We start from the raw sequence: 130075 nt of genomic DNA, 5'->3' as shown, positions 1-130075 counted from the left end.
TGAATGGTGAGTTGCAAGAAATTGTTTTTATGGAACAACCGCAAGGATTCAACGATTCATCTGGCAGAGTATGCAAATTAAATAAAAGTTTATACGGATTAAAACAAGCTCCTAGACAATGGTTCTTCAGATTTTCGCAATTTATGTTAAAAATTAATTTTAAGCAGTTAAACTCGGAACCGTGTATTTTTATCAGAATTGTGAATGGAAGAAAAATAATAATTTGTTTATATGTTGATGATATTCTTATCGCTGGATCAGATGTTTCAGAAATAATGATTGTGATTAAACTTCTTTGAGGAAGGAACTATCTTCAAAGGACCTTACCGTGAACTAGTTGGATCTTTATTGTATCTTGCGATGACAACACGACCCGACATACTGTTCGCTGTGAACTGTCTCAGTCAATTGCAGGAGAATCCTACAGATTCGGCTTGGAATGGACTTAAAAGAATTCTGCGATATTTAAAAGGTACATCGGATTATAAAATTGTGTATAGTAAGTGTTGTGACTCTAATGTTGATTTATCTATGTATGTTGATTCAGATTGGGCATCAGATCCGCGTGATCGCAAATCAGTTTCAGGTTACGTTATTTTTTATAAAAAGTGTCCAATTTTATGGAGCGTGAAGAAACAAAGTTCAATAGCTGTTTCTTCTACTGAAGCTGAGGTACTTGCAGTTGGTAAGTCTTTAATAGATCTAGTGTATTATAAAAATATTGCATGTGAATTTCTTACTGTAAATAACATTGTCATATATGAAGATAATCAGTCTGCAATCAAATGTATAACTAATGAAAATAGTTTTGGTAGATTGAAACATATTGATGTTAAGTTAAAGTTTATTAGAAATATTTTAAATGTTGAAAATATATATATTGAATATGTTTCTACTGATAAGCAAATTGCTGATATGTTTACAAAGGCTCTTCCAAAATTTAAATTGCATGAACTTATGTCATTGTGTTGTTTAGTAATAAGCGATTAAGGGCGGGTTTTAAATGTAATCGCTTTCTCCATTGGTTTAAAAGAAAGAACTGTGCTTACATCTTATTGGAAGAGACATTTGCAGCTTTCCACGGAGTTCGCAAAATCTCTTCTTTAATCCACCATCGGACTTTGGAGAAAGCTTATTGCTATTTAAGAAACATCATTGGTTACTGAAAATCTGCCCTCTATTCTATTTAAAGAGCCGCAGTCTGTTTATCAGGGTCCTTCACTACTTTCTCTATGTCTGCTGTATGTGTGTCCCCATGTTTCGTATTAAACGTATTTGTTTATGTTCAGCTGTCTGAATCTCTGCTTTACACAACCTTTCAACACATCTGTCTCAGGCATAAGCTCCAGGTTGCTGAAAACATATCCCTATAAGAGGTACGACTTCACCAAGAAGTATTATTACAAGTTATGAGAATTCTCTGGAATGTTTCTCAATTCCGCTTCCTACGAACAATAATATGTTATCAACTTCGTCTTTTAGAATTTAAGTGGTATGTGTACTTGATTGAAATGGTATAAGTTTTGAATAATGGAGATCTTTCCGCAAAATTTTGAAGCGCTTGAATAATGGAATATCGAGTCTAGAACTAAGAAAGGCAAGAACTTCTTCAAAAACACTCTGCAGTACGATTTCCAGTGCATGATGATGGCAATACAAATGTAATATATCACCGTTCAGCTTTTTCTCTAAAAAATTACATGCACAACTTATACGGTCGATATTATAAGCCGTTGTATCAAATAATACAGCTTGAACAGTTAGCAATAAAGAGCAATAATCTAAGATATCATATACAACTGAAGAAATATCTCAAAAATTCTGAGTAGCTGCTCAACATTGGGACCTGAAGCTATCACGGTAAGCCTATCGGCGTTTTTTTTTTCCAGTTACATCTGGATGTAGCTTTGTATCCCAGTAAATAACTAAAAAATTTAAATTTAAATTCATGAAATTTGATTTAACCTCTCGAAAATTTTCTCTTGCTCTCTTAAGGGATGTACGATTGATCACAAGGTCATTTGGATTTAAATTTACTGCATCTACATTGGCTGTTAATAAATGAACAGCATATTTTTTCCTAATATGGCATTTGTCTAACATTGATGAAATGCGAGCAGATATCAATAGTTGTCAAGCTTTTTTGCGTTGTGGTAGACTAGATATAGAAAAAAGGTTCAACAGGTTAGGATAGATACCCATTTCGATTTCTAAATCTAGTGAATTGCAAGAAGAATTTGATGATACTAAAGGACTATGTACTAAAAAGGCGACAATTTAAAGTATAGATTTTTACATTATTCCGATCTGTAATTTTTTTTTAAATTTATATTTTAGGTATTTAAAACAGTATATTTTTATGGTAGAGTAATCGAGGATTTTTCAAAATTTATATTTTAAGAATGCATAAACATTCAAGTATATTTATAACTAAAAAACAACAAATTAAAATATAACTGCCATTACTTATACTATTTATAGCATTCAAACCTAGCGACTCTATTTGCCTCACCTATTAGAACACACCATACACAGAAAATTTTCTAAATCAACACCCCGAAAGCCTGGAGGAGGCAATTTGTTGTTGTCAAAGATCATTCATTAAAGGCCTAGGCCATTCATTAATGGCCTTTAGAATCTCTTGCGTCCATCTTGGTGGCAAGAAATGTTCCCCTGCCGCTTAGTTTGAAACGAGCGCGAATAGAGGTATGCCTGTCCCAAGGCCATTGGTGTACATGTACCATCTGTAATATGTAAAATTTTGCAGAATGAAAGTGAGAGAATGGTTGGTCTGGAAGTAGCAACATCTATTGAGGTTCAAAATTACTTTAAATATGAAACGTAAGAATATTTTTACATAAAAATGAGAAAATCCGCATTTTTTTCTTCGAAACTCAAAAAAGGGGGCCCTAGGGGCACGGGTTAATATTCCTGGATTGGTTTTAAATTTTGCATGGATCATTTATTTGTGTAATGGAACAAATAGAGGGGGCGTCGCGTAAAATATCTACAACTTCAAAAATAAGGACCACCCTAATATATATATATATATATATATATATATATATATTTTTTTTTGCGGAGGAGGGGGGACTTCAATTGAAAAAAAATTCCAGGAGAGAGCAGACAAAACCCATCTAAGATCATCTAAGAGCGTCAAAAATTGAGTTTTTGGAACTTCGAAAAACGTCCCGAACCAAGGTCCAATCCCTACCATTAAGGTGTTAAGAGATGTGCAACAGTTGTATTTTCAAGACTACAATTTTGAATATCCAAGGAAGATCTCTCTTTTTCGTAATATTATTGAAGATCGTTTAAAATTACGGTTTTGGAACTTCAGTATCGAAAATATGCCGAGGGAGAGTTCCTACACCTTGGCTCAAGGATGGGGCGATCGCCCCCATCGCCCTTCCCTTGTATCCGTCCTTGGTAGGCATTCATTCAAAAGCTTTTCTAAATCATGCTTAATATAGCAGCACCTACTACTAGTACTATCTCTTGCCCCAAAACAGAGGAGTGGTTCACCTACCATTTGTACTGGTTATCTCGAAATTTTAAACTTCGGCACTTACGTCCCCTTTGCTTTTCACTGCCTCAAATATGACTAGTCAAATGCTTATGACAAATTTTTGAGCTAGAGAAAAAGAACAGTTGCAAATCACAGTTCTTGAAGCAAAGTTGGTTTTTTTTTAAATAAATTGAATGAAAAGTTTCCAAGGAGTTCATGTTTATTCAAAATCAGCACCAAATGTACTGAAGCAAATTTGCAAAATAAACAATTGTTTTTTTTTCTGTTATAAACTGAAAACGAGCCGATGTGTGCATCACATGACTTCCTTTTACTCCAATTTAATGTCATTTCCCCATTATTGACCATTTTAATGTGATTCAATAGTTTACTCTCTAAATATTACCAACAGTGGCCAAATTGAAACAAATTTATAAAAAGAAAATCGCCAAATTTGTCGCTGAGTTGACGACAAAATTTGGCGACCAAAAGACTGGCGATGTATTGCCAAGTGTCCGCCAAGTTATAACACCACTTGAGTTTACATCGAAATTAACAATGATTTCCCCCCAAAAAAGGGGCAAAAGATCCCTTTAGAAACACCCGAATGCAACCAAAAGGGCAAGTGCTCAACTAGACCCCACTAAGAGTCTACGTACCAAATTTCAACTTTCTAGGACTAACCGTTCTTGAGTTATGCGACACACATACGCACATCCGCATATCCGCACATACGCATATTCGCACATACATACATACGTACATATAGACGTCACGAGAAAATTCGTTGTGATTAACTCGGGAATCGTCATTATGGATATTTCTCGTGTCTATACGTTCTTAGGCACTTATCCACGTGTGGTCGAGTCGAAAAAAAAAAAAAACCTCAATATACATTCGGGGGTGAGTAAAATGGAAATTAAGGTCGATTTTTGAGTGAAATTTTTTTTTGCGAATACAATACTTCCTTTTTTGTAAAAGGAAGTAAAAAGCGGAAAGGGCACCTTTTTTTAGTATGCAGTTGCGCAGGGGGGGGGGGGGGGGGGGGCAAGAGGGAGCCAGCTCCCCTCCCCCACTTTTATAGTCACTTTATTTATTTATTATTTTAAAATTTAGAAACCAAAACAATAAATTATAACAAAAGCAGAAATGTCAAAATTTTGAAAATATAATTATTTGTTTTACTTAATACATCTGTTTTCGAAACCTTATTGACAAGCAGTAACTTTTAGCTTGAGTATTCATTGTTTAGATATTAGTAAATCAATTGTTTTACTTAGACAAGCAATACTTATTTAATGAAATTATTGCCAGCAAGTGTTATGACATCTCAGAATGCTTCTAGGTAAATAATGTAAGTCTGTATTAATGTCCAAGTGTTTCTTCGGGGAAAGTTATTGTGTACATAATTCATCAAAATCTTAAGATAAACGTGAGTTAAGTTGTCAGATTTACATCAAATTCCGCTTATCTGCTCTCAAAACCAGCCCTAATAAAATTGTGTATTTCTCTCTCTCTCTCTCTTTTTTTGTTCTCATTCTTTGATGCTGCTAAAAGTCTAATGATTTTTTGTTCGTCTTTTCTTTTTGGGTCACCTAAAGTATAGAATACTTCACTGAACCTGATGATTTTACGACAATCATTTTTCCTCATGAAGTCAACAATCGGGGGTGCCCCGGTAGGAGGTCAAGGGAGGTCGCCATGACCTCCCAAAAAATTCCTTACTCAGATTTTTCCTGACGATTCAGCAAATTTGGCGTCATATTTGCAATATTGCAATTTTGAAATGCTGGAATGTCCCTTTTTATTAGAATGTCCGAATTATATCATTCAGCAAAATTCGGAGGTCAATTTGGCAAATTGGGAATTTCCTCCCTCCCAAATATTCACGTTCAGGGCGCCCCTCTCAACAATGTCTGAAACTAATAATAGTGGAGCTATCCCCTTCCTCCACCGAGGTCTTCAATTATTCCATTTCCACTAGGTGTATCCCATTTGGTGTTCGAACGACAACTCTTTTCCAGCGCTATTCATCATACTCATTTTCGATCTGATAGCAGGTGGTCATAAATTTTTCCTAATACTCACGTCTGGCGACAGCTGCACAAAAGACTCCTTCGATTTCCATTTCGAATCACGTCTCTCCTTTTCAATTTTCACCCTCTGAATGTGAAAGTGGCAGTTACAGTTACAGAACTGTAACTGCTCAACGACCTTCATAAACACTTTCAGGCGCCTATTGTGTTGAGCATGTTATTTATGAGTCTTGTTTCCGAGGCTTAATAGAGAAGAAACGTAATTTGTTAATTGGAAATAAATACTTCCAATGGTTTTTTTTATCAGTGTGTTAAGGTGAAATAAAACTGATGGAATGTTTTAATTGCTATTCGCAGTCATATTGAGTGGCAGTCGCGTTTAATCATTTTTTCATTAAATGCCCAGGCATGATTTCGAAAACAATAAGTTGCTTTTAAACTGCAAATAACCATGAAAAGTATGAGTTGTTTAGAAACAGAGATAAAATTAATTACGTTTCTTTATTTTAATGTTAATTAGAAAGTTTATACGTGATATACATGAAACATAAAATGCGAGGAAAGAAAAAAAAGGGGAGCATCCGTCTCTGCTACAGGTTACTTTTTTCGCACACTGATCTTAGAAATATGTTAAAAATCGAAGAAAATCAATTTGCTTTCCTCCCCCTCCCTCCCCCACCCCTTTTGAAAGAAATCTATCTGTGAGATAAGTTACTTTTTGTTTGCTCTTTTCTCATATTGATTTAAGAAATGTATTAAAGACCGGAGTTGATCGACTTTCTTTTTTTTTTCTCTGTTTCAAGGAACACCCGTCTCTGAGATAGGTCACTTTTTTCGCACACTGATCTTAGATATCCGTTAAAAACCTGAAAAAGAAAATCAACAATCCATTTTTTCCCCCTCTTTTGAGGAATAGTATCTATCTCTGAGACAGGTTACTTTCTGTGCTCTTTTCTCACACTGATCCAAGAAATATATTAAAAACCGAAGCTAATCAACTTTCCTTTTCTTTTTCTGTTTTGAGGAACATCCTTCTCTGAAGAAATTTACTTTTTATAAACTCATACGAGTAACCAAACCGCGTGTGAAACAAATCTTTACAGGAGATAGCAAACATAAAATAATTTTAAAAGTATTTAGGGTTTGTCCACAAACGGTATTACGCTTTGAGGGGGAGTGGGGTTCGTAAAAGTGTGACAGTTTGTGACAAGGGATTGGAAGGGGGTAACAAGAAGAAGTGTGACATCATACATTTTAAAAGTGAAAATACGATTGTGAAAAATAACGTGACATGGAGATAGGAGGGGTAAGATAAATTGTGACACTTTGTGACAAGAAAGGTAGGAGGAGTTAAAATGTTGAAAAAAAGTGTGACATTATTTTGTGACAGCCTAATAATAACTAATAAAAAAGATTACGTACTAATTTTCAAAAAACTTTAGAACTCATAGGTCAAGAACCTTTAAATTTCGATTTAGGCTTATAAATTTGCGACAAGGTATCCAATTAGGGTATTTTCTGCGTCTCAAAGAACACTTGCTTCATAATTTGTCGCAACATTGTTATTTGATAAATGCATTGTTTTTTTAAGCAGCTCATATGTAAACTAGAGGTTTTTTTTCTAATTTATTTATTTCACCATCATGTGTGGCGGCTACTAATAATGGGTCAACTAATAGCAGGTAAATGTGGGGCAAAGTGAAATAGTTGAGGTAACTTATCATTTTTAAAGTAAACACAGTAGAAACTTATTTTGAAAAAATAGTATATAAAGAAAAACTACATTTTATAATAAAATTTGCGTCGAAACATTTTTTTTTTATTTTCGTCATTAAATTTGTACCTTCCAAAAAAAAAAAAAAAAAGAAAAAGAAAAAAGATTAAAAAAGAGGATTTTTTTTCCTTTTTTTTTCACGCGGCAAAGTTAAAAAATAAAATATTTTTTTAATTAAATATTTCTATTTAACTATCAAAAATATTTATGATCAAGTTCATGAGTAAATAAAAGAATGAAAGAATAAATGACGCAAAAACGAAGATATTAATCAATAAATAAGTAAATTAGTCCACCAGAAAAACAAATGAGTAAATATAATAGTCAACGAATAAGAAAATAAATGAATGAATGGATAAGTGTAAGTGAATTGTGGAATAAGTGAATGCAAATGAATCAATTAATAAAATGAATGTGTAAGTGATATAATCAGCTTTTGAATAAGTAAATGATAACAACTATTTCATTTATTTGCCCCGTGTAGCACTTGATTAACTATAAAAATCATTAAAAAAAAATGAAATTAATTTTGGACAACTAAATACTGCATCAAGTATTAGTAGGTGTCAATTAATGTTTGCACTTTTAATAACAAGAACTTTATTATTTTATAATTTAAAAAAAATGACTTGCAACAAAATAGAACAATATGAATCTCAATTTTCAAAAACTGCTTGAATTATCAAAACCTTTGATCTTCAGAGGTAACTTTTCCCTGACTGGAACAGACTACATGTGTTTCTACAAATTTAAAATGTTATTAGATAGTTGGCTCTAAAAACAGAGTAATGGGGTGGTTTCCTTCAGTCAAAAGTACTACTTTTAGTCATTGAAATGGATAGAATGAGCAAAAAAATTACATGGACCCAGAAAATACTTTCATTTTCCCCAACAGTTTTTTTTTTAAATTAATTTTTTAAAATGTCCGATTTTTCAAACAAGGCACGGTCTTCATGACGTCACAAATGATGCATTTTGGCTTTCTACCATGGTTCCACGTTATGATAATCAAGCAGCGAATTAAAATTGCGGTCTACGCTAGCTATCAACCACATCGTTGCCAATACACGTAAGTAAAGATACGAATTAAATATTTTGTTTTGTGATTGGCGACATTGAATGGCATTTCATCATTTGTGATGTCACACGACAGAAGTGTAAACAATAAAAGCGCGCCGATTTAAGTAATTTTATAAAAATATTAAACTTAAACAAATTATTTAAAAAATGGTTAGATCCTATGTTTTTAAGCATGCTCTTTCAGAAAAAAAAATACATCATATGAATACTGCTCATAACAGCTCTGTATTTTATTTCAAAAGTAATATTTTGAAAATTGAAATCTTCAAAACATTTTTGCCTTAACTCATTTAATAATACACAAATAGACGCACATTAACACACAGCAATAAATAATTTTATTTACAAATAAGATACATTTTTTCTTACATGATGTTCGATATCTCTGGAATTCTTTTGAATTTGATGGAATGATACCTGAATAGAATCCATAAATAGCTGGAGTACATAGTTTCCTGTGACGAAAGAGTTAAGTTTTGTTAAAATCAAATAAAATCAAATTAGCATTCCTTGTGATCAGTTTAATGCGATTATACATTTTTCTTAGCTATTACTGGAAAACAAGTAACTTTTTTTGCTATTATAACACTACAATCAAAACAAATGTTCAAATTCAAGCTGTTACAGAAACATATCGTTTATGTCCATGTTTGTTCCTGCTTTAGTTTTGCGTTTTACGAGAACTGTTACTGCTTTTAATGACTCGATACATTGACTGTTTGGTGATATTCTGATAGTTGAAATTGAAACCCTAACTCCAGTTGATTAACCCTAAACTCCAGTAGGTAGCGTTCATTGCTGACCATTTTTTCGTTTCTTCATTCACCTGAAATGACACAGTCTTACCAGTAAAGTAGTTAAGTTACCGGATCGAGTTCAGCCTTGTCACAATAAAGCCTTTCCCTGCATGTTAAACATTACCAAAACATATTCTCAAATTATCATGCCGTAGCGCGAGTTTCATTGTTGAAACTTGCGCGTTACTCGATCATTGGGAATTATATATATGAGGATGGCTTTCATGCAATGTATCGACAGTCCGGTTATGTCATCCAGAAACTGCAGTTTCGTCACTGTAAAAGGCTCAACAGTCTAGAATAGTCAACAATCGATCTGGAGGCAGATGTCATCTCGTTGAGACTGAAAGTGCCAGCCATAGGTAGCTAAAACATATTTAGCACACAATTGAGAGTTCGCGGCAATGGTGTGGTTCAACTCGTGATATGAAGGCAAAGCTTATGTATTAATTAGTAAGTTACCACCCAGAACTACATACAATAGACCTACATCCCGGTTATGACATTAAGGCTCTATGCTGCTCTTTACTGGCAAAGTTGTAAGAATAACTTACTAGTAAACACTAAAAAATATTTTAAAATTACTATTCTTTGCTCGCTCTATTATTCAATTATTACGAAGTTATTGTTTGGAAGCTACTGTAGAATATCAACTTGAAGTTGTTGATATCTCTGACTATGTAAATATTCTATGGAATGTAACACATTATATGAATTTTGTAACTCTCGGAAATAAAATAAGGAGTTTTTGAACATTTAAAAATGAGCAGTAAGTTACCGCAATAAGCCAGGGTAAAGGTAGAACTATGCACTGTACAAACAGCCAAGGCATAAAATCCAAAGACTGACGTTTCGTCCTTGTTATGACTTCATTAGTTTGGAATAATCAATAAGGAACTGGAGGCAGATGTCATCTTATTGAAGAAGAGAGTGCATACAAAATTTATTTTAGCTACCAGTTTGTGGTGATTCAAAAAAGGATGGTGGGATTGCACCATTGCCCTTGGGGAGATGGGTACCTCTGAATAAGCAATTACTGTTAATACAGTAAATGCAGAAAAAAGTAATGCAGTTACAGAAAAAAGTAATACATTTCTTGTGAAAACAAATTGTGAGGGAAGACATTTTCTACTTACGTTTCATCTTGAAACCAGGGTCAAGATTTTCTTACAAGAAATCCTGAAAAACAAAGATAGAATGAGTAGCATTCTTTTTATCTTAAAATAATTGCAAATTTTACAATATACTGCACTTGCATCCACAAAAATAGGTAAAAGATTTACAAATCCAAATGGAGTAAAACTTGTAAAGTTGACCGCCCTTGTAAGCAGACTTACCTGTTTAAGTTGACCGTTTTTGCCTGGGACAGATACAGAATTAGTCCTATATCACATGTGAACCAATTTTTGCTGAAATGGCGTTGAACAAATTGTGTTACTTTTATTTTTTTGATTTCAATGTTTGATTGCATTGGGTTTCATTTATCTCTTACCGAAGAATTACAAATAATTTTGTTACGAATTTATACCACACATTTAAGGTACTGTGCACTTCATTTACATCTATGATGTATATTTTATCATTTAACTGAGGAAAACTTATGAAGAGAGATATATTTTCCTAAATTTATTTATTTAGTTAAGAAATCACTTGGATTCTAAAAAAAAAATATCCGCTTTGAAGGGTTTTTTTATTTTTTACTAGCGATACGGCTTTGCCCGTAGTAGAAAATTAAAAGATCATTTGGTTCGAATGTATATTTACAAATAATGGATAATGAATTTCTCGTTAATTTGCTATGTTCATTTGCTTGCCCATGATCTCATATGGTAGTTTTCTCGTAGACGTTATGATAATTTGCTCGAAAAAATGTTCTTAAAATTGGAATGAAAAAAGAATAAAATCGAATTTTTGAGAAATCGCTTCGACGTGCGAACCCCTATGATACGAACTAATTTTGTGCCAAATTTAATGAAAATCGGCCAAACGGTCTATGCGCTATGCGATCCAGAGATCCAGATATCCAGTCATACAGACTTTCAGCTTTATTATAAGTAAAGAAATAACTTCAAAGCATTATCAAACGCAATGCCATCAAAAAGTATTTAATTTAACAAAATTTGAAAAATTCCTAAATTTTATAGTTTCAACACAAAAATTCTAAACGGTATTATTTGTGTATACAGTAAAACTGATCCATCATATAGTTACATTCGTACTCATGCATGCTTGTAGTGATATTGTTTTTCTTATTCACTTGTCATTGTTCCTCAATTGCAAAATAACAAATTTATAATTTTACTAATGAGTTCCAATGACAATAACAATAATTTTTAGGTCTTTTACCGATTTCGATTCAAAACATGTAGTCTTTGGAAAAAACAAATTAGTTGGAAAGATTTGACTTAATTTGGCTCCATAAGAAACTTATCCCTGTACTGCCGAATGTCTCAAAAATATACGCTAAGTATCAATTAACTGAGCTAGAACTTTAAACACGTAGTCACAACAAAAGCATTGATTTATTTTCTTACATTGAAAGTCTTCTCTTGACTTCGGTTTTAATGAGATTATTATGTTAATAGAATTACCAAGATTAAAAGATAGTTATAGGGATGGGACTTAATCTTGAAAGAGCAATCATAATTTTTATTCAAGTCATCATTATTGACATCCTACAGTGAATAAAAACAATATCTTGCTCAATCCATTTACATAAATGTAACATTTCTACTTCCTTTTACAAAAAAGGAAGTATTGTATTCCCGAAAAAGTTTCAATCAAATTTCGGCCCTAATTTCCATTTTGCTTACCCCCAAATGAATGTTAAGTTTTTTTTTTTCGACCCGACCACACATGCCCGAAATATCCATTTTGACGTTTCCCGAGTTAATTACAACGAGTTTTCTCGTGACGTCTGCATATACGTATGTATGTGCGTATGTGTGTATGCATGTCGCATAACTCAAGAACGGTATGTCCTAGAAAGTTGAAATTTGGTACGTAGACCCCTAGTGGGGTTTAGTTATGCACTTTCCCTTTTGGTTGCATTCGGGAGTTTCTAAAGGAATCTCTTGCCCCTTTTTGGGGGGAAATCGTTGTTAATTTTGATGCAAACTCAAGTGGTCTTATAATTTGGCGGGTACTTGGCGATATATCGCCAGTCCTTTGGTCGCCAAGTTTTGTCACCAATCTGGTGGCATATTTGGAGATTTTTTTTAAAAATCCTGGTTTTAATGTGGCCATTGTTGGTGATATTTAGAGAGTTAACTCTTGAATCACATTAAAATTGCAATAATGGGGGAATAACATTAAATTGGTGTAGAAGGAAGTCATGTGGTGCACACATCAGCTCGTTACTCATATATTTTCACTCTATTCTCGGAGTGTTAAACTTTGGCTTTTAATTTTTATATATGGATGCCTCAGTTGCCAAATCGATTAACTCCACTTTTAAAAAAAAATCATCATTTCTGCTTTAATACTGCTTAATCAATGCTTAGCAAGTGAATTTATATTAAAGTTTTGGCTCACAATACATTTCTGACCATGTGACGGCAGAAAATGTAGCACGAGGTCCTATTTACTCCTATGGATATAGCACCATCTTCTTAATAACTTTTCTCTACTTTTCGTTTCATGGAGTTAATCGGTTTGGCAAGTGAAGCATCCATATTTGAATATAAGGAACCTTTATGTATCATTGTAGAAACAACTCTTTGAAACATTTTCGTGTATTCAAAACATAATGATTTGTATGGGTTGTGGGCGTAACCGTACAATCAGATGTACACACAACACAACACACTGTAAAAACAATTCAGAAACGTTCCTGGAAAGTAATGGGCAGTATAATTTCTGCCAGAAGCAGAATTGAGTGCAGTGAGATAGGAAGAACAGTGAGACAACAGCAATATATTTTCCGTTTGTATATTTCCAGCCTGGTAAAACTTTTGAAAAGTCAAGTTCACATACTGTGAACAACGTTATAGAAATAAGTTTGCTCATGTAAGAAAGTATCATGTAAGACAAATTATGAGGCAGTGAGAAGCAAAGGGATTTAAGTGGCAAAATTTAAAATTTGGAGATAACCAGTACAAATGGTAGGTGAACCTCTCCTCTGTCCTGGGGCAAGAGATTGTACTAGTAGCCCTGGTAGGTGCTGCTGTACAGCGTGATTTAGAAAAAAAATTCAATGAAAGCCTACCTAGGATCTCTGATCTTAAAACTTGTTTTACTCGAAACTTAAAACAGTTTACTTGCATCCCTTTGCTTCTCCCTGCCTCATATATCATTATAGTTTGAACCTATCGAAATAAATATCTCCATTGTGTTTATTGCACTACTTCTGAACTGTTTTAGATAAACTTTACAGACTGGTGTTATTAATCTTACATTCGCTTTTTGACTAACGTTCATTTTAGCAGTGGAATGATATAGTTAATTTTTCTTCTTCTTCTTTTTTTTTTTTTTTGTCTGAGAATGTCAGCCATTGAGTTTGTATTTTTCAATGAGGGAATAGTGAGACAGGAGCAGTGAGACACCATTAATTTGTGGCTCACTGCTCCCATGGCAGTTTTATATTAAAAGTGGAGAAGTTATACATTGAATTACATTTAATTTCAACTAGCCTGTTGCCTGTTGATGCAAAAAAAAAAAAAAAGTTTGAAAGCCTAGCATCTACAAAATAAGGATGCTTGAAGGAAATTATGACTTTTATTTGCTACAAGTGGTACCCGTACGGCTCTGCCCGTAATAGAAAAATTAAGAGGTCTTTTGGTTCGCCTGTATATTTACAAATAATGTGTGGTGAATTTTCTCGCCAATATCTTGTACCCATGGTGCGGTTCCACGTTATGATAATTTCGTATCTTGGAAATTGGCTTGTGCCCATGTTACGGTTCCACGTTATGATAATTTCGTAATTTACTCGTCCATATTATGATAATTTTGTTCTTAAAATTGGAATAGAAAAAGAACCACATCGAATTTTCGAAAAATCGCTTCGAGGTGCACAGTCCCATGCTACAAACTAACTTTGTCCCAAATTTCATGAAAATCGACCGAACGGTCTAGGCGCTATGCGCGTCACAGAGATCCAGACATCCAGACATCCTCCAGACATCCAGACAGAGAGACTTTCAGCTTTATTATTAGTAAGGATTCAATATCACAAAATTATTTCCATTTCGTACTTGTTCTACTTATATTATGTTTTTTTTTAATTGTTTCATCACAATATGCCAAATGTAAAAACATTTTTCCAAATTTCAAAATTTCAACATGCCTAGAAAAAAGGAGTCAGATAAGCTATTTTGGAGATTTTCTGAAACAGACAAGAAAGAAGCTGTTGCACTATCAATAGACAAAGGCTACAGTGAAAGCGTTCTACCCTTATCTAATGTTACATCACTGGATGACACTTTAGGTCATTTTACTATTCTAGAATAATCTAAATCATTCTATCTCAGTCCAAACATTTACGTGGTATATATAACTACTGTGTGTCAAAAAAACATGAAATTTACCATGCCAAAGGCAATTGCTCATACCAGAACCAAATGACAATAATCATTCATATTTTTCCAAGAAAATTTAGATTCTTTCAAATTTTGCTAATTCAAAAATTATGTGTCGCCTGGTAAGTGGGAACAGTAAGACAAAATTGCATTTCGCCCCCCCCCCCCTTTTTTTTCGTTTTTGTGAATTCGTAGTTTTTTTTAGATCCACTCTTACAATACCCATCACAGTGACAAATATTGTACCATTTGAAAGAATTTAATTTCTGTGTTTCTTAATGATAAAAGAGTAACTGAATTTTCTTATCTCACTGTATCCACTTTTCCCCTACCTTGCAAAAAACAGGACGTTTTCCGCTAAAAGTAAGTAGCCTTCCTAAAATTTCTCTGAAATATTTTTGAAAATTTAAAAAATCTTTTCGGTAAAAGCCAGTCATGTCTCTAGAAGAAATCAAGAGCCTGCAGAGAAAGCTTAGATAGGTATGAAATAAAAGCTTGATTTATCCGTAAAGCTCCTTACCGCGTTATTGCAACCATGACCTAAATTAAGACAGAATTGCAAATAAGCGCCAACCATCTTACTTTCTTGCAATTCTTGAAAAGTTGCGATGCCCATCAGAGACTTTGGGAGCTAGTCAGTCTGGTCGATCTTTTTCTTCGGGTGAGACTGGGATTTTCATATTGTTCAAATTATAAAAAAAAGATTACAAGACAATCTGCGGGGGGTTGGCGAGCCTCCCTCAGCGAGCAGAGGGCGGAGAGCTCCCTAGTAACTTAAATCCCCAAAACAGAGCCAGAATTATCTTGAAGCACACGCACACATTTAGTTTCTCAGTCATAAAACCTTTTTTCTTAAATAATAATAATATTTGATATTTTTTTGCATAACACAACTTACTCGCTTTGCAGTCAGCGTTCTTTGGCCAATCGCATACTCGAAGTTTTGGATTGTAGTGCAGACCTTTAGGACACTGGCGGGGGTACGCAACCCCGTGGTCGCATTGGTAGTACATTCCACATTCAGTTGGATGCGGGAATAAGACAACATCTGGGCCATTTACCTCAGGACAAGATTCGTAAGCTTGCATTGAGACAGCAACTAGAAACGAGCAAAGTGAGAAATTCAGATGAAAGTGAGAAATTAAAATGTCCTACCTTTTCTCAAAATTGCATTTTTTCGACGAAGTATCCCATTTCGGTAGAAAAAGTTAACCCTTCAATTTCATGCATTGAATTTAGAGTTCCTTTGAACTTCAAGAGCTCAAATTAGCTTGTAAGTGGAAACGAGTAAAGAGAGAAATTCAGATGAAAGTGAGAATAATTAAATTTTTCTATCTTTTCTCAGAATGCAATTTTTCTGCGAAGTATCTAATTTTGGATATATTTAAGTAACCTCTCAATCTAAAGCATTGAAATTAATGTTTCCGTGCACTTCAAGAGCTCAAGTTAGCTTGTAACTGGAAACGAACAAAGTGAGGAATTCAGCTAAAAGTGAGAAATTAAAACTTTGTCGTTTCTTAAAAATGCACGTTTCATGTGAAGTAGGGCCATTCCACGGAAAATGGTAATTTTGTCCCGCACGTGACGCCTCATATGTGTCATTAAAAATAATACTTTAAAATATTAATGAACACATTTTTTCAGCTTAACAAATTACCAACTTATGTGTGATATCTTAAGCAAAACATTTCTTCATTACCCTTTAAAATCATTACTTTTTAATGAAGTATATGAACCGTCACGTGCAGGGCACACGCACTGAGAAAAATTAAGTTTTCAAAAATAAGTACATTCATGCTTTCAAATTTTCTTGAAACCTTTCGTTTCAAATATGAGTACCCACATTTTCAAATAGTGTGCTGAATTATTTCATACTCAAAAATGAGTGCATAATATTCAGTTTTGAAATTATTACATATATTCAAAAATAAGCACAAGTACCTCAAAAATGAGCATACAAGTTGATTTGAGTATTTGATGAGTATTTGAATGTTTTAAATTTGAATACCACACAGTTGGAGCCATTTTGACTAGAGATATGTTCAAATTTGAGTACTTTTTCGTCATTTTTGAAATTATTTTTGGAGTGCCGTTAACTTTTTCATGGAATGGCCCAATATCTAATTTTAACCCTTCAATTTAATGCATTGAATTTAATGTTTCTGTGCATTTCAAAAACCAAGTTAGCTTGTAACCTGGTGAGGAATTAAAATTTTCTCTTTTCTCAAAAATCCCCTTTTTCTGTAAAGTATTTCATTTTGGTAGCTATAGTTGACTCTTCAATTTCATGCATTGAATTTATTGTTTCTGTGAGCTGCTTAAGTTAGCTTGTAGCATTGCGCACAAACCTCACTTTCCACATATGACAGTCTTGTTGTCGAGTTGGATCCAGTAGTTTCCAAAGTGAGTCACATAGACCCTTGGGGGCCCACGCCTATCTCCAAGGGGTCCATCATTAAGGGTGCATGGAATGTAAATAAGGGTCCACGAACCTGAGTCCAAGTTAAAATACATCTGTACTCTTATGTAAATATGTTTCTTTTATTGATTAAAGCTAAAGCAACTATAGTTAAGTATCTAACTTTATTTGAAAAAAAATTATTTCGTTTTTTCAGGGTTCAGTAATTGAGTGGTTTGCCGATAAGTTTAGTCTCTTGGTGCTCATACCTTTCATATCATTCCTGGTCCTTTTTTTTCGTGTGAAAATATGAAAATACTTATAATAATTTCACTCTTATTAGAACATACAGTTCCTCAAATATTCTCATTGCGCAAGAATGCGGCAAGAAAATATTTTTATTCTTGCCATCTATATTAAGTCTTATAAATTCTCTTACAAGGTTGAAGATCGTCTATGTTTGCATTCAAAGGAGGTATATTTACATTGAAAGGAATTTTGTTTAATCAGCTTGCTGTGAAGAAGGCTTTTGAATTCTTAATAGGCACGTGCCATTTTTTTTTTTTGTGATGAGTAAGGTGACCGACCATTTATTTTTTTCCTCAAAACGGCACATTTACCAATTTAAGGCAACTGCACGTGCATGTAAAAATGGCCTTTTCTAGAACTTTAATTTGAATTTACATTTATTTTTTTAGCGTTTTATGAAAAACAAAAACAACTGGTATGTTGTGGCCATCACGAAATTTTCTTCTATATTTTTCGTTTTTTTTTCTGATCCCTCCCCATGCTTGACGAGGAAGCAATATTCCCAACAAAAACAAAATTACACATGCAAAAAACTTGACGACCATCCCAATGTCTGAATTTTTGCAAAAGCAAAGCAAAGAGCGAAAATTGAAAGTTATTTTAAAAGCCTTGCTTGAATTAATTACAAATATTTTATTTGTTAACAAACATAAGATGGCAACAGTTAAAAATTTCAAATCAGTGAGATAATATTTAAATAGACTAATAATAAGAGTAATGGCAACCCTTTTGCTGCTCATAAACCAAATCATGTGACTGGTGGATATCCTAGCTACAGCGGGCGTTGATCGTAGCAGACGATCAACGCGAGCGAGAAATAAAATAAATAGAATTGATGGAACACGGAAGAATGATCTTTTAAGGAGTCCGATTTGTAAATTTGTTATTCTAAGTTGTAAATATTTTGTTAATATAGCGAGTTTTTCGTTTAGATAGTATTGTGCATTTTCTTTATTCAATTTCAATAACTCTCTAAGCAATTAAAGATGCATGCGCCCAAAAAGAATCGACAAACGGTAAGATTTTTACCTACAATTTCAATTTAAGATACCGATTAGTACATTTTTGCGTTAACGCAAAACGTTTACGCCATTACGTTTACGCCAACGCTGACGTAGCAGTTCCGAATGAAATAAAAGTGATTGAAAACTGTGATCGAAAACTAATTACTAATGTCAAAATAATGCATCAGTTCAATCATCTCTGCACCTGGAAAAAAAATTATAATAAAAACACATTACGTCTTAAAATACATATCGAGTGCCAAACTATAGATAATCCTGCCATCTAGCAACCATGCTGCCAAAGTTTTCGCCAAGCCTTCCACTAGTCACATGATGTATCCATGAACCAATTTTTTCATCAGCAAGTCCGAGAAAGCTCTGTCTACTCTTATTATTAGTCAATGAATATTTCCGATCATTTTCATACAATTAAAATCACGAGAAATACGCAGACGAAAATCTATTACGATTTACCTTTCTTATTGTTGCTTTAATAAAGCCATATTTATTCGCAAAAAAAAAAAAAAAAAAAAATCAACACCTTTTGGAGCGATTGGCGTCAAACTTGAACCAAAACCTGTTTACATATGGATTCACATATATTATAAATTTCAACCAGAACGCAGCACTAATTCTTGAGATAGAGCACTCACAATGGAAAAAAAGAACGGGCGATTGCGCTACCCCCTCTTTAGCTGTTGACACCAAAATAAAATCAGCTCTTATACCCACTAAGGGCTACTAGCCGATAAATTTTTCTTTCATTCCGTTCATTATTTCTTGAGATACAGCAGTCACAATTGACGACAAAAACCTTCTATAGCTCAACCCCCGTTTGAATTATTGACACTAAAATTGAATCAGCACCTGTTTCTGTTAATGGCAACATATAAACCAAATTTTTTTTGATTCCGCCAGTTACTTCCTGAGGAATAGCAAGCATGCGTAACTCAAAAAACGTCCCATTGCTCCACCCCCCCCCCCTTGGAGGAATTCGCGCCAAAAACCAATGGGCACAGGTTCACATAGGGGCACATATGTGTACCAAATTTCGTTCGATTTCATGCGGTAATTTTTCCTGTAGAGCGGTCACAAAAAACTGGTGACACACACACACACACACACACACACACACGGACACGGACACACATACACACACACAGACAGACAGACATTTTCCAAAAATAGTCGAAATGAACTCAGCACACCTCAAAACGTTCGAATCCGTCAAAATTCGAAATTCGAAAATTTGCCCGAATCCAATACTTTCTTCTATATATTAGATATAAAAGAAAGTAAAAATGAACATTTAAAAAAATCGATGTAATTTTCAATGCACAAATTTGTTTCAGCTGATTTTAATTAAGATTGAAATTCTTGGCAGAATTACATGCAATTTACTTTTAAACCAAAATTTGCGAATTACAGTTGTGCCTTTTCGCTGGTCCACAAACAATGATGTTAATACTAATTTTTTCGAGGGCATACTCCTAGTAATCCATTATGTACAATGTGTGTATGCGATCATATACTTAATAAGTTTAAAACAGTTTCTGAGTATACACGGCGTACACCCTATGGGAACACCACTGGTCATAAGCTAAAATATCTTTTCTATGAGTGCATTTGGACTGGGAAAAATTAAATTGGTTGAAAACATATCCATGATTTAATTCAATGGTATGAAATTGCTTCAACAGCTGCACCCAGGGACTTTTGGGTGAAGCATTCAGTGCTCCGTTTTGTCACTTCAGAAAACTAGACATTTCAGTATCTGCGGGGACAATGGCACAGGATACCTGATAATGGGACTGTCCCATTCAAAACGAGACGTATAGTCACCTTAGTTATGAAGTAGCTTCATTTTTATGTCGCTCGCCCCTCAGAGCCAGACTTCTAACTAAAACTCAAAAAAAAAAAAAAAAGTGCAGTTTGCTCTTTCCTCACAGCTAAAATCCATAGATTCACAAACTCATATGCAGTTCTCTAGTAGTAGTAAGAAACACATTTGAGGAGAGGCATTTTTTTAGGGAAGATCTCATAGTTAATGAATGTAAAAAAAGGTAAATTTGAATTAGTTATGCCAGCTCTAATTTTATAGTCATTTTAACAAAAAAATGGAACTTTGAAAACCTTGTACAATACATTTTCAGCATTGTTTACAATAATAAACTAAATGTTTCGGGGGAATGGCACATTTAAAAAAATATATATCCTATTTTTTTTACACGTTTTAAAAACAAATTTCAGTAAATATACACTGTAAAACAATGTATAAGGTTACCAGTGTTAATGGGTCTAACGTAACAAATTCTGAAGTGTGTAGTATCATTGTTTTAAAGACTCAAATTGGGACTTTATGGTTTGTGTAGAATTCAAAGTGCATGCGTAAAGACCATCATCGGCGCAGAGCTCATAAACTCTTATTAGCGAAACGGAAACCGGCCTCAGCGGCCGATCGGTAAAAACGCTTGCGCTGCCACTTGTATGTGAGACTCGCGTTCTGTGTTCGGACATCGGGTGCTAGTTCTTCTCTTAGTGCAAAACAAAAAGTCTTGTTTGCATATCAAAATAATATAAATGAGTACCCGTTCAAGAGAGTCAGATGAAAGTTTAATTTTTGCTAATGTGTAACCTTCAAGCAATTCCTCTGTAAGCATGCAGAAAATTCTGGTGTAACCTTACGCAGAAAAGAGTGAGACGTTACGCTATAGTTAATTACCATGGTGTAACCTTTCACAAGCGATGTGTTACTTTACACCAGTTATAATAGTTAAAGTACTCTAGAGCAGTGGAGGCAGCTAAGCTGCCGCCGATTTTATGGAGTAAGGTTACACAACATTTTTTACAGTGTAAAAAGGAAAAATAAAAACCAAAATTAAGGATTAAGAAACTATTTAATACCTTAGTGCAACAAAGTACACCTGAAACAACAGTGTAATCAAATCTCACATACTGTAGTATTTGTGCTTTGATTTACGTTGATGTTTTTGGTTAATTAATTAGTTAATTAATTTATTTTTATTTATATTTATTTATTTTTGAGTTTGCTAAAAAGAGATTTTTTTCAAAAGTATTGTTTCAGGAAACAAACCTTTCTTGCAGCCTTCTTGCTTCCGGCACTCTCCATCCTTTGCAATAAATACCTCACCTTCTGGGCAGCTGTATTCCTGGAGCCTGCCATCCGTGCAAGCGAATATGCGCCTGCAATTATTTGGATGTGGAACTAGACGAGGAATTTTTCCCGAGCCCCCTTTACAGTCAAGAAGCGAAGCTGACGTTGTCGTTGCGAGGAGAAAGATTTGTATCCATAACCATGAAAACATTTTCTTGGATTGGAAATCTGGAAAAAGGGGTTGAATGTTAAAAAAAGAAAGGTCCTTTAAGATTATTGTAGTATAATACATTGGTCTGAAAAGTATCTAATGGGAAATAATGCTTAAAAAAGAAATAAAAACCGCACTAAATGGGGAAAACTACGAGTAAAAGTTATTTTATTTTTCAATGGCATTCCATGATGTATGTTGGTTAGAAATTAGCTCGACCAGTAAACTGCTCGTTTTTTTTATAGTTTAGAGTAAGCTTTCGAAAAAAAAAAAAATCAAGATTAATTGGCGGCAGCCCATTATTTCTACAGACTTTCAAAAACGAAAGCGCCTAGAAAATATTGTGTTAATCCACTGGTTGGGGTTGTTCATTCAACAGGTCGCACAGGCGGACGAAAACGCCAAAAAGCACTTCTAAATGTTTTTTTTCTTTCCTATATTCAACTAATTGAGGATTAATAAATTTGCACAGGCATACCTTTTAGGCAATCAGAACTGGAGTTTTAGAGCTCTTCGTCCACTACAAAGCTAAAGGGAACCTTTAGAAAGTTGAAAAGCCATGAGAACGGAAATTAAAAAAAAAAAAATGCTTTTAAACAGTCTAAATTTTTTTTTCTTATTAAAGGCGGGTATACTTAATTTCTCTTGTGTCCAACAAAAGTAATAAGACGAAAAAAATGAATAATTGAATCATTAAATCGAAAAATAATCGAAAAATAACCAAACCGAAAATCGGTTTTGATCAGCACCGAAAACTTGGGAATTCAAGGTTACTTATTTCAAAACACTTTACAAAAAAAAAAAAAGTCTTCTCATATCTTCTTTGAAATTAATATTAATTAGTCATGTATGGGCTGTAGAAACTTTGAAAAGGAATTAGATGTGTAAACCTGCGAAATTTAGACTCAGAGCCCAAACAAATAAAAAAAACTGCATAATAACATGCCTGTGTAAACAAACAAGCGTGAGATGTTTAAAAAAAAATTTTAAGCGCTTTTCAGCGTTTTCTCCCCACTGTGGGTCTGTGTATTATTATTTTTTTGGCATTTCAACCCCCCTTCCCTCCCCTCCACAAAAAAAAAAAAAAGAGATTCAGAACTGCCAACTTTTTTTGTTCTGTAAAAAAGTTAGAACAAAAATTAATGAAAATGTTTTTCTTCTCATGGTCCAAATTCTACACTTTTTAACAGTGTAATAATGACTTTTTGAAAATGAAATTGAGCTTAAGTGTTTACTCAGTGGTTGGTCGGCCCTATGTAACAAACTTATTTCAAAATTTTATTCTTGAAGTACAAGTGTAAAAACAGGTATCATAAACATAGCAAATTAAATTTAGACAATTATAACGATTAAGAAAAATATTTCATATGTGTTTTTAAATTTTTTAGCCGAGTGTTAGCAAATAGCAAGTAAGTTTTGGAATTGCAAAAGAGTCCCTTTTTTTTCAATTGTCACAACGTTTTTATCAAAAGTATTAATGCATGAAGGGCTCGGGGCAGAAATGTCGCAAGCAACAATCAGTGACTTCTCGATCAAAATTTTTGTTTCTCATAACAAAATTGAAAAAACACTGCAATTGATTATGTTATTTGGAGAAAAACATATCTGGTTCCAGTATTGCAGAATATAGAATGTATAATACCTTTGGAAAATTCTACAAATATTTTTATAAGTTGGAAGTTAGCTTGTGAAAAAGTCACATCATGTGACAGATCACATTCCTGCCCCAAGTCCTTCAATACTAAAAATAATATTGCATCGTAATTTTTTTAACGCAGTTACCATTTTAGTTACAAAATATTTTCTTAACTTTTAATTTAAAGTAAGAGATTGCTCTCCATGCTCTATAAACCTTTTTATTTGTCTATCGTTCTACCAATTCAGCCAATTTAGCTAATATATGGATTTTCATGTAATACAGTATGTTGCTCATTCATCGTGCATTTCTTTTCTTACACTAAAAAAATTCCAAAACGTTACCTACCCGTAGTATTTCCGTGTAAAGTTTTGGGGATTCAATGGTTTTTACTCACTTCCTGGAAAAATCAAGTATCTTTATCAAAAAGTTTCCTAAATTGCTCCAAGTTGCACGAATACAGATTTCTCACCGTCGTGGACAATATTTTTAGCTCCCAGTTTAAAGATAGACTATGCGTATTTATAAAATGTATCGGCTTTAGCTCGACAACGACCCGTCCAGACTGTTTAAGCGCCCAAAGGACGCGTATATGTCAGTGGACTACGCAGCTTTGCAAGAGTTGCAGGAAAGTAAAATACTTCCTTGCAAATCTGTCTTAGCTTTGGCCGTGTTTGTAATACAGCGTTTGAAATTTCCTTGATAAAGCAGGAAGGTGATAAGCTATTATATTATATCTTCCTAAGTTTACTATAATTTTCCAGAGACACGATTGGCTTTAAAAGGAAAGATTTCTGAATTTTTCAGGAGGCTTTCATGATAATTTCAGGAAGGTTACTGAATTTTTGAGTAAAACGTTCCTGGTTTTTGCAAGATGAGTTATTGGCAGAAATTAGGCTCATCAGCTGCCCATTATTTTCCAGAAACGTTTCTGAATCGATTTTACAGTATTAATGTTCAATAATATTATAACGGTAAAAGATAATTAGTTTTCAGCTCTTATATGTTTATGAAAAAAAAAAACATTAATAATCTTTCATTTCAAGTAAAATTTTCAATTAAAAGAAATAATATGCAAACATATTATTATTTTTTTTTAATTCATAAATGTTTGATTTTAATATTTTAATATGAGAAATTTCGTTTGCTGCTTCAATTTTCAAACACAAATATTTAAGTTACACAAATTTATCCTAAACTAAGAATTTGATTAAAAATTTCGAGACTGAAAAACTTACTTCTTGTTTCAAAACTTCAAAACTGTCAAATAATTTTTACGCATGGTGCAATATTTGAATTGAAAACGTCATAGATATCATAAACAAAGGACCTCGTGAAAAGAGTTAAATCACCGGTAATTCCATAGATAATATCATTTCGTCAGCTGACTTATCTATGCAAATGTTCATGTTGATAGCTGAAATATTTTCTATTAATATTTTTATTTACTAGAATTGAATACTATTCACTTTAATCAAAATATTATGAATACAATGCATTTAACACTTTGAGGAAAAAGGCACATACTACGTGTTCCTATGCGCAAAGTTTATTTTATAAAGTATCGAATACGTTTATACATTTAATTTTTCCATATTATTAATACAGCAGAATGTTGACGTTAGTAAACAAAAAAATTGTTAAAAAAGTTATTATTTTATTTTGAAAATATCGTAAAATAAAAACACAAAAATTTAAATATCGCATTTATACTGCGATAATTTTTCCAGGCGAGGGGGGAGGGGTATATGAAATCTTTCGAAAATAAAGGCTGAAAACCTTGTCCTTGATATGCCCTTGCATGCAGGGCTGTGGAGTCGGAGTCGAACTGATTTTGATGTAAAGGAGTCGAAATCGGAGTCGTTAGAAAACATGCCGATTCTAACTCCGGACTTTTTTTTTTCTCTAATTTTCATATATAATACATATATAAAAGTCGACCAATAAAAAAATAACTGCTATTGGCAAACAGCCGGCTAGCGAACTTTCTATAATCGCTACCTACGCCATCCCCTAGTTAGTTCGTTTTATAACTTCCTTTAACTAATAGCAACTGTCAGCAAACGGTTCTGTTGCCTAACTTTTCTAAGTAATCACTTTCAAATAAACATAATAATATATTTTTAATTCAATCTCAGTTATAAAATAGTAAAAGGAATGTATCTCTTGAGCAAGCAGACTCGAGTGGAATCTAGACTTACATGTACCCGGTCTCTCCCCGCAATGTAGTGCCCCTTTTCGTTGAAGTTTTACAAATGAAATATAATTTAAAATTTATTCGGGAAAATTTTCAGAATTGAAGTATATATATTTTTCCCCTCTGGACATTAACTTGGGGTGTCACCCACCACATGGGTGTCACTCTGGGCGGACATCTTCTCTCAAATTTTTTGACTTGGCAAGAAAGCTTTTTTTCTCTCAAGTTACGACTTTCAAAAATAGAAGGCACACGATTTGATCAATATGTATTTGTTAAACATTAAAAGGGGAGAAAATTAATCCTTTTTAGTGTTTAAAAAAAAAAAAAAAAATGGCGAATTTCTAAGTAATCTCACTTTTAAAACAGCAACTATTTGAAAATTTGATTTTCTTAATTGAATTTCTAACGTTGTTATGCATCTTACGTTTACAATAAAATACAACGCGAAAAGTTTATGAAAAGGCATTAATATTTCGAACTTTGTGAACTGAAATCCACACTTATCATTAAAATTATTATTAATACAATTATTATATTATTTTTATATTAAAATTTAATAATATTACTATTATATTATAATTATTAATAATTATATAATAATAAGTATTAATGTCAATATTGTTATTAAAATTATTATTTAATGTTTTTTTATATTTTAATTATTAATAATATCATTATGTTATAAAAATTGCTGATATTGTATAAAAATGTTAGTAATGTTATTACTATATTATTTCTATATTATAATTATTAATAATATTATTGTTACACTACAGTTGAACTCGCTTATAACGATCCCTGATTTAACGAAAACTCGAATTTGACGAGGAAATCAGAAAGATTTAGTTGGTACAATATTAAGTCTACAGGAGTATGCCTCGCTTTTAACAACCAAACCCCGCTTAAAGCGAGCAATATTTTTTTATTCGCAAAATTTCTATTAAATTTCAGCTCAGCTTATCCTTTTTTGAAAAAAAAACATCATTCTGAAGTCAACTGAAAGTTATTGATAAGTCATAAACTCAGAGAACAAGGATATTGTAACTCAAGTAAAGTGGATTTCTGGTTTGTTTGCTGTATCAGTCGATGATTTTTTTTACGTACAGTATAATTCCTGAATGTTGTTTCTCTGAAAGAACATAGCATATAATACAAAAAACATATGTACAGGGATTAAAATTAAAATTGCTTATTTACTAATATTTTTATCAATGAAACCCCTCTTTTTTCTTTTTCTGAAGAATTGCTTCATGTAAAATAAATGCAATAAAGAATTTTATAGCGCTTCGGAGGATATTATAACTCAAATTCAAACTAATTCTGAAGAAAGAAAAAGATAGAAAGCGTCGAAGATAACGACAAATGGGAAGAACTTCAAGAGGAAGAAACCTCAACATACACTAAATAGCTTTTGATCTAGAGAAATCATTTTGGAAAACAGCTGCAAATGACCATGGGTTTTCGGGCCATGAGCACTCCTTGAACACAATAACAAAAGAAAGACACAATGAGAATTTTTAAAATAACCAACATTGTTTTGTTACTCTGTACTGAAATTAGAAAAGCAAAGCAAGTGTGTCATAATACTTAGGAGCTTTGTGCGGAACCATTTTTTTTAAGAGCACTCGGTTATAAAGAGCTAGTATCGCGGTCCTTTCGCACTCGTTATAACCGAGTTCGAATGTATAGTTATTATTTATATTCTTATTTATATCATTAGCCATTAATATTATTATTATAATAATATAATTATATTATTATTATTATGTTATAATCGTTAATACATTATGATTGTTATTAATGTTATTATTATATTATTTATAAAATTATAATTAATATTATTATTATTATTATTATTATTATTATTATATTATAATTATTATTCATATTATTTTTTTCCCATTATTATCATTAATATTGTTATTATAATATTTTAATATTAAAGTTTAAAAATATTATTATGTTATAATTATAATATTATTAGTTACTTATAACTATCAATAATTATATAATAATAAGTATTAATGTTCTTTATATATTATACTTATTAATAATATTAATATTTTATTATAAAAATTGTTAATATTATTATAATAAAAATTAAAATTGTTATTAATGTTATTATTATATTATTTTCAAATTATTAATAATAATATTATTATAATATAATTATTAATACTATTCATTATACTATTATTATTATTATGGCTATTATTATTACTATTATTAATAATATAATCAAAGCAATAAAAAATAATTCTTTTTCATAATTATTATTGTTTTGCTAAAATTATTAGTAGATTATATTATAACTATTATTAATATTATTACTACATATTATGATGTATTATTATTATTGTATTATTATTAGTAATATTGTTATTAAATAATTTGATAAATTAATTAAAATTGAAAAAAGATTATTATTTCGTCGCAACAGATGCAGTTAACTTCCGTTTTTACTATCGGTCAGGTTTTAATTATTTCCACAATCTGCGATCGCTATTTTTGTAGACCTTGTGCTGGGATAGATCTCCTCTTTGTATGAATACATTTTAATTTTAATTATATCATAATTATCAATTATATTATAATTACAAATTATATTATAATTATACAATTATATTTTTATTATGCTATAATTATTATTAATAGTGTTATTAAATAATTTAGTAAAATAATTAAAATTAAAAATAGATTAACTTATAGATTATAATAAAAATAATCATATTAAATAATTATAACAACGAAATTAAAATGAACAAATTAATAAAATATGTTTAAAAATTATGAAGAGGGGATCTAGCACAGCAAAAGGTCTTCACAAACATAGCTTTTGAGGATTGTAGAAATAATTAAAGCATGACCAACAGCAAAAAGGAAGTTAGCTGCATCCGTTGTGACGATTTCCTGTGCCTACTGGAGCGTGCTTCATTAAATTTTAGAGAAAGAAACGGAAAAACAAGAATAGAAGGTAGAGGAGGGGCTAGATTATGTGAAAGTTGAAAAATATGGGCCTTTTTATGAAATTACGAATCTTAAAGAGCACTCTAACCCCACCGTGTGTTAACTTTTTTCACAGTATTTCAGTTTTTTTGTTTTTTTGCTTTCTTACTACAGCAGTGACGAATTCAGGATTTTTATCAGCGAAAAGTTCAGGGTAGAGATATTTCTAGGGTTTCTTTCAAGGCATGAAAATACTCTTTGACGTTTTTTAAAGGAATAAACTTCATTTTGGAAGAGGAATTACTCACTAAGACGGTAATAGCGATCAAATCCTTGAAAGACATTAATTTTTTTAATTTGAAATAAATTATGTCATGGAAAGAAAAATGTGCATGTTCTTGTTTTAGAAATGTTTGAAATTAAAGAAAATAGTAAAACATTTTAATGTTATGTTTTTGAATTCGAATTCCTTTCATTTATTTATTTATTTATTTTTTTCAATTTCCACAATGCTAATTGTTTACTTCTATTTACGTAGTAAAGGAAGTTTTGTAATCGCCAAAAATTTCTCAATCAAATTTCGACCTAAATTTCCATTTTACTGGCCTCCGAATGTATGTTGGGTAGTTTTTTTGACCCGTTCGCACGTTCATTATGTAAGTTGTAATCTCGTAAAAATTGTAGTTTCTATTTCACCCTCTCATTTCGAATAGTGTACTATTTTTTTTTAATTGACCAACAATTTCCTTTTTGTTTCTGTTCTGTTTTTGTTAGATAATTATTTCTGAGGAAAAAGCAGTTTTGCAGTGACTACAAGAGATACTCTGAAAAAACAGGCTGCAAAAATATCCTAAATAATTTTATACGAAGTGATTGTCTACTAAGTAAAAATTCGCACGCTCTAGAAATATTTTGTTCTTTCTGGAGGGAAAAAATCTTTTCGGTAGTCCATAGTGGTGCCATCTGTGAACGATAAGTTCTACGACCTATTCGAGCAAATTATAACGATTTCCATTTTCGCCATTTTCACTAGAGAAAAATATAAAATATCTATCTGAACACCTCCATAACCGTGTATGAAGTAATAAACATAATTCAAAAATTATTGTGAATAAATATCTCACAAAAATTCAAAAATAAAATTAAGATTTCGAGATTAAAAAATAATTTTGAGTTAAACAGAGCTGATTAATCTCTCTCCTTCTTTATACTTTTCAAGCACTTATTTGCGATTCTGATCAAAGTAATTTGTTCGAAAGTAAGTTTTACAGACAGTAAAACACTATATTTGGTATTTTAAAGCTTATATTTGCATACCAGGGGTGACCCAAACTAAAACTTTTGTGTGGGGGAACATTTTCAGTTTGCCGAAGGAAGTTTCAATTTAACCAAATGTTAAAATACGAGAATGCACACATACCATTCATTCGTAACATCTGACGAAAAGGAACATTAGGCAATATTAAAAAACAATTAAAAAATAAAAATAAAAAAAGTATCTCAGTTATTGTCTCCAAATTTGCCGAATCTCAAAATCGGTTGAAAATAAGATTATCATGGGTTGCTTTAATCGAGTGCTGGTGAAACAAGTTTTTCAAGTGAAAAGTCGTTGTTTGTTTCCAAAAAGAAATTAATTTTAAAAGAAAATTCGCGCCCAACTTCCTGCTCAGGAGCACAAAGTGGAAGTTCTCTGTGTCGCGTTTACTCTTTCTCCCATTTCTTACGAATGTGATGCTTCTGACTTTCTACCGAGAGCCATCGATGCTGAGCTTCACAATGGAACTCTTGGGCTTCTATTGACTGCAGAATCTAGCTGTAGAAGACTATGTTTTAAACATAGAACAGGACTTTTCTCTACCGAGGAAACGATTCCCCCCCCCCCCCCTCCAACCCGGAGAGGCGAGAAAAAGTTTCAAAGGAGTCGTGAATCATGAATGCATAAAAAATAAAGTAAAACAGTAAAATTAGTTAGATTTTACTGAATTTTGTAATCGCATGAGAAATTTTCGATTATCATCTTTTCTTAGGTTTTTAGTGAGGTTTTCATTCATATATCTCTGGGAATCTGGATTTTTAGCATTTATGAATAAAATTAAAATATCGAGCAAGACTAGACATTACAACGTAATAATCCAAAACTTGTCAATAACAAACAGTGGGAGCCCTTCCATTGATGTAGTGAAAGTGACTACAACAAGCCAACCCTCAATTATATCCTAAATTACCTCTAATTAGTTTCTTTTTATTGCGTTAACATTTTTGGTTTCATGTGCCCTAATAATATGTTTAAAAGAAAGTTATCTGTACTAGTAATGCTAAATTATCTATTCGAAATTATCCACATTCTCATGTTATAGTTAGCTTTACTTATCTTAACTAGCTTCAGTTTCAAATTCGAATTGCACTAGTACTACAATAATTGATCTCTGGTGGTGAGAGGGGCATGACCTCGCATCAGTTTTCGAATGGACATTCATGTTGAGAGGGGGTTCATGTTATGAGGGGGCTTGAGAACTGCTTACCTAAACTGTGTGTAATATTTGCATTCATGCTCTCAAACTTCTAATTTTATTCAAGATTACTTTTCAGTTGAAGATTAACTGTAGATTAATTTCAGCAATGACCCAAACATTTCTGAGTAGAACAATAAATGAATCAAACTTTGAAAAATAGCTGTAGCTTTGCATTTTTTATTGTGAAACATTTTGACATACAGTGGTGGTAAAAAAAATTGCATCACCCGCGCCGCAATGGGAGGAATATCATCCCGACTGCATTCAACACACAGTCAAGCATTCCGTATCCCAGACGATTTGGGGATTTATTTCTGATCAAGGAGTTGGTGGTTTGTGCAAGGAACAGTAAACGCTCAGGTGTATATTGGTATTTTGGAGGAGAAATTGCTTCCTACTATCCAGGATCTCTTCACTTCAGTTCCAAACATCACTTTCCAGGATGATTCTGCTCCGTGTCATGGGACAAAACTGGTTAGTAGCAATTTAAAAACCTTTATCCTGCCATTAGACTTAAATTGACATGGGGTTAAGTAATTTTTTTTCTCTACACTCACACGCAAGTTCAGAAATGGAAAAAATGAGCATGGGGTCAGCAGTTTTCCTTGGCCCGGAAACAGCCCCGATCTACGTAAACAAGTATCGGATTCCTGCTGTTAAATGTTTATTTCATTAGTTTGCAGAACTTCACATACATTCATCGTTAATCGATCGACCAAAACTTCTCACATAATCCCATTGTTGTGAAAATGCGAGGGTGATGCATTTTTTTTACCAGCACTGTATATATTCCAATTCATTGACACAAATTCTATTGAACCCATTTTCACAAAACTTGGCATACATGTTATTTAAGTCGTCATTTAATAGTTTGATGAAAAAGGAAGTATCCATACTCTAGCACAAAGCTTTTGCTCATCAAAGAGTTAAGTCATAACACACATAGTTGTGTGTTTATGGTTGATATAAACGTGAATTTAAAAAAACTAACACCATTGTAATTAACATTTTTTTTCTTTGTTGAAGTGTTGGTGCGGATATCTAAAACAACATTCAAACTTCCAAAATGATGTACTTTCTGAAACAAACTTGGACATTAAATGAAACCCTATGATATTTTTACTGTTTTGTAGAAAGATCATGTTCGTTATTGGCTTCACTGTAGCCTTCTTATTTTATTAAAATACTCTCATAAGAAGGAAGGATCAATAAATCGATTTCGTAGCGGGTTTCACCATCTAACATTCAAATATTTTGGATATGAAACTCGCATTGTTCCATTAATGAAATGAAGTCCGCAGGGTTCCTTCGCAGAATGCTATTAAGGTTTCGATTTAGCTTAGAGAAAGATAAAAATTTATTATGTCAGCTCATATCGTCATTCAAAGAACTGCGGAGCTAACAATAAGTATGCTTAGTTTGAAACTGAAATTATTCCAATGAACAGGATAACAGCATCTAACGCACCTTATTTACGGACAAGAAACGAGATATAAAATAAGAATAACAACGTCAAAAAGCACAAATTGCAGATCATTGCAGACATGTGTTGTAACACGTGTCTTTTTAACATTCTACTTAAGAAACGAGATAATTTCGAAGGTTTGAATCAACTATTGACAAACCACTAAAGAAGTGGCATCGATACTTTTATTAGGTATCGTTATATTTTTGACGAAGTATTTTTTTTACATTGATGTTTCGTTCTCAATGTTTTCGTTGTTAATGTTATTTGTCAATAAATCGTGAAAAAAAAAAAAAAAACATTTCTTCTGGGATAGACGACCAGTGAATGAACATTGAACACTTAAGCGCGTCATTAGTTTTCAAAAATAGTATATTCTAGTCAAGAACGGATCCAGAACGTTTTCAAAAAGGGTGCGGTTTGATTTTTTTCTTGATTTCTTACTGTGTATCTGATTAATACATGCTTTCGGGAGGGGGGAGGAGGCACACAATTTTCATCTGCAACAACTAAAACTTAGAGATTTAGCCAAAGATATCCCGAAAGTGTTCGTTTCTTTTTTTGTTGAAGGAGGTATTCTATAATTGCATTTTAGCACTTCAATTTCGTAATAATTCCAGGCGAATATGTTTCGGCCCCCAACCCCTAACATAACCGAAGGCTGTCAAAAATTACGCTTTTTGAAACTTCAGTTCCGAAAAATTACCAGAGGGTAATCGCTTAACCCATTCTTTTCCCTAACATTACCCAAGAGTTCTACAATGGTGTCATTACGCCTAACATTTCATAAATATCCCTAGGGTAGGCTTCAAAAATTCTTCTCCTGACATCGCCGAAGATCATCTAAAATTGCCTTTTTGAATCATCAATTTCCGAAAAGTTTCTGGAGGAGATATTGAACCTATTCCTTTTCTTAACACCATTAAAACGGGCCTATAGTTGCATTTCAAAACTTCAATTAGAAAATATTACCGGCGCAGGGTCCCTCAAGGGAGAGGCGATCGCCCCTCTCTAGTATCCATCTTTGATTGTGGTCAAAGTTTTTACAAATAAACACTTGTATCAAGGCTGGACCGAAGCTCTTTAGGAACAAAAATGTCGGATAGGTCGGCTTATCATCTAAAAAGCAGTGGTTTTCAACTCGTGGTTCGCCAGCAATTTTCCTGTGGTCGGCAAACAGCAAGAAACAGCGCGAACCATATTATATTTATAGTTATAGTTAAATTTATCAAAGAAAACTTTAGGATTCACCTCATTTCACCTAAAAAAGTAAAAATAATCTTTCTGTCCTTTGTGATCCGCTTAGAAATTGGAAGGGTATCTAGTGGTACTCAGTAGTAAAAACCAGGGCTGCGGAGTCGGAAGAATGACCGACTCCGGCTCCGACTCTTGGAATTTCAGAACCTTCGACTCCGACTCCGTGAGCACTGGCAGAGTTGCGAACTTTGAGGGAAAAGGACAGACTCCGACTTCACTCAATTTTAAATCTTCGACTCCCGACTCCGCAGCTGAGGTTGAGAAGCACTGGAATCTCTAGCATTTATAGCGTTGATTTAACCACTCATTGTTTTTGAAAAAAGGTAAATGTTTTTCACGTTTCAAACAAACTTATTGAAGTTTTTAAAAAGGAAATAATTAAATGAATAAATAATTAAAATAGGTTTTTTCGTCATTAAACACACTTTTTAGCTTTAACGTATAAAAATATTTTATTCAAAAATTACATCATCTCCACGAAATGCTTTCTCATCAGTCGAACAGAAACAATACTTCCGTAGTATTACATGTTTAATGCAACCGGATTGGTCCGCGTATGGATTAAGTCTGCTCACTTCATTTATAATTTCGATTTTGCCTTCCTGGTGCAGAACTGTAGCTTCGAGTAAAGCTCCACTGGGTTCAGCTTCAACAACAACACGGATTTTCTGGGCCTCGTTCTGTGGAAGATCTTCCATCTGCTCTATCAAATGAGCCATTGTTACTTTCCCGACAGACAAAACAGCACAGCGATCGCTGAACTCTTTACCTGCTTCAGCAATTAGAGAATTGACGTGATCAACAATTGACTGCGCTGCAGAAACTGATCTGAAATCTGATAATGGTATGTCTGTCTTTTTTTCACAAACACAGTAATGAACTGGTATTTTGGCGTCTTCACAGTTCCTATCTGCTGGAATGCCACCAAAGAGAGACAGGCCTAAAGTGTTTTTTGGAGCATGTTGACCCAACGGTTGGCCACTAGACACAAATGCTAACAAGTCTAACAATGTCGCGTGAAGGTCAAAAGGAGTCACGAGTCTGCCACTGTTTTTTTGGAGAGATTCTTTGGCGGTTTTCTGGACAAAAGTGATGGTTTCAGGAACATGTATAGATAAAAATGGCATCCTTTCTTCAATGTATCCAACCTGAAAAATATTGTGTATTTTAGAAACACAGTCCTGAAAGTTAACTATTGTTGGCGAATGGATTTATTGGAACTGGAAACTACCCATTTCTTAAGCTGGCAACATTCTACGCCGAACGGCAACCTTAGAAATTGGGCTCCATGTTTGGTCAACATTGCATGTTATTAGGCCGTTCGTATTAAATTATTTAGTCAGCCGATGGATTTATACTTTTTTTTTTTTACATTTGGTCTGACGGAGGTTAGAATCGGCTGTTAAATACTACAGTAAAGGATTACACTCATTGGTTGTAGAGTTTGGCATAGATTATAAATTACTGAATTTGTATATTGATTGCTGATTGGTAATTCATAATCATATGACCTATCTAGAACCAGACAGAAACAAATAAATTATATTTCTATTATAGTCACTTGAAACAAATGTATACCGTAAATAAAATTTTTATTTCATTACTGCTCTTTTTTGAAGTTCAAAAAAGTCTGTTTTATAATAAAATTTGTGTAATCAACAAAGATTACTGTATTAGGTTGACTTGTGCAAAAACTGCGTCCTCGACTGGTACAACGAAATAAATAAATGGAATTTGAATTTACTAAGAACCTGATTTTCATATTCGAAAATTGCAAAGAATCAATTTGTTAGAACTTTCAAGTGAAACTAAATAAAAAAGATATTCTTATATATTATTTCAGTAGCCTAGTTTTTTTTTTGTCACTACGCGAGATCTTCCTCATTTCTTGATCAATATCTTTGATTTACCCCTCATTTTAAAGCTTATCGTGCAGGCAAATGACGAAAAATAGACCCACGGTGTGAAAATTGTTTTTTTCTGTCAAAAAAAAAACCTGTTTTAATGCACCGGATTGAGGTTTTGGGTTAAATTTATAAGTTTTACTTGCGCTGTGACTGACAGAGCTGAATACCTCGATCGGCAGAGAGTTCGACTGGTAACTAGAAGAACGAGTGTTCCGTCCCAGCCCGGACGATCTGCATCAAAAAGTTAGACAAATGTCACTCATAACATGAATACATAATTAAAAACAATAAATAACACATGTGAGGTAATAAAATTAATGAGATGGAAACGCTCCTTGCTGTTACGAAAACTTGATGCAACATGTAGCTAAATTGATTCTTAATTGTAAGGTTTTTTTTTAATTTTTTTAAAGCTTTAGCTCCGGTAAGAAAAATGAAGCATAATGTAAGCGAAAATATAAGAATCAGGTTTAAAATTTCAGACTACAATGGAATATCTTTTTATTCAGAAAAAAAAAAAAAATCGTATACTGAAATGTAGATTCTTCTAATGACAGTTTTTGACCCTTTGTACAAATAAAAAAAAAATAGCACCCCCACATTGAAATTACGCTTTTTATTTAGTTAAAATATGAATACGAAATAAAACATTAAAATTACTAACAACTTGATGGGTAAAATGTCATTTTTTTCCCCTCTTTCGGCAAAAAACAAATAGATAGTCACATTTTTACTACATTCCAAAAGCTACGCTTAAAAAACGAACTTAGTTCAACTGATTTTGTATTTTAACCGTTCGGTTAAATGATGAACATGTGCTGCCATCTAAGCCATAACGATTCAAGCAGGCTGCGATAAAAAATTGTATTAATTTTCAAAAATAAAACATTTCTCTTCCATACCTTTTCTTATATATTATTTCTGTGGATTATTTTTCTGTCAGTATGCAAGATCTTTCTTATTTCATGAAGAAATTCCCCCCTTATTTGAAAGCTTACGGGCCAGCTAATGATGAAAAATAGACTTACGGTCTCAAAATAAAGTTTTCGAAAACGCCCCTTGCTGTTGCAAAACCTTGTTGCAGACTGTAGTTCTTATGCAAATTATTTTTAAAGCAAAATTCTTATACAGTTTTCCAATTTTTTGCGTCGCTTTCGGTGGAAAAGATAAAAAATAAATAAATAAATAAATAAATAAATAAATAAATAAAAATTTTTTTAAATCAAGTTTAAAAGCACTGGACTTCGTTGTTCATAAGTTATTAGCGTTGGGCTATAAACTAGCTGAACTTCAGGACCGCCCGGGCTGGTCCGACATTATAGCTAATTTAGATTAATATTACGTATTACATATACTCATAACATACAACAGATAACACACGTAAGGCAATAAAATAAATGCGACGGGAATGCTACTTGGTGTTTCGACTCCTTTATGCAGGCTACAGTTGTTATTCAGATAAGTTGACTATTAATCGAAAGGTGTTCGTTCTTTTTTTTTAAAGCTTTGACACCGTTCAGACCACTAAGATAATGTAAGCATAAAAAAGTATTAGATTTAAAATTTCAGGCCTCAAAAGAATCCTTTTTGAGCAGAAAAACTTTTTCATTGTATGCTGAAATGTAGATTTTTCCAATAGCAATGTTCGACCTTTTGTATAACTGAAAAAATCCTAGGATAAATTGAAATTACGAGTTTCACCCAGTAAACCTTTAACTATTTATTCGATGAGATGTAAAACATTTAAATTATTATCAACTTCATTAGTAAGAAATCATTTTCTACGCCTCTGCTTTCGGCGGGAAAAAAATGCATTTTGTCTACGTTCGAAAAATTACACTTAAAAAACGGACTCAGTTCGACTAGTTTTGGTTTTGAATATTGAGTGTTCAAAAAAAAAAAAAAAAAAAAAAAAAAAAAACATGTGCTGGCATTCAAGCCAAAACGGTTAAAGTAGCCTGCAATGGGTAATTGAATCAATTTTCAAAAATAAAAAAATATTTTCAATCAAATTTATTATTTCTCTAGAACGTTTGTTTCAATCGCTGCGCGAGATCTTCCTCATTCCTTAATCAAATTCCATGCTTTACGAATAATTTTAAAGTAATCATGCAGGCTAATGACAGAACATAAACGCATGGGATTTTTTTTGGCAAAAAGCTTTTTTTTGCTGTTTTTTGCTATACATTGCTTCAATGAATAGCATTCGAAAACGAAGGCGCAACTGCTCGGTTGGTTGGAGGGTCGGGCTGTTAATCAGAATGGTGCCAGTTCAAATGCAAGCCAATAAATATCTCTTTAATGTTTCTTTTTCTTCCGTTAGATACTCACATGGACAGGACTGTATTTCCACAACCCGTTTTTTCACATGCTCAATTACTGCTTTTTCACGAGTGACTCAGTCACACTTTTAATGATATTTATGTTTGCATTGGAAATACGTACAACCAAAAGGTGAGCGATGATCACATTATCCCGACGTTGTACTTAACGAGGTTTTGTTGCTGATGTCTTCAAATTGCATGCTTTCTTTTGTGCGTTTACTTTTTACCGTTTACTTTAATCCGTTTATTTTTTTCGATTCTTCTTCATAATGTTCTTTCTCTGAAATTTTTAAAGAGCGAAATGCCACATGAAACGATTCGAAGCACAGTGCGGAGTTCCGCAGGGATCGGCTAGTTTATTTCATAAAGCTACTTCATTTCGATTTTTTTTAAATAGAATACGTACGGCTTACAAAAGCAAGGTTTAAGTTCGCATTATTTCACTAAATTCGAGTCTCTATACAATCCTCCCTCCCCCTCGGTTTCAGGGCTTCCCCCTTCCCTTTGAGCAACAAACAGCAAACTATCTGCGAGAATTCTTGCTGATTGAAATAGAATATTTGTGACTACCTGTAAATTTAAAAACTACAAAAATTCTCATTTAATGAAATACCATGATACGATTTGAAACATACATACAAAAACTCATTTCATTAATTCCAATGCAATTAAATTTCCGCGTTTAACGAAATAAATATTTAGTCTCATCTAAGAAATCTATCACAACGAAATTCTCGTTACAAAAATCAAATTTTGTGGTCCCTTGATGTTTTTACTAACGAAATTTAACTGTGAACGTAAAAACTAATACGCGTGAAAATCGTGGGATGAACAAATTTTGCTACATGTATAAATCACAGGGAAGGAAGCAGCTGCATTCAATCAGTTTTAGGAATGTTATTTTCTCTGATGTGCAACATAATACATTTCTTTACGGTAGATCATTCTCAAGATTTTTTTCTTACTGGTACTCTTATTCTTGGAAAAATATCTCGTTGTTAATGTTTGTTAGATAGAAGTTAGAAGTCGCATTTACTATCTACTAGCTACTTTGCCTGGCGTTGAATGGTCAACCTCGAAAATGTCTTACCTAGAAATGTTTTACCTAGTCTTTCCTAGTGACTTATGTTCAACAATTAGGCTTAAATAAAATATTTAAAAAATAAGTTAATAAATCCCTTTAACGTGTAGAAAAAAGCAATTTTATGAATAAAAAATTTAAATTTCTACCTCTTTGGATTTCTTAAAATTCCAGAAGTTCCATTACGTGAAACCCTGAACATCAAAGAAACTTTATGCCAAATCTGGCAAATATCCTAAGCTAACTAAATTTGTTGTTGGTTGGTTGTATTGGTTTTAATAGCGCAAGAGCCTAAATGGGCTGTACTGCGCCAAACGACAGTATTGACGATCTAAGAGAGTGAAAAAATGCCAAAAAAAGTGTAAAAATTACTTGAACTATAAAGGACATAGAACTTGTCGAATTTAGAAAGGAATTTCCGAAAGAAACAAGAGCGAAGTTTTGAATTTTTTAAAAAAAGTCGAAAGAATAAACTGTAAAATAATTTTGAGAAGCAAAGAAAAAAAAAAACACATATAATGAAACAAACACCAGACCAAAACAAAAACAAAGGGACAAAAACTAAATTAAAGACAAAAAGCCTATCGCCTGAGGGAAGGAGAACAATTGGGGATGAAGAGTGTCCCCCAGAAGTCCTTCAAAGATGGATCAAACTAGTTAAAAAATTTGAAACGAATATGATTGAAAATTGAACAATTGCAAAGGATATGCAACACTGATTGACATTGCATCTGTTGCATATCGGGGCTGGTTCCCCAGAAAAAAGATGTTTATGTGTAAATCTGGTTATATTGGATTTGTATAAGGAATACACACACACACACACACACACACACACACACACACACACACACACACACACACACACACGTGCAGCCATTTCATATATATATCGATATTGAAAGAAAAAAGGTGTGCCCCAAGTTTTGCCGACACGAAATCTCCCCCTCCCCCTGCTTCTTAATTTCAATTATACCTTTGATACATTTAAGGGGGAGGAAGTTTTAAATGTCGGCAAAACTGATTGTGAACCAGAAAAACTTTGAATGTTTTTCAAGCTAATAAGAAAGTTATTTCTAACGAGGGCCAAATTTTGAAATTTTATAACAGACCTGAAGAAAATACTATTTTGTCACTGCATATCACTCACCAGTGGCATTATATACTATTGATCTCAAAATGTTTTTAAAACTAATAATTACTGAATAAATTTCAAGCTATTTCTTGCCATAAAACTGGAACAAATTTAATTTACATAGCTGGTGCGTGGTGACGTATAAACGATATAACCAGCAACGACCCAGCTTTGAAATTTCCCAATTTAGATATTAAAATTCAAACTTAAACTATATACTATTAATTTAGACTAAAAAACCACCCAGTAATCTCTTTTTAGTATAATTGTAGCATTTGGGAAAAATAAAATTAAATTTTGTATGACTTAAAAACTTAATTTTCTCAAATACTGTTTTTTCCCCCCAGATGTTTTACTGTTTTTGTCTACGAGCAATATATGCTACAGGCAAGACGGAATATGAAACACTGATCAGCGGAAAAATTTGGTAACCTCGCGGATATCTTTACTTTTTTTCTTTCAGATTGAAGCTTTTTTTTTTTAACACCAATCATTTTATTTGATATTCTTTACGTCAGTTTTGTGATAATTTTTCGATTTTCTGGTGTTTTCTCAAAAATCTAATTTACTTGTGTACATTTGTTCTAGTTTTCCTCAAAGGTTTACTTATTTCCTGCTTTTTTGCGCTTACTTATCGTTACATTTAAATATGAATATTCACAGCACATGCGAAATATTTTCAATAAAACCGAAATTACTGTTGAAGGATTTGCAAAGGGATTTGAAGACAGAAAGTTTTTATTTTGCCTAACTTACATGAATTTATTATAATCCAAAATATATTACGCCATTAATTTTTTACGAAACAGAATAGTTGTGAAGCAGGGTAAAAATAAACGATCTCCTGAGAAAATGTTAATCATGTAATATTAAAATCACCCGTCAAGATATGACGGGTACAAATTACTTCTACATTTGAACGAAGCAATTGCCTGCTTGGCGATATTTTCATCGTTGAAATTTTAACCCTTAGCTCCAGTAGAGAGCGTTCATTGTTGACCACTTTTTCGTTTCTTCATTCCCTTGAAATGACACAGTCTTACCAGTAAAACAGTTAAGTTACCGGGTCAAGTTCAGCCTCGTCACAATAAAGCCTTTCCATGAATTTTGGAACATTACCAAAACATATTAGCAAATTATCATGCCGTGGTGCGAGTTTCATTTTTGATGACGTCAGGAGCGTTACTCGACCATTAGCTATTATATATGTATAAGGATTTCAAACGAACATGGAGACAAAAAAATAACATTGAATTCTTCTGAAGGAATTATTAGTTGAAAATCTCGTGACAAAATAAAATAAATTGTTAGATAGTGTCTAAACAAACGATGGAGAGTGGGGGGGTGGGGAAACGTGATCATTTATTACACTTACACGCACGCGTGCGTGTTTTGCAGCATGCCATTTGCGAAATCAGAACTGCACCGCACGCAATTACTAATAAACACAACATTCGGCAGAGATTGTAAGCAGGGTTGCCAGATTTAAGAACAGTAAATACGGGACAGACAGTAGCGTAGCCAGGGGGGAGGGGTCCAGGCCCCCTCCGAAATGACTAAGTGTAAATATATCATTGAAGAAAAAATGCATTGTGTTGAAAACAAACATTTTACTCAAGTAAAAAAAAATGGAACAAGAAAAAATATACATATATATTGCTCTTGTACAATATAGTATAACATACAAAAAATATTTTGAAGGGAAAATTGATAAAGTAAAATGGGCGGGGGAAGGGAGGACGAAATGAGGGGGCGCTGTGAGGCGTAGTGCTTTATTGCAATGATTCTCAATGTTTTCCTAGTGTGAGAAAATATTTCTCGCTGCAGTCTCCAAAACATGGGTTTCCCTTGTATCAATGAACTAGATGCAAATTCTGAAAAAATACCTGTTTAGAATCTATCAAAAGGTACTTCTCCTTTGTCTAGTTCCCTCCAAATTTCTTGGAATTTTGTCCCTGCGTGGGCTTTCTGGGAAAATGGAGAATCTATTTTGCATTAAATTTTGCTGCTTGTTTTAAATTCAAATGCATTCAAAATTGTTACTTGCCATTAATAACAGTTAAATAAAATTTTCATCTCTAAAACCTATTTTGCTTATTTTTAAGAAGATCTACATATCAATTTGTAAAACTTCCTCAGCCCCCTCAGCTTTCTAGGAGTAAGAAGAGGGGGGAGGGTTAGATTTTTGAGGTTGAGGGCAGTTACTGGGTGTATTTTTAAGGTGGGATACAAAACCATGTTTAAAAAGCTTTCGGAAGATTCCTTTCAGTATGGTTATGAGTGAGCACATTTTTAGAGGAACTCTAATTCAAAGAATAAAGCAAGCAACAGAACGGAATTCAATATTTAGATCGACGTTGATAGCAACAAGTGCTAATTAGTTTTTTACTTGCGTTCGCTATAAGAACAACGGTGCAATCAAAAAATTTTCTTCTTCAATGTGACAACTTTATCTTAAATAATAATGCAAAAAATCTAGGAGCAAAACTTGTTTTTTAATGCCACAACAGCCAATGGGGAAATCCGAATGAGTAAAATAATTTTAATGTACTATTAATAAACTTGTGGATTTTACAATTGATCAGACATAGCATTAAATCTTACAATTTAAACGAGCTAAAAGAAAGTAACAAATACAAACTAAAATTCAAACTCTTAACAGGTTATTAAAAAATCCCTATTTTTGAGTTTAAAATTGGGATGATTTGAACAAGAAATTTAGCCAGCAGAAAAAGCCATTTTGGTACAACTGCTATCCATGATCATTAAAGACCGTAATTTTTGTGGTTTTCAAGAGGAGAATTTTTTTTAAATATTTTTAATTGGAGTCGTTTTTGTTTGTGGCCACCACGCCGGAAATGATCAATAAATAAAATTAAGAATTAAAGAAATGAATTAGTCAATGAGAAATGACCCTTCCTATGTCTTCAAAAACCATATTTGTTATTTGTGTGTGATTTTAGTCCTGCAACAATTCTTTTCAATTTTTTATGTGTCTTCAAGTTATAAAGTTCATCGCAATCTACGTTTAATGAATTGATAGCCACAATAAGTTCTGCTTTAATTAACTGAAGAGAACACCTGTTCGTACGTCAGTCTACTTCAAATTCAGATGCGAAAATGCTCATTCAACAAATGAATAAGATGGTGGAATGCTAAGTCCAAAGGAAACAACTTGAAACAAATTTACTTTGTTGATAAAAACTCATTGTACAGATATAGATCATCTACTGATACTTTATTTTCAAAATGTTACTGTTCTACAATAGCTAGTCAAAAAACTGTATTTTAACATTGATCTTAAAGCCAGAAGGGGATTTTTATCTGTGAAATCAAACCACTTTCTCGGGTAATAATCACAGCTGTTTCAAGAAATTTCTGGTATCCCTCAGTCACACATTGTACGTTTTTAACATTCAGACAGACTTTTTCTACTGTCTTAATGTTTTAAGGTTTTAGTGACGAACGATCCATAAAACTTATCTTCAAATCTTGCTCTCTAGCTACTTTACAAACATAGTCACATGATTTTCTTATGGCTCTTTATTTCACATTTGTTGTTTGCTTTATTTTATTCCGTTAAAATAATGTCTCGTTGTGTGAGATATTGTTATCACGGGACGCGGGAGCGTCCCGCCCCGCCAAGGAAACCAAACGTCAGCAGCCAACAGAAGCAAATCCACCGCCAAAGACGAAAGAAAATAAAGCGACCAAGAATCACGGGACGCGATAGCGTCCCGCCCCGCCAAGGAAACGAAACGTCAGCAGCCAACAGAAGCAAATCCACCGCCAAAGAAGAAAGAAAATAAAGCGACCAAGAACAAGATTACGCGACAGAACGAATTGGGGTTTTTTGGGTTATTCACCCCTCTGTATCTCAGTCCCATGAAGACCCCCGGAGTTGATTTTTGGTACACTCAATTTCTAGTGGCCCCGGATGCCGTAAACCAAAATACAATCCCCTAGACCATCAGGGGGAGGAGGTATTAAAGTTATAAAATCGCTGTTCTAAAAAGTTTTCGCTTTCTTTGACAGGGCTACAGCCCAGACGAAAAAGGAATCAAGCTGAAATTTCGCACACACATTCCTTGTGCCCTACTGATGTGCCTTTTGTGCCATTTCACCCCCCCTCCCCTTCCCCCCTCGTTTTTACCCCCCAAATTGTACCTTCCCGGGGTTCTATCACAGCCCCCCGGGGGTCTACGGTAATGATTTTTTGTATACATATTCTTGGGGGGGGGGGGCATTGAGTACATATACAAAAATTCAAACCCCAGGGACATCATGGGCCGGAGTAATTAAAGTTTGAAAATCACTAATTTTCCCTAAATTCTTATATACTTACTCTCAGCTCATAGGGTTTGTTTATCTCGGACTGCAATTGCAAGGTTAGAACAGATCTAACAGTTATTCCAAAGTTGTCTAAGGAAATGAAATTCAATCAAGATTAAAACATATCCAACAGTTGCAACTAGACGTTAAATCGCGGATATCACAAATTTGCCTCAGCGACTGCGCATGCGCGCAGACTTGGCTCATTGGGCTTTCTGTTTTCAGATTCTATGTTGTTTGTTTATATTTAAGCAGAGAAACAAATCAATGAATGAGATTAGAATGCTGTCCTCCCCCCCCCCCCAGTTTCGCCGATACAAAATTTCTTTTCTTCCTGTTTTTCAGTTTTGATATATTTATGGAGGGAAGAAATTTTAAATGTCGGAGCGAAACTGGGGTTAAACCATTACAATATTTTACGTGACAAATTATATGAAACTGTAAGCATATGAATACGGCACATATAACTTTTTAATTGAAAGCTAAAAATAGCACTTTTTTATTGATTTGCTTATTTTCTAAATTAATGGATTTTCACAAACAATACATAATGAAGTGAAAATATATGAAATACGTATGTGGATATCCGTGCTTTTCAGTAATTTGTTGCGAGAAAAAATTTTTGCAATTAATTTAAGCAAGACTTTTAATGAGCTTAGTCCGAGGATATCCCAAATTTGCCATAGCGAATGCGCAACATGCGCATTCGCTATGGCAAATTTGGGATATCCGCGATTTGACATCGAGTAAAGTTGTATAGATCTTCTGACACATTCAAATTTAAAATATTCAATGGCTTAGTTTTTTTTTTTTTTTTTTGCTTGGTGATAACATGCGTTTTTTTTCGTTTTTTAAATGAACTTTTAAACAAAACTAGGTATTAAACTAGACAAACACTTCTATCAAGAAAAAGATAAATCACCAAACAATTAAAATTATCCCATGAAATGTAAAATAATCCACGGTTTAAGAAAAAATGTAATTAAACAAAAAGTTAAAAGCTAGATTAAAATAGCCCTCAAGCTGTAAAACATTTAAAGAAACCTTCATGAAAACGTTGAATAATCTGTCAAGTAAAGAAACTGTAATAGAATTTATTGCGAAGTTGTAAAATACTCGAAAGCAATATAATTTAAAATATAGTATTTTATTATCCAAGAAATTTTCTTTGCAACAGAGAGAGGATACAAGAATTGTAATAAAATTTAAACCGCCCAATTCTCGCAAAATGAACATAGAATCTTAATAGTCAGAAAATAACTTGACGTAAAATTAGGCTAGCCATTATTGTTCCTTAAAAACACAAAACAGCGTTGTTTCAATTGAAACTTTTTTGACTTGATGTTCTCAATTCTAAAAATACAGACAAAGTAATAATATCAATGCAAAAAGTTGTGATATCTCATCAAAAACAACCCTGTTGAAAAATTTCCCCGCCAAGAAAACCTTTAACTTTTCCGCACAAAAAAGAAAACCTGCATCCTAAACCCAAAAACAATCAGCCATAAAAAGTTATGATATCTAGTTTGACCGCCATGTATCTGCCAAACTATCATCCTCCCTCTTCTCCTTTTCATCACAGCTACTTCCATTAGAACCTCCTCCCACCTTCAACTCCTCAGAAATATGGATAGATCTTTTAAATTGTTTATCTTGTTTGGCGGGAAGCTTTTCAAAGTGAAGTGGTTGCTTGGTGAGCAAAAAGCTTTCTGAAGCCCAAGCTTTAAAAACAAACAAACGAAAAAAAAAAAGCCTTATTATGCAAACGTTATTTAGCATCACGTTGCATCAAGTTTTCATAACAGCAAGGAGCGTTTCCTTCGCATTTATTCTATTCCCTCACATTTGTTATTCATTTTATTAAGTGTTCATGTAAGGTGCGATGTTTCTCTAATTTATTGATGCAGATTGTCCGGACGTGGGCCCGAGCACGCATTCTCTTGGTTACCAGTCGAACGCTCTGCCGATCAAGTTATTCAACTCTGTCGGTCGTCGTGCAAGTTAAAGTTATAAATTTGACCGAAAACCTCATCCTGGTTCTTTAAAACAGGTTTTTTGGCAGGAAAAAAAAACAACTAAAACAAAACAACAAAAACTACGCTTAAAAAAGAGCATAGTTCAATTTATTTTGTATTTTAACCGTGCTGTTAAACGATGAACACGTGCTGCCATCTAAGTCATAACGGTTCAAGCAGCCTGCGGTAACAAATTGTAAATATTTTCAAAAATAAAAACATTTCTCTTTAATATCTTATCTTATATATTTTTCCCCTCTCATTTTAAAACTTGTCAGGCTGGCTAATGACGAAAAATAGACTTACGGTCGAAAAACCAAGTTTTCGGAAACGCCTCTTGCTGTTTCAAAACCTTGATGCAGCTTGAAGTTCTTATGCAGATTTTTTTTTTAAAGCAAAGTTCTAATACAATTTTCCAATTTTTTACGTCGCTTTTGGAAAAAAAAAATATAATAATAGCCTGTGCGTGTGTGTGTGTGTGTGTGTGTGTGTGTGTGTGTGTGTGTGTGTTTATATTTTAATAAAGCTTAAAAGCACTGAACTTAGTTGTTCGGTTAAATTGATAAGTTTTTTTCGGTAGAGCGTTCGGCTTTAAACTATCTGAACTTCGAGCAAGCTTGGGCTATCCGACATAATATAAAATTTACATTAATATTACGCATTATATGTACTCACAACATACACACGTGATAAAATAAATGCAGTGGGAATGCTACTTGGTGTTTCGACTCCTTTATGCAGGCTACAGTTATCATTCGGATAAGTTGACTGTTAATCGAAGGGTGATCTTTTTTTTAAGCTTTAACTACATCCAGACCACTCAGCATAATGTAAGCATAAAAAAATATTAGATTTACCTCAAGGAGATCCTTTTTCTGCAGAAAAACATTTTCATTGTATGCTGAAATGTAGATGTTTCTAATAGCAGTGTTCGACCTTTTGTACAAATGAAAAAATACTACGCCAAATTAAAACTACGAGTTTCACCCCGTAAACCTTTTTTTTTTATTTGCGCGAACACGATGTAAAACATTAAAATTATTATCAACTTCATTAGTAAGAAATCATTTTCTACTACTCTGCTTTCTGCTGAAAAAAAAATACATTTTGTCTACGTTCGAAAAATTACACTTAAAAACGGACTCAGTTCAACTGGTTTTGGTTTTGAATTTTAAGTGTTCAATTAAAAGAGAAACATGTGCGGGCATTTAAGCCGTAACGGTTAAAGCAACCTTCTATGTGAAACAGTTCAATATTCAAAGATAAAAACACTTATTTTCAATCTAATTTATTACTTCTCTAGAATGTTTGTTTCAATCGCTACGTGAGATCTTCGTCATTCTTTATCAAATTCCATGCTTTACGAATAATTTTAAATCGAATCATGCTGGTTAATGACAAAACATAGAAGCATGATCTTATTTTTTTTTCGGCAAAAAGCTTTTTTGCGGTTTTTTACTACGCATTCCTTCAATGAATAGCTTTCGAAAAAGCAGGCGCAGTTGCTAGGTGTGCTCAACTTTTCTACAGTTAAAAATACTCTTTCTGAATTCACGCAGATTGGTTGTACTGCTAACGATGCGCGATACATCTCCACTAATTGTCTACAATGCAGCCGTCTGCAGATAAACGGCAGTATCTGCGGAAATGATTATTCGAGATATTGGCAGAAATTGTGTGTCGGATTTAATATTAGCCATAGGGAAATCTTGGAATTAGACGCTTTTTCTCGAGCATTTTTTTCAGCGGAAACCTAATAAGCTTCTACAATAAAGCTAACGTAGAATAGATGACAAAAATGCAAAAAAAAAAAAAAAAAAAAAAAAAAAAAAAAAAAAAAATGAAAATTGGCAGTTACTGCCCTTTACCTGCACACGGCAGAATACTGTCCTCTAACTGTTGTTTTTAGAAAAATCATTTTGTGTGTGTGTTTCTTTTGTATTGTGTATATTATTATTATACATGTTTTTTAGATGTATACCTAGTTGTAATTTCTTCCCAAGAGACGATACTTTTCCAATATTAACATCATTTTCTCTTGAGCAGGGGAGGTTTACGTTTGATTTTTGTCATTAGCCCTTTGGTTTGAAATTTACAATTAACTTGAGTAAATTTGATCTTGTTAGTTTCTTTTATTCGTTTTCGCTATTTTTTCAAAATTCTTTACAATTATAATTATGTACAGTTGAGACAAACATATATATATATATAAAAGCATTAAGTATTACTACAGTTGATGGTTATAGTAAATTTCTTTATAGAGCAACTAGTGGTACCCGCACGGCTTTGTCCGTAGTAGAAAATTAGAAGGTCATTTGGCTCGCCTGTATATTTACAAATAATGGATGATGAATCTCTCGCCAATTTGCTATGTTAAATGGCTCGCCCATGTTACGGTTCCACGTTATGATAATTCCGTAATTTACTATTCAACGTTGTGATGATTTGCTCGGTAAAATTCTCTTAAAATTGGAATAGAAAAATAACGAAATCGAATTTTCGAAAAATCGCTTCTAGGGGCACACCTCCATGCTACAAACTAACTTTGTGACAAATTTAATGAAAATCGGCGTAACGGTTTAGGCGCTATGCGCGTCACAGAGACCCAGACATCCAGACAGACGGACAGACATAGATCCAAGTAGACTTTCAGCTTTATTATTAGTAAAGAATACAGTCGAAATTACACTCGAAATAAACGTTCACAGAAAGGAAAGTGTGTGATCATTGAAATAGAAAAAACGAAAACATGTACAAAAACGCACAAAAGTGTGATGCATCTCACTATCTAGTAATGAAACATCATTTTTCTATCTTTCTGCTGCTTTTGTTTAATGATATTCTATAATTTCGTGCTTTTGAAGCCTAAATTTTACATCAATAGATTGATTTTGATTCTGTATCGTGGAAAAAGAAACGTACATCTTTACTAATAATAAAGCTGAAAGTCTCTCTGTCCGGAGGATGTCTGGATGTCTGGATATCTGTAGGATGTCTGTAGGATATCTGTAGGATGTCTGTGACGCGCATAGCGCCTAAACCGTTCTGCCGATTTTCATGAAATTTGGCACAAAGTTAGTTTGCAGCATGGGGGTGTGCACCTCGAAGCGATGTTTCGAAAATTCGATGTGGTTCTTTTTCTATTCCAATTTTAAGAAAAAAAACTATCATAAATTACGAAATTATCATAACGTGGAACCGTAACATGGGCACAAGCCAATTGGCGAGATACGAAATTATCATAACGTGGAACCGTAAGATGGGTACAAGTTAACTGGCGAAAAAATTCACCATACATTATTTGTAAATATACAGGCGAACCAAAAGACCTTTTGATTTTTCTATTACGGGCAAAGCCGTGCGGGTATCACTAGTTTAAAATATAAGTAGATATTTAATAAGTTAAATTAAAAATTCTTTAATTGAAACTATTCATTATTTTCCGCTAATATCGAAAATACCGGTATTTTACCTCAGCAAATACCGGTATTACAAAATTGCTCGAAATGCCGGTATTTGGTGTACCGGTATACCGATATTGCAATCACTAGCTGTAGTCCAAAAAATTTGAATAAAGTTCAGATACAAGTATTGATAATAAGTTGAAAATTGTCATTATGAATTCAAATTATGTTTTTCGCAATTGTGACAAAGCCTGTAAGGTGTTGTAGAGGGTATCATCGACATAACTAAAAGTGTTTCAGTTTTCATTATATCATTTAAACTCCAAAATGATACATCGTTAAATCGTATTCTCATTATACACTGTAAAAAAATTCCGAAACGTTACTGGTTATTTCAGTGGAACGTCTCGGGATTTCACACGTTTTTACCTATTTCTCCGTAAAAACAAGTATCTTCACAAAAAAGTTTCCTGAATCGCTACAAGTTGCACGCGTGCAGACTTTTCACTGTTGTGGAAAATATTTTTTGCAACCAGTTTAAAGATTGAATGAACGTGCGTATTAAGTGTATCGGCCTAAGGTTGCTTACGGCCTGTCCAGATTGTGTAAGCTCCAATGCGTGCGAAAAAGTCAATGGATAGCTACAACTTTGCAATGCAGGAAATGCATGCAAGAAATATGCTTGGTTCCTTCTTGCCTAGCTTTGGCCGTGGTTTGTTCTGATTTTTATGGAGCTTTCTTGGTATATAAATCAGGAAGGTTCTAATCAATAACCCTAAACCTACTTATTCTTTCAGGAAGGTTCTAGAGACATGACTGGATTTAACAGGGGAGATTTCGCATTTCTTCAGAAAGTTTCAAGGTTAATTTCAGAAAGGTTACTGACTTTTAGCGGAAAATGTTCCTGATTTTTCCAAGATAGGTTACTGGAAGAAATTGGGCACATCAGCTGCCTATTATTTTCCAGGAACGTTTCTGAATCGTTTTTACAGTGTATCGTTAAAATTCTAAAATGAAACCACATCAATAACTCGTATTCTGATAATGTTACTAAAATCCAAAATTGATATTATATCTTCGATACATCGTTAAAATTGTAACTTGATGTTAAATCATTAAATTGTGTTCTCATTACATAAGCAATATGCTAAAATGATCTATCGCTACACCGTTAAATGATACTCTCATTTTATTAAAATTATTAATAAGATATTATATCGTTAAATCGTAGTCTCATTATACATCATTAACATTCTAAAATGATATATACCGCTAAACCGTCAGCTCATTAAAATTCTAAAATGATATTATATCGTTAAAGTGTCTTCTTATAATATCATTAAATCATTTTCTCATTATATCATTAAAATTCCAAAATGATGTCATATCGTTAAAAAGTATTCTTATGATATCATTAAAACGTATTCTTATTATATCATTAAAATTCTAAAATGATCTACGTCGTTAAACCCTCCACTTATGAAAATTATAAAATGATATTATATCGTTAAAGTATTTAGTTATTTTACCATTAAATCACATTTTCATTATATCATTAATATTCCAAAATAATGGTATATCATTAAAGCGTAGTCTTATTATATCGTTAAAATTCTAAAATGATATTATATAGTGAAAGTGTCTTCTTAGTATATCATTAAATTATTCTCATTATATTACTAAAATCTAATATGATGTTATGTCATTAAAGCGTATTCCTATGATATCATCAAAGCATATTCTTATTATATCATTAAAATTCTAAAATAAGATTATACCGTCAAAATCTAGATCAGGATCTTGTTTAACACTGGATTTTTACAGTGATGAAAAATTGTCCCCTACCTCTGTTTTTCTGATGGGATCGAATCTGTGGCCGTGATCTGACATCACAATGAAAACTGTGTTTTTGAGATATCCTCTGTCAGACAGGGACTTGAAAAACTTCATAAAGTAATCGTCCGCTGAAGCAATTGGTGATATGTACTCATGGCTAAGTTCAGCAAGAAACGAAAAACCAAAGTATGGAACTTTTCTGTCTTCATACCTGGACACAAATTTGTTGACATAATCAACCTGAAAACAATAAATAATTAAAATAAAATTAGATTATTTTTAAACCAATCACAAAAGGTTTTTGCTGTAAAATTTTATTCTTTATATACTGCTACATTAAATTACAGAGTGTCCATTAAGTCCTGCACTCATAAAGATAAATATTTTTTAAAGAAATGTTTGATATATATATATATATATATATATATATAATTTCTTTTTTCTTCCTTTTACATAGTACAGGAAGTAATAGTAAACATTTTTTCTCTCAAGTTTCGACCTTAATTTCCGTTTTACTCACCCCTGAATAAATGTTGAGTAATATTTTAAACCCGACCGCACGTGCACATGTGCCTAAGAGCACCCATCGTCGCCTCAGAACAACAATAGGATACCTTAGTGTCATTCTTGGGATTAGATGTCTTACAGTTGCTATGAGGCGACGACATGGACGGCAAAAATTCCTTTCCATTCTGACGATCCCAGAATTAATTACAACGAGTTTTCTCGTGACGTCTGTATATCGTCGCTTGAAAAGAATAGTGATACAACTCAAAAAAGAAAAAAAAGAAAAGAAAAAGAAAGAAAGAAAGGGGGAAAAAAACGAGAATGGGATTTTTAATTGATAATACTTCTAAAAGATTTATTTTTTATATGTATTAAAGTCACAAGACGTAGATGGCAAAGTTGCCGGTAGATAGCAACTTTGATTATAATCTAATTTGAACTAAATTTGATCAAAATTTTTTGGAACCGTGAAAATCTAGCACAAAAACTGCATGAAATAAACAAAAAGAATAGCATTAACCATTTGTAAGGGTCATTATAATAATTAGGAATTTCTACTAATGAAACAGCAATAAATTAAAAATCAACAATTTTAACAACGACAATTTTAAAAATGGTCTCCTAAAAAGTTGCTTTTTTTTGAGTTGCGTCACGATTCTTTTCAAGCTGCGATATGTGCGTATGGCGTATGTATGTGCGTGCGTGCTTATGTACGTGCATGTGTATCTCGCATAACTCAAAGACAGTATGGGAGAAGGTTGAAATTTTGCATGTAGACTGTAGTAGAGTATGTTGCGAATCGTTCTAATAAAACTGCATGTTTCATAATATTGAAAGCTCTTTATGCGGTTATTTACAAGACTTTGACAGAGTTTTTGAGTAATATAGTTCTAACAATATACTTGCAACCAGTGCAGTGGTGTCGGTCCATAACAGAGGTGAGAGCTGAGCTTGAGGAGGGGAGATTCTTTGACAGCCAGCCAGAAAGGTCTCAGGTAATGATGTGTTGGGACTTTCCTGAACCCCGTTGCCAGATATGTGAAGAGCCCGAAATCCGGGAAATCTTCGGCGAACATCGTGGCATATCCGGCCGATGAATAGTTCTTCCATATGAGAGGGAAGGCGTCGAAACCATCTGTATAGTCCGGCAAGCTGCCACCATAAGCTTTGTCACCTTTAAACAATCCATAGAAAATGTAAATCTCGGCGTTTTTACTTATTTTATGTAGTTACTGTTAAGAAGAGACACAGAGATGCGTGTGTAAAGTGTAAATACACAAACAAAAGCACATGTACACAAATACTATAGACATACAGCTTTATGTAAAAAAAAACATAAATGCAGGGTGTTCCTGTTTAACCTGCAAAGATCTCTATTTTCGCAACCGTTAGTCCTAGATACATATTTCCACTTGCAAAATTGTTCAAAATCACATGAAGAGTTAAGGTGTTGAAAGTTTGAAGCAAAAAAGAAAATGAGTCAAAAAATACAAAATTTATTTTTTTATACGGGCATTAGGTCCCTTAACTTATGCTTTAGGAAATAATCTTCATTGAAAAATATTAGTAACACAAAACACTTGGCATTTGTGCGACCAAAACTCAAAGAGATATTCGAGTTCTAAGTTTTAAGGGACCATGCAAATGATGAGATAACGCCCTTTCAGAAGAATGACAGGTTGTCGAAGCAAAAAAACAAAGTATTTTTATTTTTCATTGTTATTCAAAAATGAATGCTAAGTTATGCCATGATACGCAAAAGCTACAAAAGCTCTCACAATTTGGAAAAACACTCTATGCATACATATAATTTAAAACCTATAGTCCAGTCAATGAACACATTGTAGCGTGCATGGAATATGCGATAATTTTTGACTTCAGAATATTGTTAAGGGTAGTTAGTAAGTAAACATACTAAAAATCCCCGACCCTGGGGGGTGAGCTAAAGGTGGGAGGGAGGGGGAAGAAAATAGGACTTGGCCGATGTTTTTGGAAAAAAAAAGGACCTTTGTTGTTTTACTTTTTAATACAAAGTAAAGTGAGTTATTGTTTTCACATAAAATTGTTTACTTAAATTTCAGTATGAATTTTTATTTTAATCACTCCTGAAAGAGTTTTTAATACTGCATTTAGGTACCAAACAAGTTAATTATTGCGTTGTTTCTTGCGGTTGGATGTACGTAAGTATCTCTCATAAGTCATAACTCAAAAATGGTAAGCTGTAGAAGGCTAAATTTTCGCGTGTGGGATGTGCATACGTTCCAGTTGTGCAATTCCCTTCTTGTTTTCAATCGGATGTTCTAAAAAGCCTATTTACTCATGTTTTGTAGCTATTAATTACTTATTTCAAGGCAAAACTAATACAGCGCCTCAGACTGACGATCATTTGTTGATATATTGCCGAATTGGAGACCATGGAAACAAATATGAGATGGCGAAACCGGTTTTGTTTCATTTTGTTAGATTCTCGTTGAACCGACGGTAATTTTTAATTTTTCCATATTTGTAATATGAATCTCAGTAATGCAGTCTTTTTTGTATTGCTTCTGCAGAGCTACAAGTTTGGGGCCCGTCGAAATACATTTTGGGGCCCTATTTCTCTATCATAGAAAATGTAAAACATTTATCATAAGCATTTTTGTAACTCGGGCCCCTACGGTTATGGGGCCTCTCGTGCAATTGCAATATTTGCTATATTTTAAATCGCGCCTGCGCGTCGAAACAAACTCGGGTGCAAGTTTCTGCTCAATGTTTATGATTACTTTGAACTCTATTTTTTACGACTATTTTTTGTATTTCCGAGAACACCTTGCGTGCCTCTCCTCCCACCCCCTCAATTTCTGAAATTAAACTGTAGTTGTACTTTTGAGTTGTTTAAAAGTAACACCATTCATAAAATTAGAGGTTTTTTTTTTTTTCAAGCTTTATTTTTTGTTTAGGAAAAATTTAGAGAATTAATCTAACAAAATTGATTAAAGACGTTTTGAATAGTGACATAATTCGGAAATCAAAGGGACTTTTGATTTTTTTCTTCGTAAGTGCTGAAGTAGTTTCAGAAACTCTTCCGAGGCGTTGGTGGTAGCGGTTCTGTACTAAAAAAATGAGGCCAAAAAGTTTAATGTTGTGAGTTACCCCAAAATCAAAGGGTGACCCTCCTAACCCACCCTCGTCGTGTCAAGCATTTCTTACATATTTAACAATTATTTATTTTGGTCATGAAATGTCATTTTGAGTATTTCTTATATTTGTTTCACCTATATTTCGTAATGCGAAATCTTTTTTGCATCATGAATAGCGATCGATTTTTTTTTGCTATAAGTAACTATTTTTATGTATTTATATAAAATCAATGAATAAGTTATTTTCGTTTTCATCATATTTTTAATAATATGTTAGAAAAGTTTAAAGGATTTTCTATTATGCAATTTTTTAAATTTCAGAAAATTATTGTTAAATTGAAAAATTTAATTTGAACTTGTTCGTAGTGCTTCATAAAAGATTAAACAATCAAATTATTCAATATTACGTGTGCAAACATCAGATCAAGTAGTATATGTATTCAGTTATTAACTTGGTGTAAATATTGAGTTTGTTTACTGTAGTTGCGTTTTAAGAACCTTGCTCTTTTCATGGCTATTTCTTTTTTCAGCAAAATTTATGTCACTCTTATTGCTTTTATGAAAAATGCAAACTTTTCTATTCATAAATTTTAAATAAATATAAAAATATTCCTAATATGATTTAATATTGAAATTTATCTGTTACCTTTTTTGTTTAATTTGATGACTAAAAATGTCTACGTGCAATTTTTCCACTTTAATTACGTCATTTGTTGACGGTATTATAGTTTTATTCTTAATTTTCATTTTAATGATAAAACATAATTTAATGTTTTTTAACTATGTTTAATGTACCTAAATCCATACATTTTGACAATATTACTGAAATCTTAGTTATATGTTCAATTTAAAAAATCAATTGGTTATTAAACAGTCTCTTTGTTTTTCTTCCTTTTTTTTCTTTCTTTCTTTATTTTATTCTTTTCTTTTTTTTTTTTGGTTGTTTTTTGTCTTCCATCATACAGCAGTCAAAAAAGGAAAAACATAACTACACCCTATACAGATTGTACGTACTACGATCCAAAAGTTCGGGGGACAAGCTGTATAAAACCTTACCCAGAATAATTCAAATAACCAAAGCACATCCACCTTCAAAAGGTCGCCATGAGGGACTATGATACTTCTTCCAGCGTTCATATAACTTTTGGAAACACTCATGGAAGCCATTTTTCGCTACCTTCTGTGATGAAGCTTTATCTTCTCCTGACGGAAGAAAGCGGCGTCCATGCAAATCTTTTTTGCAGGGAATAGGTAAAAGTCATACGGAGCTAAGTCCGACGAAACGTTATGTTATTTGTTTGTCATATCAGAGTATTGACAAACCAAACCGTGCATCCTCAGCATGAAAGTCGCCTTCCTCCTCACGATGAAGTTAAAGCCTTACAGGAAGTTGCGAAACAGGCTGCCAGTGCTTCTAAAAGCTATACGAACGTTGGCAGAAGTGCATAGTCGTTCAAAGTGACAATTTTGTAGATAAATGTGCTTCGGTAATGTGAACTATTCAGGGTAAGGTTTTATACAGCTTGCCTCAAACTTTTAGATCATACTACGTACGTATGAGTTTTCAACTTACTATTTCATAACGTTTTTGAGTGACGCAATTTTACGCGGATGAAGACATCACATCACAAGTGAGTTTGCGATAATTAACTAAGGATGAGTTCAAAATGGAAATTTCGGTCATCTATATGTTCTTAGGTACATATGCATGTACAGATGTGCCGAAAAAACTTGTGAAGTTTAAATTGGGTGATCGTAAAATATAAATTTAGGTCGAAATCTGATATATATATTTTGTGATTACAATTCCTTATTCGTCGAAAGAAAGTAAAATGAAATGAATCAATGATTCTTTAAACCTGACAATCTTATCAATTTATTTCTGTTAGATTTTTTTTTTTTTTTGCTATCGGCCAACAACATCGGCCATCGGCAATCGGCCATTTGGAGGAAAACAATCGGCCATCGGCCATCGGCCATCTTTGAACAATCGGCCAACAATCGGCATCGGCCCATCGGCCAAAAAATGCCATCGGTCGAGCCCTAGAAGAAAATTTTGGGTTTTTCGAGAAATGTCGGAAACGGTGGAAAAAATGCGTTTAAAATAAAAGTTCAAGGTAAATAAACTTACTATGAAACTGTTTCTACACATATTTGTCAAATTTCCAATAATTTTCCGATTATATGTTACGAAAAATCGATGATTTTCGGAAAAAATTCTCTTTTTTTGTCAAACATTTGCTTCTTGTGCCTCCCAGGATAAGTATTCATGAAAATTGTCAACGTCAATCTTGTAGAGCTTTAAATTTCCTTCAGTTTGATACGCTACTTTGTTATATTTTATTCAATCAATCAAAAGTTACAGAATTTCAAACACGCACTTTCATGGTAAAAAATGTAACGTTTGCCATTTACAGATTTCAAACTGACTCGAAAGGATCGCGCACTTCCTCTTTCTTCAAAGAATTCGACAATCCTGATGGACAATAAATAAGTATTTGTAGATTACTACAACACAAATGATGTTTAAGGTGTGGGAGGGGGGGGGTCGTAAAATTGCGACTTTGTGACAAGGGGGAAGGAAAAAGTAAGAAGTGTGACATCAAGCATTATTAAAAATACGAATATGTTTATAAAAATTAGTTTATGAAAAGTACTTTGTGACAATTGGGGAGAGGGTCAAAAATGTTGAGAAAAAGTGTAACATCATTTATGGACAGCCCCTTACCAAGTTTTGCAGAACTACGTATATGCAGTATGAATTAGAGCTCCATACCCACTGCATTATTTAACGAAAATGAACTGAGGAAGTGGAGAAATCCAGCACTTCCTTATTACGAATAATAATGAGGAAGTGCTGGTAAGTAATTAATAAGTAAATATACTGAAAATCCCCGACCCTGGGGGGGGGGGGGGGTTAAAGGTGGAAAGGGGAACCCAAATTTTCTGGTTTTCGATTACATCTCGGAAATGGCAGGAAAAATGTGTTCCGAATAAAAGTTCAAGTTAACTAAATTTATTGTGAAATTGTTTTCATACATATACTTACTAACTATCCCTAACAATATTTTGAAGTCAAAAATTATCGCATATTCCATGCACCCTACACCCCTGTTTTGAGCACTCATTAGCCGCGTTCACAACTTACTTTTCGACCCGGTTCATCCCCGCTCTGGCTCCGCAAAAAAACCGATTGAAAAATTCCCCGTTTCCATGTAAAAAGAGGTTCTCCCATTATACCAGAGAAAGCGGTTTTTACCCAGCATCCTTAGCGGCTAATAGACGAACTTGTTTCGCGTAATGCATTCCGGGTAAAAACACCGCTTTCACTCAAGCTAGCAGGAGTAGAAAGATTCCACATAAAACTCGCTAATAACCGGAATGCGTTTAAAAGCAGGTTTTTTCCGGGGTCGAAAGTGTCCATGGAAACGGCCCTAATGACTGGACACTAAGTTAGCCGCTATGTTTCCTCCCGATAAGTGTTACTGACGGCGAGTGTAAAATGGTGTAAGTCACAAAACCCTGCGTTTTATATCTCGGTGAATATTGATCGTACTAATGTAAAACTTTTAATGTTGAAATTATTTTTAAATGGAGATACTTTCCCTAAGTCCTAAATATAAGTTAGGGAACCTAGGGTCCGTATAAAAAGTTAAATTCTGCACTTTTGACTTCTTTCTTTTTTTTTTGCTTCGAACTTTTAACATCTCAACTCTGCATCTGATTTTGAACATTTTTACAATTGAAAGTATGCATCTAGGACTAACGGTTGCGGAAATAGAGGTCTTGCAGGTGAAACAGAAACACCCTGTATAGATAACTAGTCGCGAACGCTGCTAGATTAGCCGCCTGCAGTGGCGGGTTGGTGTACAACTCTGTTCCTCCAAAGTACCGAACTCATAGTTACATTCTTCGCTATCATTATTTAAAATTATCTATGCGAACATATTTTTTTTAATCTGCAAATTTGATCTGGAAATCCGGACGAAAGAGGTTCTACTGTACGAAATTGATATTCTCTCACGACATAATAGTATAGTTTTAAAAATAATCTGTTGAATGCTTAAGAAGGAACCATCCTTGGCTGTGTGGTAGAAGCTTCGTCTTCTAAGCCGGAGGTCGCGGGTTGAATTCCCACCGGTGCCCTGGGTGTTACTTCCTTCTCTTGTGTTGTAAAATCTTCCTTGTGTGTGCCCGGAGGTAAGGCGCTTTGTACACAGGGACTGATTTACGTCAGGGCATTCGGGCCCGGGGCACCAAAGGAAAGGGGGCACCAAATTTCTGTCATCATTTTTTTTAGGGACCAGTGTTCGGGGCCTCCAACTAAAGGGAACAAAAAAATTTTGTCATTTGACAATTGTTTTTATTAAATGAAAGCATATTAGCCAATTGTTGTGCAGAACGATCATTTTCGCTATTGAAGAGAATTAAGGGTCCTTTGCGTATTTCTGGTAGTAAATTATCTTCATTAGCTCTATTATCAATAGAAGGAATTTTGACCTAAAACATGATTATGGAGGACATTATAGAAGAATTTACTACAAGAAAACAAAGGAGAAAATATATAAAGAATCATTGATGCGCAGAAAGCACATTATGATTTACCTTTACCATTTGTATCATAGTTTTTCCATCTCCGACTGTAAAAAATTTTCTAGCATGAAAACCGTAAATTTATTTTAGATTTATATTAAATGATTTCTTTGAAAAACATCTTAATTATTAACTTTTTTCGTATGAAATCGATATATTTTAAAGTTTTCTTTCTATCAAAATAACATCCAACATTTACCTTCATAGTTTTTGTGTGTGTGGGGGGGGGGCACCATATTTGTCAGTGCCGGGGTACCCAGGTGTGTAAATCGGTCCCTGTTTGTACACATCTCTATGTTGTATGTATGTTGTTCTCTATGTACAGGGTGTCCAGGAAAGGACTCCCTGATTTCAACATTAAATATCTCGAAAACAAAGGCCGATATTGGAATAAAATAAACGGTATGTTTATTGTGAAGCGCATAAAAGGCATGTACAGAAACTTGGAGGCGCTGCACGCTAATTATGCAATAGAAACCTTCATAAATAGTGCTGCGAAGGGGTTAGTCGATTCAGCAGTAGTTTTGCTTCTCAGAGGTACTTACGTTTACGCTAGAAATTATCGTCCAACCCCTTCGCAGCACTATTTATGGGGAGTTTTATTGCAATTACAGCATGCAGTGCCCCCTATTGGCAATTTTTGTTACTAATTTCCAAGTTTCTGTACATGATTTTTATGGGTTTCACAATAAACATACCGTTTATTTTATCAAAATATCGGCCTTTGTTTTTGAGACATTTAATTTTGAAACCAGGAAGGCTTTCCTGGACATCCTGCATACAGGGGCGGACAGGCCGGCCGGACCATCGGACCGATGCACCCTCCCGCCTATGCACCCTTGCGCCCTCAAGCCTGAACACCTTTTATTTATCTAAAAAGTTTTTTTATTAAATTTATATATATATTTTAATATTTTTGTGCAATTTCCTTTTTTTTTCTGCTCTCACAAACTTGTGCGACTTCACATGACTTTTTTTTTCTTTAAACTCGTAAACCTGTGTACCATCGTTTTTTTCTTTCTTTTTTATTTTCCCTTTTTTATATATTTTTACTGCACCTTTTTTTTCTTCCTTTTTGGACTTTTTTTTTTGCACCTTTTTTTTTTTCGCCCTTTGGATGCCAAGGTTGACGCCCTCCTGCAGGACCCAGTCCGCCTGCCTGTGTATGAAGCTGTTTAGCTTCTGTATGAATAAATGCCCAAGAAAACATATGCTATAAGCACAGTTATTTTGGTACCATTACTACACCAATTAAAGTACAAGTGTTCTCTCTTTTTTTTCCTCAATTACGCTTCATTGTCTCCAATAATTAGTTCGAGTAACTTATTTTCGTGGCATCTTTCCAACTGGGAGAAAGTCATTCTCCAGCCCTCGACTGGCTCTGTTTCATTTTCATCAACAGCTATATCAATTCTTTTTCTTTACGTAAATGCTATTTTTAGAAACATCAACCTGTAGATTATTTATGTTTTGCATTTGCCCGCTCTTTCGATTCCTTGTTATGCAACTGATCTGAGACTTCGCAGAAAAATTTAGTTTTAACAATTTTTTTCTCGTTAGATTACGAAATGAATTTGTCATTTTTTAAGTAGTATTAGCTTTGCAGTAAAGCAGACTTTTAAAACTTTCGGAGAAAATACCAAGCATATTCTATTCACATTACTGTTAACATTTAGGCGTAAAATAGACGATTTGTTTGACAAAAGAAAACAATAGGTCGATATTTCTTATTGACATGAAATATCATCACACGCAAGCTGTCATGAGGCAATTCTGCTGGATTACCCGAACTGGCCATTTTTTGATAATTTAGCGACTTCTACTAAGTTTACGAATAGTAAGTAATTATTCACAACTAATTTCGAGACAAAAATAAAAGTTGTAGGTATGGGATAAAGTCACCCAATATGACGGTTTTATTTTGGAAGAGCAAATAATTTATTTATGAAACGGAAACAGCTGTTTTCTTCTGTTACTTTGTGGTATCTTATACTGTTTGTTTTCCTTAGCCGAGACCTTGCACCGATTTGCGCATGCGTCAGGGCTGCTTTCATTTTACCAAAATAGGTAGGAAAACCCGAAGGTGCAAAATAACGTGTTCAACTGTTCTTCCAATGTAGCGTTGAAAAAGAATGAGATAGCAAGTGCGAGCGAAAAGTGCCCATCCTCAACCTATCGCCCCTTTTTTAAATGGAATCTGTCCTGAAGGGTAGTCTTTGCTTTCGAGAACGAACAGTAATAGGAGTCATCCCATGTAAGTAAACGTTTTCCAAATTTTCAAAATTATTAAACTTTATACAGTCGAACAACTCGCTTGTAGCGAGTCCTAGCGATAATCCGAATTTATCGAAGACATCAGAATTACTTAGTTGGAGCAAATGTGAAGTCTATAGGAGCACAACTAGTTTTAAACGAGTAAACTTCACTTAAAGCGAGCAATACTTTGTGATTCACAAAATTTCTATAGACTCTCAACTCAGCTCCTTTCTTGAACAAATTTCTTCAACATTCCGAAGTCAATCAACATTTAGTGATGATTCATAAATCCATAGGACAAGTGATAATGGGTTTATTTATTTTATTTTTCATTAAGTTTTGGAGCAGAGAAGTATTTCAAATTTCTATAATTGTTGACGCCACTTCCGAGATACTTACTTATAAGGCTATTGTAGCTCAAATTCCAGCTAAAGCAGAATGAAATGATGAAAGTGACATATATGAGAAATTTCAAACTGAACCTCCTTAAAATAGTGATTAGTTTTTATGATGCATAAAAATTTCACATATTTTTCAAAACCAGGGTGGCAAATTGACGATGTTTTCCGAGCTATGAGTATTGTTCAAAAAAAAAAAAATAAATAAATAAATAAATAAATAAAATAAAATAAAAAAAATAAATAAAAACAAAATAAAATAAACAACAGCACAAGATCAAATAACCCCATAAAGTAAGGTACCCCATAAGGTTCTCAGCTTAGAGTCGGGATTAGTAACTGGAGGGAGCAAGTCCTTTCATGGACGTAGGAAAAGCGGAGGTAAAGATACCAAGTCACATGATTCAACTCCGACGAATGGTTGACACGTTTTGCGTAAAACTAGCCAGATTACTTCTAATACTTTCAAAATCTGTCATGTGACTTGTGATCCTTGCTTCAAGAGTGGAGAGCTTCCCGCTCTCTACCTTACATCATTACATCCCTGCTCTAAGGTTCTCGCCATTGAGAAGAGATAAAATGGAGGGAGCGAAGACTTTCATTCTTGCAGCAAAGATTCTAAGTCACGTGATAGGTTTTAAAGAAAAGCATTGGAAGAAATCAGGTTCATTCGCCAGTTTCATGCAAAATGTGTCAACCATTCGTCGTTGTTGAATCACGTTACTTGAGTTTTTGCCCAAGCGTTTTGCTTAGTCAATGATTGGACTTGCTCCCTCCATTTACTAATGCCTGCTCTAAGGTTCCCACCTGTAAGTAGAGCGATGAGATTCGGATAAGTGTTGTCCCCCACTTTGTTCATGCCTCTGAAAACTGTCATGTTAAGCACTTCCGTCAGGTAGCGGTAGGTGTTGGGCAGGAGTCGGATGAATGCTGTCCGGGACAGGGAATCGATCCCGAAGATGAGGACGTTGACCGGATGCTGGAGGGATGAGGGGCTGCTGAGAGTGACGTTGCGAATGTGGGCGTGGACGTTCTCGTAGATTTCGAAGGAGGCGAAGTTTCGGCACACCACTTTGACGATCTCTACTGAAGTTGGTAGCGTGAGGCCCTCTTCTGGCAAAGGAATCTGGAGGGAATGTTTTGAAATTACACGGTAAGCAGGCATTGAGCTCAGAATGGGACTTCTAACAAAAGGAAAGTGCAGGAGTCGTAAATGCTTTGGAATTTATACAGACTGAGTCTAAACTCTTGTGCAACACTTTAAAGAGTATTAGAGGGGAAGACAAGAAGCAGGAATCACACATATACACACATGAGGAACATATGATCGCAAACGCATTATTTACGCGTTACATGCACACAAACTGATGGACAGAAACTGATGGAAGCAAAACACGTCACAAGTTTTTTCAAAGACGATTTTACGCAACATTATAGTATTTAAGAAAGGTTTTAAACGGTTGTTGAAATGTATACCTGTAGCTGTAATCTTAGAGCATGAATTAAAACTGAGGGATCAAGTCCAATCATTGGCTAAGAAGAAGCTTGGACAAAAAGCTCAAGTCACGTGACTCAACAACGGCGAACAGTAAAGTAAGAAACAACAACGTCTAAAAGCACAAATTGTAGATTACTACGACACGTGTTTCGACGTAACAAGGAACTCCTTTTTCAATGCAAACTAGTATGTTGTGGCCATCACGAAACTTTCTTCTATATTTTTCCTTTTTCTGATCCCTCCCCATGCTTGACGAGGAAGCAATATTCCCAACAAAAACAAAATTACACATGCAAAAACTTGACGACCACCCCAATGTCTGAATCATTGCAAAAGCAAAGCAAGGAGCGAAAATTGAAAGTTATTTTAAAAGCCTTGCTTGAATTAATTACAAATATTTTATTTGTTAACAAACATAAGATGGCAACAGTTAAAAATTTTAAATCATTGAGATAATATTTCCGATCATTTCCAAACAATTAAAATCACGAGAAATACGCAGACGACAATCTATTACGATTTATCTTCCTTATTGTTGCATTAATAAAGCTATTTTTATTCGCAAAAAAAAAAAAAAAAAAATCAACACCTCCTGGAGCGATTGGAGTCAAAATTGAACCAAAGCCTGTTTGCGTATGGATTCACATATATTCCAAATTTCAACCAGAACGTAGCATTACTACTTAAGATATGGCACTCACAATGGGAAAAAGAAAAGAACGTTCGATTGCGCTGCACCCTTTTTTAGCTGTTGACGCCAAAATAGGAGCAGCCCTTATATCCTCTAAGGGCTACTTGCTGATAAATTTTTCTTTCATTCCGTTCATTATTTCTTGAGATACAGCAGTCACAATTGACGACAAAAAACGTTCCATAGCTCAACCCCCGTTTGAGTTATTGACACCAAAATTGAATCAGCATCTGTTCTTGTTAATGGCAACATATGGACCAAATTTTGTTTGATTCCGCCAGTTACTTCCTGAGGAATAGCAAGCACGCGTAACTCAAAAAACGTCCCATTGCTCCACCCCCCCTTGGAGAAATTCGCGCCAAAAACCAATGGGCACAAGTTCACATAGGGGCACATATGTGTACCAAATTTCGTTCAATTTCATGCGGTAGTTTTTGCTGTAGAGCGGCCACAAAACACTAGTCACACACAGACGTGACACATACGGACACACACACACACATACACACGCACACACATACACACGCACACACATACACACGCACACACATACACACACACATACACACACACACAGACAGACATTTTCCAAAAATAGTCGAAATGGACTCAGCACACCTCAAAACGTTCGAATCCATCAAAATTCGAAATTCGAAAATTTGCACGAATCCACTTTCTTCTATATATTAGATATAGAAGAACGTAAAAAATGAGCTTATGGATGAAAAGACGTCCGACAAAAGCTCAGAGCCAGATTAGTAGACAGCTTAAAAATATAGCTGTAAAAAATATATATAAAATATATATAAAAATAGCAGGGTGCAAAAAAAAAAAAAAAAAAAAAAAAAAAAATTAATTTGAACTTTGACATCTTGAATTCAAATTATGTTTTTCGCAATCACAAGTGTGTGTATGTAGGCGTGTGTGTGGGGGTATGTGTGTTTGTGTGTAGGGGTATGTGTATGTGTGTGTGTGTAGCTGCGTATGTATGCGCGTGTGTGTAGGACATGGATGCAACCTGGAGACGGATTTCGCTAAATAGGAGCAGCATGGTGAGGAGCTGATCGACGGTGACAGGGTGCGGAGGGTGGCGGTGGGAAAAATCAAAGGAACGTCAAAAACAGTCAAATGAGAACAATAAGCAATCGTGATTGCTCAAAAAAAAAAAAAAAAAGAAGTTGCAATTGCGTACAGAAGAAGGGAGAGAGGGACGCACCGGCCTGCAGGCCGGTGGGCCAGTCTGCCCCTGGAAGCGCCACTCGAAATTGCCGCCCCCTGAAGTTGTCACCCGGGGCAAGAACCCCGGCTTGCCCCCCCCCCCCCGTGTCCGGCTCTGCTGGGGATCCATGTGTATCACTTTGGGAATTGCTTCAATAGTGTAATAATGTTAAATATTTAAGTAACAATCAAAAGAGCGATGTAACATGTTTTTTGACGTATACATTATTTGAACTCGGTTCCGCGTTATCGAAATATAAGGTCTTAAACTCTGTTAAAACTTTAAGAAACGTCGCCAAATTTAGTGAGTTTCGGTAAGTACTGGACAACTTCTTTTACACGCTTTGAAGATTGATGCCTTTGCGCAACCTTTCTACATGCAGACGATGAAGTCACGTGGCACCTTCAATTTTCCGCCAAGTCTTTAAATTTTCTGAAACTGTTCCTTTAAGACCCTATACCTCGATAATGGAGAGACGAGGGGAAAGATTTTATGCGCCAAAAAATTTCTCAATATGCTGTTTGATTGTTACCAATTTGCTTTTTTTTTTCATTATCACACGATTCATGTGGTTCCCAGGTAAATGCTTGAAAATAAAAGGGTAGAATTACGGTAACCGGGTCGTGGCGATTCATTCTGGTAACCGCTACCTTACCTTGGTGACGGAGAAATCATGGTAACCCTAGACCAAAGCCGATTAGCTATTCGTTTGGCCAATCAACCATTTCAGAATTCGCCTTTACAATAAATTTCTCTTGTCCAATAAATTTCTCTTTTTTCCATAGAGAAATATTTTTAATTTTCTCAAAGGTGATTTTTTTCTGAAAATTGGCAACACATTGTATTTTTTCAAATTTTAGATCTTCGAAACATTTTAGGAAATTTTACATCGTGAAAGGTTTGTCACTTTTAACTTTTTTAAGTTATAGATTCAAAAATTAGTTATTTATATTATTCATACCTTTTGGATATTTTTTGGAATGTGTTCGTAGTAAATCATTTCCTTCATGTTTTATTGTTCTATCTTAAATTTAAAATATTTTAATTATCGTAATTACTTATTCAGTAAGTCAGAATTATAATTTTAGTCATGATAACGTCCTCTGAATGGATCTTTTGATGTGATTTAACTTCTTTAGTTGATCGTTTTAAGTCTTAATCAAACATTAAGTATTTTTAATGGCTTTTTCTCAGATTATTTCAGACTAATATCGTGTTCTATCCAACTTATGCTGTGTAATTTTGGTAGAATTTGTTTCATTATAATGTTCCTTAGGAAATTAAACATGTTGATAAAAAGTGTAACACCATTGTACGTCATGAACCTTTTCGTTCACATTACGTACATCGTGATATTTCATTTCTTTTCATACACCTCGTTTTTTAATATTATTTTCATTAAAAAATTCATCAAATTCAAGGAAAAAATGAGTTTAATATTACACTGCAATGGGAACGTAAAGAGCAGTATCGCAAATTTTAATTTTTTACATTTTTTGGCATTTTTGTCATGCGTTGTACTTTTACTTTCCTGTCCAAGCTTGTTTATTTGCTTTCCACTGAAAAAAACAGCCGAATTTCATCATTTCGCTATTGTTAATATCGAGTACAAAACACGTTTCTTTTATGTCTCAAAATTCATTTCTGTTGATACTGCGCTTTATCTTCCCACGTTTACGTTAACATCTTGAAAAAAGTTACCTCTCATTTGTCTTTTCTGTAAACTTAATTTCAAAGTAAGAAAAATAAAATAGTTCTATTAAAAAAAAGCTTAATCTTTGGTTTCTTTCCATATTTTGCAATATCTTAAAAAGGAAAAAATAATTTTAATGCATTTTCTGTGAGCAATCACATTGCTCACAAAGCCTCCCTCTGCAGCACCACCGTCAACCGGCCCCTTCCAATGCTGCTCTTCTAGTGAAAACTGTCTCCAGGTTGCGTCCGTATCCTATACACAAGCACATACGCACACATACATACACACCTACACACACGCACGCACATACACATACGTACGCACATACACATACGTACGCACATACACACACGTACGCACATACACACACATACGCACATACCTACACACGCACATACACACACATACGCACACACCTACACACACGAACACATACACACATACGCACACACACAGATACACACACGCACACACGCACATACACACTCACACATGCCCACCCACCTACACACATAAACATGTTCACACAGTCATGCCTGCGCACAGACACAAACACACACGCACTCGTGATTGCGAAAAAACATAATTTGAATTCCAGATGTCAAAATTCAATATTTTTTTTGCTTCTTCACGGTTGCGATCAGAGAAAGAAAAAGGTTAATAAGCAGTTGTAGTTACTAAGGTGAGTTTGAGCAATCCGAAGCTCCGTTCTTTTTCTTTGGGTCAACTCTTATTGGATGATTTCCTTTGTTTACAGTCTAGTACTTTGTTTACATTGAGTCGTAAGTGCCAAATTTGGCAGTTTTTGAAAAAATACGCCAGTGCGACCCGGTTACCGTAATTCTACCAAATAAAATCGCAACATTCGACTGTTGCAAAAATTAAGTTCCATTAGTTCCCAAAGAAAAAGCGTCCATATTACAAAATGTTAGAGAGTAAACAACGTTTGAAGCTTAAAATTAAATTTATGGATAATAATTTTTAAAAAATCATACCTCTTTCCCATAAACCACCTTGAGATCACTCTCTTCATTTTTTGCTCTAAAAATCGCGGACCAATAACAGTTCAAGGAGCTCCCAACCACATATCCACTGTCAGCAACGGCACTGACGTTGAACTTGAGTCTGCCTTGGCGATCAACGTACGTCCAATCCCCCCTTCTGCTGGAGCAAACAAGTGGTTTCGGAGGAGATATATACTCCCAGACCGAGGGATGGAAGGGGTGGACGCGCGGCAAAGAACATTTCTGCTTGCTGTCTGGTACTTCTTCCGAGTCCAAATCGTAAGAGAAGTAGGGATGTTGCAGAACATAGATTGGAACTGCTGGCCTTCTCAGGAGAATGAGGAAAGGAAGGATGGTGAATGTCAGCAGCAAGAGACATACTCCTCGGCAAGATCGACAAGGGTGACACTTCCGGAGCATGCCTCATAACATCGTCTGCGCCTACATCTGAGAACAAAGATTAGATTATCGCAAAGGAAATATATGGCTAAGAAATGAGTATGAGTACAATCTCGAATACGTTTTGACGAAATATCTTATCTATATTCCATTCTACAACTTTTATTTTTATACCGATAGTGTTATCTCCTACACAACGGATTTTATCTCCACAACACTGATTATGGTAAAATTATATCCTGCATTTCCTGAAACGCCGGTGGCTGTTTGGGTAAACATAACAGTTTAGCATAAAGGGTTTTACTTTATGCCTGCGGAAATTAAATGCTCTAGAAGTTAATTGGCTCCATGGAAAATTAAGGGAAGATTTCTATAATTGGGAATCTGGCGATCTTTCTTCATTGGTGTCAATTTTTGGCTAAAGCACCTGCACGAGAGGTATTTTTAATTGCAAATCTAAACAAAGAGAAAGGAAACATCTATTCACTTAGGGTTACTAAAAATCAGTAGGGTTACAAAAGTAAAATTATTTACGGCAAAAATAAGACGACCGCGCCAGATTCCCAATTATCGAAATATTAACAAAATTAATGTAATCTTAGTAACTGTCCCAGTCTTCCCAAAACCACAAGATAACAAAACAGGGATAGTTCCTTGAGTAAAGGCCATTGCTAGAAAAATGTTCTTATAAAATCGAAATAAAGCAATTTAAAATAACAGTTAAGATTAAAGATATTTAAACAATTGAGGCAGTGAGAAGCAAAGCGATGTAAAAGGCAAAATCCAACTAGTATGTTGTGGCCATCACGAGATGTTCTTCTATATCTTTCTTATAATTCTGATCCCTCCCCATGCTGCGCCGCACCCTTTTTTAGCTGTTGACGCCAAAATAGGATCAGCCCTTATACCCTCTAAGGGCTACTTGTCGAAAAATTTTTGTTTGATTCCGTTCATTACTTCTTGAGATACATCAGTCACAATTGACAACAAAAAACGCTCCATAGCTCAATCCCCGTTTGAGCTATTGACACCAAAATTGAATCAGCAGCTGTACCTTTCAAAGGGCAACATATAGACCAAATTTTGTTTGATCCCGCCAGTTACCTCCTGGGGAATAGCAGGCACGTATAACTCAAGAAACGTCCCATTGCTCCACCTCTCTTGGAGGAATTCACGCCAAAACTCAATGGGCACAAGTTCAAATAGGGCACATATGTGCACCGAATTTCGTTCGATTTCATGCGGTAGTTTTTGCTGTAGAGCGACCACAAAAAAACTGGTCACACACACACGGACACACACACACACACACACACACACACACAGACATTTTCCAAAAACGTTCGAATCCTTCGAAATTCGAAAATTTTCACGAATCCAATACTTTTTTCTACATATTAGATATAGAAGAAAGTAAAAATTGTGTGTTGAGATAACCAGTACTATTGGTAGGAGAACCTCTCCTCTGTCTTGGGACAAGGGTTAGTACAAGTAGCGCTTGTAGGTTTTGTTATACAGCATGATTTAAAAAAACTTTTCAATGAAAGCCTATTTAGGATGTGTTTAAAAGTTTTGAGTAAAACTTTAAACGTGTTTTACTCAAAACTTGAAAACGTCCACTTGCATCCCTTTGCTTCTCAAAAGAACTAGGGGCACCCCGATGGGAAGTCACGGGAGGTCACCGTGACCTCCCAAAATTTCCTTCTTTGGCAAAATTTTCCACATTCGGTAAATCTTGGAGTTTTATTCGGCAATGTTATCATCATTCCGCAAAATTTGGAGTTCCATTTTCGTCAAATTGAGTTTCTACCGTCACAAAAATTTAACTTCGGGCATTCTAAGTAAAACCTCATTAATTCAGTGTCAGTATTAATGTAAGTACGCTTTTTACAAAATAACTATAAATTGAGTTAATATACACAAACTACTGTACACAGTAATCATTTTATTTTGAATTCAAAAAGATGAAATATAAAACTTTATAAGTGAAAATTACAAACAAAATACGACTACAAAATACATTATTGCGCTAACTCGCCTTTTACTTACACAGTACGTACATCTAAATGGCTGTCCAGATTAAACGGAATCTGGTTTAATGGGGTCCGGATTAATGGGGGTTTACTGTACATTTACTACAAAATATGTTAGTTTACACATTTGAGTTTAAAATACATTCTCTGGTTTTAAACACCAGTCGGACCTAAAAAACATTTATCATTATTTCACACACAAAAATAGACCAGAATAACCATTATCGTAGAAATAATAGATCGTTAAATTGCAGTAAAAAGATGAGATGTCATATTATAAAGTGTTCAGAAATGAAAGTTAGATGTAGTCTTAAGGTTCCAACATTTTATAAAGACATCAAATGCTTAATGTCGTTAAATCTGACCCATTTTTCGTCTTCAAACCCATAGTAATTTATTTTCCATTAGTACTTTATTTCCCTATTCGTCCCGTTTTGGCATAATATCGAACACCAAAGCTATTTTAGTCTTGACTCTGGAATCAAATGATTCATCACTTGATGTCAATGGAGGAAAAATGGTTATTTTTCTACAAAAAGAAGGATGGTTCGGTTCTATTAGTGGAATTTTCAATTGGATAGCTTTTAATTTAGTGGACGAATACCAACTGATAAAAAATGCATTTACCCTGAATCTAAAATAATAAATTTCAAATTATAGTATTGTGTACTAGTGATACCTTAACTATGTCTTAAAACTACGTCTTAACTATAACTTAACAAAAGCGTGTTGTATATATTTCTTACTAATCGGTCCTTTTCATCTACTATAGCATTTACTGTCCAACCACGGATTGAATGGAATTTGAAAACGTCTAGTTAAGACAAGTCTATCTGAATGAAAAGAAAAGTAAAAAAATTAATTTGAATTTTTGGCATCTAGAATTCAAATTATGTTTTTCGCAATCACGGGCGTGTGTGTGTATGTATGCGCGTGTTTGTTTGTGTAGGCGCATGTGTGTGGGTGTGTGTGTGAGTGTATGTATGCATGTGTGTGAGTGTTGTGTATGCAGTGCTGTGCGTGTACGCGCGTGTGCGTGTAAGCAAGCGTTCGTGTGTGTGTGTGTGTGTGTGTGTGTGTGTAGGCGTTCGTGTGTGTGTGTGTGTTTGTATGCAGGCATGTGTGTTTGTGTCTGTGTGCAGGCATGAGTGTGTGTATGTGTGTATGTGTAGGTGTGTGTATGTATGCGTGTGTGTGTAGGATATGGACCCAACCTGGACACGGTTTTTGCAAGAGGAGCTGGTCGACGGTGATGCTGCAGAGAGTGCTGGCGGAAAAATAAAATCAGCGTAACGTCAAAAACAGTCAAATGAAAACAATACGCAATCGTGATTGCTCAAAAATTTGATGCGCGTGTTCCGCTCATTTGAATGAAACTCTGTTTAATTCTAAGGCTAACCTACATCTGCAAAAGCTGACACCCTCAAAAACTGATGCGTCCATTTCCACCTGTAAACCGGATGTTTGCCGTTCCATACAATCTGTGGTCAGAGAGTACAACCTAACACAAAGTTCGTCAGCGTGAACCAGTGTAAAAACATTCCTCTATTAGTATTGCACAAGTTGAATCTCAGCAAAAGTAAATACAGTAGAACTTCTTAACTGAGACCAAAGGCAATCCGAATAAACGAATAGCCGGATAATCCGGGTAGTATGTAAAGTAAGGAAAATAAATCCTTAACTAAGCAGACGAGCCTTTTAATTACATCAAAACAAATTTGTAACAGCAAGAAGTTCCGTCTAACGAGCCTACTTTCCCGTTTAACCATATCTACTTTCTAGTATCTGATCAATATTCTTTAAAATAGCTAAAATCGCAAATTGTTTCAAACATAATTTTTTAACATTTTAAGCCGATTTCTAGGAATAAAATATGCTTTACTCATCTAAAGGATTAGATGCGTAAAAAAAAAAAATAAATAAATAAATGAACGAACAAATAAAATAGCAGCACCTTTTAAACAAAGCAGCTAATGCACTTTTTGCATTAAAAAAATCTTTAACCGCTTTCAAAAAGAAAAAAAAAGAATTACAATTAATAAGTTCAGTAAATTAAATACATCATATTAAAAAATAAAACAAAATAAAATAAAAGAAATAAATAAAACCGTTTGTTTTTCCAACCTTTTGCCAAAAAATAATTTTTTAAATGAATTAATGTACTTTCCAAAAGAATTGAAAACAATAAAATGGCAACGTAAAAAAATAATTTTCAATGTCAAAAAAAAAAAAAAAAAAAAAAAAAAAAAAAAAAGAACGTCTGCGCATAATGTAGAAACATAAAGGACTTCCAGTTTATCCGCTGAAAATTGAATACATAAATTAAAACTTTACAGTAAAAATAAAAACAAGTCATATTAACAATAATTATTTCAGTTAAAACCATGACTGCGGAGTCGGAGTCAATCTCCTTTTGGGATAAAAGAGTCAGATTCGGGAGCCAAATGTAATATTTTCAAAGACTTGGAGTTTTAATCGGTCATTTCCTTTAGAGGACGCAACTCTTCCAATGTTTGCGGAGTCAGAGTTGGACTTATTTTGAGATGAAGGAGTCGGAGTCGATTATCCAAGAATCGAAGTCAGTCATTTTTCCTCCGTGTATAATTTTTTGCCAATACTACAAAGTCAGAGTCGAAGTCGGAAGTTTGTCGTCAAGAGCTATTTCCAACAAAATTTGTTTGAAGTAAATCCGCCTTCAAGTACGGATTCTACATTGACTTTCAGTTTCCCCGTAGGCGCTAATGTTAAGGGATTTGAACTGTTCAAAATGGAACGGAAACTGTTCAAATCAAAAAGATAGTTTATATATATATGTTTTTCATCAAAAGCTTTTTCCTACAAGTTTGTTTGAAGCAAATTCGCCTCTAAGTTCTTAATAGCCCTGAATTTCCCCTTGGGCGCTAATGTTAAGTTTTTTTGAACTGTTCAAAATTGAACGAAAAATAATTCAAGTCAAAAAGTGAAACATAGGAATGAGATGTCCTCGCCGAGATCTTTCCAAAAAAAAAAAAAAAAAAAAAATGCTCGAATCGGACTATTCACACACAGGTTATTAGGGGGCGGGGGAGGGTGACAGACAGACAGACTAACAGACATTTTCCCCCATCTCAATACCCTATTTTCCAATTTTTAATTTTTTCGATATTTATCAAATTCTTTTTTTATTTTTGACTTTTTTTTTGTTTTGTTTTTTGTTTTTCGCGATATTTTCAAGATGCATTCAACCTTTTTCTTGCTTTTTTCTTTTTTTTCTCGGACTTTTACTTTTAAAGTAGGCTAAAAATCACATAGAATTGTTTCACACAATTTACATTTTATGATTCATTCTTGCCACCCGGGCGACTAGATTAGCCGCCTTAAACGGCTGCTCTTGTTACTCCCACAGTCTCAGATCATTTAAAAAGTAATCTATACTAATATTATAAAGAGAGAGAGAGCGGATTTTTGTACATTTATATGTTCGAAGTAATCTCAGGAACCACTGCAAACGATTTGAAAAATTATTTCGCTACATGAAAGGCGCATTCTTGCTGAGTGACATAGGCCATCATCTATACATATAATAAAATAAGATGTTTGTGTGTGTGTGTGTGGCGCGCATCCCGGGAAAACGGTAAGGCCTAGAAAGATGAAATTTAGTATACAGGTGTAGTTTTTGCTGAAGTTTTGCACCTCGGGCTCCGATTTTTGATATTTTAATTAGAGAAAAAGTTATTTAATGTTTTATGTGATTTTTAGCACTTTTTAGTACTTTAACCTCACAGACCCCACACCAATTGTGCCAGACAAATATTTTTGGTACTATAGTGTCGGAAATTTAATTTTAAATATGATGAGCAAAAAAATTTTGAAGATAAAGCAATTTTTGTATTTTTTATGAATTTTTGAAAAAACCTTTAATTTGCGTGTTTTTCTGGGTTTTATTTTTTTCTAATATCATCCTGCGAGAAGTATCAAAGCCTCATTTCTGAAATTTAAGTTGGTAATAGTATAAACATTTCGCCCTCTTCAGAAGAAAAAAGTTCTTAAAAATACGCAATAGTTTTTTTTTACAATTTTTTTAATGCTGAACACATCATGTCCTTTCACACATCAGTCGAAAAAAGCGTTCTTCAATCTTTTATGCCTGTGACGTCACTACTTGGGTTTCGATTCGATATTTACGATGGAATCTTAATCGCAAGCAATGTTAATCTTTTTTTTTTACTATATAGCTTACTTCTACATTTTCTGACGTGATGACCACGTGTTTTTTCGGCAGCGCTTGCTTTTTTTCTTCCTTTTTTTTTTGTTTTATTAAGGGATTGCATTTATTTCTTTTTCCCTCCCTCCCCCCCCCCAAGCTGGACCTTTCGCTGTATCTATATTACGTTACATTTCATAGTTGTGCGCATTAATTCAATAAAAACAGCGAGATTTTTTTTATCTTTGTCAAACGCTACTTTTTGCACACTACGGGGAATTTGAGCTTTTTTTTTTTTTTTTTTGCTCTACTTAAATAAAAAATAAAGCGGTTTTTTGAGTGTTCTTTGTTTTTATTAGGAAATGGGCGAGGAGGTCAAAATAAATAGAGATGGATAAGAAAATGTAGAGGTAGATTGTAAAGGTAGATAGACGCCGAAGGCAGCAATCTTGGCGTAAAAATGTGAATGGCACCAAAAAAAAAGATAGAGATGGATTGATTAATACTGCTGCCAAATTTATTTAAACAACCGCCGAAGGCGGCAAACTTGAAGTAAAAAGGTAAATGACAAGTTAGCCAAACAGCCGCCGTAGGTGGCTGCTTGCACATTGGGTGTCAATGCCCCCCTCCCTCCCCCCACATACACCATGACTTTGAAAAAACAATGCTTTCACATAAAAGTGGAAGTACTTTTTGTTATTTTTCGACAAAATTTACATGAAGAGTACGTCGTTTGTGTCTCCCCTCCCCCTCCTTTAAAAATATTCCAAACGACGAAACTGGAGACAGATCTAGAAAATATTTTATTCAAATTATTAATGATATAGATAGATATAGATTGATTGACACCGCCACGAAATTTATTTAAGCAGCCGCCGAAGGCGGCATTATTGGCGTAAAAAACGAATGATAATACTGATTTATAGAGAAAAACATTGATTAATGTCGTCGCTAAATTGTTTAAGCAACCGCCGAAGGCGGCACCCCTGGCGTAAAAAGGCAAATGGCGTAAAAAGGCGGACCAGCTGGTCGCCGCAGGCGGCTAGTTTATGCATATATGTATTCATACTATTTTTTTTATACCAAAGGTTTGTCTTCGCTACCAGTTTCTGTTTCGTACTGTTTTGTTCTTATATACGTACAAACCCGATTGCTCGCATTTGCAACGACAGAATGGCTAACGGTTCGCTTCGAAATGAATGCTGAGGGATGGGAACATGTGAACGAACAAATATCGTGATTCCAGGTTGAGAACCGCCGAAAGCTTTACATGTACTTGAGTCTGCAGAAGATGGTGTATGAGGCATTCTATTAGCCTTGAACATTACTGTCCGATATTTTAACGCGAAACCTTACTCGAATTTGCGCATGCGTCAGGTCTCTTCTGATTTTATCAAAACAGGGGTGATAGCAAGAAGGAAGTAACGAGTAAGCGAAAACTGAATGCATCGGGAAGTGCGCTTCCTTTAAACCATCACCCCTTTTTCAATTCGAACCTTTCGCAGCTACTAGTCGCGGAATTCGAGAACATACAATAAAAACCATTTAGAGGCATGGAATGTTTACACTCAAAAATTAAATTAAATGAAAAGATTCGATTCGGGCAAATTAGTTTTTGAGTTCAAGTGGTGTTTATAGACTTTAATAATCTGTGTTTCTAAAAGTTCTAATTTACACCAATAGTTTGTCTTCGCTGTCAGTTTCTGTTTCGTACTGTTTTGTTCTTACGAAAGTAAAAACCATCCCCGATTGCCTTGCGTCCGCAATGACCGAATGATTGGGGGTCCTCTTCGAACGTAATGCTGAGGATGGGAACACGTGAAAGAAAAATACACCACAATGCGAGCATGAGAATCTTCGAAAGCTTTACATGAATTTGAGATTTCACAAGATAGGGTATGTTGCATTCTATTCGCCGAGGACATGGAAAACCATTTATAGTCACAGAATGTTTACGCCTCAAAATTTAATTAAATGAAATTTAACTGAGATTCGGTTCGGGAAAATAAGTTTTTGAAGTCAAGTAGTGTAAATAGACTTTAATATTCCGTGTTTCTAAAAGTTGTAATTTTGCATGCATTTAGGATTATCGTTTAAGGTTTTTCATTCATACTAAAATTAAAATGAGGAACATCTGCAAATGAATTTAATTAAGTTCATTTCGTTTAGAAAATTCTCAACTGAAAGAGTAATTGCACACAATTACCGTACTTTCAAAGGTAAGAGTTAAAACAACAAACAAAAATTCTGGATAGTAAAAAATTTGAAAAAGCAGAGGAAAAAATTAAAAAAAAAATATTTTCAGAACTTTTTTTTATGATGACTGTATTTAAGCATTTAAAAACGATATAATAAACTGATATATCTGACAAATATCCTATCAGTATGAAATTGCAAAAAAAAAAGGAAGCATATGAAAAAAGAAAGTTTCCTGAAGAAAACGAGCTTCCGGGGATTGAGAAAGACTCACCTCCAAGGAGAATATACAATGTTCATCCTAATAGCTAATCTGAAGTTTGTCACATAAAAATTCATTTGGAACATTTCCGTAGCCTTACATATTTCCAAAGTCGCTTAACAGTTTAAGATCCTGCCAGCCTATCAAGCATCATATAAAGAACTCGGTCTTTTATACGACGACAAACCTTGGAAACTAACCTTAGTTGATACACGTAGCTTTGTGACTTCGGTCCTAAACTAAGAGATTTTTTATAACTATTTTAATTTTTATGTCATTTTTTAGACCCTTTTGCTTTATGGCAAACAAAAAAAAAGATCTCTGTGGCGACATATTGCAAGGAGAGCGCAAAAATATATAATTGTCATTCAATGTCAAGCGATATAAAAGTTAAAGGCAAAATTTGTGAACGAAGCGGATACTCAATAGGAGACTTTTGTTTGCCACCATCGCAGAGAATCAACGAAAAAAATTCTATTAAAACATGATTGGTACATGAAAATCAGGAATGTAAATTAATGTTGATCGGCATACTCGGTGGAACTGGAGAAAAATTATGAATTCAACACTATCCAAAAATCAATCAACAGGCTTTTGAGATGTTTTTTGTACGGAACTGTTGGGAATTTACTTAGAAGTATAAAAACTGACCATTCCACATTTAAACTACTTTGAATATCTTTCAAAAAAAGGCTACGTGTGATTAAAAAAAAACAAAAAAAAAACGGAAAATTGGGAGAATTCCTTCAATAGGGTACTCATCAGGACTTCTTTTCAAGCTTCTAAAACTAAAGGTGATATACCAATAATTTTATTGCACGGCTTTAATTTGTCTATTCTATTCAATGGAGTTCAACGCCAAATAAATTCACTACGGAATAATATGATTTCGAATATTATTCTTACAGCACCAGCAGCATATCAGTTGTCTCATAATCCTTGCATCCTCATGGTCCCTGTACATCTCCTTTTCCAATTTAAGTTATTACAATATCCAATGAAAATTTCTTATGCCATCATCATCATCAAACCTACAACTATACGATACGTAGTGCAACGTTACATACTGGAGGATTGTATTGTTCAGTGGGAATTATATGTTAGCATCTCTTGATCGGGGACTAAGGTAAATCAATCTATTTCAAATCTCATAAAAACGAAACAAAATAATGCAGCCTACTATTATTTTTGAAATTAAATAGTAGCTTTATATATTTTATTTAAGATAGATAGTTTTTTTTTTACCAGAACTAGGTCAGGTCGGGACGGGCCTCTAGTTTAGTATAAATGCATTTTTATTTTCATGCGCATTATTAGAACCCGCATGCTGATATCTTAAAGAAATCTACAGACATGAATGTTGGATTTTAACCTTCATTGAGCAAAAGGAAACATAACTTTAAAAAAAGAAAAAAAAAAGAAAACGGAAAAAAAAGAAAAAGAGTAAAGAAAAGAAAAAAGAGAAATTAGAAAACATGTTAAACGACGGATCTATTTTCAAAAAAGTGCCAGATGAGAAGAAAGGATCAAATGTACTTTCAACAGCACAGCCAGAATTTATTTTCTAGGGAAGGGAGGAGGAGGGGTATTCACATTAAACCATACATGAAGATGAAATTCCATACCAGGACTAGCAATATGGTATAAAAGTAAAGGGTTTTATCAGATCTGACCGAAAAAATTTTTTCGCAGTGCTCCTGAGATCAAGGTTGTCACACTCACGCTCAAACGACGGGCCAAAGATTTGAGTATAAAGTGAGCCACTGTAAAAAAAAAAAAAGAAAACAACTTGCATTTTTCCAGAGATAAGTTTACTTTTTAAAGACGCACAAATAAGAACAGAACATGGCATTTTAATGTGTTTTTTTCTCTGACACTTGATCTCTATCCTTGGCCACTTACTATCTTTCCTAGTTCGGTGATATATTATTTGCAGGACTACTTTTGATATTGATCCCAGTGAGTGTCTCTGATTCTTGAACTGAATGGAGATTTATTCCTTTCCATAAGCATAAATAACCTGCATTGATAAGGATTCCTAAACTGTTAATGGAAAGTAATAATCATTAGAATCTTTGTGTATTTTCAAGCTTTTCAGTCACGGCGTCGCCTGCGGGGGACTTTTACAAAAAATGCCGAAAAGGTAAATAGAATGAGTCAATGTTGCATAGTATTGGTTAATTCTTATTATTAGAGACTATTTTTTAGCTTACATTATCTGTCATAATCCTGCGTTTTTCTTCCGTTTTTTGTTTGTTTCCAGAAATAATGAAAAATAACAGTAATTATAAATTAAAAATACTTCTGCTTTTTAATTGTTGCTATAAACGATGAAAAAAAAAATGAATAAATAAATTGTCAATAAATTTAACTAATCAGTTTCAAGGCTGAACTTAAGCAAGCATACATTTGTGGGTATTTTTGAAAACTTTCTTTTTTTCACTGTACTTGAACAAAATTGCTTTTGAATTAGAGCGTACAAACCAGCAATACTGAAAAATGATTAATGAAAAAAAAAAAAAAAACTATTCTATCTTTAAACGCAATACATTTACATTAAAATAAAAGTCCATACCGCTTTTTCGTTTTTTTAGCCTACTTTCCCAGTAAAAGTCAGAAAAAGAAGAAAAAAAGCATGAAAGAAGGCTTAATGCATCTTAAAAATATCGCGAAAAACAAAAAAAAGTCAAAAATAAAAGAAAAGAAAAATTAATTTGAATTTTGACATCTTGAATTCAAATTATGTTTTTCGCAATCACGAGTGTGTGTATGTAGGCGTGTGTGTTTGTGTGTGGGGGTATGTGTTTGTGTGTACGGGTTATGTGTATGTGTGTGTAGGCATGTGTGTTTGTGTCTGTGGGGGGGATGTGTATGTGTGTGTAGGCATATGTGTTTGTGTCTGTGTGCAGGCACGAATGTGTGGGTAGTTGTGTGTATGTTTTTGTGTGTGTATGTGTGGGTGTTTGTATGTTTGTGTAGGTGTGTGTAGGTGTATGTGTGTGTATGTGTGTGCGTAGTTGTGTATGTATGCGCGTGTGTGTAGGATATGGATGCAACCTGGAGACGGCTTTCGCTAGAGGTGCAGCATCGTGAGGAGCCCGTCAACGGTGATGGTGCGGAGTGTGGCGGTGGGAAAAATCAAAGGAACGTCAAAAACAGTCAAGTGAGAACAATAAGCAATCGTGATTGCTCAATAAATAAAATAATTAAATAAATATCGAAAAATTAAAAACTGGAAAGTGGGGTATTGAGATGGAAGGAAATGTCTGTCAGTCTGTTTGTCGGTCTGTCTGTCCCCCCCCCCCTAATAACTTTTGAATGAATACTCCTATTGGAACAAACTATTTTTTGTTCAAAAGATCTCGGCGAGGACACCTCATTCCCATATTTCACTTTTTGGTTTTAACCTATTTTTTGTTCAATTTTAAACAGTTCAAAAAAACTTAACATTAGCGCCTAAGTGGAAATTCAAGGCAATTCCGAACTGTGAGGTGAATTTGCTTCAAACAAACTTTGTAGGAAAAACCTGAATATAAAATATCTTTTTGATTTGAACAATTTTCCGTTCAATTTTGAACAGTTCAAATCCCTTAACATTAGCGCCTACGGGGAAACTGAAAGTCAATGTAAATTCCGTACTTGAAGGCGGATTTACTTCAAACAAATTTTGTTGGAAATAGCTCTTGATGACACACAAACTCCAGACTCCGACTCCGAGAATTTAGGGGCACCTGAGTCCAACTCCGATTCCTATGCCTGACAATTAGTCGGACTCCGACTCCCCGACTTTGACTCTGACTTCGATGCTGTGGCAAAAATTTATACACGGAGGAAAAATAGCTGACTCCGATTCTTGGATATTCGACTCCGGCTCCGACTCCTTGATCCCAAAATGAGATTGACTCCGACTCCGCAGTTATGGTTTCAATTGCGAAATAATTATTGTTAATATGACTTGTTTTTATTTTCAAGCTGAAGTTTTAATTTATGTATTCAGTTTTCGGCGGATAAACTCGAAGTCATTTATGTTTCTATAGAAATGCGCAGACGATTTTTTTTTTTTTTTGACAATGAAAATTATTTCTTTAAGTTGACATTTTATTGTTTTTATTTATTTTGGTAAGTACATTAATTCATTAAAAAATATTTTTGACAACAGGGAAAAAATAAACGATTTTTTTTTTTTTTTTTTTGATATGATGAATTTTTTTTAATAAGCTTATTGATTTTACTTATTATTTTTTCGTTTTGAAAGCGGTTAAAGATTTTTTTAATGGAAAAAAGTGTATTAGTTGTGCTTTGTTTAAAAGGTGCTGCTATTTTATTTGATTGTTTATTTATTAATTTATTTTTTTTTAACGCATCTAATCCTTTAAATGAGTGAAGCATATTTTATTCCTAGAAATCAGCTTAAAATATTAAAAAATTATGTTTGAAACAATTTGCAATTTTAGCTATTTTTGAGAATATTGATCAAGTACTAGAAAGTAGTTTGGGTATACGGGAAAGTAGGTCGTTTAGTTTTGGACGGAACTTCTTGTTTAATAAGGATAAGTAACAAGAAAATATGTTTAAACTTTCAAAAATTTTCACCTCAAATAAAAACCAAACCATTTTTTTTTAAATAAAATATAAAAAAAAAAGGTTTTATAATGCTAGACTATTTCTATAAGCTTGGTTTGCGCTAAAAAGTATGAAATAAAATAAGGGTCTAGTTTCTTGATTAAAGCACTTAAAAGTTGCAGTCGATCATAATATCTTTATACGCGTATTTAGAGTAATTTTAAAACAACCATAACTGTTTTTTAAGAAATTTATTTTAGGTTCCTTTTATGGAGGTAAGTTTAATTTTTATTTATGGAATAGCTGTGGTAAATTCCTTAGCACTGGTTTAGGGGCGGTAAACTTACTGCTTAAATATTTGTTTACTCAGTTTTAATTTAATTTTTATAAAATTATTCGTAATTAAACAATATTTTTCTTGTTAAAATAACAAATGACATTGTTAGTAAATATTTTTACAAAATTAAACTGTTTATTAATATTAATAAGATATGTATAGAACTTATGTTCATTTTTAAGTGTAACAAACATATATTTTTTATAGTGTTAATTTCACTTCCAAACCTCGATTTTTCTGGCATGCCGGAAAGGACTAGGCAAGTGTTATTGAAAATCTGGTGACCTTCGAATTTAGCGGCATTCCGGATAATGAGGGGTAATACGGTATATATGTTTCGTTGTTTAAAAGGTGCTGCTACTTTATTTGTTCGTGTAATTATTTTTTACGTATCTATTTCTTCAGATATGCGAGGCACATTTTGTTTTTTGAAATCAGCTTCAGATGTTAACCCGGTAGAACTCGCGTGCCAAGCCGCACATAAAAGGTCACGCAGAGCGCCTGTATGATTCCACTATTAATTTTTGTATAATGCAATTGGGTCGTTTCCAAAATTTTAAAAGTATTTTTTTCTGAATGAGCATGCTTAAAAAAATAGGATCTGACCATTTTTTAAATAATTTGACTAAGTTTAATATTTAAAAAAAAAATACTTAAATCGGCACGCTTTCATTGTTTACACTTCTGTCGTGTGACATCACAAATGATGAAATGCCATTCAACAAAATATTTAATTCGCATCTTTACTCACGTGTATTGGCAGCGATAGGGTTAATAGCTAGCGTAGAGCGCAATTTTAATTCGCTGCTTGATTATCATAACGTGGAACCGTGATAGAAAGATGCGCCAAATTGCATCATTTATGACGTCATAAAGACCACGCCTTGTTTGAAAAATCGGACATTTAAAAAAATTAATTTAAAAAAAACTGTTTGGAAAATGAAAGTATTTTTTGGGTCCATGTAATATTTCTTGCTCATTCTATCCATTTCAATGACTAAAAGTAGCACTTTTGACTGAAGGAATACACCCCCATTAATATACATGTAAATTTTAAAAGTTCATAGTCAATTTGTAAAACAGTTATTTTAAACATAAAAACAATTTAAAAGACTTTAAATCGATTATTGCAATAAGTTTCCAAGAAATACTTAACATATTTGAAAAAAGTTACTAAATAAAGGAAAACTACTCCGAAGAGACATTTAACTCATTCCCGTATTAAATTTCACATGCATTCATCATAGGCATAGTTGGACTTGACCTTGGAAGTAAACAGTTAACACATAACATAATAATGTTAGTTTTTTTTTTGGATAAGATCCTCAGTTGGACTTGGTCTCCAGTTGCAGGTTTCTTTCCAAGAAATGAATGTGAGTGTTCAACAAATGAAAAACACCAACAGGTGAAGTTGAAAGAAAACATTTAGAAATTGAGCTTCTGAAACTCGGGTTCAAATCTGTTCACTTGCACACTCGAAAATATAAGGTTTTAAGTGACTGGAGTGACTTAGGACCCCGGGCGAGTTCTTCCGGTTGAAAAGGTATGTTTGACATACTGTGCAGTCTCAACTAATTGAGAGAATATTGATTAGATACTACAGAAACTTGATGTTGGTGTACAGAAAAGTAAGCTCGTTTAGTTCTAGAAGGTACTTTTTGTCATTTTTGCATATCATCTGCGTGCTTTTAAGCTAGTTGAAAATTGAAAAATAATGCATGGATCTTAAATATGAGGCTCGCAAAAAAAAAAAAAAAAAAAAAAAAAAAAAGTAGAGAAAAACTAAAAAAAATTTTTTTTGTTCATGATTTACTGTGGCATTTTATATAAGATTTACTGTGGCAAAATGTAGGATTTCTTTTCTCCTTTTTTTCTTTTTCATAATTCAGTTGCTTTTCTATTAAGAGATATCTTCAATAATTTTCAAAAACAGCAATAAAAAAGATACTGTTTTATGAAAAAAAAATATTTTCTATGACTATTCTCTATGAATTTTTACATCCTAAATAATAATTTTCTTAATGATTAGCAGTGCCTTGCATCTGTGCCTGATACTCGGTATAAAAATTATTTAGGATTCAAATGAAATGCCTTCTGCTCCCAACAGAGGGCGCAAGTCTGGAACGGCTCTGACGTAACGGATATCGCATACACTCATTTGAAGAACGAAGGGGTCGCCGGAAGCGTGCGATCGAAGCCTCATCCCCAATCTTGAGCTTCCGAGGGAGAAGCAAACGATCGAAATCAAAACAAAGAGGTGGCACACGAAAAGTTAATTCTGGGAGTACAAAGCAGTGATTGCAGAATGTGTTAAACAAGGTAAGCAACCCTTCTGATTTCTACATTTTCTTGTCATTTGTATAAAAAATTCGTCTTCCATTTCTTAGTTGCATAAAGTAATATTTGGAAAATGGTAAGACTTGCAAGAAACATGATTGCTAATGAAATTAAAACTAATCAATACAAATAAATGCTGGTCTATTTTCTTGAAATTTAAGTTTGTTAAATGAAACGGTTGGTTCCAAAAGTGATAAATTATTGCTTTTAAATTACTTCTGACAACAATACAACTGAATGATTTTTTTTTCTTGAATATTTTTCTTACTAATTTGTTGTGAATGCTTTGGAAGAATTGGATGTATTCAGCAATCTAATTTACGAATTCATTTTTTCAGAAGGGGGTAAATTATTTTTCATTTTTTCAATAGAGGGTCACATATATTTATCTTTACTAATAATAAAGCTATAAGTCTGTGTCTTTGGATCTCTGGATGCCTGTTACGCTCATAGCGCCTAGACCGTGGGGCCGATTTTCATGAATTTGGCCCAAACTTAGTTCGTTAATTCCTCTACAGCAATAACGAGCGAATTACCATAACGTGGACCCATAAAATGGATGAGCAAATTGCGATAACATGAACGAGCAAATTAACATAGCATATTGGCGAGAAATTCATCATCCATCATTTGTAAATATACAGGCGAACCACCTTTTAGGCGATGACCTTTTAATTTCTACACGGGTAAAGCCGTGCGGGCACCGCTAGTAAAGAATAAAACTTCCACGTTATTTTCATTTTGCATGATCAATATTTTTTGTGCCTATTTGATAAACATAAATAATAGATGCCAATGTGTTTAATTCCGTTATACATAAATATTTAATGAATGTTAACTGCAATAATGCGTGTATTTTGGGTATTCGATGCAGTTTACGAGGGAAATAGGCAAAATAGGCATTAAAAATAGCAGCATAAAAACACAAACCAGCTTGTGTCGAAGGTGGTTTGTAATCAGTAAAAAATATAAATGTTTTTTTTTCTTGACTCGTTTTCCTCTTCCAATTTAATGCTCGACATTAAAATTTTAAGTGTTGAATACAAATTGTTCTATAAATAATGGGATAATAATTTTATACTTAGGGATAGTGATGTGGATTGAGTTGATCAATATTTTTTAGGCATTTATACAGGTATTTACCCGAGGCCTGGGCAAATACCCCCACCCCACAAAAAAAAAAAAAAAAAAAAAAAAAAAAAAAAAACTGGGTATTTAAGCAAAAAATGTAAAAGGTGAATGAGTGATAAAATTTCATCTTTTTATGAAATAATAAGTAAAATTGACACATGCGTATGTATTATGCATGAATTTTTTATTGAAAAATTTGATAGAGTTATTAAAATATAAATTGATTCGCAGAACCTTTATTCGTAATATGATAGTTGGGGAAATGTAAGAAGCAACTCAATAATAAATTTCATTATCTACCAAATCTCTCAATCTGTATTCGCCATATACAAAGAAGAAAGAAGTATGAGGCATGTTTGGTGGAATAAAACGAAAAGGTTACGAAAGACCACAATCTTCGGGGGGGGGGGGATTATTTTTTGAGTCAACCTGTGGCTAACATGTTGCAGCCGTGCGCCAATGCCTTTGCATTGATAAAACTTTAAGCATCAACATATTGTATCACTCATGTTTTTCTCACATTTGCATTTGTTGCTCACTGAATGAAAAGTAATTCAAGCAAGCAACTGCTATTTCATAGAAACCTCTTGCAAAAACGAGATGAGGAAATTGTAATGTTTCAAAAGCTTAAAAACTGATGAGTGTAAACTGAATTGAAAGAAAGCTGTCTAGATCAACGATTCTCAACCGGTGGTCCGGCACTGGTCCGTGAAAAAATCTGTCCGGTCATCAGAAATTTACGCTCGACCACCGTAAAAAAAAATATTCCTTTCTCAAAACAACTCTGTGATAATAAAAACAAACAAATATCCCATACTACGGCGATTCTCAAAGTGGGTTTGGTCGTGGGGATTTCTTTGTGGAACATTAACACATCCATGATCAAAAACATTCTGTGATAATAAAAAACAAACAAATATCCCATACTACGGCGATTCTCAAAGTAGGTTTCGTCGTGGGGATTTCCTTCTGGAGTATTAACACATCCATGATCAAAAAAACTCTGATAATAAAAAAACAAATATCCCATACTACGGCGATTCTCAAAGTGGGTTTCATCGTGGGCATTTCCTTGTGGAGCATTAACACATCCATGATCACTTGCTTCATTTCCATGACGGGATCTTCTTTCACTAACAAATCAGAAAGATCATTTGCCATTTTCAAGGAATGATTCAAATTTTTCAATGTGAAAGCTTTTGGTTGGATGGTTTGGTGTCGGTATGCTCGTTGCTTTCGTTCACATTTCTCACTTCTAAAAGCTCTTCTTCTAAGGAACTTTGGAAAGAACTCTGAAAATAATCGCAAAAAATTTCTCCAGTGGCCCAAGCTCGCTTATTAGCACATCAAAATACGCTTTATACACAACCTCAGGAGTTTAGATTTTGAAAAAAGTGGAACTTTTTATCCGTTTGGGATGGCACATCCGTATAAAATCACAACTCATCCGTGTAACATTAAACATGTCAAATCTTAAACCGCATATAATCAAATCCGCGTAAAATAAACTAGCGTAAAATGAGGGTCTACTGTATTTTAACTCCTTTACAAGGACATTTCACGCATACAATATCGAAAACACCCGCCAAAGGTTTAATTCAGCATTATCTTTTTCTTTGTATTTAAAATAACAATTTAGCATTGTGGTCATCCATGTCATACAGATTTTTCCTCGTTGGTTTCGTTCTTCTTTGTCACTTCTGAAAGCTCTTCTTCCAGTGAGCTCTGAATTGTGTGAGTTTCATAACTTCTGGAAAGAGTTCTGAATCGCAAAAAATATCTCCAGTATCCCAAACTCGCGTATTAGCTCGCAAAATGAAGTTTATTACGTTTTATCTGCAATCTCAGGAGTTTGGATTATGAAAGAAGGGAAAACTTTTTCTCTTTGCAATGCCGCATCCGCGTAGAATCAAAGTTCTTCCGCGTAAAATACTTAAACCACGTATAATCAAGTCTGCGTGAAATAAAAACTCGTAAAATGAGAGACTACTGTGGTTAATTTTGTCAAGTCTTATCCCGTCCAGTCAAGACCGTTCAGCCAGACTTATGAAGATAGTATACACAAATTGCTCTTTTCCATATGCTTGCTATCCAACGTTAAGGTTTTGGGATTTTGTATGAACTCCCAAATGACAACTGAAAATTTTTCAATTGCAGCCAAAAACATCAATACAGTCGAACTGACTTATAACGAGTCCTGATTTAACGAGAACCCGCATTAGCGAGGAAATCAAAAAGATTTGGTTGGTGCAATGCTAAGTCTACAGGAGCATAACTCGCTTTCAACGAGCGAACCCCGTTCAGAGCGAGCAATATTTTTTCATTCATAAAATATAAATTGACTTTCAGCTCAGTTTATCCTTTTTTTTTTTTTTTTTTTTTGGAAAAAAAAATCCTTTAGCATTCTGAAGTCCACTGAAAGTTAGTTTTAAGTCAAAAATCTTTTTTAGTAGTCAGTAATATTTTTTCATTCATAAAATTTCTATCGACTTTTAGCTCAGATTATCATTAAAAAAATCCTTTAGCATTATGAAGTCAACTGAAAGTTAGTGATAAGTCATAAATATTTTTAAGTAGTCAGTAATATTTTTTCATTCATTAAATTTCTATTGACTTTCAGCTCAGATTATCATTTTTCGAAATAAAGTTCTTTAGCATTCTGAAGTCAATTGAAAGTTAGTGATAAGTCATAAAACCTGAGAACAAGGATATTGTAACTCAAGGAGAGTGATTTCTGATTTGTGTGCTGTATCAGTTGATGATCTTTTCGTACACCATCATTTCTGAATGTTGTCTCTGTGGAAGAGCACACCATATAATACAAAAAACATATGTACAGGGATTAAAATGAATTGTTTATTTACTAATTTTTTTATCAAAATGAATAACCTCCTTTTTTTGGTGAATTATTTCATGTTAAATAAAAACAATAAAGGATTTAAACAAGCTTCGGAGGATATTGTAACTCAAATGCAATCTAATTCTGACGGAAAAAAAAATAGAAAGCTACGAAGATAACGACAAATGGGAAGAACTTCAAGAGGAAGAAATCTCAACATATACTACTGTAGCTTTTAATCTGTAGAAATCATTTTAAAAACCAAGAGTGCAAATGACTATGGTTTTCGGGCGATGAGCACTCATCGGACACAATAACACAAGATATGTAGACACAATAAGACAGTTCAAAGCAAAATAAACAACTTTTTTAGTGCTGTAATGAAATTAGAAAAAAGCAAGTTTGTCCTAATTCTTTGGAGCTTTGGTTGAACCCGTTTTTTACGACACTCGGTTATAATTAGCAAATATCGCGGTTTTTTCGCTTTCGTCATAACCGAGTTCGACTGAATCTTCAACTTATTAAGAAGATCTGTGAAGCCACGGGTAGTCAACACAAATCGATTCAACACCGAAATACAGTGGCTTTCTACAGAAATTTATGAAAATTTAGGAACTTCCAGATGAAATGAATGATTTTCAACTGGAGTAAAATAGATTTATATATTTTAGAGTTTTCATTGTTTTGTAAGACGAGCGGTAGCCGATAAAATTCGCTCATGTTGCCGATACTTTTGGTGAACAGAACGAAGGTGCTATCTACTCGAAAGGAAATACCGTTAACATTTTGTTGAGAAAAACCTATTAACAGCGTTAAAATAATAATGATAATAAATGTTAAAAAAAAAAAAAAACTGAGTTTTTATATTGCTTGCGTGAAGAAAATAGCGTAGAAAGTTTTCCTCTCAAATTTTTGCCAGAAAACCATCTTAATGAAGAAAATGCAGTGCAACTAGTGATTTAAAAGAAAAAAAAAAAAAAAAAAAACATTACCGAGAAATTTACTCTGAAAAGCCTTGCAAAATATACATTTTAAAATATTTTCAACACACTCATAACAATTTTAACGGTGAAAAATTATAATTTAACAATCGAGACACGATACTGTCCACGTCGGAGAAAAATAATAATGAATCAATAATGGGGGGTTGTTTCCGAAATAAGTATTTTTTTCTGAAAGAGCATGCTTAAAGACATAGGATTTTACCATTTAAAAAAATTGACAAAGTTTAATATTTTTAAACAATGTGGTTGTTTCCTTCAGTCAAAAGTACTACTTTTAGTCACTAAAGTTAATAGAATAAGCAAAAATAAATAAATAAATAAATAAATAAATTAAATAAATAAATAATAAATAAATAAATAAATAAAATAATAATAATAACAGGGAGCGAGAAAAAAATTTCATTTCCCCAACGCTCAGTTTTTAATTAATTAATCAATATGTTCGATTTTTAAACTTTTTTCAGTTAATCAATTTAACTAAAAAAAGTTTAAAAATTTTCTTTCAAATAAATTTGTCATTGCTGTAAAACAGTTTTGGATATTAAAACTGTCTAATCCAGTTTTCAAAGTGTAGTACAACCTCAATTTAACAATTGTCAAGGGACTGGAAAAAGTTATCGTTAAATCAAGAACATATATATTCAAAGTCGTTAAATCGGGACCAATGAAATGCATCATTAAATTGAGGAAATCGTTAAATCGGGTATCGATAAATCGAAGTTATACTGTAGTTCTGTTTACATTTTTACTGATTAAAACAATGAGTTAAGAGTGTTTTATCAATCTAAAAACCGTTCTGCATCAGGATTTATGCAATCGTTTTTTTTTCTTTTAAGTAAAAGTAAAACTAAGTTGATCAGCATCATTACATTTATCATTATATATTTTTAAATGTTTTTGATAACACTGTTTTTTAATTGAGTAATTAATTTTATTTTTAAACTAATATGCTCAGTTCATAAATGAGTTACTTGAAACGACCAAATTCATTTAATTTATAATAGTTTTTGAAGCTGGATCTATACTTATATCCAGTAAATTATGTCTCAGTTCAAGATGTCTCATATGGTTAGGCATGCCAGGTTTATGAAATGTTCAACCGGGACAACGGAATGCCCCCCTCCCACCCTCCAACTTCGCACAAATTCAAGAATACACTCTTGGTTGGATTTTAGATGATTTATAGGGTAATTTTTAAAGCTAATAAATAAATACTAACTAATTAAGACCTAATCCAGTACCAATAATAAATTACTCAAGCATATTTATTTAAACATTTTATTTGAAACATGTTGATATTTGTAAGTCACCGAAGAAAACAGACACAGTTGAAATGAATAAAAATTTGACCATGATATTCACATGTACTTTTTATTGGCTAGAACTGTTCTCGAAAGTCGATCTTTTTTTTTTATTTTTAGTTTTAGTTTTAACCTTGTTGTAAAAATGTTCAAAAGTTAATCCCATGTCAATTGTACGTGTCAAGGTTAGAAATGCAAAAGTGATTATGCTATCACATGACAGATAACTATTTTTAGACTTTTTGGTCACCTCTAAGCAAATTTATCATTTTCCAGGACATGAAGTAAACCGGCCGGGACACCGGGACTTCTGGCAAGCCTACGATATGGTACACCAATATCACAGGGCCAGCGTGGGCCCTCCTCTTCCAATAAAACTAAAAAAATTATTCCGATTCAGCCCCCGGTCCTCCCCTCCCACTGAATGACACTGTCCTGAAGGATTACTTATCAATGCAACAACACGAAAATCAAAGACTGATTTTGGTTCCGGCAATTTCATCGCTTTAAAACTCCTGCTTTACTTTATACCTTTTCTTATCCTCCTTATTGTTAATAGTTTCCATTTTCTAAAAATATGGTTTTGTTCTCTTTGTTTAAGCTAGACAAGCATTATTTCCTATTCAATTCTTTTATACTTCAAATTTGAGTTGGTGATGGACATTGTTCTGTGAAGTATTGAGGTTGGAAGATTTAGGAATATGGAAATCAACAAGTAAAACGACAATTTGAAAAGCAAATACGGTGTACTTTCACGATAAAGGAACTCGCCAAATATTGGCAAAGTGTCAAATCACGAAGCAATTCTTGAAAATAAAATGGCGGGACTCCGTTTTTGATGTCGGTAAGAAAATAGTGACTGAAAGAAAATTGGCCGTTTTTAATAACATGATTTGCTTTTGTATTTGATTGCCCCGAATAAAATAGATCCACCCTACTGAATGTGAATTAGGCTGGCAGGAATACTTGATATATTGATAAATAGAAATATATTTTATGTGAAAATATGATGTTGTTTTATCATCACCAAACTCTTATATGTTGTTGCTGTGTGTGTGTGTGATTTTATTTGAAACCGTTAAAAATATCTCAAAACATTATCAATATTAAAAGCCTCAGTATTTAAATAAGCACACACACCCCATAAAAAAGGAAAATTTAATTTTTTGCTTTGATGACAATGTGAAACGTTTACAAATATATCATCATATCATCTCCTTCCCTTTTCTCCTGATTTTTTTTTTAACTAAGTAAATAGTTCGAGTCCTAATTATGAAAAATGTGAACTTCCAAATTAAAATTTATCTCTACTTATTTGTTTGAAAAAAAGCATAATCCTATTTTTCAGCGATTTAGCTAAAAAGGGCAAAACGTTTCATTGAATAATATTAAACTGAAAACTCGATTGAAAATTTAAATATTGATCTTTCATTTTCTTTGATGGATGTATTTTCCATACGCGACTTTTTAAACGGCAGTGGTGGCTACTGGGGCTTCAAAAATTTTTTGGGAGTTGGAAGACTTTATTTTAGGCTATCTATAGGTGACTTAAAGAGAGGCTTCGGATGTAATTAATCGGATAAGCTTATGTCAGTCTAGTAAAAAACTAAGGCCCCGTCTCTTGAAGGGGCCCAGGTAGGAATGTGAGTAATATAAATTTGTCTAGTTTTATGAGTAAGCGGGGGGGGGGGGGGGGCATGTGACCAAACTGACAAGGGCCCGTCTTGGCTCTTGGCGGCCTTGCCCTCTCTCATAAATGCTTAGGAATGGCAGTTTTATTTCAGTTTTGTCAGTATTCAGAGAACAGTGATGAGAGTGGAAGGCCCTTCCCTGTAATCCTTCAAAGCTGAAGATAAGATGAGAGAGTCCTAAAAAGTAATCTGATTGCTCAAAATTTTCATTACTTAAGTAAGAAAAAAAATATAAACAATTTTTTTAACTTTCCGAAATGCTAAGGATTTTATTTCCTGCATCAATATATTTTTATCACAGAAACATCAGCCAGTGAAATGTACCAGAAAATATAATGACATTAATGAGTCGCAGTATCCTGGAAAGAAAAAAAAAAGTTTCATTTTTTTTCCTTACCCAACTCGAAACTTAAGGTTATTCTTCCGTAAACACAATTACAGTTACCGAAATAAAATGCTGTTTTTCGTTCTTTGTTTTTCTCCATCAAATCAAGAGCAGCAAATGCTGTTGGTTTGAATCACTTCAAAAAAACTACCATTCTTTTTAGAGAACGTTTTTATTCTTCTGTATACTTCGTTTAATTTTTTTTACAAGTTTAGTTTCATGTTTTCATAGCGTTGTTCAATGTTATGATAGTAAAAACGGCTATAATAAATAGGGGGGGGGGAGAGTTTATCGTTAAAAAAAAGAAAAAATTAAAAATAAAGATGCATTGTTCATTTTCGCATCTTCAAACTCCTTTTATTTTTGTGTCATGGTTACATCGTTTTGCTTTTCCCCTTTTCGCCGACTTTCCTGCTAAAAAAAAACACGAGAGAAACTTTAATGCAAACTAAAGATAATATAAATTAAAATTTTATAAACATAGTCCCACAAATCTCGGGCACCAAGTCGTTTGGGTAACTCAAAAAGAAAAAAAAAGGAAAAGAACCTTGGCGTCTAAGTCTTTCAAAATGAAAGAAAAAATTTCCTTACGGTTATAATTTTTGATATAGCGTATTTCAATCTTTTTAACTTAAAAATTGTAAGTTTTAATTTCAAGTTAGTTAAATTTTATCTTAAATGTAATAAAGTAACATTTCTGTCGGTGAAAAATTAGGTTTTTTCAACCATCAACGTATTGATTTTATACACATTAACGTCTGACGCAGTTGTGCAGCAAGGAGGAGGGCAAGGGCACCCAAGAGCCTTTTATATTAGTATACATGTCAATCCTAATACGGTAGTTAATATGCAGGGTAGGTGGGGTTTTAAGGACTCACCCCGCCCCCTTCCTCTATGCTAGTGGCCCAGCTTTTTACTTCCTTTTACAAAAAAGGTAGTATTGTATTCGCGAAAAAAATTTCACTCAAAATTCGGCCTTAATTTCCATTTTGCTCATCCCCAAAATAATGTTGAGTTTTTTTTTTCAACTCGACCACACGCAGATTAATGCCCAAAAACATATAGACACTCGAAATATCCATTTTGACATTCTTCGAGTTAATGACAACGACTTTTCTCGTGACGTCCGTATGTGCGTATGTATATGTCGCATAACTGAAGAACGGTATGTCCTAGAATGTTGAAATTTGGTACGTAGACTCCTAGTGGGGTCTAGTTGTGCACCTCTCTTTTTGTTTGCTTTCGGGTGTTTCTAAGGGGGTCCTTTTCTCCTTTTTGGGGGGAAATCATTGTTAATTTTGATGCAAACTCAAGTGTTATAATTTGGGACACTTGGCAATACATCGCCAGTCTTTTGATCGCCAAGTTTTGTCGTCAACTTGGCAACAAATTCAGCATTTTTTTTTAAATCTGTTTCAATTTGGCCACTGTTGGTGATATTTAGAGAGTAAACTATTGAATCGCATTAAAATTGCCAGTAATGGGGAAATGACATGAAATTGGAGCAAAAGGAAGTCATTTGATGAACATATCAGCTCGTTTAATTTCGTTACTTAGGGTATTTTAGGAACGATTCAAATTTTTTAAACACTCACACGTCCGTAAGAAACTCGAACCCTTTTAACTTCAACGCAATAGTGCTGTAAGTTTCTTTTTAGCACCAAAAAAAAAATGAAAATTGCAGAAATCCTTTATATATTTCCAGTTTTTTTGTTTTTAATTAGCGAAATAGAAAAAGTTATAAGTTCACAATAACTCAAGACTAAAGTTATGGACTAAGTGCAATTTGCCTACATGCCTGCGATATGTTTTGTGAACATGAAAGTGGGAAATTTACTCTTAGATAAACAAAGCGAAGTTTGAAGGGAAAATAAATTTAGTTACACTCATTTATTTTTTAATTCCCCCTAAATGACGTCTTCAACTAATAATTTCACGTTTTGAGAAGGTTATTAAATTGTAAGTTTGTAGAAAGGGGAGGGAATGTGTAACAAAAAGTGTAGATGCAAATGTATTAATTAAAATGAAAATAGTTAAAAGCAACAAATAACGCTCATTAAATGTTTTTTCGTTTTGTAGTCGTATCGATTTTATTTCATAGCAAAAAACATCTATGCATATTTTGTTTAGAATAATTACTGACTAAGTTTTGATTTTTTTTTTTAATTCACAACCTGTCTATTAGCAGGAGAAATTAGGGAGACTTGACATAATTTTTGGATTTTTATTTACCATTTGTTTTGTAGAATAGTTAGATCGAAATAAAAAATATACATAAATAGTTTGCCATTTTGCGCATTATTATGGCTAAACACAATTGCATAATTCTAAGTAGGAATGGTACAAAAAAAGTATATTCATCAAGTCTGCAAATGGGTCAAATGTCCCTAGATCTAGGGAGATTTGACCTAGTAGAGGTAGACATGACCCTCCTCATGAATGTAAGAAGACTCACAAATATTGAAATCAAAAACGCAGGTTTGATGGTGTTTTTTGCTTAAATTAATGATACAGTCGGATCCCGAACATACGCGTGGGATGGATGCGTTCCAAGACCCCTCGCGCAAGTCGGAATTTCGCGTTGTGGAACAACGTATGTTTAGAAATTTTTTATAAGCATACCCAATTATTTCAGACATGTGTTCACATCCCTCAAATAGTTTCAAACCATTTCTCAACTATATATTACCGTATGTTTCATAAAGAACTGACTTTTTACTGTACAGTAAAAAGTCAGTAAAATACTATGTATGTACACTGTACTGTAAAATACAGTAAAAAGTCAGTTCTTTATGAAACATACGGTAATATATAGTTAAGAAATGGTTTGAAACTATTTGAGGGATGTGAACACATGTGTGAAATAATTGGGTATGCTTATAAAAATTTTCTAAACATACGTTGTTCCACAACGCGAAATTCCGACTTGCGCGAGGGGTCTTGGAACGCATCCCATGCGTAAGTCGGGATCCGACTGTATTTTAGAAAAAAGCATTACTATTTAACATGCTTACTCTGTTATGAAGCAAGAAATCAATGATCCATAAGATACATGTACTTAAACAATAGGGTACTTACAGAAAGAAGATTACTGCATTATATTAGCACTGAACAGTAGATATCGTAATTTTAATTATAATTTTAAAAATTATGAAGTTTATGCAGTGTGGGAACACCACTATTTTTGACCTGGCTTCCATTTTCATGATGTATGTATTTTGCTCAGACACTACTCAGCGAGCTTCATTGTTAAAACTAAGTTCTGAACTTTTGCGGATTTCCTTTTCTTGAACTTTAATTGTACGTATAGAAGATTAACTCATAACTTATTGTCGTGCTACCTTCGAGGAACTTTATAATTGTTCAAGCATCGAGAATCTTTACCTTTTCTTGCATTGTCAGAAATTTTCTGTTTTTCTTTCCACTTTTGCAAACTTCAGATGAAAGTCCTTGTTTGGGAACCATTCTGTTTTATCAATGGTCATAAGAAGGAAAAAAACCCGTTAAGAATCGGAGCGGTAATTTGTATAAACTAAAGCAAAGCGTTGTTTAGACTAATACAATGTGTGAACTTCCTATGTCAGTGATGCTAAAGGGATGAAAGTCTATTCACGAAACCAATATTTAGTGTCAACGTAACCCATTCTAATGCTCTGCTGCTCCTTTCCAAAAAATTTCATGTTGCAAGCGAGTAATTTGCGTCAGCAATAAAAAATTCATTACTCATGAAAAACTCGCGTTATAGCCATTTCGCGCAAGTCGGATCGCGTTGTAGTGGGATCCAACTGTACTTTAAATGAATGTACAAAATGTTCACTCTTTATGTAAATTGTTACTTTTTTAAAAATATTAATCTCACTCCATATCAGCAGGAAGACTCCTAGATATTGAAATCAAAAACGAAGGTTTGATGCTGTTTTTTGTTTTAATAAGTGATACTGGAAGTAAATATACAAAATCTTCACTCTTTACGTGAAGTGTTACTTTTTGTTTTAAATTTAATCTGGCACCATATTAGCAGGAAAACAGGATATCAGCATCGAAGCGATTTTTCGAAAATTCGATATTTTTCTTTTTCTATCTCAATTTTAAGAACATTTAACCGAGCAAATTGTCATAACATGGACGAGTAAATTACCAAATCATCATAACGTCGAACCGTAACAGGGACGAGTAAATAAACACATAGCAAATTAGCAAGAAATTCATCATCAATTATTTGTAAATATACAGGCGAACCAAATGACCTTTTAATTTTCTACTACGGCAAAATCGTGCGCCGTGCGGGTACCGCTAGCAGGGCCCGATCAAGCCAAACTGGTGCCCAGGTCCTAAGTAGATGTTGGTCCCCCCCCCTCCCACATGAGAAAATCCGCGCAATTTTAAAGTCAATGTTTCATACTAGAAACCTAATTACTAGAAACTACATTTTAAAGGAACATTACTACATTTGAAAGGAAATCTGGGATTTGAATACCAAACACTTGATAGTCACCAAACTAATCACAGTTAAAATTGCCTCTTAAGGCAAAAAAGAGTTAAAAAACAATTTATAAAACTGCAAAAAAAATTCTTACTTATTCTGACATCAAGCTTTAAAAAAGCTTCTTTCTGGCTTTAACAGAAGCAAATGTGTCGATCAAATAATTGAAATCTAGGTTTGATGTCACAGAATTTTCAATGGTCAATGAGGAAAACGCCTGTAAATTATCCTGGGAAACGCAGCTTCTCAAATGATTTTTGATTATTTTCAAAAATGAAAAGGAACGTTCATTGGAACAGCTGCTGATAGGCAAGGTAAGAGAAGAAGCTGCAGGGGTGAATCCACATTCGGAAATGTATGTGTAATGTTTAGTGATCTTATCCTTTTAAAACATTCTCCAGGAGAAGGGTTACCTTTTGCAAAAATTTGAAAGTGTGTTAATTCTTCTGGAAAATGTTCATCCATGTCATCCGAGTAATTATTTTGAAATTCCAGAGTTAAGGGACAACGACTTCTTTACGCGAAATGTTTTTAATTTTCTGAGGTTTTGAGCTGATTTTTAAAAAAATTTGAGCCTTCTCTCCCTTAAAGTTGAGAAAAAGTAAAATGATCTTTAAAAAAAAACCGAAGTAAGTAAGTGAATTTAGGTTAGACTATTTTGGTGTCCTTAAATTTGTGGTGCCCAGGTCCGCGGACCCGCCGCACCGTGTATTAATCAGGCCCTGACCGCTAGTATTACATAGACATACAAGTATACCTGCTGCAATTTTTAAACTTTAACCATGTGTATTGATGAGACGCACACAAAGATACATTTGTAAGTATACAACGCTAATGACAGTATGTGTACTTATTTTGTGTGAAATAAGATAAAGGTTTGCAATAGAAATGAAAATTAATATATGCAAAAGTAATTGAATAATCTTCTTTACCAATAATAAAGCTGAATGTATGGATCTCTGAATATATCTGGATGTCTGTTACGCGCATAGCGTCTAGAACCGTTCGGACGATTTTCATGAAATTTGGCAACACAAAATTAGTTCGTAGCATAGGGGTGAGCACCTCGAAGCGATTTTCGAAAATTCGATTTTGTTCTTTTTGTATTCCAATTTTAAGCCCATTTTACCGAGCAAAAAAAAAGGCGAATTGCCACACTTTGTGACAAAAAGGAGAAGGAGGGGGTCAAAAATATTTAAAAAATGTGCGAAACCATTTACGGCAGCCCTTAAAGTATGCGTTTTGCTGGTCATGTTTATTCTGGTCAGTTCGAATACCGCCTATTTGATACTTTTACGAAAATAGTATTTTAACAGTTAATCATATGAATTATTTCATTCAAAAATAGATTTCGCTGAAACGTTTTCACACAAAAATACAATAACAAAATTGCGCTATGTGAGAAAAAGTGATACCAGCTCTGTACTTACGTCTCTAGTCAGCACTGCTGCATCGTTATTACAATTTTATTGCAATAAATAATTGAAAGCGCGAAAGTTTTCCACCTTATTCCTCGCGAGCTAAGTCTCATTTTTATTTTTTCTCCTAGACATTACAATTTGGTCTAGATATTTTGCACGCGATCATCGTATTAGGATAGGAAGTCGGAAGTAAAAGTGTAAAAAAAAACATCAAAACAATTTCAAAATAGTTTCCACGTAAAAAAAGCATTATGTCTTAAAAGAACATACCTTTTATTTAGATGAGAAATTCCTACCTTTTCTTCCGCCAACACTTTGAAGCTGTGCTAACAGTGTTCCAAGCAACTGTTTCCTGATTATGCTTCCGCACACAAATTGTTTGGCGATTTGGCGATGGATCACTAATAAGTTCCACGTACTTTGTTATGCTCACGAGGCATTTTGATTTTTTTCTTTCTTTTGTTGCTTATTGCACAGGTTGATGAGGGCTACAATCTGAGTGTCTTGCCTCCCTTACGCATGATACAGGTTGTTATCAAAATAATTAAAACACTCTGTGACGAGTGTGTTGGGAATCGCTACTCTGCCATAAATGTTCTGTTGATAAAGTTGCCTTCTGACTCTAATCACTCACACTGGTGAATCCAGACGGTGATTGAATTCTCTGGTCATTTTTGCTGATATTGTTTGCTTTTTAGACATTACAATCCTCTTCAATACTGTCGGTTTCTTTCACTAAGCTTCTCTTTGAGTCCACTATTTTGTTTTGCCGAGCTTGTCTTAGCGCGCTGCGTGTATGCTATTCCTATTCCTATTCAGAGTCACAACCGACTACAACTGTATTTATGTCGAGGACTGCATACTAAGTGCCTTGCCTCCATTATTTTATATACCGATAGATGGCAGCACCATCACCGGATCGAACAGTTTTTATGAGAATTTAGAACTAGTTCAGGAGCTAATAGCCACCTGGTGCTAGCACCCCCAGAGGTATAGTTTCACTTGGAGGACATTGAGACCACGAGCATATTCAACGTCGCCCAGTCCCCTTTAATGACGACGGTGGGTCTTCGACCATCGAGGTTCGAACCCAAGACCCTCCGGCCCCGAATCCGACACTCTACTGATCGGGCTTCCACGGCCCGCGTGTACGCTGTCATGACTTTAGATACTGTACCTCTAGAAACGCCAAAAAGTTGAGATGTTTCAGTTACACTTGCTAGACTCGCTCCAACAATTTGGCCTCTTTTAAAATTTGACAGGTCCGATATTTCACGCACTTGAAAAAAATCCAAGACGTGCAGAACTTCAGTTAATCCACCATATACTACCAGAATATGTACATTGCTATTTATTTAAAAAAAAAACAAAAAAAAAACAGATATCTAGTTTTATTTTTATTACGTACGAAGCACATTCAAAAATGTCACTTTTATTCACAGGTGTTTCCATTATTTTGATAACTACCTGTATACATTTTTATTACACATATAAACAACACATGAAAAAATTTACATCACAAAGAAGGGAAAGTACGACCGGAGCGAGGTTGGGAGTCGAGCCCACCGCCTCAAGCGTGCCATTGTCAAGCTAACACTCAGACCGCTCGGCCACTGAGGCCCCTTATTTTCATTAGCATAATCTCAGCACCGAGCCGAGCATTCTTCTTTTTAACCTACTTTCCTGTAGAAGTTAAAAAAGTAAAGGGGGGGGGGGTTGCCATGAAACAAAGCATTTTGCATTCCTAAAAAAATTACTTAAAGCAAAAAAAAAAAAAACAGGGGGGGGGGTGTGTTCACCAGGGTTAAAAGAGCGCGCGTCCCATTTTCTTTGCATAAGCAGAAAAAAAGTTTTCACTCTCTCCTGTAAAGTTGCGATTATGCGACTTATGTCCGTCTCGCTCTGAGGTACATAATGAGCTCCATTTTTTTAAAAAAAATATTGTGTAATTATGCATTTCGCATGTATTTTGATGGATATTTTGAATAAAATACATTGTACACGCTTGGACTGGAAAATTTTGAAATGACGGGCCTGTCTGTCGGTCTGTTTGTCTCCTCCCTCCCCAAATATCTTTTGAGCGAATAGTCCGATTCTGCTATTCATTTTTTCTAGTGGAAGGCTGTTTGCAATGAAGGTGTTTTGTGTGGCCTGGTATACTTCAAGAAGTAACTGGCGGAATCAAACAAACATTGGTTCATTTATTGATCCTAGCAGGTACAGATGCTGATTCAATTTTGGTGCTAATAGCTAAAAAGGGGTTGAACAATCAAATATTTCTTCTAGATTCTTGTGACTGCTATATGTTGAGGGGTAGCGGAAGGAATCAAACAAAAAATTTATTGACAGGTAGACCTTAGAGGGTACTAGAGTTGGTTCTATTTTGGCGCCAATAACTCAAAAGGGGGATGAATGCAATCAAACGTGCTTTCTTGTTCATTGCGAGTGCTATGTCTCAATACGTTTTGGATGAAATTCGGGTTAAATGTGAATCTATATGGAAATAGGCGCTGATTCAATTTTGGGGCCAATGGCTAGAGCGGGATGCTGATTTGTGCCATATTTTGTGCAGCTAAAAATAGCTAAATTAATGCAACAATAAGAAAGATAAATCATATTAAATTGTCGTCGACGCATTTCCCGCGATTTAATTGTTGATCGGAAAAATCTCACTAGTCAGTGATTTAAAATGTTTATCTGTTGCCATCTTCTGCTTGTTAACAAATAAAATTTTTAATTAATTTAAGCAAGGCTTTAAAAATAATTTTGAATTTTGCTCTTTGTTTCTGCTTTTGCTAGGATATTTTGATAGTTAGGAAATTGGGACGGTGGAAGTTTTTTCGTGCGTAATTTTATTTTAGTAGCCCTAGAGCCGCTATATAGATAGGCCGACGCATCAGCTTAAGTTTAGCCATTTTGAACCGGAATTTTTAATTGTTGCGCTGCTAGGGTTACCACAGCAAAGTTTTGGATATCGCCAAATTTGCCAAAAATAATATTTTACTTACAATAATATTTTTGGATACAATTCACTTGCCGCCAATAATCCCTCGCAGTGAACAATCACCAAACGCGATAACTCGCTAGAAAAAACAACCATTCAAACATGCGCTCCGATCTAAAAAGGCTAATCTTAAGCTGATGCGTCGGCTCGCATATATAGGGGTCTTAAGTAGCCCTGTTGTTGGGAATATTGCTTCCTTCTTTAAACAGGCGTGAGGAGTAATCCCCTTTACAGGATTCTAGTATTTTTACATCTAGTACAATAGCTAGATTATGTGCACATTATCGGCTTTCGAGCTTGATTCGTGGCATTATATAGAGAAAACCTTCTTGTAATATTTTATTAAACATTTATTCTTTGTGTATCTAATCTTTTTAAAATTGATTTCAAGTAACGTTAATATGCATTTAGGTAAAAAAATTAATTCCTTTGTTACATTTTCATTTGGGCACTATAAGTCAAAATTAACTGATAAAAGGCCGGAAAGGAATGTTATGTCATGATTTCCGTTTTCTTTTGCATTTACGAACCACGCCCTCATTCTATCAAACAACAGGTGTCGAGATGACAAACTTCGTTTTTCCTTTTCTGTATGACCTATGCTTTAAATGACAAGTACAAAAATACATTGAGAAAACATTTTTGTTTTCTAAGCTTATGTTTCCTTTTCGTATTGTTCATGAATTCATTCACACCTATGCTTCAGGTTATTCTTTTCTATTTTTCTTCTCCTTATTATTATCATTTATTGTGATTATGAAATACATACCGTTTTTTTTTTATCAGAGACACAAAGTAAAAGATATAAGGTTCAAAAAAAAAAAATTTTTTTTTGGAGGTTAATTTATGTAGTTAGTTTATGTGTATGGTATGGTTGCTATACCATAGCTGCAAACTCTCTCGATTTATTCGGGAGACTCCTGAATTTTTAAGCAATCTCCAGAATTCCTCAATGAAATAAATATCTCCCGAATTTTCATAGAAGCAACGAACGAAATCATGCTTTGAAATTGTTGTAGGTGTTTACTGTCAACATCTCTAACACAAAAAAGAAAAAGCTAAAATTATTTACTTTGATCTAGATCCGGGAAGAAAACAAAACTTTTTTCTAATTATTTATCTCCAAATTCTTATGTAGTTACTCTCAGCTCATATAGCCTGTGAAAGTATTGCTGAAACCGCAAGGCTAAAACAGATCTAAAACAGTTATTCAAAAGTAGTCTTGGGAAATGTAAAAAAAAAACTACAACTGTGTGTGTGTGAGAGAGTCAATCAAAAATAGATCCAACAGTTACTTAGAGCTTCTGAGGTATTCAAATTTCATATATTTAGTTGTTTAGTTCTTTTGTTTGGTAGATTTTTTTTCATTTTAATGCAATTATTGGTATAACTTGATAGATTTCTTTATCTAAAAATCAAACATTAAATTTTGAATTTCAACAAAATTCATTTTGGCAACTTTTGACGAGCAACCAAGCGCTTTGTTTTGACCAGTTTTGTGAGAAAGGATGAAAATTACCAATGTGGCATACCAATGTATTGGTATGACTGAGCTGTGGCATACCAATAAGGTAAAAGTACCACCCTTATTCGGGGTTTAATTAGCTTTCTTGTCTTATACAAAAGTAGAATTTTTTTTACCGTTAAAGTTTATCCTTTCACTTTAAAACGACAACGTTAGCGAATTCATTAACTTCAAAAAGATTTCTGTGATACGAAACATTTAGAATTTGGCTTTTAAAAGCTTTTTTAAACAGATTTTTTTTTTTTTTTGCTTTTCGATACTAAACCAGGCTTATTTATTTATTTTAGCAAACTGCTTTATAAGTCAGAATAACATTACTTCATTAGAATTATAAAGCTTTAGATTAGTGATCACCAGCTGCCAATGGGCGACCATTTTATTGAAAAAAAAATGGCTACGAAACAATCACGTGTTTGTCGCCAAAAGTGGCGACCATATGTTTGTTTAAAAACCATATCGTACATCGTGCTACGACGACACGCTTCTAAATCTTAGATGCTCAGAGCATCAGTCAATTCCACCTTGGCAACGTAATTCAGAGTCAATTCCTTCAAGATTATTTATTTTTCACGCTGAATATATATTTTTTTTCTCAAAAAATAACTACCAAAAGTCAAAAGTGGCTGCCATTTTTTTGTGACACTAGTAGCCGAATTCCTAGTATAGAGCTTAAATGGTATGGTCTATTCTCTCCGTTGCAAAATTATCGGCCAGTTCATTCCCGTAAATAGTTTTTCATTTTAATGGAGTTTTTCTCAGTTCAATAATTTTATCGTACTAAAACTACACTGTCGTACAACACAACTTTAATTTTTTGATTTTCGAAAATACACATGTTATCATAATACAGGGTGTTTCAAAAAGAATGACCCGATTTAAAAAAAAATCATAACTATTCAGAATTTAATCCGTTTCATTAAATAAAGGTATCGTTAGAATGGTGAAAATCTCGAGTTTCACGGAGTTGCTGACAGGTAGCGCTAACCCTCTTTCTTCCTCCGCCATTTCAGTGCTTGTGAAAATGGTGACTGCGCAACAGAAATCGTATTGTGATTAGACTTTTCATGAAATGCGAGTCCATATCAACTGTTCAGCATGATTTTCGTCGAGAACACCCTGGTGTTGAACCGCCTGCCCTGAGCATTAGAAGATGATACGTATAAACAATTCGAAGACACGGGTTGTTTGTGTAAGCAGCGGAAGCAGTCGATGCAGACATGCTTGCAAAAGTTTGGGACAAATTTGACTATCGTGTAGACATATACCACGCATCCAAAGGTGGACATATTGAGCACCTTTAATTTTGTATGTAAAAAAAAAAAAAAACTTTATTATTATCCATGTAATATAAAATTAATCTGAAGTGTCTATTTTCAATAGTTTTCATAAAATACGCATTTCAAATCGGGTCAATCTTTTTGAAACACCCTGTATGTTCTGTCCTTCCAATGCACATTGTATTCCATCAACTCTTCCTTTTCAGATGTAACTGGAAGTGCGTGATGAAGCATGCTTCGAAGATTCATACCACGACGTTCTTACCGAGGAGTATGTCTCCTGTTGCTGATGATGACCCTCCTCCCACTCCTGCTGTACTTCAAGAACCTGTCCTTTCCGTCTGTTCCAGAATACATTCTAGCACATCCCTATTTCCATTATGACATAGACTCGGAGGGGCTCAGAGACAACGTCCAGAAGTGTTCCTTGCCTCGCATACATCCGTTCCATCCCTCCATCTGGAGTTACCTCACCCCTCCCAAGCCTATCGTCTGCGTGAGCAGGCGTGGCAACTGGACATACATCGACCATCAGGGAAGACTCATGGTCAACAATACTGCCATTGCTGAAAATGGATACGTCATTGGGAAGTCGTTGAACTGTTTTTGGTCGCCCGTCTTGAGAGCTGGCCCGAATGAAGAAGACGACCTGAAAGTAAAGTACGGGAATGAGGTAGCGTGAAATCTTATATTACTGTTGTAGTCAAAAGGGCACCCCGATGGGAGGTCACAGGAGGTATCTGTGACCTTCCAAAAATGTCCTTATTAGGCAAATGTTGTCTGACGATTCGAGAAAAGGATCATTATTCTGCAAAATTTTCATCATTCGGCGAAATTTGAAGTTCCATTGGAAAATTGAGAATTTCCACCCTTTCAAAAATTTTAAATTCGGGGCGCCCTTGGTTGTGATGAATTTAGCAATAAATTTGAGTGCCAATTATCCGTGCCCCCATTAATTGAACTGTGTAATAATCCGAACATAATATATTCCTCTCATTTTTTTTACTGCTGTTCACGCAAAATCGAAAATATCACCTCAATCCCAGTGTAAAAGATAATAAGGACTTGGTAGAGGTAGAAAATCAAGATCAAAACAACAGAGTTCTAGAAGCCTAATCCTTACCCGGATAAAGTGAGAAAAACGTTATCACATTAAAAATTTTTTAAAATCTACATACTCAGTACTAAATTTGATTGAAACATGAATATTCTGCATTAAAAAATATACACATTTCACCTGTTTTCATGTAGTCAGAAGCATCCCTAAAGCTACTGGTCCAGTTATCCAACTTTTGGTATATCCGAACTAGGGCCGCCGCACAGTGGGGCGAAAACGACAAAAACCGCTTAAAAGGGTAATTTTTTTTCTATATTCAACCAATTGCGAATTAATATATTTGCACAGGCCTATATCTTGGGCAATCAGAACTAGAATTTTAGAGCCCTTCGTCCACTACAAAGCTAAAGATAGCCTTTAGAAGGTGAAGAACCATGAATGAAGGGGATTTAAACAAATTGCTTTGAAGCAATCTATATATTTTTTTCTTATTAATGGCAGGTATATTTAATTTCTCTCGTGTCCGACGATAGTAAAAGAACAAAAATAAAGAATAATCGAATATTCAAACAGATAGTTGGTTTTTATCAAAACCGAAAACTTGGGATTTCAAAGTTTTTTTTTTAAACGCTCTACAAAAAAATGTCCTCTTATGTCCTCTTAGAAATTAATATTAATTAGTCACCAATGGTCTGTAGAAATACCCTGAAAAGGAATTAGCTGCGTAAACCTGCGAACTTTGGACTTTGAGCCCAAACAAATCGAGAAAAATCCATTATAACATGCCTGAGTAAACAAATAAGCGAGAGAGGTTTAAAAACACTTTTAAGCGCTTTTTGGCGTTTTCGCCCCACTGTGCGCCGCCTCCAATGGTTTTATATAATTGACCCTTCACAATATTTGTTGATTTTTTTTAATATGCTTTCAAACAACTTACTTTACTTTCCTTTGAAATTCACGTGAAGTATTAAACTTTTTTTAAAATATTTTTTTGCGATTTAATTACAAAGCCTGTGAATGGGTCCAGCCTTTCTGAATGAGTTGTGCTCCAAGAGTTCTTCTCGCATTTCGCATATCTAATGAAAAATATCGAGGTAACTCTTTTTAGGAAATTTCACCGAGAATATGTAAACCTTAACATTGTTTTTATGGATAAGTACAAGCAAAAAATCTACAGCGAAGAAATTTAAGATGGTAATATTTAAATATCGAAACGAAATGCGTCTTTAGCTGCATGGAAATTTTATTTAACCAGGGTAGGTGATTTTCCCAGAAGGAATAAGAGAAGGCTCTGTGAGAAACTTGAGTTTACTGCAAAAAAATTAATAATAAAAATTGTAGTCTCATTCTTATTTAAAAAAAAAAAAGCAGAGTGTTCATTTTCGTTTTTTTTAATAAGTTGTTCAAACAGCTGTCGAGCATATTATTAAAAATTCTCTGTCCAATTTCCAGTCTTATTTGCCTCCTGAGGGCGTCATCCTTCCTTCAAACATCGAGGTGGTACGAGCCACATGCCAAAACTTTGCATTCTTCAAGATCTACGAAAAAATCCATGCCCACATTCGAAACGTCACTTTCGACTCGTCTCGAGCCGCTCCCCTTCACCACCCCATCAACATCTTCATCTTCGGACTGGACTCTTTGGCCCGGACAGCGTTCATCCGGCACCTGCCCCACACCTACCGCTACCTGACCGAGGACCTCAACATGACCGTCTTCAGGGGGATGAATAAAGTTGGAGACAACTCGTACCCTAATCTGATTGCCATACTTACAGGTGAGAAAAGTTTTTAATGGAAATTTCCTTACATTTTAGCTACAATAAAGAACAGTGGTTCCCAACCAGGGGCTAATTATCCTCAAATAGATAAAGGGACGAACCAGTCGCAGGCGAGTTGCACGCTGGAGGCGAATGGCACCGAAGGACCATCAGTCGATGGAAGGCGCCGAAGCACCATCTATAAACATTATCAAAATGTAGATAGATATTGCTTCCATCTATCGTATGTTGTCTGAGCTAAATCGGACTTCCATCTTAGTGGTGTTCTGTAAACAGAAGCCGTACCTCTGCCTTAAACCGGGTATTATTGTCTACTCTGGCTCGGATACTCGTGAAATTCTGTCGTATACATTACACTGCAAAAAAATTCCGAAACGTTACTGGTTATTTGCGTGGAACCTTTCGGAATTCCAGAGGTTTTCACCTATTTCCGCGTAAAATCAAGTATTTTCGCAAAAAAGTTTCCTGAATAGCTAAAAGGTGCACGGATGCAGACTTCTCACTGGTGAGAAAGATATACCAGTTTAAAGATTGACTGAGTGTGTTTATTAAGTGTATAGGCTTTAACTTGATTACGGCCCGTCCAGATTGACTATGTTCCCAATGGGGGCAAATATGTCACTGGATAGCTGCAGTCTTGCGAGGAAAGGAATATGCGTTGTTCTTGCTCGCAATTTTCGTGTAGGTGGCCATGGTTGCTCTAATGCTTCCTTAGTAAATCAAGGAAGTTCTTATCAAATAATTTAATTTTTTAGAAGGTTCACAACTGGCTTTAACAGGAGCGATTTTTCAATATTTCAGAAAGGTTACCGACTTTTATCGGAAAACGTTCCTGGTTTTTGCAAAATGTGTTACTGGTTGAAATTGGGCACATCAGCTGCCCATTATTTTCCAGGAACGTTTCTGAATCGTTTTTACAATGTAGATGTTTACGTTTATTCACAGGAGACAAGGCCTACGGAGGTGGCCTGCCGGATTACAAAAAAGGCTTCGACGGGTTTCCTCTGGTTTGGAACAACTACACTTCCGCTGGGTACGCCACGATGTTTGCCGAAGATTTCCCGGAGTTCGGACTTTTCACTTACCTGGCGACTGGGTTCCGCAAGGTCCCGACTCTGCACTATTTCAGACCCTTCTGGCTGGCCGTTAAAGAGTCGAATCTTTTCAAGTTTAGCTCTCATCTGTGCTATGGGCCGACGCCAATGCACTGGTTGCAGGTCAGTTTGATTCAATACACAGTATTCTAAAATCGTTATAATTGATTATAAGAAGTAACAGTTCTTACACTGAAGGTATTTTTGTATTTTATTTGATTAATTATACTGTGCGGCAAAAAATACCTTCAAAATGCTTCTGACATAATTGTTGCTAATTCTTATGTAAAATGACTCTCTGAATCTAAATATGACCATCGTTTTCCCACATCGCGCCCCACTTTTTGGAAATGGCCCACCCCATTTTTTTTCCAGTTTTTGGCAGTTTCATAGCTAATATTTCCCTTTGGAGGGAAAGGGAGCATTATATTAGCCATTAACTGAGGGGCTATCAAGTTCAAAAGCATAAACATTTTGAGCAATTGGGAGACTCATAAGGAAAGTATTCCCTCGTAAAGTGTTTTAAAAAAATCAAAACCGATTTTTTTTAGGGGTTTGTCTTATTTTATTTATTTATTTATTTTTCACTTTTTTCGATGTAAGGCCAGAGCATAGGACTCGGTTCTATGAGCCTCGCTTCCGAAGAAAATTTTGCGTTGGAAATAAATAAATAAATAAATATTGGAAGCATCGCATTTTGCATAGTCAGAATCTCATCGCAGATCTTCAGTGAAGAATCTTCCCGTATTATTCAACTTACATTCACAGATATAATTAACATTAAGATGAACTTAAGTATGCTTAAAATATGGCATTAATGTTTATTTATATTTCTGTAGCTGCACCGCCTCCATTGTTTTTCACTTTATGAAGAAGTGATGAAAAACATGTCCGGAGGTCCGAATAAACAGGATTCTACTCTATTGGTTTTCGTTGCAGTGACATTTCTTCAATGAACTTACTTATTTATTTATTTTCCAGGTTGATTATGTCGACAGGTTCATATCCCGGTACGAAGACAGAAAAATCCCTTACTTTGGTTTTTCTTTTCTTGCCGAAATCAGTCATGATTACGTTTCACCAGTTGCTTCAGCAGACGATTATTTCCTCGAGTTCTTCAAATCCCTTTTCGAACGAGGTTACCTGAACAACACGTTTTTCATCGTCATGTCAGATCATGGTCATAGGTTCGATCCCATTAGAAAGACGGAGGTAAGAATTATTTTGATTGTTGAAAATGGCTTTGCCTGAACAAGGGTAGTACGTGGGGTATCATACCATAGAAACAAGTAAAATTTGGGGGGAGGGGGGAGGAAAAAATCCCATCGCTAAAATTGCTGCTGCCCATTTTTTGCTTCTCGAAATTCATTTAATATTGTAACAGTACTTTTAATTCAATGTTTTTAAATGAATTTTTATAATTATTTATTGGATTATTTTTCGTTTTAGTGCAGCTTTTAATATTGTTTTGTTTAGTTAGATTTCTTTTTTGTTTTTTTTAATGGCTTAATTTAAAAATTTCGTGGTTTATTCTCCCTTTGAATGATATTTTTAGTCTTGTTTAGTGACTTGCTTTGTGTACAAAAAAGTATGCCTTTAATTTAAAAATTCAACATCTTGTTTATGGCAGCCTTTGACAACCAGATAATTAATTTATTTTCTTTAGTTTGGCAGAAAATTTTGAAAACGTGCTAAAAATTCCACGCTATTATAATTCTTCTATAGAAAAAGAAAATTGTCTCACATGTGACAAGATTAAAATTACTGAAAAGAAAAATATTGTACATTGGTTAAACGGTAGAGTTATTGGTTCTTAGCCATTTTCACTTCCATAAACAAAAATTAACCACCCTCTGGTCAAAAGCTGGGTAAAAAATATGTAAGGACAACCAGTTTAATCAACACGAACTACCTTAGTTTATTGCTTTTCATTCTCAAAGGGAGTTAATAGTCCCTAATTTTTTGATCAAAAAAGTACACAAACAGTATTTAACGCTAACGGTTAGTTTCAAACCACACTCTTTTCACACTTAACTGCCCTTTGCGTGAAAGGAAAATTCATTTATTATGCCTCTAAAAGCGTATTATCGCGTGCATTATTTAATGAGCACGATGGTAAAAGGAAAAGTTTTTTTTCTGTATATTTGCGCAGTTTTGTGATTTATTCTGATCTATCACGGAATTTAAGCTCTTCTTCAAGCGATTTATATTTTTGATTTATGATTTGTGTTCAAAAAAAGTATCTCAATTAATATCCCGTAATTTATTTTGAAGTTCATAAAGATCTACCCTTTTTTCTGCGTCAAAGCATCGATTGGATAGATTTGTTAATTTATTTGCTTTTGCATTGTTGGACATTTATGCTTGCTTAGTTTTGTTCTTATTTGGAATGTAGGGTGTAACGTAGCCTCCCGACAGAACACATCTGCATGTTTCAGAAAAGTTCACTGTGTACATCGCTCAGCAGCAAAAATAGTGATACCGCTCAAAAAGTTTTAAAAACGTAAAAGCTATTACCTCAAAATCTGGATTTTATGTTCTTTATCAGCCTTTGGTACCACATCTTTAAGATTTCTAAAGTTTGGTTTTAAAATAAAATAATAGTTTAAAAAACTAAAAAAACACGCTTTCGTAGCAAAATGAACTAAAAAGTGAAAAATAATCTTTGGATGATAGTAGTTGACCAATCACTTAATTTCAATGTAATACAAAAAAGCGTGGGGGGCTGTCTATTTATATTTTTGCTTGGACAACAAATGGAAGAAATTCATGACAACTGATAAGAAGCCCCCCACGCTTTTTTGTATTACATTGAAATTAAGTGATTGGTCAACTACTATCATCCAAAGATTACTTTTCACTTTTTAGTTCATTTTGCTACGAAAGCGTGTTTTTTTAGTTTTTTAAACTATTATTTTATTTTCTTCTTTTTAGTTTAACTTGTTTTACGAAAAAATATTTATTTCGACATTATTCAAAATTTTTTATATTCATAAAATTTGCCCAACAAAAGCTAATCCATCTCAGTCATCGATGTATGTGTGCGGAAATCATATCTTCATTAATTTGAAAATTTGAGATGCATTTGAATAAAAGTTTTGTTCAACAATGGTCTGATCAGCAATGAATTTCCAACTGAAGGCTCACCTAAATTTTGGCATGAAATTAGTTAAAAACAATTATATTTCATGTTCTAATTACCTTGGAACATTGGAACAAATTTTGTCTGATGCAGAAAAATTAAAGGTTTTTGTAGATATTTTTAAATAATTTTTGCGAGCATTTTTTAATGTATTTTATTAAATTTTTCCTTTTTCACATTGTTGGATTTATGCCAAAATATTGATTAAAATTGGAGGAAACTAACAATTAAAAGAGTTAATTAATTAATTTGATTATAGAATATTGCATTGTCATCGGGTCTGAGGTCGCGTGCCAAATTTCAAAAGAATCCAATCGCAGGAAGTGGGCGAAATTTGAGCTGCAAGATTTCGTTACAAGATACATACATACATACATACATACATACATACAGGTGAAGCTAATAAAAGCGTGTTAAACTAGTATGTTGTGGCCATCACGAAACTTTCTTCTATATTTTTCTTTTTTTTTCTGATCCCTCCCCATGCTTGACGAGGAAGCAATATTCCCCACAAAAACGAAATTACACATGCAAAAACTTGACCACCATCCCAATGTCTGAATTATTGCAAATGCAAAGCAAAGAGCGAAAATTGAAAGTTATTTTAAAAGCCTTGCTTGAATTAAATGCAAATATTTTATTTGTTAACAAACATAAGATGGCAACAGTTAAAAATTTTAAATCATTGAGATAATATTTCCGATCATTTCCATACAATTACTAGTATGTTGTGGCCATCACGAAACTTTCTTCTACATCTTTCTTTTTTTTCTGATCCCTCCCCATGCTTGACGAGGAAGCAATATTCCCAATGAAAACAAAATTACACATGCAAAAACTTGACGACCATTCCAATGTCTGAATTATTGCAAAAGCAAAGCAAAGAGCGAAAATTGAAAGTTATTTTAAAAGCCTTGCTTGAATTAATTACAAATATTTTATTTGTTAACAAACATAAGATGGCAACAGTTAAAAATTTTAAATCATTGAGATAATATTTCCGATCATTTCCATACAATTAAAATCACGGGAAATACGCAGACGACAATCTATTACGATTTATCTTTCTTATTGTTGCATTAATAAAGCTATTTTTATTCAAAAAAAAAAAAAAAAAAAAAAAAAATCAACACCTCTTGGAGCGATTGGCGTCAAAATTGAACCAAAGCCTCTTTACATATGGATTCACATATATTCCAAATTTCAACCAGAACGTAGCATTACTTCTTGAGATAGGGCACTCACAATGGAAAAAAAGAACGGGCGATTGCGCTACCCTCTTTTTAGCTGTTGACACCAAAATAAAATCAGCTCTTATACCCACTAAGGACTACTTGCCGATAAATTTTTCTTTCATTCCGTTCATTAATTCTTGAGATACAGCAGTCACAATTGACGACGAAAAACGTTCTATAGCTCAACCCCCGTTTGAGTTATTGACACCAAAATTGAATCAGCACCTGTTCCTGTTACTGGCAACATATGGACCAAATTTTGTTTGATTCCGCTAGTTACTTCCTGAGGAATAGCAATCACGCGTAATTCGAAAAACGTCCCATTGCTCCACCCCCCCTTGGAGGAATTCGCGCCAAAAACCAATGGGCACAAGTTCACATAGGGGCACATATGTGTACCAAATTTCGTTCGATTTCATGCGGTAGTTTTTGCTGTAGAGCGGCCACAAAAAACTGGTCACACGCAGACGTGACACACACACATACACACACACATACACACACACACACATACATACACACACACATACACACACACATACATACACACACACATACACATACACAGACAGACAGACATTTTCCAAAAATAGTCGAAATGGACTCAGCACACCTCCAAACGTTCGAATCCGTCAAAATTCGAAATTCGAAAATTTGCACGAATCCAATACTTTCTTCTATATATTAGGTATAGAAGAAAGTAAAAATCACGAGAAATACGCAGACGACAATCTATCACGATTTATCTTTCTTATTGTTGCATTAATAAAACTATTTTTATTCGCTAAAAATAATGATGATAAAAATAAATCAGCACCTCTTGGCGCGATTGGCGCCAAAATTGAACCAAAGCCTGTTTACATATGGATTCACATACATTCCAAATTTCAACCAGAACGTAGCATTACTTCTTGAGATAGGGCACTCACAATGGAAAAAAAGAACGGGCGATTACGCTACCCCCCTTTTTAGCTGTTGACACCAAAATAAAATCAGCTCTTATACCTACTAAGGACTACTTGCCGATAAATTTTTCTTTCATTCGGTTCATTATTTCTTGAGATACAACAGTCACAATTGACGACAAAAAACGTTCTATAGCTCAACCCCCGTTTGAGTTATTGACACCAAAATTAAATCAGCACCTGTTCCTGTTAATGGCAACATATGGTCCAAATTTTGTTTGATTCCGCCTGTTACTTCCTGAGGAATAGCAATCACGCGTAACTCAAAAAATGTCCCATTGCTCCACCCCCCTTGGATGAATTCGCGCCAAAAACTAATGGGCACAAGTTCACATAGGGGCACATATGTGTACCAAGTTTCGTTCGATTTCATGCGGTAGTTTTTGCTGTAGAGCGGCCACAAAAAACTGGTCACACACAGACGTGACACACACACACACACATACACACACACAAACACATACACACACACACACATACACACAGACAGACAGACATTTTCCAAAAATAGTCGAAATGGACTCAGCATACCTCAAAACGTTCGAATCCGTCAAAATTCGAAATTCAAAAATTTGCACGAATCCAATACTTTCTTCTATATATTATATATAGAAGAAAGTAAAAATGAATACTTGAAACATGATTAATTTAGATAACAAAAGCTAACCAGCAAGCGTAGCACTTTCAAAGTGTTTTTTTTTTTGAGTATAGTTTAGTTTTTGAGGAAAAAAATTAATTAAATTTTGATAATAATTTAAAACCCGTTTTTTTTTTTACTTTTATAATCTAATATATAGAGGAAAGTATTGGATTCGTGCAAATTTTCGAATTTCGAATTTTGACGGATTCGAACGTTTTTAGGTGAGATGAGTCCATTTCGACTATTTTTGGAAAATGTCTGTCTGTCTGTGTGTGTGTGTGTGTGTGTGTGTGTGTGTGTGTGTGTCACGTCTGTGTGTGACCAGTTTTTTGTGGCCGCTCTACAGCAAAAACTACCGCATGAAATCGAACGAAATTTGGTACATATATGTGCCCCTATGTGAACTTGTGCCCATTGGTTTTTCACGCGAATTCCTCCAAGGGGGGTGGAGCAATGGGACGTTTTTTGAGTTACGCGTGATTGCTATTCCTCAGGAAGTAACTGGCGAAATCAAACAAAATTTGGTCCATATGTTGCCAGTAACAGGAACAGGTGCTGATTCAATTTTGGTGTCAATAACTCAAACGGGGGTTGAGCTATAGAACGTTTTTTGTCGTCAATTGTGACTGCTGTATCTCAAGAAATAATGAACGGAATGAAAGAAAAATTTATCGGCAAGTAGCATTTAAAGGGTATAAAAGCTGATTTTATTTTGGTGTCAATAGCTAAAAAGGGGGTAGCGCAATCGCCCGTTCTTTTTTTCCATTGTGAGTGCCCTATCTCAAGAAGTAATGCTACGTTCTGGTTGAAATTTGGAATATATGTAAATCCATATTTAAACAGGCTTTGGTTAAATTTTGACGCCAATCGCTCCAAGAGGTGTTGATTTTTTTTTTTGAATAAAAATAGCTTTATTATTGCAACAATAAGAAAGATAAATCGTAATAGATTGTCGTCTGCGTATTTCTCTTGAATTTAATTGTATGGAAATGATCGGAAATATTATCCCAATGATTTAAAATTTTTAACTGTTGCCATCTTATGTTTGTTAACAAATAAACTATTTGTAATTAATTCAAGCAAGGCTTTTAAAATAACTTTCAATTTTTGCATGTGTAATTTTGTTTTTGTTGGGAATATTGCTTCCTCGTCAAGCATGGGGAAGGATCAGAAAAAAAAGAAAAATATAGAAGAAAGTTTCGTGATGGCCACAACATACTAGTTTTCTTTTGGGAGTCCCACACTTGCCATCGTGATTGTTACACTTTGTTAGGTAATATATGACATAGTTTTAACTGAAAAAACCCTGCCTTAAGAAACTTACTTGTGCGTACGACTTACAGTGTTGGTGATAATAAATATGACTGCCTATTAGGAAATGACAGTGCAAACTATAATTAAGTAGGCTAAATTTAAACAATTTTCCTTTCTTTTCCTCCCTGCAAGGTCATATTCAATGAACATAAAATATCATTTTGGAACTGTCCACCTCCTTGGAGTGGAAAAGGTTTACTCTCTGTCCCAGCGACAATCTTCTTTAAAGGATAACAAAGTTACTCATTCTATCAGCAACAATATTCCTTAAAGTACAAAAAGGTTACTCCCTCTACCAGCGGCAATCTTCTTCAAAGGAAAATGGTTTACTCTGTAAATATATATATACTAGGGTGAATTTTTCTTAAGGTGAAAGATGGTACTAAATTTACCAGCGACAGTGTTCTTTAAAGGAGAAAACGTTTATCTGTATACCAGCAAGAATCTTCTTTGGGAGAGAAAAAAAAACTCAATCTACTACGACAATCTTTCTCAAATGTGAAAAGGGTTACACCCGCTACCAGTGACAATCTTCCTTTTAGCTTTACTCCCTCATCCAGGACAATTTTCCTCACAGGATTACTCCATCCACCAGCAGCAATCTTCTTTTTAAGAGGAAAGGTTTCTCCTTATATATATACCGGGGAGAATCTTCTTTTAGGAGAAAAATGATGCTATATCTACCAGCGATAGTATTCCTTAAAGGAGAAAAGGTTTACTGCGTGTACCAGCGAGAATCTTCCTTGCGAGGAAAAGGAAACTCAATCTACTACGACAATCTTCCTCAAATGTGAAAAGGGTTACACCCGCTACCAGCGACAATCTTCCTTTAAGCTTTACTCCCTCTTCCAGGACAATTTTCCTTAGAGGATTACTCCATCCACCAGCAGCAATTTTCTTTTTAGGAGGAAAGGTTTCTCCTTATATATATATACCGGGGAGAATCTTCTTTTAGGAGAAAAATGGTACTATATCTACCAGCGACAGTATTCCTTAAAGGAGAAAAGGTTTACTCCATGTACCAGCGAGAATCTTCCTTGCGAGGAAAAGGAAACTCGTTCTACTAGTGAAAATCTTCCTTAAAGGAGAAAAGGGTTACTCCCTCTTGCAGCGACAATCTTCTTCAAAAGAGGAAAGATTCACTCCTTACATGTATACCAGGGAGAATCTCCCTTAAGGAGAAAAATGATACTATATCTAGCAGCGACGCATTACTTGAAGGAGAAAAGCTTTACTCTGTATACCAGCGAGAACCTTCCTTGCGAGAGAAAAGGAAACTAGATTTACCAACGACAATCCTCCTTGCTGGTGAAAAGGGTTACTCCCGCTACCTCATGGCTGAATTTTAAAGGCTTAAGTATAAAATAGTGCCACATGGGAGAGAGAATAGACCGATCGCTATCAGTGGCAAAGCTAAGAATTTCACTAGGCTCAAAGGGGGGGGGGGGATCCTGCCTAAAATCAGCCTGTTCTGAAACTTAAAACCGTACGGAATGGAATAATGCAGATTAATTTTCAGCTTCACGGGAGGGATTCGGACCTAGAGACCAACCACTTTTCTACGCGACTGATTGCTATTAAAAAGTAATAATTTTCTAGTTAGCAGAATTTTACAATTATGTTGCAACTCCAGTATTTGTCGACATGTTTGGTCTAAGTTACTTAGAAACTACTTTTTAGAGCTTCAATTTTTTTTTCTGGGAATAAACAAGACAATGGATACGAATAATAAAGTTTATTGAAGTGTAAAATTATTTGCCCAATAAATAAAAAGTCTTTAATTAACATTAAAAGTTTCATTTCAATGAAATCTAATCCACCAGCTAAATTAAACAACCTTAAAATCTCTATTTAAAATGTTGTCCATAAAATAACTATATCAAGTCTTTAAAATTGTGAAAATGTCCGTTAAAATGTATAATTAAAGCATGTGGAACAAAAAAGGCAGTGACGCATTTTTCCCCTTTGTTTTCGTCTGCGTAAAGTAAACGAAAAGAGTCGCCAAACGTCAAAGTATAGTCTGGCTCTGATAAGCTGACTTCTGATGGGCTGAAGCTTAATTAAACGAGTTCGTTTGCTAAAACAGGGGTCGCCCAAATCGATAACTCTAAGGAAAGCCGCCTTTACACAGGCAACTTAGTTGAATGAACTTCTCAGCAAGCGGCGTGGAAGTGTAACCATGCTGAAGAGTTTAGGAATCGTCTGTCATCTTTATACCACACGAGGAACTACTACTACTGCTACTTCTACTACTACTACTACTACTACTACTACTTCTACTGCTCCTCCCGATGAATGTAATCAACTTTTTAGTTAATCACACTCATCGGGACATTGCCAAGCCGATTGCTCCACACACGAGTAAACTAGTTGAGAGGTCAACGCGGTTCAATTTTAACAGAGTTGTGGAACAGCTGCTCGAATAAATTAAGCTTATCAGAAGAAAAATTGATCCAACTAAGTTGCCTCGTGTGAAGACAACGAAAATCGCCAGTCAACTACATAGTTGACCAGCAACTTTTTCGAAAAGATGATTCCACCAACCGCCTCGTGTGTTGAAGGAATTGTTGGCGTTGTGCCATTCTGAGAATTTCTCTTCTTTAAACTCAAACATAAATGAGATCGCCCAAGATCTGACATCTGTTTACCAGTGCCACTTTATTCTACACTTTTACCTTTTAAAAACATTATTTAAGAGCATATTATGTTTTTTTCAGATTGGATACATCGAAGAAAGAATGCCATTTTTTGCAATACGAGTACCTGATGCCATATCGTCTCATCAACCATCAGTAAGAGAAACTTTCAGAGAAAACAGCCGCCGACTCATCACACCATTTGATGTACATGCAACATTGCTGGACCTATTCTCGTTTGCCACCAGGGATCAACCACTGGGGCAATACGCACCCAAAAACACGTTGGGACTCTCCCTTTTCGGTTCCATTCCCGCTGACCGAACATGCGCAGATGCCCACGTCCCAGTCCACTACTGCGTCTGCGAAACGAAGACATCAATCCCTGTGACCGACTCCAGGTCGGTGATTGCTGGACACGCCATCATCAAACACATTAATACTTTGATTTCTGATGCTGGGAGCGAGTTCAGTGAACGCTGTGCGTTTTTAGTTCTGAAAGAAGTGAAAATGGCGCATCTGGTGAGGAAGACAGAAGACCCACCGACTAATGGTTCAGAGAAAGTTCGCGTCGTTGTCCAGGCCAAACCCAGCGATGCTATGCTGGAGGCCACAGTTCTGTACCAAGATGGTAGGACTGAAATCATAGGAGATGTTAGCAGGATAAATCCTTATGGAGATCAGTCGATATGCATCAAGCATATGATTTTACGAAAGTACTGCTTCTGCAGAGATAACGAAAGGACATTGAAAGGAAAACGATAGGACCATGTGATATTAAGTAAGGGTTAATGTTAAGTAAAGAGAGTTTCATGGAATTTATTTCGTAAAAATTCACGATTCAGTATTTCTTCTGTTTTCGAACATGTGGCGTATGTTGTTATTTATGGGGAATGAGACCGGTGGGATCAGGGGCGAGCATAGGAGGAGGGGGAGAGAGAAGGGACACTTGTTGGCCCAGGCCCGAGTCTGAAGAGGGCCCAATATTTTTAAAACTAGACTTGAATTATAGAGATATACAATATGGAGGGGGGCCCGGAAAGGTCATTTGTGACGGGCCCCAACATTTCTGTGCACGCTCCTGGGTGGCATTCGTTCCATCAGTTTTGTTGTTTGTTTGCCGATTCTTTAACTACATTGCCTAAAGGTACGTCAAAGCGTGGGGGTCAAAGACGGGTTTTATGTTTTGAACTGTATGCCACTCTACACTAGAACACCGCAGGGGTTTCTTTACTAACTCCACGTGGTTTTATCTGTTGAATAGGGCCAAGAAGATAGCTCTGTACTTTGATCCAGTATGGTAACGAAGCATCTCCTGATCCAGTACCAAAAACGGTATTCATGGACAGGGAGAGGGAACTAGGATGATTTTGTGGCCAAGACAGATTTGAGTCTGCATTAGTGTGCACTGGTGATCTGCGACCATCAGGCCTTGAACCCACTCCAGTTACGAACTCAATGCTTTAGCAATCAGGTCACCGCGGCCACTGTACAACACAAGACTCCCTCCCCCCCCCCCCCAGTGTATTAGCGTATGCGGATGAAGATGAGTACTATGTCCTGTCTGCGAGCAGTGAGCTTGAATGATACATGTTGACGATTGCAACGAATAATAACGTTTTATTGGTGTAGGTAGTTCGTAGGGCTGCCTTTATTCCTGACGCTTTGAGGTAGTAGCGTTTGGCATAGTGGTTAAAGCACCAGATTACGAACGGCGAGATTGGTGAATTGAATCCTTGTATTTCGTTCCATTCCATCACTACAACCAATAGCAAGGTACGCCAAAAACGATATATCAATTTTGAATATCTGTCGAATAGCTTACTTGTTCGAAAATGAAATTTAAATTTTGAAAGTATGTAAAGTCTTTTGAAAGCTTTTGTGGCGTGGTAAAAGAATGATTATAGTTGTTTCATCAGAATCATTAGATAATCTCTGAATGAAAGCAAATAGATCAAAACAACTTTTTAAATATTGCTAATTTTTTGTTTTTGTTAGGTATAGTTAGTTGCAAATTTTGAGATTTTTTGTTGAAAAAGTGTTTTATGCTTAAACATATTTCCTTTTGGGTATAATTTTTCTTTTCTTTAAATCAGCATTTATTTTATATTTTCAAAATATTCATAATATTAAACTTTTAATTCATTCGCGTTGCAAGGATTTTAATTAAGGAAAATAATATTTTGTGCAGCATTAAAAGTAAAGCTACAAAACCTAGAATAATTTACAAAATATTTCATTAGCACATAAATGTCTTCAACATTATGCACTTTCTTTTGAGGTTTTTACTGTAGTTTTCATGTCATGTTTCAAGTCTCTGTGAACCTGCATTTTCAGTATTGACTTTCAAAAATGCTAACTATTAGGGCGGACATTGAAACTGACCTAATGTGTACTGTGTCAAAAACTTGTGAAGAGCAAAAGTGGCAGAGCTCTTCCACTGCTATTGTGGAACTGCTGGTACTATACAATACGTTACTTTCTGGTCTCCCTAATATCAATGATTAAGTGCTGACGCGAAACAATCTCTTGGAATTTTGTTGTTTTTTACTGTAATAAAAAGTACTGTCCACCTCTGACAAGTTGAACTCCGCTGCCCGGCCGATTAAACGATTCCATTTGTTGAAAAAATGGCGATGTAAAGAGGTGAGGAATGAATAATAATGAATGATGTTAATGGATTAAATTTTGGCACCGAAAGCAGGACGAGGGGTCATTGTTTTAAGCTATTCAAATCTCAGGCTAACCTGGAAGTAAGGAAAAACTACTACTTTAGTAGGATTGTGGGCACTTGGAACAGCTTACCGGAAGAGGTGGTAATAAGCAATAGAGTGGATAGCTTTTATTGAGTCAAAAAAAAAAAAAAAAAATCCACCTAATTATAAGCAATAGGGTGGAGGGCCATTGATCTTCATTGGGGACTAATAAATTGACTAGGACCAGCCTAGTTGGCCAAGAGCTTGTTGCTTGTCATCACATTTGTATTTGAAATAGGGGTGAGGAAAAACAGCTTAAGAACTTGCGGATTTAGTTTGCGGCGTTGTTGCCCATTTGGCGAACAATATAATTCAAGTCAGAAGTATCAAGCGGGACAGGATTTTATCGCCACTAAAAGGTTGCAATGGTAGCCCAACTCTGCGCCTAGTAACTCCTTTTCTTTTTGATTGCTCTCCCTTGAAAGATATGGACTTGCTCAAGGTCAAAGCTTAACTTCTCAGAGGCGGACAGTACGTCTCCTTATTTACGAAATGGTTTTGCTTTTGCTCATTACCCATACTACCCGGATTTTGCGGATTTTCGTTTATCCAGATTGCTTTTGATCCCAGTTAACCCAGATAAGCGAGGTTGTACTGTATTTATAAATCAAAACTGATTATTAAGAGGTTTAAACCTGCTTCCGTTACTATAAATTCTTATACGCGCCTAAAAGGAAATGAAATATGTAACTTTTGATAAAACACTTTTCATGTACAACTCAAACCAAAGTTTGATTTACCACATTAATGGAAATTCCTGTAGAAAATAGGCTTTATATAGGCTTTTTTCAACCAGTTTTTTGAAGTTATATTGCTCATGGGTGACAATAGTGGCACATCGCGAAATTTGAAAAAAAGAAAAAAAAGGCGTAGTAATCGATTTAAAATATGAATTTAATGCTCTTTTTTGACGAAATAATTAGTTTGCATATCTGCAACATACCAGACTAAGCTACATTATTACTACTTCGCAAGAGAATGTAAAAATGCTTCATGTACATGGGTGGGACGCGTGCAGTAAAAACTGTAATTAATAAACATACCAAACTAGATATAATGCAGTAATGACTTGAAAATCGCAGTTTTTGGACTTAACGTTAGTTTGGCTCTAAGGTACATTAGAAGTTTTGTGATTACTTCGTGGCATTTGAGTTAAAATCTATTGTAATATATTTTGCTAAAAAGAAAAAAAAAAGAAGCTTACGTTTCCGTCTACTTTTTTTTTTCTTTTGAGTTGTTCCACTAATATTATTGATGTACGATGTATTTTCTGAAAAAAATTCAACTGTGCTCGGGAATGCGTTTAAAGTTATGTCTTAATCATCCTCTGTGAAAAAATTCCGAAACGTTCCTAGAAAAAAATGAGCAACAAACATGCATAAATTCTGCCATTAGCTTACCTGGAAAAAAAACAGGTAAGTTTCCTGCTAAAAGTAAGGAACCTTCCTAATGTGCGACGTTTTGGAATCTTTTTACAATGTATTTCTAGAGCGAAGAAATTGTTAAAAGTACACTGGCCCCAAAAAGTTAAAATACAACCGTATTTTCGCGTCTAATTTGCAAATGAATGAATGTAGAAACAAATTATTTGGAGCATATATGCATTAAATACTTTTTTATTGAATGCGTCGTAGAAATTTGTATAAGTGTATTGCAAAAACGATTTAAAACAAAAAAAAAGCAATCTTTGCAGAAAAGTTCATTCTTGGAGAAAACAGCACATCACAGTGTTATATAGTAAAATGTCATAGAAACAATACAAAAATGGGTTCTAATAAGGAATGTGTTCCCCCCTAACTGGAATGCATTGGCGGCATCGATTTCCATGATGTTTATTAAGTTGTCGGACACCGGAATATTATGCGAAGACCAGACACAGAGTAAGCCTTGTTCCAGCTCATGCAAAGACCTTTCAGGAGGATTTAAAGCAGCAAGCTGTCTGTCAAGATAGTTCCAAAGATGATCTATCGGATTCAATTCTGGAGATCGAGCTGGCCATTCCATTCGTTCCAAACCGTGATCCTCAAGATACCCCTCAACAATCCGAGCTCGGTGAGATCGTGCATTATGATCCATCAGAATAAAGTCACTACCAATGGCACCATCCATATGGGCGGACATACGATCAAGAATCTCATCCCGATAGCTCTGACCAGTCATAGCTCCTCCATGGAACACATGCAGATCAGTGTGACCACCGAGCTAGATCCTAGCCCAAACCATGATTCCACCACCTCTATAACTGTAGTCTCAACAGTGTTATATAGATGGTATCTAGTGCGCTGATCCCTCCAGATAAGTATACGCCCTGAATCACTCTCCAGTGTAAATCTGGACTCGTCTGTGAACAGCAGAAGCTTCGGAAAACATGTTGTACCTTAACTTTTTGAGGCCAGTGTATTTAATTGTAATATCCTGTAACAGTACTCGCAGTATTTGCCCCTTTTTCTTTAGAACTTTGATGCTTGGTCAGTATTTCATTCTCGAAATGTCCATTTAGTCTTCTTACTATATGATAAGAGCCCAAAATGCCCTTAGAATGTACTAATTGTGTATAAATTCTATTTCAGCTTACATAAGGTAACCGTTTACATTATCCAATAACATGTGTATGGCAGCTATGTTCATTTCTAATGTCCAAAAGGAATGCAGCAAGCCCTCGATATTAGTAAAAATGGTGCACTTTTTGTGTCTGTTGATTCATCAGCTCGAACTAAATATTTTCCAGCTACTTGTCGTTTATAAACCAATGTTTTTCTGATGTCCTTCATCATGTCATTAATTCGTGGTAGCTTCGTCTCGAATTGGCACTCTGACCACCACATTCATTGCATCATAACCTATCGTTCCCCGTACGATTTCTTTTCACGCTGAAAAAAAAAAAAAATTACCATTGGTATGCAGCTTTCAATGCAATTTGACAACTAATTGAACTAGCAATGTTATATCTGATCTCTTGCGCATGTAAAATACATTTCGGTTTTTTTCTTTTTCTGCAACTCCGAAACTACCGCGACACACCGGTTGAGAAGCACTGCACTATATGATTGATTTTGTAGCCTTTATAGTAAAAGTTTCAGTTTGATGCTGAAACTTTTATATGAACTAGAACCGCTTCAGCACGTTTTTACTATTGTATTCTAAATAGACCTAAGTAATCCTTGATAAAGATAATGTTATCCTTATAAAGACCTAAAGGGCGATTCTCGAAATAATGTCCCGGGCGTAACGCTAGATTTTTTATGTTTTCCAGCTCACCAAAACCTTTAAAACATAATGCTGTTGGGGAATAATACGTGATTTAATATATTAACAAAGCATAACGGTTAATCCCATGTTTAATTGATAGTTACTTGAATAAAATAGAAAACTTAGGGTTACGCACGGGACATTTTTTTTTGAGAATCGCCCTAAAGTACTTCAATGGGGAAAAAAAATTGAATTTTGTGTGCCAGCCATTTTATAAGATATTTACTAATTTACTTATCTCCCATTGTACCTTTCTTCTCCCTCAACTCTCTTCCACAAAATATTTTGAAAATACCATGCCTTTTGTTTTATCTTCTAGTTGTTTAATCGTCTTTTATGTCTCACCGCATTATCTTTATTATGCACCAAAGGTAGGATAAAACTCGAGGGCTCACTGCATCAGTGAAGCTCACTTATAACTTAGCATAACGAGTTTGTAATCATTAATTTTTACTGCTCCACAAGCCATTTTTTAGTAAGTATAAATGTAAAACTGTAAATAAATTGACCTTGTAACCTTCAGATTTTCGAGTATTTTTCAACATTAACATTATGTATGAAAATTGTTAGATAAATTTTGAGATGTTTGGTGTATCTATTTATACAAACGGGTCTGTATGATTCGCTATTGTGATAGTGTAAAATGTTAAGTTAAATCAAAATGTTTAAAGATGTTGTGGTATATATATATATGAACATCGTTAGATAACACATTATATGTTTTATTTATTTACATACATGTATTACGTACAAATTTTGTATAGATAAAATAAAGTTTGTTTTTTAAAGATTTTTTCGTGTATTGTGTATATGCATGGCGCTGTATGCTTGTTCGTGTTTGAAGCTCCTAAATTACTTTCCAGGATATCGTAAGAATTAGATTTAACTTCGCTATCTGTTTGCCTGGTTATCGTAATAATCGGATTTAACTTCGCTATCTGTTTGCCTGGTTATCGTAAGAATCTGATTTAACTTCGCTATCGCGTGACGAATTTTAAATGTGATTGTTGAATCGGGTGCGATTGCGCTCACGTGACTGGTTAAAAACGACTACCGAATTAAGGTTGATCGGTACGAAAATCGTTCCATAGTTATGTAACGGAAAAAAATAAGCTTCTGGGAAAGCTAAAATAATTACTAAAAAGCGAAGTCAATAAATAGAATTTGATTATTTACAATAAATATTTACAAACTGCGAACAAGAGTGCTGAAAAACTAACACCCAACCTCAAGTCGGAATAAAATTCTTTTCACTCCCGGCCAACAGGGCCTGATTACCGCACAGGCCAACTAGGCTTGGGCCTAGGGCCCCATCTTCCAAGGGGCCTCGAATTTTTAAAAACCTATGCATAGCATTGAAAAAATCATGTATTTTTGTGAAAATAATGAAAACTCCTCTTTTAAATAAATGTTAAACAGTATTTTAACATTATTTTTCGTTGATTTACAAATGATATAATAGAGAGGGGGGGGGGCTCCAAAGCAATGTGGGCCTTGGGCCTCACTTTTAGTCAGTCGGGCCTTGCCGACCAATCAATATTCTTCTTCTTTCCTCCAGTTTATTGTTTTCGACCCTTAATCAGGGCTGCGGAGTCGGAAAGAAAATGATCTTTGAATTTTATAGCCTTCGACCCCAACTCCTTTACCCCAAAGTCAGCCTGACTCCGACGCTCTGGTTTTTGTAGTTTACCTCTTTCGGACTATAGCGGTCGAAAGAGGTAAAACCAAGACCGACCCGCTTGCTTCTTACTATGGCCTATCCAATAACACCTCTACCTTGCCCGCGCAAAAATTAAAATAGTTCATCTCATAGGCTAATTAAGTCACCGCACGATGGCGTATTTAAGCTTTAGAACTACGAATACTTACAAAATAATCTAGTAAAGGTTAGCCAACCTTAATAAAAAGTAGATAAATAGAATGAGGTTGTTTCCTTCAGTCATAAATACTACTTTTAGTCACTGAAATTGATTGAATAAGCAAAATAAATAAATAAATTAATTAATTAATAATAATAACATGGAACGAGAAAAAAACGTTCATTTTCCCAACGCTTAGTTTTTAATTAACTTTTAAAAATGTCCAATTTCGAAAATTAGGCGTAGTCTTTATGACGTCAAAAATGAGGTACTTTGGCGCATCTCCACTTGCGCGCTGAATGCTTACGCTTGCTGTCTACCGAGTTCCCACGTTATGATAATCAAGAAGCGAATTTAAATATTGCGCTCTAGGCTTGTTGTCAACCATATCGTTGCCAGTACACGTGAGTAAAGATGCGAATTATATATTGCGTTCTGTGCTAATGGCCATCATTTGTGATGTCATGTGCAGAAGCGTAAACAATAAAATTGCACCGCTTTAAATACAGTCGAACCTCCATATATCGAACTTCCACATATCGAAATTTTCTATACATCGAAATCCCAGCACATTTCTATGTTCATTACATAGAAAAATTGTTTCTATGTATCGAAAAAATCTCTATATATCGAATTTTTTCCCGAGACATTCGTAGATTTTTTTTCCTTTTTAGACTGTTTGTCTTATGAAAAATTAAGGTTAGGTGAGAAAATTATGTTCACTAAAGGTTGCTACGAAACTCATAAGGAATCTGGGGTTGAAGGGTGTGTAAGTAGGTCGTCGTTTTGTTCTAGAATTCTTAAATTCCCTCAAGTTTATTTCAGATATCTTAGTTGTGACCAGTAACATTGTGAAATCAGTTTCAAGTCATCCCTTTTGTCTGTTGATTATCGTTCCTAGTCGTTTTAGCTGCAGTAAAAATCATTCAAGTTAAGAAGATTAAATTTTTTACTTTTCTCTCAATTACATTGTCAAAACGAAAGTCTCTTAATGTTGCGGATCAAGTTGAATTGCCGAAGAATGAAGATGTATAAAGGCGCAAAAATGTAATTTCTGTTATTTTTTTTAATTATTAACTTTTATTTTATCCAATGTTCGTATAAATTAGAAATTAGGTTTCATACACGAAAATTAGCTTTGATTTTAATGTTTTAGGAGATTTTTAGGATAAAATAAGATAATTTCGATATATCGAAATTTCTATATATCGAATTTTTTTCCGGCAATTTGCTACTTCGATATATGGAGGTCCGACTGTAATTGTTAAAAAATATTAAATTTTGTCAAATTATTTAAAAAATAGTTAAATCTTATGTTTTTAAGCATGCTCTTTCAGATAAAAAAATACTTTTAAAATTTCGGAAACAACCCCATTATTATATTTAATCACTAGTGGTATCCGCACGGCTTTTCCCGTAATAGAAAATGAAAAGGTCTTTTGGTTCTCCTGTATATTTACAAATGATGTATGGTGAATTTTCCAATTGGCTTGTGCCCATGTTACGGTTCCATGTTTTGATAATTTCGTAATTTACTCGTCCATCTTATGATAATTTTGTTCTTAAAATTGGAATAGAAAAAAAACCACATCGAATTTTCCAAAACTCGCTTCGAGGTGCACACCCCTATGCTACAAACTATTTTTGTGCCAAATATCATGAAAATCGGTCGAATGGTCTAGGCGCTATGCGCGTCACAGAGATCCTGACAGACAGGGAGACTTTCAGCTTTATTATTAGTAAAGATAAAGATAAAGATTTACTCTTTAAAAATAAAATTAGTTTTAACTCGCAGACGATAGTTTTCACACAATCATAAACTGCTACTATATTTACCGTAGAAAAACTTACTCAATTTCAATTTAGCATATTCACGAAAGCCACATAGAAAATGTCTCATTTTCTAAAATGTATCATTCCTTTTTAAAGAATCATTATTTTAGCGCTACTAAAATGTCATCAGACAGAAGATGATTGATGATGCAGAAAAGTCAAGGAAAGAAATATTGTTTCGAAGATCCTGCTTTTTTCTTTCTTATCACAATCGATATTTTTAATCAATAAAAATCGTTAGTAAGAATGCTTATTTGGCAAAAGGAAGCGAAGTACTAGGTAGTAAAGCTTCTTAGCTCTCGTACCGTGAAAAAGATGTAAAACAGGCTTCCTTGGCTAAGCAACGTAAATGGGGAGAATTCTGTTTTTAACCGCGAAACGCGTTTATCTTGAATGTTGAATGAACACGATTTGCGTACTTATTTATGGAAAAGAATCGATTGTATCTTATTCAAATAGTCTGAAACAAAAATATCCACCTACACGCTGAAAGGAAAAAACATACTTTAGAATGGTACATACTAGGGGTGCGCCGATTAATCGGTTATAATTGGCGCCAAAAAATATTTTCCACAATATTTTTTTCTAAGCATACCTTCAACAAAAAACTAGGATGAATACGTTTTTAACAATAAATAAATGTAATTTTCTGCAAACATTATTGCACCATGTAGTATGAAAGTCTATAGAGCAAAAACAAAACAAAGTTAAAAAAAAAAGAGCGTAAAACTGAATGAAATATTAAAGGATCGTTTCCTTAAGTTTTTGTTATGATTCCCTCACCACGGCTTTTGATGCCAAAACTTTTTCTTTACAGTTATTTTGTCCCTTCTAATCATAAATATAATTACATCATGCATTTTATCACTTTCTACTACATTTTTGATTCAACAAAAATTAATTAATATTAATTGTTTGTTTGATAACAAAAACCACGTACAAACTAAATTATTGTTATTATTACAAACTGATGGGGTTGAAGTAAAGTTCCTTTTCAATTTTTTTTTAATGCAGTAGGGAGGCGCTTATCGGCGCCTCCCTACTGCATAGTAGTACTATATATATTTGGCTCATTTGAATTTATTTGTAGAGAGAAAGAGAGTGAAAGGTACCTCTCTTTTATTAAAAAAGAAACGGACAATTTTTATTTAAAATAAAATTCGTTCCAGAACTTTAATTTTTTCAGCCTTTTAAAAAGTTTTTGGCTACTTAAAAGAAAAAAACATTCAGTTTTATGTAAACAAAATAAGAAGGCAAACCATAATTTTAAATGAGTTCAATGAAACATTTTTTGAGCAAATAAATTGTTTTGTTAGATGTGATTTCAAGAATAATTAGCTTCGTTGCCCGGTCCAGAGAAA

At 34.2% G+C, this 130075-nt stretch overlaps 3 protein-coding genes across 5 annotated transcripts; 1 reads left to right on the top strand and 2 right to left on the bottom strand.

The window, feature by feature from the left end:
- Window positions 1-8717: 8717 nt before the first annotated feature.
- On the bottom strand, window positions 8718-21762 carry LOC129228285 (peritrophin-1-like). The gene is made up of 4 exons (XM_054862956.1): window positions 21520-21762; window positions 15613-15813; window positions 10332-10374; window positions 8718-8853 (listed from the first exon to the last, which is right to left on the bottom strand). The coding sequence occupies exons 1-3, from the start codon at window positions 21749-21751 to the stop codon at window positions 10352-10354; spliced, it is 456 nt and encodes a 151-aa protein (XP_054718931.1). The 5' UTR covers window positions 21752-21762; the 3' UTR covers window positions 8718-8853; window positions 10332-10351.
- A 12457-nt stretch (window positions 21763-34219) lies between these two features.
- LOC129227305 (uncharacterized) lies at window positions 34220-99716 on the bottom strand. Of its 3 annotated transcripts, none has more exons than XM_054861846.1 (6): window positions 99645-99716; window positions 68775-69230; window positions 63483-63801; window positions 53212-53483; window positions 51812-52042; window positions 34220-34916 (listed from the first exon to the last, which is right to left on the bottom strand). In XM_054861846.1, the coding sequence occupies exons 2-6, from the start codon at window positions 69201-69203 to the stop codon at window positions 34221-34223; spliced, it is 1947 nt and encodes a 648-aa protein (XP_054717821.1). In that variant the 5' UTR covers window positions 69204-69230; window positions 99645-99716; the 3' UTR covers window position 34220. The 3 variants fall into 3 exon arrangements, with proteins under 3 accessions (XP_054717821.1, XP_054717820.1, XP_054717822.1); XM_054861845.1 differs by having other exon boundaries at window positions 99619-99690; XM_054861847.1 differs by lacking the exon at window positions 99645-99716 and adding an exon at window positions 98022-98154.
- LOC129227306 (uncharacterized) lies at window positions 85014-125800 on the top strand. The gene is made up of 6 exons (XM_054861848.1): window positions 85014-85075; window positions 105361-105827; window positions 107664-107988; window positions 108937-109208; window positions 110067-110297; window positions 119099-125800. The coding sequence occupies exons 2-6, from the start codon at window positions 105387-105389 to the stop codon at window positions 119780-119782; spliced, it is 1953 nt and encodes a 650-aa protein (XP_054717823.1). The 5' UTR covers window positions 85014-85075; window positions 105361-105386; the 3' UTR covers window positions 119783-125800.
- The last annotated feature ends 4275 nt before the right edge of the window (window positions 125801-130075 follow it).

Source organism: Uloborus diversus, chromosome 8 (genome assembly GCF_026930045.1).
Source record: "Uloborus diversus isolate 005 chromosome 8, Udiv.v.3.1, whole genome shotgun sequence".
Classification (NCBI taxonomy): domain Eukaryota; kingdom Metazoa; phylum Arthropoda; class Arachnida; order Araneae; family Uloboridae; genus Uloborus; species Uloborus diversus.
The sequence above is the reverse complement of the archived record's forward strand: the minus strand, read 5'-3'. Positions and strand labels throughout refer to the sequence as shown.

Bases quoted from the DNA above. Each gene is read 5' to 3' on its own strand.
- LOC129227305 (XM_054861846.1), bottom strand. From the start codon at position 69,203: ATGCTCCGGAAGTGTCACCCTTGTCGATCTTGCCGAGGAGTATGTCTC. The intron at 53,484-63,482 runs GTGGGAACCTTA...GATTGTTTAAAG, and splicing joins TCTCATCGCTCTACTTACAG to GTGACAAAGCTTATGGTGGC. The intron at 34,917-51,811 runs GTAGGGGACAAT...AATATTTTTCAG, and splicing joins ATCCCATCAGAAAAACAGAG to GTTGGATACATTGAAGAAAG.
- LOC129227306 (XM_054861848.1), top strand. From the start codon at position 105,387: ATGCTTCGAAGATTCATACCACGACGTTCTTACCGAGGAGTATGTCTC. The intron at 105,828-107,663 runs GTAGCGTGAAAT...TCCAATTTCCAG, and splicing joins AAGTAAAGTACGGGAATGAG to TCTTATTTGCCTCCTGAGGG. The intron at 109,209-110,066 runs GTCAGTTTGATT...TTTATTTTCCAG, and splicing joins CGCCAATGCACTGGTTGCAG to GTTGATTATGTCGACAGGTT.
- LOC129228285 (XM_054862956.1), bottom strand. From the start codon at position 21,751: ATGTTTTCATGGTTATGGATACAAATCTTTCTCCTCGCAACGACAACG. The intron at 15,814-21,519 runs GTTTGTTTCCTG...GCTCGTTTCTAG, and splicing joins GCAAGAAGGCTGCAAGAAAG to TTGCTGTCTCAATGCAAGCT. The intron at 10,375-15,612 runs GTAAGTTGTGTT...TTTGTTTTTCAG, and splicing joins GAACGCTGACTGCAAAGCGA to GATTTCTTGTAAGAAAATCT.